Source organism: Nuphar pumila, chromosome 2 (genome assembly GCF_984573655.1).
Source record: "Nuphar pumila chromosome 2, dmNupPumi1.hap1.1, whole genome shotgun sequence".
Lineage (NCBI taxonomy): Eukaryota > Viridiplantae > Streptophyta > Magnoliopsida > Nymphaeales > Nymphaeaceae > Nuphar > Nuphar pumila.
The window spans coordinates 131,919,803-132,037,783 of NC_143250.1; the positions used below are offsets into that span (position 1 = coordinate 131,919,803).

Genomic DNA, 117,981 nt, shown 5'->3' on the forward strand with positions numbered 1-117,981 from the left:
TGTGAAATGGTTAACCCTTCAGCTGAACGAGTCAGCTTTAAGCCTAAGATCACGCTTGCAACACCCATATCCTTCATATCAAACTTACTACTAAGAAACGACTTTGTCTCATTAACAATTCCTATATTGGAACCAAACAGTAGAATATCATCTACATACAGGCATAAAATAATACAACCATCACTTTTAACTTTACAATAAACACACTTATCAGATTCATTGACAACAAAGCCAAATGATAATATAATATTATCAAACTTCTCATGCCATTGTTTAGGGGCTTGTTTTAGTCCATATAATGACTTAACAAGTCTACAAACTTTATCTTCATTACCAGGAGCCACATAACCCTCAGGTTGATCCATATAGATCTCTTCTTCAAGATCGCCATGCAAGAAAGCGGTCTTCACGTCCATTTGATGGACCGAGAGATCATAAATGGAAGCCAGTGCAATAAGCACTCTAATAGTGGTCATCCGGGTAACCGGAGAATAGGTATCGAAATAGTCTATTCCCTCCTTTTGTTTGAACCCCTTGGCAACCAGTCTCGCCTTGTACTTGTCAATGGATCCATCTGGTTTCAACTTCTTCTTAAAGATCCATTTGCACCCAATTGTGGAACTACCACGAGGGAGGTCAACCAGTTCCCAAGTACCATTAGAGATAATGGAATCCATTTCACTCTTGATGGCATCTTTCCAATGCTTTGCTTCAGGTGAAGCCATTGCATCTCGGAAAGTGGGAGGATCATCTTCGATAAGGTAAGTGATAAAGTCACTTCCCAAATCCTTGGTAATCCTTGGTCTCTTGCTCCTTCTAGGTTCAACCACTTCCTCAGACTCATCGGGTCTAGGATGGGAACAAGATGGTTCTACCCCCACATCTGTCATCCTTTCCACATGTTCGGGAATGGAACCAGAAGTTAAAGGTATATCTACAGAAGACAGATTCTGAGGTACACCAACTTTCATGGGAAATACATCCTCAAAGAATGTAGCTTCTCGAAGCTCTACAATAGAGTTAACATCTATGCCAGATATCTCAGACTTAATTACTAAGAACTTGTAGGCCTGTTCTCTACATAACCCAAAAAGACAGCATCTACTGTTTTAGGACCCAGCTTCTTCCTATTGTGCTCTGGGACAAGTACTTTAGCAAGGCACCCCCACACTTTAAGGTATTTTAAGCTAGCTTTCCTATTTCTCCAGAGTTCGAAAGGGCTACTATCCTTATGCTTCTGAGGTACTCTATTCAGAATATGGCAAGCCATATTCAGAGCATCCCCCCATATATAGGTAGGTAATCCAGAACTCCCAAGTAGAGTATTTATCATGTCAGTTAGGGTTCTATTCTTTCTTTCTGCAATCCCATTGGATTGATGAGAATATGGAGCAGTAAACTCATGAACTATTCCAACAGATTTACAATATTCATCGAGTTTATTAGAAGTATATTCTCCTCCTCTATCAGACCTCAATCTTTTAAGTTTTCTACCAGTTTGTGTTTCTGCTTCATTCTTAAAGTTAAGAAACTTATCAAAAGCTTCATCTTTTGATTTTAGCAGATACACGTAACAGTATTTAGTGCAATCATCTATAAAAGTGATAAAATACTTTTTATGATTTCTAGTTAAAACTCCATTAAACTCACAGATATCTGTATGCACCAGATCCAATATTTCAGAATCTCTAACAATCGTATGGAATGGTTTCCTACATTGTTTTGCTTGCACACAAATTTCACATTTTTTAGTTTTATCAATGGAATGCTCAGGAATCATTTTCAAGTTCATCATGCGTTTCACAGAATTGAAATTCACATGACCTAATCTGTTATGCCATAAATCAGATGATTCTATGTTATAAGCAACATTAGACAATGAATCAAAAGAAACATCATTTTATAATTTATCACTGCAAACATGTTCAACACGAAGTTTGAATAAACCATCATCTAAATACCCCTTGCCAATAAAAGTTCCAGAATATAAAATAACAACTTTATTACATTTAAAGTTAAATTCATAACCCTCTCTAACAAGACATGAACCACTTAGAATGTTCCTTCTAACTACAGGCACATGATGCACTCTGTGTAAAGATAGAACTCGTCCTGAAGGAAACTTCAGATCCACGCGTCCAATCCCTAACACCTTTGCAGCCGTTGAATTGCCCATAGTCACGGATCTGCCTGCAGCAGCCTGGTATGAGACAAAGACAGACTTATCAGCACAGACGTGCACATTAGCCCCAGTGTCAACCAGCCACTCAGTTGGCTCATAAACGTGATAGATTTGTGGGTTAATAGAAACATACCCAGTACTGGTCCCAACGACCTCAGTCACCATGTTGACTTGAGGCGTTCCTTCTGTGGTCTCATGAGCTTTGGCTTTCTTGGAAGGACATTCCTTAGCCCAGTGCCCAACCTGCCCACAGTTCCAGCAAGGTTTGTTCTTTGCCTTTTTCTGGATTTTGGCCTTAGGTTTAAACTGGTTTTTCATTGCAGATTTTGGTTTTTGTCCCTTGCCCTTAAAAGCTCCGGTCATCATGTTCACCTTAGGCGGTTCAGTTGGCATTACGATATGTTTCTGGCTCCTATGCTCCTCTTCAATGGCAATGGCTACCATAAGATCATCTAGAGAAATTTTTCCTCTACGGTGCTTAAGAGACATACCGAAGTCTACCCAAGACTTAGGAAATTTCTCTACGATGGTCATAACCTGAAACTTCTCAGGAAGTTTCATTTCAGCCTCAGCCAAACTATGGAGCAGTAGCAGAAACTCGTGTGCCTGCTCAGTGACCGACTTGCCTTCTACCATCTGATATTTCAGAAACTTGGCAACAGAGTACTTTTCAAGACCTTGGTCTTCGGTATTGTACTTCTTGTCAAGTTGATCCCACAAACCCTTAGCAGTGGTAGACGAAGAACAATACACATCGAACAATGTGTTGGACAGAGCCAACAGTATGCAACCACGACATATACTGTCCTTTTCTTTCCACTCTACAGCCGCAGTGACTGCAGCAGGGTCAGGGTTCGTATCAGACACCGAAGGGCAGTCGATTTCCAGAACATTCAACAGCCCTATCGTAGTGAACCAGATCTTCATGCGTTGCTGCCAACGCTTGAAATTCTGCCCGGCAAACTTTTCCGGCATACCGGACATGTCCAGTTTTGGTACAAACGCAGAAGAAGTCGACATGCTTAGAATCTTCTCTAAGACTGTTGGATCATATTTCAGATCACACAGTTTCACAATCGTCATCATGATATAAAACACGAAATACATCAATAAATACAACAGTGTAAAGAACATGATTAACAAACGACCGAAACAGTAACAGGGAGCAAGCATGGCATTTTCCGCATCAAACCAAAATCCAGACGTAAGCATATAAACAAACACAGGCACAGAACATAAAGAAAACAACATGCACATGTTTAGAATATGCAGCAGGCTAAGGCGTACGAAAGTACTCCCCTTAGAGAAGATTCGCCCCCACATACTGTGCAGATCAGGGTCCGGCGTCCTTCCCCCAGGATACAATAGCCACGACGAACCGAACGGTGCACTTCGGCGGATCGTCCTTCGAAAACAGCCTCTTCGAACCACAGTTGCAGAACAACCCCTTTCGGGATAACTCACAGGAAAAAGAGAGAGAGATGGGAAATCGCAGAATGCTTCTTCAGAAATCGTCTGTCTCAGTCTCTCCGTAACCCCACCCCTGACCACGCTTTTATAACCCACGAACGGTTATGAAACGTGGAAGGAGCCTGTTACGGAATCCGAGGGGACGTGATCCGTTAACGGTCTTCGAAAGATCGAGACCCGTTACGGAATCCGAAGCGTCATAACGGGCACGAAATACGAGGAGTCGTGACCCATTATCCATTCCCATAACTCGTTACCGAATCCAAATCCAAAGAAACTTTGGGTAAAAAGATACTTGTCTTGATTGGATATGGCCCTAAAAGGCCAATTACCCGAACCCGAACCCGAACCCGGCCCCGCTTATAAATCCCACAGAAAACTCAAGCACAAGCAATGTGGGACTATTCCACCTTATCAAGACCACTTCTTTCAAAACAGCCCAGTTTCTCCTTTGAATTCTCTCTACCATCCTTCTTACACCTAACACTAAGCATATATTGAGATAGTTTGCCAGGCATATCTTTGGCATATATTGAGACAATCATATTGTTGATTGTTTAATGAAGGTTTTCCAATCATTTCTTTTCAAGCTTGGGTTGATTGTATTCTTATCTTGATGGAGAGTGTTGAAGAAATGCCACAGTAAAAATCTGTGTGATACATATAACTCTTATACAGGAGTATTTCTATAAAATAACATGTACACTTGGTAGTTTTGTCTTTTTGTGTGCTTTATGGGGGTAACTCCTTTATGTTGGAACCCTATTTGGTTTACCTAATGACTTCTTTTCTTTGCTTCTTATCAAATACACGGAACTTCTATAATACACTGAATGGGGCTGAAATCAAAACTTCAAAATCCAGTTTGGCACTACAGCCAAGGGAAACTCTGGGTTGGGGGCAAAACTATAAAAACGTGATCTCTCTTTTTCATTTTGGATTTGCATATACATAAAGCAACATAACAGAATTTTGTTGAGACAAATTTTAAACTTGAAGAATTAAAATACATTAAAACTCAATCCTGCCTAAGCAAATCAGATCAAAACATTTTGAATTATAATTCCATGCAACTTAACAAAAAAAATCCAAGGAACACAGATCATGGTTCATAGTTGCTGAAGAAAGTTCCTAAATGGCCCATAAATTGAGATTGATTTGTTTTCTAGAATTCAAACTCATATGATAATAGTCTTTTTTCACTCCATCCTCAGTTCTCCTAGTCAAAATGGCCCTTGGTCCACCGAGGTGGTATCCCATGTGGTAAGCGGGGTCCTGTGCCAAGCTGAAGGCCCAGGTTCGAATCCATCTGTCACATGGGGCATAAGAGACATCTGGTAGGGGTCTGCCTAACCTCAGCTTGCCTTTTAAAAAAAAGAAAAATGGCCCTTGGATGACCCCTGAGGGGTCCAAGTATTGCCACAACAAAACATAAAATGTTTTTAAAGTTTAATCAAGCCAAATTTCGAATTTATTAGTTTAATTTGTCAAAGCCTGGAGAAATCAAAACAAAAAAGAAATATTCATTCTAACATAAAATCCTTCCAGGAAACTCTGATTCTACTGCAATATAAAAAATAGCAGTTTCCAGAGTAACAAAAATTTTGGGCACTGGAGTTGTAAAAGAAAATAAAGTGAAGTTGAACTTCCGCTTTCACCTTCAGGAGATTTTATGCCAATGATAGCAATGGCACTGCCTGTTTCTTTAATTGTACCATTAGTGGCAATGTGAGCAAAGTCTGGATCTTTGACTTTACAATCAGTAACTTGTCATTAAGCTGCAGAATTAGCACCTTCTGTTTCCTTGCATTTACCATCAGGAGCTTTACTTTCAGGGAAACATTAGGAATCTCTGTTTCTGCATCTGCAACAATAAAGATACATGAAGATGTATGTTTTAGTGATTAGCACTAAATCAGTGATTAGCCCTTAAATACTTTCCTGCTTATGTCCAAAAGAACCTCACAACAAATAGTAGGCATAACAAGGGGATGGAAAAACAGAAAGAAGCTCACGAAAAAAGTACTTAACAGAGCAACCGTCACAGTCATATGTGGATCATTCCCTTCCTACCAAGCAGTTATGCAATACTAACCTTCACGTCACCAAATTCTCCATCTATTGTAGGCTCATCTGACATCATCCTCATAAAAGACAGCCTCCTGCAAGCAGCCAAATGCATCCATTTGTAAGCTTGACATGGTAACAGAAATCGAACTTTATATGAATTAGCAGTGGTAAGACCATAAATTTTTCAGAAAACCTTTTGCATGAACATAATTTATAGGATTAAGACCAAAATGCTTTAGAAGATTTCTTTCTTTTCCCTTTCTTTTTTGAAATGATGTCTAGAAGCAACAAATACGGAGAAAGGTAACTGACCAGACAACTTTAATGTAAGTGGCTGATTCATAATGAGCTGACCCAGGCAAGGGCTTCAATATTCACAATATATGCGTGTGTAGCTGATACATAATGAGCTTAGGCAAGGGCTTAATATTCATCCCATATGTATGTGTGTGTTGTGTGTGACTATGCATGTGTGTGTATCCATGTCTGTGTGTGTACATGTGCATGTCTGTGTGTGTGTGCGTGTGCATCTGTGTGTATCCATGTATGTGTGTGTACTAATGCACGTCTGTGTGTGTATGTGTGGTGGATGCGTGTGCATGTGTGTTTTGTCACATCTACATCATAAGGAGCTAAAGGTATCTTCATTGGACATCCAGATCGATTTTTCAAACTTGTGGACCTTTGATGAGAATTATTCTTCTCTCCTAATGAAAAAGGATCACAGAATAAGACTGGATATGGCCATAGAGGGGAGCACATTTACTTTTCAGAAACTACAGGTTTCAGGATTTCTTTTGTTTCTGTTATCACTAACACATCAGCGTATGTTGAGAATCAAACAATGGACAGCCAAGTCATTGCACTTATGCATGCCAATAGACCAACATTTGTCAAAATTGTGCAACTGCTAATACCATAGTTGGCAAACTCACGACTCAAAACCCAGATCACTCGACCATTGACTAGCGAGTCAGTGCGTTGTCCCAGTAACTCGGACTGGTTACAAGCTATATTTTTTAGTGTTATTGCATAAATAAGACAAAAATAATCAAACTCCAAGCTACATAATCATTAAATTTAGCACACATCAATACCTGAGCTATACAACACATGATTGTTAACATTACTAATATCTGATTCTTTATAACTAGTTCCTTTTTATGAGCATTGTGCATTAAAACCATAAAATGCATGAAAGAAAAGAAATAAGAGCCATCCAGATCACTGTTCCCAAATCAGTGACGTGTTTGAGGCCTGATCCAGAACCTATCGGGCAATTCCCAAATCGACTTGCCTAGTTTATCAACTATGGCTAATGCACCATGCCTTCCATGACAAAGGAACCACTCCCTCAATTTTTATATTTGAACCCATTATGACAAAATTTTACTTCAATAATCATTCTAACCCAATATATGGCTAGACGGAGAAACTTCAATTTTCAGATAATGCACACACACACACACACACACACACACACACACACACACACACACACACACACACACACAGCTGCTCACACGTTAGGTGCTAAATGATACGTGCTAAATGGGTTTTTCTGCCCTTCCGATGTTTTTTTCACAGTTCCAACCCCACAAATGTGTTGGGCATGGTCGATTTATGAGGAATTCACACATGGATCATGTGTTTTCGATGAAAAAAATGATATTTGGAGCCTCAAAAATTTACGAAGATTTTGGACCGTTGACTTTTCGAACCTTATAAAAACCCACCCATGTGTCGGAATCGAACGCTTCAAGAGCTGATACCTATAAAATCAAGTACATAGATCACATCTGTACGGTCAGAATTTATAAATAAAATGAAAAAAGACTGAAAACCCCATTTAGCACCTAACGTGTGAGTCTCTCTCTCTCTCTCTCTCTCTCTCTCTATATATATATATATATATATATATATATATATATATATATATATTCTCATGTAAACTATATGAAAGGTTTTTACCAGTCCCTCCAATTCAGTCTCAAATAGAATGAAATATTTAACTGTATCAATTCAGATGAGGTGCACTTTATTTGAGATCAACCTTATCCAAGAAAGAAAGTGTGACAAAAAACACATCAAGAATTCTTCTCCTAAATACCCTCAGAATGACATACATGTTTCTCCTAAAGCATAAAAATCTTAATTCTACTACAGATATAGTACTGTTGCTAAGATTCCAAATGTACGATGCTCATAATTTTAAGTGTATCACTGACAAAGAGTACCAAAACAATAACTAAGGGGAATCATATCAGACAATAGCATGAAGAAGAGAGAGAACAAGAAGAGGCTTGAAGAAGAAACTTCACTAACAAGAATGAGTTACAACACTATAAAGGGTCGATCCCCCTCCTCTCTAATAACCTAACTAAACTAGGAAAAAAATAGTCCTCTTACATTGACTTTGAAAGAAAATACAAGGCTGCCCCTATAAATAATGTATTTACAAGAAGAAGCTCAAATACAAGAAACATTACATATTGAAATTCATTTCTCAATACTCCCCCTCAAACGGAATGATGCTAGATGAATCATTTCAACTTTGGAGAGGACTCTATATATTGAAATCTCAAGTTATCCTAGAAGCCATTTAATCCATGTAATCTACATTGTATCTTGAGCCATGACTCTATACTCTTTCTCAACTGTAGATAGAGCAACTCTTTGTTGCTTTTTACAGTTCCAAGAGATTATTGAAGATCCAAGAAAAACACAGAATCCTAATATAGAGAGACAATCCTTAGTAGAACCTCCAAAATTTGCATCGCAGTATGCGTTGAGCTCTGTGGATGAAGAGGATAAGAAAAGCATTTTGAAGTGCATAGTTCGTGCTGCTATGGGGCCTGATATTGAGGAGGCTTCTTTCGAGGTCGATGTCATTCAAGACCTCGTAGAAGCAGAATATGCTTGGTTATTGAGTGATCCACCTCTTGAGGAGGATAAGGAATCACTAGAAGAGGATCACCTAGAATTACTTGAAAATCAGATAGGTGATTTGAGTTGGATCGGGCACTTCGAGCCATTTAGAGGTAGACGGGATGGGAACACAGTGCGCAGTGTCACAGATGACATTATTTTTCATAGAGAGCCTGATTGAGCCTGATTTCATGACCATTGATCTCATGGACGATGAAGGATTTTTCCAGGGATCCGTCTGGCTGGGGACGTCAAACTTAGCGCTTTATGGGAGGCAACCCATATTTTGTACAGTATTACATTTACGGTTAGGATTTGTAGATTTTCTTTGGTTTTATTTTTCGTTTTCTATCTCTTTCTATGAGTTTCATGTTTTGTCATGTATACATTGCATTCATTATATTCATAGAACGTGCATTTTTAATTCATGTCAGGTCATTCTACTCTTTTCCCTCATTTATTTCCTCTCATGTGCATTCACTTAGTTTCATATAAGCATGGGGGAGTGCCACTGGGACAGTGTCATTTAAGCATGGGGGAGGGTGTAGTTTGCACACCTTGATATTTCTGTTCACGTTCTTGCACATGTTTACACATATCTTATGAAAAGTAGGTTTTTAAATAAAGAGTTTGAACTTATATGAATGTTATTTCAAATCTGATGTTTTTAGAGGATTTTTAAGCCCCACAAAAAAATTCCTGACATAGATCTAAAAATTTACTTTTCAGCCCTTTTTAAACTGCGTCGACACAGTATCGTACGATACGGGCTCGTATCATACGATACACACTTGTATCGCGATAAGAGTGTGTATTGTATCATTTTTTCAAAAAGTAATGATATGTATCGTACAATACGGACAACATTGGTTTATATTGCCTCAGATCTGAGATCTGAGTGATTTGGCATGACCTGTCTTTTCCCTGAGAAGGTTGGAAGTGGGTTGGGGTTTAGTGGTATGGTCGGAGATATGTGAATATGGGATCTCTCTCTCTCTCTCATGCACACTCACTCACTCACTCATTGCCATTGTGAAAGAGGACGAGAACCTTCAAAAATTCATTCTGTCAATCCTCATCAAGATCCTGTGAACCAATATCCAAGGTAAACAAATGCACCCTATGTCTGTTTAATTTTACTATTCAAAAGGTAATTTAGTCATCAACTGAAGGGAGGTCAACACAATACACAAAAACTGTTATGCTTGAAGGTGAACTGCCTTGATGAATGGATGAGTTTCATGGCTTCCAACATGAGTCCATGAGAACTCAAACTGGCACATGGCCTCGACCCAAGACATTCATTGGTTCATGGAGGCAGGGATAATGTAATTTTCTGAGTTAAATATGATGACAATACAAGGTTTCATTTACATTTGTTCTTGAAATTTTCATTTCTTATACAATCTGGACAAACTCATGAGCACGCCACCCTAGGAAAGGCAGGTTTCCAACTTCAGTACACAGAGACCAAATGAATTATGTAATCTGTCAGTTTATTTTTCATGGTTCACAGAATCATCAAAACCAATATTGAGAAAAGGATCCTGAAAAATAATCAGAATCATTTTCTGCACTTACCAAAACCATTTTTAGGGGCCATCCTAGGACACTGCCTCTGATATCAGATCTTCAAAAAGCACTGCTCACTTTCAAGGACAATCATACATATTTTTATTTTGTAGATATCAATCTAAAACAATTAACTCTATCGCCTAAAGTAGGAAGACTAAATCAATTTTCATTTTACAGAATAAATACCATTTGATTTATGAAGACAATCCACACGCTTCGCATTAAAGCTGAGAAGACAGTAGTTATCCTAAAAAAATTCATACCGGCATTATGGTTTCGCAAAACAAACCTCCATTGAGAAACCCTTATTATTTACTCAGCTTTTCTTATGTACCAGAATTTTCTACTGGTCCACCTTCTGCTTATGCATCAATAACAGCAAGATTCATGGAAAGCAAATCATAGAATAAGCAAATCAACATATCTTAATCCTTAAAATAAAAATTAATAAGAAATTGGCAAGCACAGATACTTAGCATCATCCAAGTTGACAAAATCAAGATAGCAACTTGAATATCCAAGAAATCCAAGTCCAAATCTACCATATCCATCTTCTTCCCTTGTATTGCATAAGCAGGAGCACTGTTTGTTGCAAATGAAAATGTATATTTCATTTAATCCCAGCCCATCTTCGGAATGCTCGAACATGCTCAAGTCTTTTGCGCTGCACCTCAGTTTTTGCCTCTGAAGCTTTCAAGCCCCTGTAAAGAGTTCCATGAAGCTTCAGAAATTCTCTCCTGTACTTTAGTTTATCAATGAACATACCATGTTCATTCATTAAACTAACAATTTCCATAGATCTCTCAAAATATCCACCCCTGAGAAAGTTCCACAGAACAATATCATGTAAATCTCTGTTTTTCTTCAAATCTCCATCAGCCATGCTCCCCTTGATTTCCCCCCATAGTATGGTGATCTCTCTGTACATACCCAATGATGAATAAACATTAATTAGAAAGCTAAATGTGTGAACTGTTGGTTGGAGGTTCATATTCTTCATCTTCCTAAAAGATTTCTCTGCATCCTCAACCATACTAGCCTTGCAGAAAAAGCAAATAGCAGCATTTATCTCCATAACCAAGGGTGATGGATCTTCATCTCTGACCTCTTGCACCAAAAGGTTTGCTAAGTCAGTTGTTATCTCCCAACTGGAAGTCCCTGTATCTGTTTTAGAGTCCAACATAATCTGCTCATTCGGTAGTTCCGTTAGCAGGCCAACCTTTCTCATTTGTTTAATCAACACAGCGGACTCCTTCAACTGATTTCTTTTGTAATATGCTCTAAGAAGACACGAATATGAAGCTTCATCAAGATGAATTCCAGCTGCCTCTAGATCTTCAATGATTTCATGTGCAGTTTCTAACCAACCCAATTGAACACAGGCCTCTATAACTTCAGTGACCATCTTGTGATTTTTTTCTGTTTCATGCAGTTCCTTCTGTATGCTAAGAAAAAGAGTAGCTAGCTTCTCAACCTTTCCAACTCTGACATAGCCATTAATAAACTTTGCAAGAGCCCTTTTACTTACTGCAAGTTTTCCTTCATTCACGATTACAAGGTCTGGACGTCCTTCTATTTCAATTACAAAGTTGTGTGATGACCTTGGCTCAATCTTCATGCTTGAACTCATTTTTAAGCTTCGGGAACCAATTTTGACCAAGCTACTTTTCTGTAACTTATCTTTTACATCTACTGCATTTTCACTAGAGAAAGAGCATGCCAGTTGGTGTTTATAGAGATTCACCACCAGATTTGCAGCAGCATCAATATCTCTGAACTTAAAATGCAGACTGAGAAGGCTGTTATAAAACAACTGGAAATGATGAACTGAGCATGCTGAAACCTCATTCATATGTGCTGCAAGTTTCTTCAGTTCATCTCTCTGCCCATTTCTCTCATAAACCAGGCTCATGATAGTCATTGATGTTGTGTCTACCGTTGTTCCTGTTTGTGCCATTAGCTCAATTATTTCTTGGGCCTTTAGTACTGATCCAACTTTCAAGCATGCATTCAGTACAAGGTTAAAGATTGTGGTGTCAGGAGTCACCGACTTCAAAAACCGACTTTTTCTTTTGTTGAGGACTCTTTTATGTTTCAAGAAGCACTCACAAATCTCAGTCAGCAACTCGGATGCAAGATATATTCCAGTTCTTGACTTTACCATGTGCAAGAAAACTGCACTACATATGCTGACTGGTGGAAAAGAACCCTTTTCCAGCAATAATCTCAAGATTGTAGATGCAGGAATAGGCATTTGTGCTCTAGACAGAGTGAGAGACAGCATAATTAACGAGTCTTCGCAGAACATTTCTGGCTTATCCTTTGTGATTACTAGCACTAGCTCATATGCTTTCCGAAGCCAGAAACAGTCTGATGAATATGACAATTCTCCTATCAATTTATGCAGTAAATACTTTGTTGGATAACCATATAATCGTTTGAAGTCAGTATATGTTTCCCAGGCATCATCTCTCCTATGATGCTTCAAAGCAGTTTCAAGCTTCTTCAACAGTGTTGAATGAGTCGAACCTTTCCATGAGTTTGATGATTGAATGGCAACAGAGGAATCTGCAAGAGAAAGACTAGAATGTGGCACATAGCAGATGTCTGATCCTCTAACTGCATTGCAATCCTCCAAGAGCCGAGATGGAACTTCAGCAACTTGATCCGGTTTACTCAAATTTCCCAATGGACCAGGGTGGCTAGAATCCATGCACATCCGAAACCAAACCTTAATAGTTGAGAAAGTGGAGCACGCAAGACCTAAATGTCCTCTTCCAGCAGGTTGCACAAGAGTGCGATCAAATGTAGAGAGCATAGTATGGCCAAAGAACCAAGCGTGAGATGTGCACCTTACTATGGTGATGAAAGTAAGTATTTTTGAAAAGAAGAAAGACAGCCTGAACCAGAATCATGATGGAATGATCAACAAATTATGCCAGTGATGCATGAGTTTTTCCTGCATAGAAAAATAAGAAAGATGTCAGGTTACAAGATACATGTAGCATCTATCTGGCTTATTTATCTGTATATTATCTTACAAAGAAATAATTTTTGACAAAATAACATAATACATTTGAAACTTGTCCAATCATGCTTCCATATCGATAGAAATAAAGAAATGGAAGCTTAGTGGTTGTTATACCCCAATATCAGCATATATTTGATATATTCATATCATAGTCACAAATATCAGCCATATTTTTAAAATATGACCTATATCTATCTTTTTAATAGGTAAACGATATTAATGGTAAAATATCATGAGATTTTCAAAGTCATATTTATTATGATATTAATGTGATACTATCAAGACATTATCACGGTAATATCATGATATTTTTGGTCATTTTACTTTTATATTTTTTTCTACATTTTAAATATGCTTCTACTTCTCTCTTTTATATTTTTTTATTTAAATTTTTTTATCACTTTTATTTACATTTCTGCAATAACTCTATCACCTAAACATATTCTTTTCTTAATTGTCACAAGGATACGCCATTTTGACTGCATGTTCCTAGTGACACGAGTGGACACACCAATGCGTACAATGTTATTTTAATATTTTAAAATAATATTTATTATATTCTAATTTTATTTCGATAAAAAACCATTTTTACATGTTAAAATATTCAAAAAATAGTTTCTTATTGATTAAAAAATTAAAAAAATTTGTGTCCTCGTGTCCCATTTTTTGAAACAAAAAAAAATTGTACTTCCAAGTTGAATCTGAATCCTGTGTCCTCGAGTCCACGAATCATTCTGAAAAACATTAGTATAAGAACCAGAATGAGAAAGGCAATTAATACAGGAACCAGACAGTTTCTTACTTATTTTTGTTATTTTTATATTTTAATGTTTTAATGTTTTTCCCGAGATTTATCAATGCAACCTTTATTATAATGAGATTTGGCTTGCCGACATATAGCCAAGACCGATATCTGTGATTATGATTCATATACATATTACAACAGTTTGACACCTCAAATAAATCAAATGAATTATGTGACTTTGTTAGACTTTCTAGTTGCCATTGACAAGATAGGCTAGTGGTAGAGAATATTCAAATAATTTCAGCCTTTTACCATCTTCTCTAGTTTAATCAATTCTAACCTCTGGTTTTCTTCAATATGACCTTCACTGCTCTAGCCTTTTAGAGTTTAAGCATATTTTCTAACAGCTTCAGGACATCTTGCATTTATAGGATTTCTCTTGTGCACAATCTTTGTCCTTTTTGCAAAATTTTCGTCCTTACAACTGAATAATATGAGAGCACAGACCAGATTAGCAATATGGTCCAGCTTTATTATGAGAAATTTTGTAACTATATCATCCATTATTTTGTTGGACAAGTTAATATTTATGGAAAATTATAATAGAACTGATTAATTGTGGACACAAAATTATTTGATTTTTAGACGGTACGCTTTCTTTATCTAAACTATCTCAAATATTGCCTGAGTTCTATAAAGAAACATTTATTTCTGGCGTCCCACCTTTGTTTGTTGAAAAGATCGTTCCCAACTACAGTATGAAAAGAAATGCAAATCTAAATTTCTCATTACAACATGGGCCACTTAATTGAGAAAGTCTAAATTAAAGGGGTTGAATTATACAATGGTCTTGAAATAAAAGATAAAAAAGCAACAATGCCTTTTGAAGCATAAAGAATTGAGATATTTTTGTTCACAATTTCGTTTCACTTAGATACCAGTATTCTCAAACACACACACACACAAACCCCTATGTCACATGGACACTTAACCTAACATGCGTATATCGTGTTGACATGACAAGGCACTTGGACACTTCTGGGACACAGTCAAACTAGTTTCACACACGATCAACATTGTGCCATTAACTTTATCTATTTCTTTTTTTTATTGTATTTACTTATTTTGTATTCACTTGAGTTCATTTTCTTTAAAAAATTCTTAGCAATTATATTACATTTCAATTTCAACTTAGCTTCATCACCTGTTCATAATTATAGTGATTTAGAATTGTTGTTTTATACACATACAATGCATACATCTACGTGTGTATGTCCATGTACCGCATCCTAATTTTCAATAATTATCATGTGAAATTGCATACTTTTGGATCAAGATGGGTGGACAACTTGGGAATGTGAAGATTAATTCTAGAAATCTCTGGCGTCTTGTTATTTTGTATATAATGACTAAAAGGATAGCACAGTCATTTTCTCAGCATAGTGATGAAGAACATGTAATAAAGACTTGTCATCATTGAAAAGAAAAAAGATTGAGAAATATATGATCAGTCTCGAGCTGGGACTGACTGCTACCTAATCTATGCTTAGCAGGTCCACCTCCTTAGTTTTTGAAATTAGAACTCTACAACAGCATGTCTTGCGATGAATCACATCTGAGTTGCTAGTTTTTCCTTCTTTCTAGCACATTTCTTTTCTATCTCAAAATATGCAAGAGTTTTCAGAAAAAAATCATAATTCATAATCTTTTTCAACTTGTAGATGGATACTCAAATTTCTGGAAAAATTTTCACAAGCTTAGTTTAATCACAGAAAACCAATAAATTTTGAACAAGATTGCTTCCTTTTTCACTTGTGTTTTTCATCTCAAGCCCAGAGCTGATGGGAACAAAGATAAATGGCTGTGCATGATTTCCCACATTTCAGTTTTGACCCATGCATCATACCAACTACACTGGATGCCACAAAATTGATCATAGTTGTCTTTTGTGCCAAGCGCACAAGCCGTCAGTCCAAACGGTGGTGATGCCTAAAACAAGTGGAGAAGCACTCCGCAAACCCATTTATGAGATCAGAAATCTCACAAAAACTCGTAAAATTGCGCGTTCAGGAATCACGGACATAAAATATGTTGACACTCCTGAAGTGATTAATGTCAAAATGAAAGCTGAAGACGGAGTTTTATTAGATGACCCAACTCCTTATAGACAACTTATTGGATCATTAATGTACTTGTCTATTACTAGACCACACATTTCGTATGCAGTAATACTACAAGTCGGTTTTAGCATGCGCCTACCTCAGTTCACATGAGTGTTGTGTTAAGAATAATTTGATACATCAAGAAAACTATATCTAAAAGGTTATTCTTATCCTCTTCCACATCTTTAAATCTTATTTCTTATATTGATTATGAATGGAGAGGAGATCCCAATAACCGACACTCAGCTATAGGTTTTTGTGAGTTTATAGGTGATTCTCTCATTTCCTGAAGATGCAAAAAGCAGCAAAAAGTATCTTTATCTTCTACGGAAGCTGAATATAGGGCGATGGCTACAACAACAACCGAGGTTGTATGGATGAGATCCTTACTTTCAAATATAAGTGTTGATGTTTCAGAACTTTCAAAGTTATACTGCGATAACAAAAGTATCATATATATATATATATATATATCAAGCAATCACACATTTTATGAATGAACAAAACACATCGGGATGGATTGTCACTACGTTCGGGAAGAACACTTCAAGGGGACGATTACTTTACCATATATTCAGTCTGAATTTCATATTGTAGACTTCTTCACCAAAGCTCTTCCTCTACCACGATTTCTCTTTCTTCTTAACAAACTTTCGGTGATCTCACTGTAAGTTTGAGGGTAAGTGTTAAAATACAATGTATCAATATATATATATATATATATATATATATATATATATATATATATATATATTTATATATATATATATCAGGGGTATTTTGGTCTTTTTATGTCATGTAATAAACATAATCCAATAGGGACTGTATAGCCTTTTTCTTTTTCTTTTTATTTACTTTTTTGTAAGTCACAAAATGTAACTGCTGGGAAGGCTCCCTTTTACTCTTTTGTTTCTCTATGAAAGGCTCTATAAATAGAGCCCCTTTGTAAAGTGTATCTATGCTTTTTAAAAAGCATATTTGTGAAGTTATAAAAATACTTATTTTCATATTGTGCTTTTGTGGATTGTGATTTTGTGTATCTCTTTTATGAGATTGTAAGCGGTCCATTAGAGACCTTGTGTTTGTGCATTTGTGTAGCCCTTTGTTGGCATTGTGATTGCGCACATCTTGTTTCATTTCAATGGTAGTGATTTTGGGGTCCCTTTTCTGCGAGAAAAGGGATCCTGGTGTTTGCGTTGTCGTGGTGGGCCCCGAAAATACATCAAAAGTTGTGTTTCCGCAAAAAGTTGCACAGCACGCAAATACAACCTAAAAGATTACGAAAAGGAAACTTTTGATTCATACGAGGATTTCATTTAAATCATTTCTATGAAACGGCTATTTTGCGCCAACTTGTTTCCCGAGTATCAATCACTTCCAATCGGCAAAGCATGAGTTTTCCTTCCTCCTATCTCCCCCTTCCCCCCATTCTTCTCCCAACTCTCTTGCTTCAAGAGCATGATCAAAGCATCATGTTGGTTCCTCCCTCTCTCTCTCTTAGGATTCTTCAATCAATGGGTGGGGAACAATGTTATCTGCTAAGATACCATGTTGCGGCATGCCTCGAGTGGCTTACCCACTACGAATACCTTGAGCAACTTGCATGATTTTCTATCCGACTGTGTGTGTTATATTAATGATTTTTTGGTGTATTTGTGTATTTCAAGTTTTTGTATGCGAGTAGTTATGAGATGTGGATTTTACAGCCACAGTGATTTTGTGTGTTAAATTTGGTGACACACACACACACACACACACACACACACACACACACACACACATATACTTGTATCATCAAACAGCTAAGTCGTCCGACACAAATCAGATGTTTTTTGCGCTGCACAAATAGAACGCTTTTTGCGGTGCTGATCGGGTGTGATCAATCGATCGATCAATGTTGCAAAAAAAATTTGTGCTTTACAGTTTTTAGCGCTGGTCAAGAATTGTCGCTAAAAATCTTTTTTTTGCATTTTTTTTGAAGCATGGAACGCGGTCGCGCAGCCAAGCGTTGTTCGATGATACGAGTTTTCGTATATATATAGAGAAAGAGAGAGAAATTGGTAGTTGTTCACACGTTAGGTGCGAAATGATACATGCTAAATGGGTTTTTCTGCCCTTCTGGTGTTTTTTTCGCAATTCTGACCCCATAAATGTGTTAGGCATGGTCGATTTACGAGGAATCCACACCTGGATCGTGTGTTTTCAATGAAAAAAATGATATTTGGAGCCTCAAAATTTTACAAAGATTTTGGACCGTTGGTTTTTTTAACCTTATAAAAACCCACCCATGTGTCGGAATCGAATGCTTCAAGAGTTATCCCTATAAAATCAAGAAAATAGATCACATATGTACGATCAAAATTTAAAAATAAAATGAAAAAGGCTGAAAACCCCATTTAGCACATTCATTTCACACCTAATGTGTGAGCAGCTCTCTCTCTCTCTCTCTCTCTCTCTCTCTCTCTCTCTCTCTCTATATATATATATATATATATATATATATATAATATTTATTACTAGTTAACTAGCCTATACAAGCTAAGCCAAGACGAGCCAAACACCCATTGCTCGTGTTCAGTATACTGAACCTATTTCATGAAAGCACATACAAAGCCAAGCTAGAAGCGGCCCATCTCGTTTTGCAGCCTCACACTAACCTGTTAAAAATAGTATGTAAGGGGACATGACATGGGAATAAGTTGGAGTATCCTTGTGACATAATTCTAATTAGCACATGGACACATTGAGTTTGTTGCCTCCCTATTGCATGATAAAGGCATAATCAAATCCAGACCAGGCTGAGTCAAGATATTCCGAATTTTGAAATTTATAATTTATTCATGATATTAACATGATAAAAATGTTTTTTTTATATCTTCAATGTTTTCCTTTAGAGTATCATATATAATATCTATTTTAAAATTTATGCTAATATTTTCTTTGATTTTGTTGACAGAAACAAAATTTTTCAATATGTTGTGAGATTTTCAATTGCTGAAGTTTTCCTGAGAATGAGAGTTGTGACATTGCCTTGGACTTGTTAATGCTTTTCCATACCCTAGAGAAAACAATTTTTATGTTTGGATAACAATGTTCGCCTGCCCATGGTTTAACCTAGGTCCAAACTGTATTGATCCCATATTTTAACATCTGGATCATCATCATCGTCATCAAGCCTTATCCTAACTACATGGGGTTGGCTTTGTGAGTCCTAGTTCTTCATTTCTATCTATCTAGAGCTACAACTTCGATCACATTACAATCCTTCATGTATCCTCTAATTGCCTCCTTCCTGGTCTTCATTGGTCTTCCTCTTTTCCTACTTCTATCTACTTGTACCATGTCAATCCTTCTCACAGTAGCCGTGAGAGGTCTTCATGCAACATGTCTAAACCATCTAGATAGCATGAGTCAAATCTGGGTTGGGCTAAAAAAAATAGAGTTGGGTCTAGTCAGATCCATGAAGGAACATTGCAAATTCATTTAATTGGACATTTGGATCCAAGTTAGCATTGGGTTAGTTTACCCTATCAATGTTATATATTTTCAAATAGAAAACAATAGTTTTGACTCATTTTCAGTAGATCCCCATATGACAGAGGCTTGGAACATATTCAGATCTAAATTACATTAGAGATCCAACAAATCATAAATTTAGCACCAGACCTGTATTGCAAAGTTTGGATATAGTAACCTGTGAGGGTACTGCTCATATGGTCGGAGGGGATTGTGAATGTCCCATGTGCTGGCATGTCATGACTTCAATGCCCACAGGTATAGTTATATAACTGGTAAGGGTCAGCCTAAACCCAACTTGCCTATCACAAAAAAAAAGGGATACAGTATCTGCTTCAGGCACAACCCAAAACTGTATCTAACCTATTTGCATCATATCCGATTGGAAGGTGAAATAAGATACTTTAGCTTAGTTCAGAATATCGGGTTGCCCATGTGGAGGCCAAATTGCGCCGGTGGACTGATACCTGGATCTCCTGTGTTTGATTCCCACAGAAATGATACCTAAGATTTGCTCAGGCTACCACCCGCGACTACTATCTAATGGGGAGTGTTAAAATATGCATGTATATATATAATGCCCAACAGGGACATTTTGGTCATTTCACATTATGTAACTAGGTTAATTCTATAGTAATAGGTTGGTTAGAATAATTAGAATAGTTTTTCTTTTTTTCTTTTTGTAATTTAATTGGCCATTAGGGGCTCTATAGCCCATAGAGCCGTTGGGATTGCTCCCAACAGCTATAAATATAGCTTATTGGAGCTCCCAAGGCTCCCACTTGTATGTATTGATGTATATAAATAGGGACATATTGTCCCCATTTATTTTAATGCTTTTTGCTAAGCATTTCATTAATAAAATCCTTGTTTTTATATTTTGTTGCAAGCCCTAGTAGGCTTATTGTGTTATCCCTATCCCTAGTGGATTTTTTATTGTGCATAGTGCATTGTGCTTTTGTATGCCCTTAGTTAGCTTGTATTTATCTTCCGCTCATTTCATTACATGGTATTAGACTTATAATGCTCTTGATCTTGTGAAAAGTGTTTGTGTTCGTGAAACATCTAAAAGTATTTGTGTGTTCGTGGTGCTTGCAAGTGGTCAAACTCTTCTACATTTTTTTATTTCTTTCTCTCTCTATCATTCAAATGGAGTAGGAACACAAAATTGACCTTTCCTTCAAACTCAATGGCACCAACTATATGATGTGAGCCTCCGCTATGGAGAACAACCTCAAAGGAAAGAAGCTTTGGGGATATGTGATGGGCAGGATTCTCAAACCTTAACTCAAGTTCACCAAACTTAAAGGAGGTCAAGGAAAAGCTCTTAAAGGAAATACTCGAATCAAAGTCATTGAAGATCATCAATCAAAAATAGAAGATTAGAAGAATAACTATGCTAAGATTCTAGAATGGTTCATCAATAATGTTGAAATGAAAATTTGTGCTAATATTGTCAAATTTAGAAAGGAAAATGAAGCTTGATTGTTCATGAAAGGCATGTGCACTCAAAAAGATCGTGCAAGACAATATTACTTACAAGAAAAAATTAGAACCAAGGGAACATGAATGTCTGTAATTTCTTAGTGCATTATCCCCTCTTTGGGATGAATTGACACTATTAGAGCCTAAGTGGTGGCCACCGAAAACATGGAACTTGGGCAGGACCAAATGAAAAAAAAGCAAATTTTTCAATTTTTTTATGGATTACGTTCGGAGTTTGAACAAGGTCTTCTCTCCTTCACAAGACATCTTCACATCTTTTGGAAGATGTCGTTGTCGAAGTATGCCAAGAAGAAACTTGTCTTGGCTTGACTAAAAGAGGATATGAAATAATGGTCATATCTATGCCTGGGAACAATGTTAGAGCATATAGACATCAACAATTTGGAAGGCCAAACGGCTCATGGAACAACAACTATGGAAGATCAAAAAAAACTATTTGTCATTTTTGCAATGAGTCAGGTCACATTAGACCACTTTGTCCAAAACTTAGAAACAAGGCAGCTTTCGTAGAAGAATTCACACCAAAGAAAGAAGAAGCCAAACGTGACGAAGAACTAAAAGACACTCTTTGTCAATTAACTATGGTGCTTCAACAAATGCTCACATCTTCATCTTCTACATCGAGTGTCATCATTTTCTCCTATTTTTATCCCGGTGAGTGTTCATAGATTCTTGACTCGAGAGCTTCCTTTCATATGACCCCACATGAGATTGCTTTATCCGATGTATGCACTAACCCAATTTTAGCTTTTGTTTCCACCACCGATGAAACAACTTTAAAAATTAAAAGTACTGAAAATTTATATTCTCAAAACTTTTTTGTTGCAAAAATTAGGATTGTTCCTAAGTTGAATTTAAACCTTTTTTTTGTATCTAAAATTACCGACCATGGATGTGAAATCTCCTTTTCATCTAAAAGTTGCTTTGTGTAGGATCTTCAGTCGGGAAACGGATTGGGCAAGGCCATAGGAGGAAAAATCTTTATTTCATGAACTCTTTATCTCTTCCACCAAAATCTTTTTGTAATTATGTCCAAGATAATGATATTGAAACTTGGCATAAAAGACTTGGACATCCAAGCTATTCAAAAATGTATCTTTTTTCTTTTAAAAAAAAATTGTAATGAAAAAGATGTGTGCAAAGATTGTATACTTGACAAAATAAAATCTATCATTTTTCCAAATAGAACTTTCATCTTTAAAAGACCTTTGAGTTAGTGCATTTGGATGTTTGGGGTCCTTCTCCGGTTATATTGAAACGAGGTTATTCGTATTATGTGACATTTATAAATGATTTTACTAGATATGTATAGGTCTACTTTCTTAATTTAAAATCTGACATATTTTTCTTTTTTAAAGAATTTCATATGATAGTCAAAAATCAATTTCAAAGCAATATTTTCATTCTTAAATCCGATTAGGGTGGAGAATATTTGTCAAATGAATTTCAAAACTACTTAAAACTAAATGAAATTTGCCATCAAAGGTCTTTTCCAAGAACTCCCAAACAAAATGAACTAGCAGAAAGAAAACATAAACATATTATGAAAACCGCTAGGACTCTTCTTATTTCTAAGGATATTCCAAAACCTTTTTGGGCCGAAATTATTTTAACTTTAACATATTTAATAAATCGAAAGTCATTATCATCCTTGCAAAATATTTCTCCTTGTAAAAAGTTATTTAAAATGGCACCCGAATTTAAGACATTACAGATTTTTTGTTGTAAATGTTTTGTACAATTACACAAAAGAGATAAATTATCCCCAAAAGTCATTGAATGTGTTTTCATTGGATATGGGGAAAGTCAAAAGGGATATAGATGTTTTGACTTAAAAAACAACAAACTTTATGTTTCTAAAGATGTGACTTTCTTAAAAAATGAGAATGACTTTGATAAAAGAAATAAATGAGAGGAAGTAGACTATACCTTTTTATTTTATCTCGCTCCAAGAAATGATAATTATAATGAATCTTTGAATAATGATACTGTTGATGATAATCATTCTAGTGATGAGAGTATAGAACCTTGTGATAGTCATACTAAGGATAGTGATACAGTAGATGAGAGATCTACTAAAGATATACGTGTTTATACACAGCGTGACCCAGCATGGGGAAAGTAACCCTCAAAATGCTTTAGAAAACTATTCTTCTCCCGAAGAAGAATCTTCAGATAAAAATTTAGAGATTGACCATAATTCTTCTATAGAAGAATCCGACCTTAGAAGATCTAGTCGTCCTTCCATTCTACTTAATAGGCTTGTGTCTTATTGTAAACACCCTAAATTTTCACTCACCTCCCCGACATTTCCACCCAGCATCATCATTCATCCTCGGAGATCGCCAGAGGGCAAAATGGTCATTTCTTGAGCCGGGACCTTACAGAAGTCTAAATTGCATCTGCAACTCTCAAAATTTCTCTATTTTTAGCTCAGATGTTCAAAATTCTACTCCTGACAGGAGACGGGAATCTCCAAAGCCCGGTTCAGGATTACATTTCATAAGACATGTCATTACATAGCATTGCATGAGCATTTCATATCACTTTACTGCACAGCATGTCATTTCGAGGTCTAGAACTATCGATTTCAAAATTTTCAATCCAGATTCGAATTTCAACTATTTTCAAAATCAATTCCAAAACCCTGGGTCTTCAAAATTGTCAATTCTTCCCATTTGACCCCCAGGACTCTGAATTTCAAAATATTTTCTCAGGAAAACGATCTGGATAGTTTTCAATATGGATTTCAGCCACCTTATCTCAGATTTTGCCCTTCTGTCAACAATTTCAAATATCTTCCTTCTACAAAATCGCCCTACAGGGGCTAACTCTTTTCAAAATTTCTGTTTTGCCAATTAGTCCAAAATTTTATGAAAATTCCAAAAAAAGAGGTTTTGTTGTCTTGTCTTTATTTCAAAAAAGAAGCAATGTGGGACCCACACTAAGGTGGTGTCACATAGGCTTTTCTTTTGAAAAACCTGAATTTTGAAAAAACCCAAAAATATAGGAGCCTTGTCCCTGGATTGGCGCCACTAGGTCTTTTTCTCTCTCCTCCCATTTCCTTGCCATGTGTCAGCGTGGGGTTCACCTAGAGGTGGCGCCACATGTCATTAGACATCCTCTTCATTTCATGCCACGTGTCAGTGTCCACCATCTTCACCCTGTGCCATGTGTCATTCCAAGGTCACCCTGAGATGCCACGTGTCATGTGCTGCCCAGTCCAGAAAAAGTAGAGCTTGTCTCCCCTGAGGTGGCGCCATTTGAATTATGTCTCCTGCAAGTGACACGTGTCACTCTCTCCTTTCCTCAAGAAAAGCAGACTGACACATGTCACCTTCTGCTTTTCTCAGAAAAGCAAGTGACACATGTCATTTCTAGCTTCCTTTAGAAAAAGTAGAGGACACATGTCATTTTCTGCTCTCTTCAGAAAAAGCAGGATGACACATGTCACTCCTAGCTTCCTTTAGAAAAAGTAGAAGACACGTGTCACCCCTGGCCTTCTTCAGAAAAAGCAACCATTCAAAAAAATTCAAACCCAGGCTGAGGTGGCGCAAATCCTGAAACTTACCTTTTCTATCTGGCCTAAGATGGCGCCACATGTTCCTTGTTCCTCCCTCCTGCCACATGGCATTGTAGGAGCCACCCTGAGGTGGCGCCACATGGCCAGACCTCCCTGCATCAGAAAAAGTAGGAACAGCTCCCCTCTGAGGTGGCGTCTTCTGCTTCTTCAGCTTTTGCCTCCTGACACATGTCAATGTGGAGCCACCCTGAGGTGGCGCCACATGTCAGTCTCTCCTTTCCTCTAGAAAAAACAGAAATTTAAATTTCAAACTCTCTCTGAGGTGGCACCATCTGAATCCTCTGCCTTTCCTTCTGACACATGTGGATGCTCTGAGATGGCGCCACATGGCAGTCTCTCCTCCTTCCAGAATAAAGCAGAATTTGAATTTCAAACTCCAAGACAACACCCTCTGAGATGGCGCCACATGGAGGGCTCAGATTAAGCCTCTTTGAATTTCAAAATTTTCCAAAAATTTCTATAAATACAAGGCTCCACGCCCAGCCTAGGGGAGCTCCTTTTGGATTTTGCATTTCAACTTAGATTTCCTCTAGTACATGATTTTGATTTTTTGGAGTTCACGCCCCCCTTTGGCTCAGTTGAGAGGGTGCATTGAAGCACCAAGCTTGCTCGCATCAATTCCAACTTGATCTAAGCGTGTGGATCGAATTTCGTGAACCTTCAGAATCTCGGATCGAAGGACGAGAAAAGCCATTCATACCCACTCATTTCGGGAGTTCCAAAGCTGCGGGAGAACACAAGGTGCACTTCTATCCCTATTGACTTCATTATAGTAATCTCTTTATTCAATTCGTATTGTCGTTTTGAGAAAAGAGCTCATCCGAAGGATGGATAAAGCTATTCTCGTAAAATGACATATAGCAAACGAGTTTTTCATGCTTTCTTGATTCGAATTTTAGCACTTCATCACGTTCATGCATTAAAATAAGGTAGATTTATGTCTTATTTCATTAAAATAGCATCGTTTAGGAATTTATTTGATGTTTCATGTATCCTGTGTTATTTCAGTGATTCTCTGTTTTTGTCAGTCAGTCCACTCGTCATTTCATGTATTTATTTTTCTTTAAAAATGCCAAAAAAATCACAATACGCGTCCTTAGGTGTCCCTAACAATCTGCCAAAAATTCAGAATGATTTGAATTTATTTACTACAGTAAATGTTCGAAATGGTAGGTCGGGTTTTGTTACCCGGGACACATTTTGAAAAGTCATTTCTGACTTGTAAAATCGAGAACTCTCTCATATAAGGTCCGATTTTCGATCCAAAAGATGTTCTGAACTCGAGATGATGTCTAGTTTTTAATATGATTTTCTCAAATTTCTATGATTTTTTTGACATCTGACAAAAATCCGAGAGTTCGGGACACGTGTCAGAGCCTGATTTGGGCCTCTGAGACTTTGGATCGACTTAAGTCGATGGGTTCTCTTTGGGTATTGCTCCAAATCCGAATCTGTAAAAAGTGAATGTCATGTTCGGGATGTCCTCTGTTTGCATCTGAAATTTTATGATTTTTAGAACAGTCTTACTATCAGTTTCGGATTTTTCTTGTCAGTCTCCTGTTTTGTCATATTTATCTGTTCTGTTGATTTAGGCATGAAAAGTCGTATTTTTATCTTTGTTCCTGTTGATCAAATGCCGAAATCATAAAAATAAAATTTGTTTCTGTGTGTTTCGTTAGTTCCTCAGTTAAATATCAGAAATTTCCATTGTCGTTTGCTATTTTTTAGCATTTTTACATCGGATCAGGTTGATTTTGCCTCTGTCAGAACCAAATTCTCGTTACCGAACTCACCGTAGTTCAAATCCCAGGGCTGTAAAAGACAAAATTGCTTATTTTCATGTCATTTAGCAATCTGCAAAATCTCAGATGTTTCTATGGTGGAATTCTTGTATTACTGCATTAAGTGTTGCATTTGGTTCGGGTTCATAGGCGAAATTCGCCCCTTTTAGGACTTTCTTTAAATTTCAGTATCTAAATCATGTTATTTCGTGAGTTTTGCATTCTAGGTTGTTTATCAGAATAGGTAGATGCTTCATACCGAATTTGACAGCATTTGGAATTCGTTTGATGTTCGGTTTAACCGTATCATCAAAACAGGGCCCCGCGGGACCCTGATCCAAGCGAAATTTGTTATTTTGGATGAGTTGCAAAATGTCAAATTCTGATTTTACAGTCTTAAGGTGTTTAGCAGCATGTCATCATGTCTCATCATACATTTTATCATCATATGTTTCAATTCGAATTTCAAAATCTCAATTTTACCAAAATTTCCTTCAAAAAACCCTGATTTTAAAGGTGTAACTTCAATATTAGGGGTATTTTGGTGATTTTGATCACAATTTCGAATTTCAAACTATTTTCTACTGAATTTATTGCATTTACATCATTTCAAATATCAAGAAAGCATCAGAATAGGGTTTATATCCAATTAAGTCCAATAATTTCAGAATATTATTGGAAAATCTTGGAAAAACCCGCATATTTGAGTTAACCCCATTTCAAGTTTGGCAGGGACATTCAAAAGAAGGAACTGAAGTCTGTAATTTCCCTTTCTTTCATTTATTTAGTGATGTAATAATGTAAATTTTGGAATAAGAGATTTAATTTTCTGCTTAGACTAGGATGCATATCATATAGTTTAAATTCCTGCAATATCATGTTTATGTGATTCATGCATTTTATTTCAAAAGCACTATGGATGTAAACGAATGGCACATGCACCAACTCTTAGGGAGTTAATGAACTCGGTGGAATCCATATTTACGGCCCTAGTCGGAATATGAACGAGACCCAGATCCATCATCTTTCTACTAGTCACATTGAGCCTACACTCTTAGGCTATCTTCAAAATGCACATCATTTTTCCAATTTTGCAAAGTATCGTGCATTAAATCAATTAAGCTCTGAACATGCTCATGGCCACAGTCAGAACATGTGAAGGATTTATTTTGACTTAATACACATTTTTCCAACAAATTTCTTAGAAAATCTTTCAAAATGCATTCATTCACTCATATCATTTGCATCATGAAATCATTGGTTTTCTCATGATTTTCTTAAAAAAAAACATTCTCAAGAAATCGATTTCTCAAGAAACTCTGAGAATTTTTCAAAATCGGTTTTCCCAAGTCAAGTTTTTCCAGAGTTTTCCATGGAAAAGGTTATTTTCTCAAGATTTTCAAAAGAAGTCGCTCACCTTTCTCAAAGATCAAAATCGATTTCCAAGTCTTTCAAGGGTAAAATTCTCAAGATTTCAGTTTCCCGAATTTCAATTCTCCTTCTCCAAAGAATTTTCCAATGAATCTCAACCATTTTCCAAAAAAAAAAAAGCTTTCAAAACTTGAAGTTTTCTGACAAGCATTTTCTCTTCAAAGATATACCCCTTTTCTCAAGAATTCTCTCCATTTTCTCAGGATTTTTCCATTCATGATTTTCCCACATCTTTATGAACTTTCTCGTGATTTCAAAACCCCTTTCATCTGAGTTTCCTGAGAAATTGACTTTCCCTGAGAAATATCTTTAACTTCAAATGTTTTCTAAGCATACATCATATTTTTCCAACTTACATTTTCCAAAATCTCATAGCACATGCCTGAATTCTCTGTGCATTTAAGATAGAACACGATTTTGATGATTTAACTAAGTCAAGCACAATTTTGGTCCTTGGTTCGATTACCCCTGTTAAAGGCGGCAGGAACGGTCGAACCTCGTACCGACAGGACGAGCCCCATCCCATAGATTTTCCCGCTATTTTCAAAACGGAGGCGAGTATTTCAAAACCAATTTCCAAAATCCGGTCAAGTTTGAATCGCGAAAGCATTTCCCTCTCTCTCCTGCAAGGGAAGGGAAGACGGGAAAAATTTATCTTCCTTCTACAAAATTTTATGAAAATTCCAAAAAAAGAGGTTTTGTTGTCTTGTCTTTATTTCAATAAAGAAGCAATGTGGGACCCACACTAAGGTGGTGTCACATAGGCTTTTCTTTTGAAAAACCTGAATTTTGAAAAAACCCAAAAATATAGGAGCCTTGTCCCTGGATTGGCGCCACTAGGTCTTTTTCTCTCTCCTCCCATTTCCTTGCCATGTGTCAGCGTGGGGTTCACCTAGAGGTGGCGCCACATGTCATTAGACATCCTCTTCATTTCATGCCACGTGTCAGTGTCCACCATCTTCACCCTGTGCCATGTGTCATTTCAAGGTCACCCTGAGATGCCACGTGTCATGTGCTGCCCTGTCCAGAAAAAGTAGAGCTTGTCTCCCCTGAGGTGGCGCCATTTGAATTATGTCTCCTGCAAGTGACACGTGTCACTCTCTCCTTTCCTCAGGAAAAGCAGACTGACACATGTCACCTTCTGTTTTTCTCAGAAAAGCAAGTGACACATGTCATTTCTAGCTTCCTTTAGAAAAAGTAGAGGACAAATGTCATTTTCTGCTCTCTTCAGAAAAAGCAGGATGACACATGTCTCTCCTTACTTTTCTCAGAAAAGTAAGTGACACATGTCACTCCTAGCTTCCTTCAGAAAAAGTAGAAGACACGTGTCACCCCTGGCCTTCTTCAGAAAAAGCAACCGTTCAAAAAAATTCAAACCCAGGCTGAGGTGGCGCAAATCCTGAACCTTAACTTTTCTATCTGGCCTAAGATGGTGCCACTGTGAAAGTATCTCCAATAAGATACTAATATCAAGACCTTAATATTCTTGATATTAAACCCACCACGAAAGCACAATAAGAACACTTTAGAGCACTTGTGCACAAAAAGCACAACCTACAAATAACTCACAAATGCACAAAGGCCTAAAAACAATGGAATCGATTTATTGAGAACTTGGGCTTTGACTCAAAGCCATGAGAAATACAAAGGGGTGAAACCCCTATTTATAACAACACAAGAAGGGCCTTGGAGGGGCTCCACTCATAGACGTTGGAGCCCCTCCAACGGTCACAAATGTGGAGAGGGGCCAACGTCTATGTTAGTGGCCCCCCCAAGGTACCTTTTGGTACTTTACATAAAAGAAAAAGAAAAAATAAAAGAAAAAGAAAACGAAAATAAATTACAATCACATTCATAAATTGAATGTGCGTAAAATGGTGGAAAAGACTAATCTACCCCTACAGCTTAAACAAAACAGAATTATATATTTTATATATATAATAAGTAGATACATATACATATATATTAATATATGTATATGTATTACCTTATATATATAAAATATATATATTACATTGAATGATTAGGTATATAATTTAACACCCCCCCTCAAACCTAGGGCAGGATGACCGAGAGTTTGCTAAGAAGAAAGTTGAAACGCGGAGCACACAAGGCTTTAGTGAAGAAGTCCGCCAATTGATATTCGGACGTGACATATGGAAGGTCAATGATTCCTTTGAGGTACGCCTCCCGAACGTAGTGACAATCCATCTCTATGTGTTTGGTCCGCTCATGAAAAGTGTGATTCTTAGCAATATAAATCGCACTTTTGTTGTCACAGCAAAGCTTAGTAGGCCCTTCAATAGTGATCCCCATGTCTTCCAACAACTTATGAATCCAAACAATTTCCATGGTAGTAGTTGCCATGGCACGATATTCCGCTTCAGTTGATGATAGAGACACCTTTTGCTGCTTCTTACATCTCCATGAGATTAATGAGTCACCTAAGAATACACAAAAACCAGTGGTGGAGTGACGGTTATTTGGGTCACCTCCCCAATCAGAGTCAGTATAAGCAATTAATCTTAACTCAGAAGAAGAAGACAGAAAAACTCCCTTATTAATAGTGTGTTTTAGATATCTTACGACGCGTAAGATAGCACCCATGTGAACAGAAGTTGGTGCATGCTGAAATTGACTTGCCGTATGCACCGCATGTGAGATATCTGGTCTGGTGATGCTTAGGTACATCAACGATCCTACTAGTTGCCTGTAGGGAGTAGGATCGGAGAGGGGAACACCATCATCAATCTTCATTTTAGCTCCTACTATAGCAGAAGTTTCACAAACTTTATCATCTGTAATACCTGACCTGTCAATAATCTCATATGCAAGCTTAGTTTGAGATAGAAAATATCCTCTATGAGAGTAAGCTACCTCAATACCCAAAAAATAAGTTAAGAAGCCTAAGTCAGACATTTCAAACTTATCCTTTAAAATGGATTTTATGCTTTTAATCCCTTTAGAGTCGCTCCCAGTTATAAGCATGTCATCCACATAAAGTAGTAGAATGACAATCCCTGCATTAGATTTTCTAACAAACAAAGCAGTATCAGTAAAGCAGGATGAGAAATCATTTTCTAACATTATGGAGTTAAACCTATCATACCAAGCCTTGGGATCTTGTTTTAAACCATAAAGTGCTTTTCGAAGACGAAGCACTTTTCCTTTAGGATACTCCATTCCAGGAGGAGCATCCATATATACTTCTTCGTTTAAATCTCCGTTTAAAAACGCATTCTTAACATCCATCTGATAGATGTTCCATTTATTGATTGAAGCAACAGTTATAAGACATCGGACGGTGACCATTCGAGCAACGGGGGCAAAAGCCTCCTCATAATCAATCCCATATTTTTGACCATATCCTTTTGCAACTAAGCGAGCCTTATATCTCTCAAGAGACCCATCACTCTTAGTTTTGACTTTAAATACCCATCTACACCCTATTGCTTTCTTGTCTTTAGGAAGATCTTGAAACTCCCAGGTCTTTGCTTTCTTTAGGGCTTCAAGTTCATTATTCATAGCAACTATCCATTTCGGGCTTTTTCGTGCTTCCTCGAAATCCCTAGGTTCTATGTATCAGTGAATGGCGCTTAGACAGGCTCTATATTTTGGTGAAAAAGACTCATATGAGATGAACCTAGAAGGAGGTATTCTTGATCTTTTGGTCCTACGAAGATTTTCTTCACTTGGAGGGGTAGACTCACTATCATATCTTTCGAGGGCACTTCTAAAAGTACTCCTATCTCTATGAGAGTAAGTTATAGGATCTCTATGTGGTTCTTCATTGATGTGTTGATCAGAATGAGTTTCATCATTTTGATTAGTTTCATCATCACTAGTATCATCATCTTCAGTTAATAAATCAAACAGAAAAGAATAGTCAATATTCTCGTCATTGGTTTCAAGTTTTTCGAAACCACTAACATTTTCCAAGAAGCTTACATTTCTGGAAACATATAGTTTATCACTCTTAACATCATAACAGCGAAAACCTTTATGAGTTTCAGAATAACCAAGAAAGGCACAAGGAATGGCCTTAGGAGAGAGTTTGTCATTTTTATCAGTAAGGACAAAACATTTACATCCAAAAACCCTTAACATGCTATAATCAAGTTCTTTTTCATATAATTTTTCAAATGGGGAAATCTTGTTCAAGTTTTTAGATGAAAGTCTATGAGATAGACAGAAGTAAGAGCGGCCTCTGTGCATTTAAGATAGAACACGATTTTGATGATTTAACTAAGTCAAGCACAATTTTGGTCCTTGGTTCGATTACCCCTGTTAAAGGCGGCAGGAACGGTCGAACCTCGTACCGACAGGTCGAGCCCCAGCCCATGGATTTTCCCGCTATTTTCAAAACGGAGGCGAGTATTTCAAAACCAATTTCCAAAATCCGATCAAGTTTGAATCGCGAAAGCATTTCCCTCTCTCTCCTGCAAGGGAAGAGAAGACGGGAAAATTTTTGCGACGATAACAGGTTTGGCGACCGTGATGGGACCTGTCCTTGTCTGATCAAAAGTGTGTTTGACTTAGTTCAATTATAGAAATTGTGTTCTCAAAATGTCAGCTCTTTACTTTCTGATATCATGCGAACCTAGAAGCCTAGATTCTGACCTAGCTGGCATTGATTGCATATAGCTTAGGCATGATTTGGTAGGACCAGATTGAGGAGATATTTTCATGTTCACATAGACTTAGGTCTAAACACAACTCTCCTCAATTTAGGATCTGAATGCAAACAATGTATGCTGCTTCTAAGTTTTCAAAATCTATCTCTCTAGGATTTAGAGCCCTCTATTTCTTGCATGTGACCATTTTTTCAAACCCCCTTACCTATCATTACCTGGTCTTCACGTTGCTGGGCTCTCTTCCAGAACCCTAGTTTGGGACAGAGCCTCACAACTGGGACAATTATTTGGGTTAACACCCCCCTACCACGTACCGCGGGCCACAGTCCGAAGTATATCGGTAGGCGCTCAAGGATGTTGGAAAACCTTTCCTTAGAACCGGAGTTGAGATTATATACCATGTACCTCGGATTTCGATTCAGGTATATCGGCATAACTGGATTGGAGAAAGATGATCTGAGCCTAGAGTTAGGATTAGGGTCCTACAACTATTTTTCAAAATGATGCATCTAGAGTCAGCCTTTTAGGGAATGTTGTATGTGCATAAATGTTTATGCAGGATGTGAGTTTATATGTTATTTCTATTCCTCTCATATTTTCCCCAAAAATATTTTTCAAATATCCATATTTCTCACCTTTTCCTTTATTTTCTCAAACCCTGGATGACTTTTCCAAATATCCAATTTCTTTCAAAACTCCAGGTGATTTTTCATTCTTCCGTTCTACTGGATCTCGAATTTTCAGCTGCATTTTTTTATCCTGCCTGCAATTTTCAAAAATCATATGTTTTCTCTCATTGGATTTTCAATCCTTTTGTCTATTCGCAAAATTCTTCGCCTGATTTTCCTCGTGAATACCTTGATTATTACGGTGGAAATTGTTTACCCACTTGCCTTCTCCTTATTCTAAATCCGTTTGCGGATTGTTTTTCCAAGAGATATCTCTTTCCTTCAAAATGGTGTTTTCCTCGTGGTTGATGACCTCGCCTAGGTAACAAGGCACATTTTCCATTGTTTATTCCCCTTGCAAAAGGATGACAACACAATTGTCGTAATCCTTATGACGACTCAATCCCTAGTAATGGGATACTCTTCCAATGGTCTACCATATTTTCCTTAATATTTTCCTCCAAAAATCCAAAAATTTTCCTCAAAATTTGATCATGTCTTTGCCCTGCAGAGAAAGAGAAAGAAAGAGAATAAAAGAGAGCCTTCACAGCATCTGATGGATCAGACAAGGTCCAGAAGGAAAACATCATCGCAGCATATCAGCTACTCATCCACATCAGAAGGAGAGATGAATTCGCCAAGGTCAGACAAAGACCAAGAGCAGCCAGAAGATGACGGTATCGACCCTCAGATATACGCGATGTTTCAGAAAATGATGAAGAGGATGATAAGTGAGCAGGCTGGCACCGGCTCAGACAAAAATCCATTCAGTCAGAGAATTAGAGATCGTGTGACCAAGAGATCAACCAAGTCCTCTGAGAAGAATGTTCAAGATACTTCCGACGAAGATGATACCGAGGAAGAATGCGAGATCATTCCAGAGATCACTCGCAAGACAAAAGTTCAAGCAGTGACAGATCCTTTGCAAGCGCAGTTCAAAAAAATGGCTAGAGTGGTAAAAGATCTACAAGCCCGTGACAAGGGAAAGAAAGTCTTTACCAGTGAGGATTTTTATGACGGTTTAGAAGGGGATGAAAATCTAGAGAATTTACCCTGCAAGTTCATTAAATTCGATGGTTCTGGTGATCCCAAAGCCCACCTTGTCATGTTCTTCGCCGAATGCTCCAAATTCAAAAGAGACAATAGGGCCCTATTTCTCTGTTTTCCTCGTAGCCTAGAAGGCACTGCCGCCAAGTGGTACTCTAAGCATATCAATCCAATCGAGCTGCGAGAATTCGATAAGGTGGTCAACCTATTCATTGAGCGAACTGAAGCGCTCCCAACATTGAGCCATCTCTGCAATCTAAGGCATAATGAAAATGAAAAGGCAAGGGACTTCATTCGCAGATGTAGAGAGACTTGCAATAAAATGAGGGATCCTATATCAGAAAGGCATGCTCTATCGCGGATCCTCAATAATTTTTTGCAACCTCTGAGAGGATTAATCTCTACCTCACCCTCCAAATCTTTTGTTGAACTCATTAAGCGAGCAGAATGGCTCGAGCTGAGCGTGGAGAATGGAGTCTATGAAGGCTTCACATTTTCCAAGAATAACCCTCAAGGTGAACGGAAGAAGAAGGCTCACCTCACTTTTGCGGCTAAATCTTTCAATAATAGCAAAGGCAACAAGAATGATCATGGCAACAGTTTGGAGAGAATAAAAAGGCAAAAAGGGAAGGACATCAACAATGATAAACCTCTTCAATCCAACCCTCAGCATCAAAAGAAAGATCAGGAAAAATCAAAGAGCAAGGACTGGAGAACTGATCGAGAATTCACCCCTCTGGATCAGACACTCGAGAGTATCCTCGAGTATATGCTTGCGAAAGACATTGTCTGGTTGCCTTAAGTCGCTGATCCTCCAGCAATTATGGGAATATTCAAAGAACAGTTTTGCAAGTTTCATCGAGCAGTAGGGCACGATACAGAAAACTGCTTCATCCTTAAGAACATTGTTCAAGACTGCATTGACAAGAAGCTCCTCGTTGAAGATGAAAAGGAGGACTAGTCATCTTGACTAAGATTTTCTCACAATCATTCAAGAAGATGACAATGCCAACAATTTCCCATTTCTCATCTTGCTTTTCCAAAAGAATAATGTAATCTCATTCTCTTTCCTTGATTTCAAAGTATCAATAAAATCATCAAATTTTAACTGATAATCGTTCTTCATTGAACTGATAGTGTTCCAAGTGAACTGATAGTTGTTCTTCATTGAACTGATAGTCGTTCTTCATCGAACTGATATTGTTCCCAAGTGAACTGATAGTCGTTCTTAATCGAACTGATATTGTTCCCCCAAATGAACTGATAGTCGTTCTTCATTGAATTGATATAGTTCTCACTGAACCGATGGTCGTTCTTAATTGAACTGATATTATTCCCACCGCTGATCGTTTTTAATTGAACTGATATTGTTCCCAGTGAACTGATAGTCGTTCTTCATTGAACTGATATAGTTTCCAGCGAACCGATGATCGTTCTTAATTGAACTGATATTATTCTCAGCGAACCGATGATCGTTCTTAATTGAACTGACATTATTCCCAGCGATGGTCGTTCTTAATTGAACTGATAGTATTCCCGAGCGAATTGATAGTCGTTCTTCATTGAACTGATATAGTTCCCAGCGAACCGATGATCGTTCTTAATCGAACTAATATTATTCCTAAAGATGGTCGTTCTTAATGGAACTGATATTATTAGTCGTCTCCTTTGGAAAGGAGATGATAATTTTTGTCACGGATGCGTTGAGTCAGACCTCAAATGCTCACTTTCACCAAAGATTTCAAGAAAATTTTGTCAATTTGTCAATCAAATTATTTGTTGATTTCAGAATTTTTATTGCATAAATATTTACCTCATTTCACCATCAGCATTGCTCCCAAGAGAGTGAAGCTTTTGCGAAAAGAGATTCTAACTTCCAATTCTTTCTATTGGCCAACCAAAATGATGAAGGATAAATCCTCGATATGGCCAGAAAAGAAGATTCAATGTTATTGAAAAACCATAGATGATTGATGTTGATCGCAGTTATGGCACATCTTTAAAGATTATTCTTTTACAGATGAGGCAGTGAAAATATCCTGAGCGCTAGAAAAAGAGAGCATTCATCAGAACCTTGTCTCCTTAAAATCACCTAAGCTGCAATTAAATATCTGCAAAAGGGATCTCTCACTTGTCGTCAAGATGAAGGCGAATTAAGCGAGTAGACCCCCGGGGCCAAAGAAGATTTGAAACATCTCCAAGATGACGGAGTTTGTGACGGATCCTTCCAGGGAAAGTCCAAAGCACTGTCGAGATGAAGGCAGATGCGATGAACCTACCGACAATCCCTAAAAGATATTTTGTTTCAGCTATCCTTCAAAGATCTCTAATCCATAAGCCAATACTGTCAAAGAAAGATCAAAACATCTCTAAGTTGAAGGAGTTTGTGACGTACCCTTCCAAAAGAGAGCAAGAGAGGGAAAAGAAATAGAGAAAAGTCAGGACATCTCCAAAATAAAGGAGAATGTAACCGAAACCCAAAAGAGCCCAAAAAAGAGTGCAGAAAGATTATCATGAGAGAAGCTCACAGGATATCAAACTGCCACATTTATCAAGAATCTCCTTTAAATTTGTGAAATTCTATTATCAATACTCTTTCAGCAATTGCTTTCATAATATCAAATTCTCTTTCCTGTTCATATCAAGGAAATTGATAACTTCCTTGAAGAAGGTCAATCACAAGTAATTTGGATTCCCAATCTCGATTCTACGAAGTGAATCTCGTTTGGAGGTAGTGCTTCAGGTAGAAAAGAAAGAATGTTTTTGCCACAATATGCATCATTTTCAAATATTTTGGATCAACAACAAAATTCTCAACATTTTGACAATATTTTCTAGCTATCCGGACGTGAAGTGAGAGCGTGATGTCCGTCTTTGATACATCCAGACACCAATTTTAAATCCCTCTTAAGGACTTCATTCTCCGCCCAATCAGGATAAGGGTACAAACCTGAGCCTCAATCAAAGAGGTATTTCATCTTCAGCCCGATCAGGTTAAGTGTACAAACTTGAATCTCATTTTATGAGATATTTGATTCCCCAATCAGGTCAAGGGTTAAAACCTGAGCTTCGTTCTATACGAGGTATTCCTGTCCCATCCAGGTTAAGGGCAAAAACCTGAACTTCGCTCTCTCAGAGCAAATCTATTTTCTCTTTATTCTCCATTTCATATCTACCATCTTTCTCGGGTTAATTTCTTCATACCCAGTCAGATCCTTCTAACTAGGGCATTTTTTTATATATAGCCCAAATTTGGTGTGTTTTTCTTTGCCACTAAGCTCGGCTACAAGCCGGCTTAGTAGCAAAGAGGGGCATCTGTAAACACCCTAAATTTTCACTCACCTCCCCGACATTTCCACCCAGCATCATCATTCATCCTCGGAGATCGCCAGAGGGCAAAATGGTCATTTCTTGAGCCCGGCCCTTACAGAAGTCTAAATTGCATCTGCAACTCTCAAAATTTCTCTATTTTTAGCTCAGATGTTCAAAATTCTACTCCTGACAGGAGACGGGAATCTCCAAAGCCCAGTTCAGGATTACATTTCATAAGACATGTCATTATATAGCATTGCATGAGCATTTCATATCACTTTACTGCACAACATGTCATTACGAGGTCTAGAACTATCGATTTCAAAATTTTCAATCCAGATTCGAATTTCAACTATTTTCAAAATCAATTCCAAAACCCTGGGTCTTCAAAATTGTCAATTCTTCCCATTTGACCCCCAGGACTTTGAATTTCAAAATATTTTCTCAGGAAAACGATCTGGATAGTTTTCAATATGGATTTCAGCCACCTTATCTCAGATTTTGCCCTTCTGTCAACAATTTCAAATATCTTCCTTCTACAAAATCGCCCTACAGGGGCTAACTCTTTTCAAAATTTCTGTTTTGCCAATTAGTCCAAAATTTTATGAAAATTCCAAAAAAAGAGGTTTTGTTGTCTTGTCTTTATTTCAAAAAAGAAGCAATGTGGGACCCACACTAAGGTGGTGTCACATAGGCTTTTCTTTTGAAAAACCTGAATTTTGAAAAAACCCAAAAATATAGGAGCCTTGTCCCTGGATTGGCGCCACTAGGTCTTTTTCTCTCTCCTCCCATTTCCTTGCCATGTGTCAGCGTGGGGTTCACCTAGAGGTGGCGCCACATGTCATTAGACATCCTCTTCATTTCATGCCACGTGTCAGTGTCCACCATCTTCACCCTGTGCCATGTGTCATTCCAAGGTCACCCTGAGATGCCACGTGTCATGTGCTGCCCTGTCCAGAAAAAGTAGAGCTTGTCTCCCCTGAGGTGGCGCCATTTGAATTGTCTCCTGCAAGTGACACGTGTCACTCTCTCCTTTCCTCAAGAAAAGCAGACTGACACATGTCACCTTCTGCTTTTCTCAGAAAAGCAAGTGACACATGTCATTTCTAGCTTCCTTTAGAAAAAGTAGAGGACACATGTCATTTTCTGCTCTCTTCAGAAAAAGCAGGATGACACATGTCACTCCTAGCTTCCTTTAGAAAAAGTAGAAGACACGTGTCACCCCTGGCCTTCTTCAGAAAAAGCAACCATTCAAAAAAATTCAAACCCAGGCTGAGGTGGCGCAAATCCTGAAACTTACCTTTTCTATCTGGCCTAAGATGGCGCCACATGTTCCTTGTTCCTCCCTCCTGCCACATGGCATTGTAGGAGCCACCCTGAGGTGGCGCCACATGGCCAGACCTCCCTGCATCAGAAAAAGTAGGAACAGCTCCCCTCTGAGGTGGCGTCTTCTGCTTCTTCAGCTTTTGCCTCCTGACACATGTCAATGTGGAGCCACCCTGAGGTGGCGCCACATGTCAGTCTCTCCTTTCCTCTAGAAAAAACAGAAATTTAAATTTCAAACTCTCTCTGAGGTGGCACCATCTGAATCCTCTGCCTTTCCTTCTGACACATGTGGATGCTCTGAGATGGCGCCACATGGCAGTCTCTCCTCCTTCCAGAATAAAGCAGAATTTGAATTTCAAACTCCAAGACAACACCCTCTGAGATGGCGCCACATGGAGGGCTCAGATTAAGCCTCTTTGAATTTCAAAATTTTCCAAAAATTTCTATAAATACAAGGCTCCACGCCCAGCCTAGGGGAGCTCCTTTTGGATTTTGCATTTCAACTTAGATTTCCTCTAGTACATGATTTTGATTTTTTGGAGTTCACGCCCCCCTTTGGCTCAGTTGAGAGGGTGCATTGAAGCACCAAGCTTGCTCGCATCAATTCCAACTTGATCTAAGCGTGTGGATCGAATTTCGTGAACCTTCAGAATCTCGGATCGAAGGACGAGAAAAGCCATTCATACCCACTCATTTCGGGAGTTCCAAAGCTGCGGGAGAACACAAGGTGCACTTCTATCCCTATTGACTTCATTATAGTAATCTCTTTATTCAATTCGTATTGTCGTTTTGAGAAAAGAGCTCATCCGAAGGATGGATAAAGCTATTCTCGTAAAATGACATATAGCAAACGAGTTTTTCATGCTTTCTTGATTCGAATTTTAGCACTTCATCACGTTCATGCATTAAAATAAGGTAGATTTATGTCTTATTTCATTAAAATAGCATCGTTTAGGAATTTATTTGATGTTTCATGTATCCTGTGTTATTTCAGTGATTCTCTGTTTTTGTCAGTCAGTCCACTCGTCATTTCATGTATTTATTTTTCTTTAAAAATGCCAAAAAAATCACAATACGCGTCCTTAGGTGTCCCTAACAATCTGCCAAAAATTCAGAATGATTTGAATTTATTTACTACAGTAAATGTTCGAAATGGTAGGTCGGGTTTTGTTACCCGGGACACATTTTGAAAAGTCATTTCTGACTTGTAAAATCGAGAACTCTCTCATATAAGGTCCGATTTTCGATCCAAAAGATGTTCTGAACTCGAGATGATGTCTAGTTTTTAATATGATTTTCTCAAATTTCTATGATTTTTTTGACATCTGACAAAAATCCGAGAGTTCGGGACACGTGTCAGAGCCTGATTTGGGCCTCTGAGACTTTGGATCGACTTAAGTCGATGGGTTCTCTTTGGGTATTGCTCCAAATCCGAATCTGTAAAAAGTGAATGTCATGTTCGGGATGTCCTCTGTTTGCATCTGAAATTTTATGATTTTTAGAACAGTCTTACTATCAGTTTCGGATTTTTCTTGTCAGTCTCCTGTTTTGTCATATTTATCTGTTCTGTTGATTTAGGCATGAAAAGTCGTATTTTTATCTTTGTTCCTGTTGATCAAATGCCGAAATCATAAAAATAAAATTTGTTTCTGTGTGTTTCGTTAGTTCCTCAGTTAAATATCAGAAATTTCCATTGTCGTTTGCTATTTTTTAGCATTTTTACATCGGATCAGGTTGATTTTGCCTCTGTCAGAACCAAATTCTCGTTACCGAACTCACCGTAGTTCAAATCCCAGGGCTGTAAAAGACAAAATTGCTTATTTTCATGTCATTTAGCAATCTGCAAAATCTCAGATGTTTCTATGGTGGAATTCTTGTATTACTGCATTAAGTGTTGCATTTGGTTCGGGTTCATAGGCGAAATTCGCCCCTTTTAGGACTTTCTTTAAATTTCAGTATCTAAATCATGTTATTTCGTGAGTTTTGCATTCTAGGTTGTTTATCAGAATAGGTAGATGCTTCATACCGAATTTGACAGCATTTGGAATTCGTTTGATGTTCGGTTTAACCGTATCATCAAAACAGGGCCCCGCGGGACCCTGATCCAAGCGAAATGGGGCGGTTTGTAGGTCTTGCCATATCGATCATTTTGCCCTTGATTTTTGAAATGGGGCGGTTTGTAGGTCTTCAAATTATTTTCGGGTCTTGACACGGCATTAACCACTTCATAGTCACTTTGAGAAGGTGTAGCAAGGATGCTTGGGTTATTTTTACTAATCCCCATACGTGTTTCCTCACCACTTAGCTTGGTGATGACATCTTCAATAGATGGGGAGGTGAAAGCCGATAGAAGAGGACCGAATTTGCTCAAATTCGGGTCTAAGACCATTTAAGAAGTTGAAAAATCGATCTTCCTCTAGTTGTTTGTGCCTTAATTCAATAGCTTCTCCGCTCCATTTTGGTTCGAGCATGGCAAGCTCGTCCCAAATAGATGACAATTCGGCAAAATATTCCCGAATAGATAAATCATTTTGTTGAAGAGTCAAGGTTTTCTTTTGGAGATAGTATTTGTGAGACAAGTCCCTTGAAAGATACATTTTTTCAAGGTACAACCAAGCTTCGGAGGCCCTTTTAAACTTAATGATGTTGGCATTGATCTTGGTTTCTACGGACGAAAAAATCCAAGACAATATTTTGAAGTTGTTCATTTCCCACTCATCATGCCTTTTGGAATATTCTTCTAAGGCCTTTTGTCTATCTTCTCCTTCAAGAATCTTAATTTCCCCTTTCTCTATAATAGAAAGCTTGGGTTCGGGTTCCGATATAGAGCCTTGAACGTAACCCCAAAGGCCTTTCCCTTTGATATGGGCTTCCATATTGCCGGCCCAAACATGGTAGTTCGAACCACTAAGTTTAAACCCAAGGGAGAAATGGGAGTCTTTTTCACCCATTAGAGAGAAGAGAAGATGAAAAATAATGCGTACCTTAACGGATTTTCAACCTTTTCTTGACAAAAGTTGCTTCTAAAATATTGCCCGAAGTAAATGCTTCACTCAAAAACTTCACTAGCTTGAGGGCACATTTTTCGAGGTGCTTCACAAGAGACGAGATGCACGATCCTCTTTCTTCCAACGAGGCTTTGATACCATGTGAAAGTATCTCCAATAAGATACTAATATCAAGACCTTAATATTCTTGATATTAAACCCACCACGAAAGCACAATAAGAACACTTTAGAGCACTTGTGCACAAAAAGCACAACCCACAAATAACTCACAAATGCACAAAGGCATAAAAACAATGGAATCGATTTATTGAGAACTTGGGCTTTGACTCAAAGCCATGAGAAATACAAAGGGGTGAAACCCCTATTTATAACAACACAAGAGGGGCCTTGGAGGGGCTCCACTCATAGACGTTGGAGCCCCTCCAACGGTCACAAATGTGACCGTTGGAGAGGGCCCAACGTCTATGTTAGTGGGCCCCCCAAGGTACCTTTTGGTACTTTACATAAAAGAAAAAGAAAAAATAAAAGAAAAAGAAAACGAAAATAAATTACAATCACATTCATAAATTGAATGTGCGTAAAATGGTGGAAAAGACTAATCTACCCCTACGGCTTAAACAAAACAGAAATATATATTTTATATATATAATAAGTAGATACATATACATATATATTAATATATGTATATGTATTACCTTATATATATAATATATATTACATTGAATGATTAGGTATATAATTTAACAGCCACATGTTCCTCCCTCCTGCCACATGGCATTGTAGGAGCCACCCTGAGGTGGCGCCACATGGCCAGACCTCCCTGCATCAGAAAAAGTAGGAACAGCTCCCCTCTGAGGTGGCGTCTTCTGCTTCTTCAGCTTTTGCCTCCTGACACATGTCAATGTAGAGCCACCCTGAGGTGGCGCCACATGTCAGTCTCTCCTTTCCTCTGGAAAAAACAGAAATTTAAATTTCAAACTGTAACAACCGTGAAAAAAAAATTCGTGTCGGACACGTGTCACGGTCGGTCCGCCGTTTCGGACACGGATCCGAGCTGGACCCGAGCCCGAACTCGGACCCGGCTTCTCGATCGTTCGAGAAGCCTGTGACTTTAAAAGTCACAGGCGTCTCGGGCGAGGGGCAGAACCCCTCGCCCCTTCTCTCTCTCTTCTGCTCCGCCCTCCTCACGTCGCCGCCGCCACCGGCGATCGGATACGCCGGTGAGCATGTCCGTCCAGCAGCCTCCCCGACGACCGACGATCCTCGTTGCCTTCCCGTCGTCGGTGATCGTTGTCGTCGGCATCTCCCCCCTTCTGCAGCCGACCTCCTCGCTGTCTCCTGTGTCGTCGACGCCGGCGAATCGCCGCCGGCCACCACTCCTTTCTTCCTCTCTGCCCCCTTCTTTAGAGGTTGCGCCAGGGACCCCGAGCACGCCATCAGCGCCCCTTCCACTCAGCTCCTCCCCCGTCGCTGCGGTCTTCGGAGGTGAACCCTCCCCTCTTTGTTGCTTCTTTTCTTCTGTGTGCAGGGTGGATCGACAGGGGGCTGAGCCCCCTGTCATCACCGCTTGTTGGCAGGGGGCTAAAGCCCCCCCCCCCCCCTTGCCTCCCTTTGTTATTGGTCGACAGGGGGCTGAGCCCCCTGTCGTTGGCTCTTCTTGGCAGGGGGTTCCGCCCCCTGTCACTCTTTTCTTTTTGCTGTTGGACGACAGGGGGCCTGAGCCCCCTGGCGCCTCTTGCTTGGCAGGGGGTTACCCCCCTGCCTTTTTGCGGTTGGTCGACAGGGGGGCTGAGCCCCTGTCGCCTCTTGTTTTGGCAGGGGGTTACCCCCTCCCTGCCTTTTTGTTGTTGGTCGACAGGGGGGCTGAGCCCCCTGTCGCCTCTTGTCGGCAGGGGGTTACCCCCCTGCCTTTTTGTAGTGGGTCAGCAGGGGGACTGAGCCCCCCTGCTCTTTTGTTGGTTTTCGGTAGGGGGAGGGGTCCCCCTGCCTTGGTGTTGCTTCTCGGCAGGGGGCTTCGCCCCCTGTCTTCTTTTGTTTGCCGACAGGGGGTGAGGCCCCCCTGCCTTCAGTTGTTTCCCCTGCAGGGGTGGAGCCCCCTGCACCCTCTGTTGCTCTTCGGCAGGGGGTTCAGTCCCCCTGCCTCCTGCGTTGTGCCAGCAGGGGGCGAAGCCCCCCCTGCTTTCCTGTTTTTCGGGCAGGGGCTTGCCCCCTGCATCTTTGTTGTTCTCCGGCAAGGGGTTTTGCCCCCTTGCCTTGTTCTTGCTGCCGGCAGGGGGCTGCGCCCCTGTCTCGTGTTTTGACAGGGGATGTTCCCTCCCTGCCTTGTTGTGGCAGGTGTGGTAGGGAGCTTCTGCTCCCTCCCCTGCCTTTCCTTGTGCTAGCAGACAGGGAGCAAGAGCTCCCTGCCTCTGCTGTTGTTGCCAAGCAGGGCTGAGGACCCTGCCTCTGACACCCTTGTCTGCAGGATACAGAGTTCCTGCATCTGCCTTCTGCAGGCAGGAGGCCTGGTTGCTTTGTTGTTGCTTGTTTATATTCGGCATATCCTAACGTTCTAAGCTCTCCAGGTTGAACGGTGGATCCAGCTCGCCCTCTGTCGCTCGAGCTCTTGTTTGCCTACGATGCGTGCGTACGAGGACCCGCAACCCCTTAAGGTAGGGGATTCTTGCGTGAAAGGACAATGAACTGATAAATGCTAAAATAAGAAAAATAACTAAAAGAGGACGATATATGTATACGTATAATATATATATGTATGTCTTTACCTTCAAGGACGCGGTTTCGTGATCCTTGTCCTCTTTACTTTCTTGCACTTTCCTTTCTGTCGTCGTCGCGCTATATGTGTCCAGGCTTTCCATTCCTGTCTTTACATTTTATGTCTTTTAATTCAAGGACGCGGTTTCGCGATCCTTGTCCTCTTTACTTTCCCGCACTTTACTTTCCTGCTGCCCCGCGCTTTACGCCCTAACATTTACTTGTACATGTCTGTCTTTTCTCCAGGACATCCTGATCCTCCTTTACGTTCTTGCATTTTACTTCCTGCATTTACTTGTTGCCCCGCGCTTTATGCGCCATGACCTTGCTTCTGCTTTACTTTTCGTGCTTTACCTTCTTGTGCTATCGTGCTTGTTCTTGCCCTTACCTTTTGTATGTGTTCGGCTTTATCTTGTTGTCGCACTACGTGCATATATATCTTCGTCGTATGCTTCTTTACTTGCTTACGCTTATCGATTTATCGAGGTGCAACCCCATGCCTCGTGAGTCGTCCTTTACACTTGCGTAGCCAGTATAGGATCTCCTACCTCACGAGTTGCTTACGTAGTTGCCTGCTTGTGCGTTACGATGATCGAGGTATGATCTCATACCTCATGAGTAGCCCTAGCATTCTACCCTAGCGGTGCAGCTCCGCCCAACGAGTCTTGCCCCTCGTTTTGCCTTTGTATTAGTATGTGCATGAGTTGTAATGGAGTGCCGGATGAAGTCTCCAAGCGCAAAACAAGAGAGCACGCACATACACAAATAGCCACTAATGGGCAAAAGAACAACACAACCACTTAAAGTGGTAAGGCACCCAAAAGAAGAGGAAAAATATATATTCCACTCAAAAGGCTTCAAAGAAGCATACATTACAATGGGGATAAACCCCTTTATTTATAGACAAAAGAGGAGGCCTTGGAAGGGCTCCTAGAGGGACGTTGGAGCCCTTCCAACGGTCATAAATATGACTGTTGGATGCTCCAACGTCCTCCTAGGTGGGGCCCATTCCAAGGTGGAAAAGAAAAGAATAAAGAAAATAAAAAAAGGAAAAAAAGAAATAAAAGAAAAGAAGAAAAGTTACAATATGCGATAAGAAGTAAAAAGAATGTTTTACCCCTATTGGTCTATTTTACAAAAGATATAAATATATATATATTTATATATGTAGATAGACACATAGACATATATATAATTAATATATATATGTGTATGTGTCGTGATCTATATATATAAATATATATATGTACAACATATTTTAACACCCCCCCTCAAACACACGGTGAGATCATCGAGAGTTTGCTAAGGAGAAAGAAGAAACGAGGCGATGGCAAAGCTTTGGTGAAGAAGTCCGCCAACTGGTATTCGGTTGGAACATAAGGCAATTGAATGGTGCCTCGTAAGAACTCATCACGAACATAATGACAATCCATCTCAATGTGCTTTGTTCTTTCATGAAAGGTGTGATTGCTGGCAATGTAGATAGAGCTCTTGTTGTCGCAGCACAGCTTTGAGGGAGTTGAGAATGAGACTCCCATATCTTTAAGCAAACTTCTTAACCATACGATCTCCGTGGTGGTAGTGGCCATCGCACGATACTCGGCTTCAGTAGAAGAGAGTGAAACTTTATGTTGCTTCTTACACCTCCAAGAGATAAGTGACCCTCCAAGAAACACACAATATCCTGTGGTAGAAATACGATCATCGGGGTTACCACCCCAATCAGAGTCAGTATAAGCAAGTAAAGTAAGAGGTGAAGAGGAGGGTAAGAATAATCCTTTTGTTATGGTGCCTTTCAAATATCTTATAATTCTCATGACAGCAGCCATGTGAATGGTGGAGGGAGCGGTCTGAAATTGACTTGCACTATGAACTGCATGAGAAATATCGGGCCTAGTGATGGATAAGTATGTGAGAGACCCAATCAATTGACGATAAGGTGTGGGATCAGCTAAAGGAGTGCCATCACTGGCTCTCATCTTGGCATTGATTATTTCTGACGTCTCCACCTTCTTGTCATCAGTCAGTCCAGACCGATCAATAATGTCGGAGGCAAGCTTCATCTGAGAGAGGACATACCCTTTGGGGGAGTATGCAACTTCAATACCTAAAAAATATCTTAGATAACCAAGATCAGACATATCAAAATTTTCTTTGAGAATATTCTTAATAAGGTCAATACCTCTCTTATCATTACCTGTGATAATCATGTCATCAACATACAATAACAGAATTGTAATGTGATTATTAGAATTTTTAACAAACAAAGCAGTATCAGAATAACATGAAGAGAAACCATTATCAAGAACTACTTTGCTAAAAAGATCATACCAAGCTTTAGGTGCTTGTTTAAGACCATAGAGAGCTTTATTTAACTTTAGAATATTTCCTTTACCAATTTCAAGACCTGGCGGAGGATCCATAAGGACTTCTTCATATAAATTTCCATTTAAAAAGGCATTTTTAACGTCAAGTTGATATATAGGCCGTTGTTTGATGGAGGCTAAGGCAATTAAAGTTCGCACACTAGTCATCCTAGCTACGGGAGCAAAGGTTTCCTCATAATCAATTCCATATTCTTGGGCATAGCCTTTTACAACCAAACGAGCTTTGTATCTCTCAAGAGATCCATCACACTTGGTTTTAACTTTATATACCCATCTACACCCAATTGCCTTTTTTCCTAGTGGTTGGGGAATAATACTCCAAGTTTGAGTTTTGTTAAGAGCCTCTAATTCAGCTTTCATTGCATCAATCCAATGTGGATGATCTTTAGCTTCTTTAAAAGAAGTAGGCTCATGATATGAATGAATTAACATGAGACAAGCCCTATAATTAGGTGAGAAAGATTCATAAGATACAAATTTTTGTGGAGGTCTACTATTACGAGAAGATCTCCTAGGTGCATTAACAGGTTCTTCTAATGAGAGATCTTGAGAATATCTTTCAAGAGCAGGTTGATGTTCATTTCCTGACCGCCGGGTATATACATTTATTTCATTAAGATTTTCAATTTGAGAATCATTACCATGTTGAAGTATATCATTATGATGTGAGATGCCATCACAAGTATTATCGCAAGTAATTGCATCTGGTGTTTCAACTCTAGGAGCAAGATCAAATAGGAAGGAATAGTCAAAGTCTTCTCTAGATGTGTGAACATCAAATCCATTTTGATCTTCAAGAAAATTTACATTTCTTGATATATAGAGTTTATTATTTCGAGTATCATAGCATCTATAACCTTTTTTATTTTCACCATATCCAATGAATGCACATTCAATAGCTTTAGGTGATAGTTTATCTTGTCCTTGAATAAGCACAAAACATTTACATCCGAATATCCTTAATCTATTAAAATCTGGAGTAATTTTGAATAATTTTTCAAAAGGTGAAACATTTTTTAAAGAAGCAGAGGGCATACGATTGATTAGATATGTTGCGGTAAGAAGAGCTTCGGCCCAAAAGTTTTTAGGAACATTTTTAGAAACAAGAAGTGTTCTTGTAGTTTCAATTAAATGTCTATGTTTTCTTTCCGCAAGACCATTTTGTTGCGGGGTTTTAGGACAAGATCGTTGATGTAAAATTCCATTTGTTTTGAAATAATTTTGAAAATCTTTAGACATGTATTCTCCTCCAGAGTCGGATCTAAATATAGCTATATTGTTTTGAAATTGGTTTTGAATAAGAATATGAAATTCTTTAAAATTATTAAAGACATCGGATTTGTTTTTAATAATGTATACCCATGTATATCTAGTAAAGTCATCAACAAAACTAACATAGTAGGAGTAACCTCCCTTGGACAGAACGGGTGCCGGTCCCCATACATCGGAATGCACAAGTTCAAAAGGTCTTTTTGACACAAAATTACTATGAGAATACGGAAGCGAATGAATTTTTCCAAGGATACAATCATTGCATGTGAATGTATTTGTATTACAAAATTTTTCCAAAAAAAGGAAAGAGATACAATTTAGAAACACTAGGATGTCCAAGTCTTTTATGCCAAGTCTCAATATCTTTGGATTGAACATGATTACAAAATGATTTGGTTGGCAATGACAAAAAATCCATATAATAAAGATCCCCTCTTCTATGGCCTTGCCCAATCCGCTTCCCGGACCGGAGATCCTGCACATAGCAATGGGTAGGTGAAAAAGTGACATTACATTCAAAATCGGTAATTTGGGAAACGGAAAATAGATTTAAATTAAGTTTTGGAATAATTCGAATTTTGGGAACAAAAAATTCTTTGTTTTCATTATAAGTTTTCTCAAGATTCCCAATGCCTTCAACATCCAAGGATGTTCCATCGGCAGTGGAGACAAAAGATTTAAATTTGTTGAGACTTGTTTTTGATAAGAGTGATGCATTCGGAGTCATATGAAAGGAGGCACCCGAATCAAGTATCCAAGAGGTCATACCTGGGAAGGAGGAGATAGCGGCGCCGGAAGTGGATGGTGTAGAGGAGAACTGAGAGGAGCTCATCTTCATGAATTGTTGAAGAGTTTCGGTAAGATGAGCAAGGGACTCTTTCATGTCACCATCTTTCTTTGAGTCTTCATTTGGAGGAGCTTCACCAACGGAGGCCACCTTCTTTTTAAATCTTGGGCAATCCGGACGAATATGGCCCGGTTCATTACAATTATGGCAAATAATTTTCCTTCCTCCACCACCATTATTTTTGAAAAAATGAGGTGGTTTGTATGGCCTTACATTGTTGCCGGGTCTAGACACGGCATGAACTTCATCAACATCTCGTTTTAATGCCAAACGAGTCTCTTCTTGACATAGGTCGGCCAAAATATCACTTAGAGGAGTAGAGGCCCTATGGAGAAGGGATCCTCTAAGTTGCTCAAATTCGGGGCGAAGCCCATGAATAAATTGGAAAAATCTTTCTTTTTCCATTTGCTCTTGCCTCATAGCAATAGCACTACCTTCCCATTGGGGTTCGAGAAGGACAAGTTCATCCCATAAAGAAGATAGGGCACTATAATAGTCCCTAATACTCATATCACCTTGTTCGGTAGCTCTTACCTTTTCTTGTAGAAAGAAATGCCTAGCAAGGTCCCTTTGAGTGTACATGCCTTTCATAAAGAACCAAGCTTCATTAGCCTTCTTGAATTTGGCGAGATTTGCACAAATCTTTAATTCAACATTGTTCATAAACCATGCTAAAATTTTAGCATGCTCACTTTCCCAATCTTCTAATTTAGAAGAGTAATCAAGAATAGCCTTCTCTTTTTCCTCTTCGTTCAAAGCTTTTTCCTCATTACCTTCAAACTTTATTAACTTCAATTGTGGTTCCGGAATGGTTCCACATACATAACCCCAAAGTTTTTTACCTTTGAGATTGTTTTCCATAGCGGCCGCCCACATGCGATAATTGGTCCCATCCAATTTGAATGAGAGGTCGATTTTTGCATCCTTGTTGGCCATTTGTAGAAGACGAATATGAATGCATGAAAGAGAGGGATATTGCTTGTCAAAAGAAGATCCGTTGAAGCTTTATCAACCAAGGCTCTGATGCCATGTAATGAAGTGTCGGATGAAGTCTCCAAGCGCAAAACAAGAGAGCACGCACATACACAAATAGCCACTAATGGGCAAAAGAACAACACAACCACTTAAAGTGGTAAGGCACCCAAAAGAAGAGGAAAAATATATATTCCACTCAAAAGGCTTCAAAGAAGCATACATTACAATGGGGATAAACCCCTTTATTTATAGACAAAAGAGGAGGCCTTGGAAGGGCTCCTAGAGGGACGTTGGAGCCCTTCCAACGGTCATAAATATGACCGTTGGATGCTCCAACGGTCATAAATATGACCGTTGGATGCTCCAACGTCCTCCTAGGTGGGGCCCATTCCAAGGTGGAAAACAAAAGAATAAAGAAAATAAAAAAAGGAAAAAAAGAAATAAAAGAAAAGAAGAAAAGTTACAATATGCGATAAGAAGTAAAAAGACTGTTTTACCCCTATTGGTCTATTTTACAAAAGATATAAATATATATATATATATTTATATATGTAGATAGACACATAGACATATATATAATTAATATATATATGTGTATGTGTCGTGATCTATATATATAAATATATATATGTACAACATATTTTAACATGAGTTTGCCACTTATCAGCTTGCACTCCCTGAGTGCAGCTTCGAGTGCATAGTGTATATTGTTTCACTTGTCTTACAAGCCACGACACACACTTATGCACTTCGGTTTTTCAAAGACATCGTCTTAGGTGCAAACCTATTTTCAAGATGTATAGCTTGTAAAGCAGAGGTAGCGGTCGGACCTCCCAAATCGATGTATTTGGGATAAATGTGTACAACCTTAGTTTGCCTATTCGATACGACTTAGATAACCTTGTTTAGGATCCTATGCACGAGTAGGGCGGGGATCCTAGCGAGGTACTTACGCCATCACTAGATCGGCGTTACCTCACCTCTGATGCGAGACCTAGTTTCTAGGCTTTCTGGTTCAACCAAGATTGTAGCACCTTAATTCCTTTGCGAAAGTATCGTTGGATCTCTTACAAAGGATCCATGTTCCTCCTCTTGTAGTTGTACCCTTAGTCACGTACGATATGTTTGGACTACGAAGAGCAGGACGAGAGGTCTATACAAACCTCTAAACGTGTATTGACACATTAAGCTAATCCTGTTATATTGATTTCGCCTAATAGGCAGATTGCTTGCGATTGTCTAAAGAACCCAAGCACGATCAGTTGGAACTGGAATGAGTTCACTGTGGGCTTCTGTAAAGCAGAAGTATTGGGATTTCCTGCGATAGATCCGTACCCCTCTCATCGTGGTTGTACTTTTGAACAGGTACGTTGCGTACTACGATGAGTAGGATGAGAGGTCTATGTCTACCTCGAACATGCAATGGCATGTGTTTGAGATCACAAGAGTGATGTTTCTACCCTCATTACGGATTGACCCTTTTCATCGTGGTTGTACATTTGAATAGGTACGTTGCGTACTGCGGTGAGTAGGATGAGAAGTGTGCGGTTGCCTCGAACGCGCAATGATGCGTATAATTCACCTAAATAATAATCATGCGCCTTCACAAGCAAGATGCTCGATTGGGTTGAAAGACCAGAGCATGTAGAATGGGACGGCAGTTAAGAAACCCTCCGTCGTGCTCATTTGGGACGGTTCATCAAGAGAGAGGATGAATGGTACAAAACTCTGATGGACAGTCATTAATGGCAATTTCGGGCAAAGATCCGACCTTCCCCAGTCATCGAAGGTTAGGGGAATCTTTTGGGCCACTTCTGCAGAAGTTCGGATGCGCATCCTTTGGGTCATTTGTTTTGGCCTTTGGGGATTTACTCTCTTGGTCACAGACCGTCTCCTTAGGAAGCAGACTCAGTCAGTCATTCGGGGTATAATAAAATACATAACATAATGGACCCCCGAATCGATCTCGGCTGTTTCTACGTTTTGCCTTGTGCGTACCTACAATGGCCTGCTCAATAATGAGACAAAATATAACTTATACACATGATCATGAGATATGCATGTTGTAACGTGCATTGCTTGCTTGCTTGTTAGCTTGGTAGTTCGGTACGCTAATCGTTGAACTATGTACGCCTCCCGAGGCGTTACCCTTGTTGGTTAAACTGCCTATGCAGTTCCTTGCTTGGTGATAACTAGCTCCTCATACTAGTTAGATTGCTTATCATGTGTAGCTTATGAATTGTTTGTGATGCAATAGCTTGTGCCTCACGATTAATCACTTGTCGATGGACTGAGCCATCCTAATGGTACTTGTATATGTATTACGAGTGTTGTTATGAATACTTGTCTTATGCAATTGCTTTGGTTGGCTGGTGGATAGAGTTAGTTACTCTTCACCTATTATATTTGTGGGATTGCTATAGTTGCTTGTTTAGCACTATAATCCTTATTGTTCTTGTACGTAGCTATTTGCCTTACTAGAGCCTTGCTCACTTCACAGCATGTTTTGTTAGACCTGCTAGTCTTGCTTGTTCCTACTTTATCTAGCGTTTATCTTACTTATTGCAGCTTTTGCTCTTTCTTGTCCTTTGCACCCCTACTAGTCTGTTGTGAGACTGACCCATTTCATGGGCAGGTGGCGAGCAGGATATACCGCTTACGATGGCACGATGACGCGATGCATTCAAGGCAATGCCCTTTCCTGACGTTGCGCTCTTGGGGACTCTTTTGATAGATGTGGTATAAGGTTTCCTTGAAAGCATCTCTTTTGATTATAACTCTGCATTTCTAAAACTGTATTACCAAAATGTGGTTCTTCTTTTCATTTCAATAAAATATATATTTGAACTGCAAATCGGTTTGTAAGGGGGAATCTGCTTTTGGTTGTAATGCGCCCAAGGTCTAGGGACTTGCTGTTTTGAACCTGATCTTCCGCTGAACTTTTGTTTTAAACTCTGATAAATGATTGATTTCAAAGCTTTCAACATTTTTCATAAAAGGTTTCAAGTCCACGATTTTGGGGCGTTACACAAACTTTCTCTGAGGTGGCACCATCCGAATCCTCTGCCTTTCCTTCTGACACATATGGATGCTCTGAGATGGTGTCACATGGCAGTCTCTCCTCCTTCAAGAATAAAGCAGAATTTGAATTTCAAACTCCAAGACAACACCCTCTGAGATGGCGCCACATGGAGGGCTCAGATTAAGCCTCTTTGAATTTCAAAATTTTTCAAAAATTCTATAAATATAAGGCCCCACGCCCAGCCTAGGGGAGCTCCTTTTGGATTTTGCATTTCAACTTAGATTTTCTCTAGTACACGATTTTGATTTTTTGGAGTTCACGCCCCCCTTTGGCTCAGTTGAGAGGGTGCATTGAAGCACCAAGCTTGCTCGCATCAATTCCAACTTGATCTAAGCGTGTGGATCGAATTTCGTGAACCTTCAGAATCTCGGATCGAAGGACGAGAAAAGCCATTCATACCCACTCATTTCGGGAGTTCCAAAGCTGCGGGAGAACACAAGGTGCACTTCTATCCCTATTGACTTCATTATAGTAATCTCTTTATTCAATTCGTATTGTCGTTTTGAGAAAAGAGCTCATCCGAAGGATGGATAAAGCTATTCTCGTAAAATGACATATAGCAAACGAGTTTTTCATGCTTTCTTGATTCGAATTTTAGCACTTCATCACGTTCATGCATTAAAATAAGGTAGATTTATGTCTTATTTCATTAAAATAGCATCGTTTAGGAATTTATTTGATGTTTCATGTATCCTGTGTTATTTCAGTGATTCTCTGTTTTTGTCAGTCAGTCCACTCGTCATTTCATGTATTTATTTTTCTTTAAAAGTGCTAAAAAAATCACAGTACGCGTCCTTAGGTGTCCCTAACAATCTGCCAAAAATTCGGAATGATTTGAATTTATTTACTGCAGTAAATGTTCGAAATGGTAGGTTGAGTTTTGTTACCTGGGACACATTTTGAAAAGTCATTTCTGACTTGTAAAATTGAGAACTCTCTCATATGAGGTCCGATTTTCGATCCAAAAGATGTTCTGAACTCGGAATGATGTCTAGTTTTTAATATGATTTTCTCAGATTTCTATGATTTTTTTGACATCTGACAAAAATCCGAGAGTTCGGGACACGTGTCAGAGCCTAATTTGGGCCTCTGAGACTTTGGATCGACTTAAGTCGATGGGTTCTCTTTGGGTATTGCTCCAAATCCGAATCTGTAAAAAGTGAATGTCATGTTCGGGATGTCCTCTGTTTGCATCTGAAACTTTATGATTTTTAGAACAGTCTTACTATCAGTTTCGGATTTTTCTTGTCAGTCTCCTGTTTTGTCATATTTATCTGTTCTGTTGATTTAGGCATGAAAAGTCGTATTTTTATCTTTGTTCCTGTTGATCAAATGCCGAAATCATAAAAATAAAATTTGTTTCTGTGTGTTTCGTTAGTTCCTCAGTTAAATATCAGAAATTTCCATTGTCGTTTGCTATTTTTTAGCATTTTTACATCGGATCAGGTTGATTTTGCCTCCGTCAGAACAAAATTCTCGTTACCGAACTCACCGCAGTTCAAATCCCAGAGCTGTAAAAGACAAAATTGCTTATTTTCATGTCATTTAGCAGTCTGCAAAATCTCAGATGTTTCTATGGTGGAATTCTTGTATTACTGCATTAAGTGTTGCATTTGGTTCGGGTTCATAGGCGAAATTCGCCCCTTTTAGGACTTTCTTTAAATTTCAGTATCTAAATCATGTTATTTCGTGAGTTTTGCATTCTAGGTTGTTTATCAGAATAGGTAGATGCTTCATATCGAATTTGACAGCATTTGGAATTCGTTTGATGTTCGGTTTAACCGTATCATCAAAACAGGGCCCCGCGGGACCCTGATCCAAGCGAAAAACAAGCGAAATTCGTTATTTTGGATGAGTTGCAAAATGTCAAATTCTGATTTTACATTCTGAAGGTGTTTAGCAGCATGTCATCATGTCTCATCATGCATTTTATCATCATTTGTTTCAATTCGAATTTCAAAATCTCAATTTTACAAAAATTTCCTTAAAAAAACCCTAATTTTAAAGGTGTAACTTCAATATTAGGGGTATTTTGGTCATTTTGACCACAATTTCGAATTTCAAACTATTTTCTACTGAATTTCTTGCATTTACATCATTTCAAATATCAAGAAAGCATGAGAATAGGGTTTATATCCAATTAAGTTTAATAATTTCAGAATATTATTGGAAAATCTTGGAAAAACCCACATATTTGAGCTTACCCCATTTCAAGTTTGGCAGAGACATTCAAAAGAAGGAACTGAAGTCTGCAATTTCCCTTTCTTTCATTTATTTAGTGATGTAATAATGTAAATTTTGGAATAAGAGATTTAATTTTCTGCTTAGACTAGGATGCATATCATATAGTTTAAATTCCTGCAATATCATGTTTATGTGATTCATGCATTTTATTTCAAAAGCACTATGGATGTAAACGAATGGCACATGCACCAACTCTTAGGGAGTTAATGAACTCGGTGGAGTCCATATTTACGGCCCTAGTCGGAATATGGACGAGACTCAGATCCATCATCTTTCTACTAGTCACATTGAGCCTAGACTTTTAGGCTATCTTCAAAATGCACATCATTTTTCCAATTTTGCAAAGTATTGTGCATTAAATCAATTAAGCTCTGAACATGTTCATGGCCACAGTCAGAACATGTGAAGGATTTATTTTGACTTAATACACATTTTTCCAACAAATTTCTTAGAAAATCTTTCAAAGTGCATTCATTCACTCATATCATTTGCAACATGAAATCATTTGTTTTCTCGTGATTTTCTTAAGAAAAATTCATTCTCAAGAAATCGATTTCTCAAGAAACTCTGAGAATTTTTCAAAATCGGTTTTCCCAAGTCAAGTTTTTCCAGAGTTTTCCATGGAAAAGGTTATTTTCTCAAGATTTTCAAAAGAAGTCTCTCACCTTTCTCAAAGATCAAAATCGATTTCCAAGTCTTTCAAGGGTAAAATTCTCAAGATTTCAGTTTCCCGAATTTCAATTCTCCTTCTCCAAAGAATTTTCCAATGAATCTCAACCATTTTCCAAAAAAAAAAAAAGCTTTCAAAACTTGAAGTTTTCTGACAAGCATTTTCTCTTCAAAGATATACCCCTTTTCTCAAGAATTCTCTCCATTTTCTCAGGATTTTTCCATTCATGATTTTCCCACATCTTTATAAACTTTTTCGTGATTTCAAAACCCCTTTCGTCTGAGTTTCCTGAGAAATTGACTTTCCCTGAGAAATATCTTTAACTCCAAATGTTTTCTAAGCATACATCATATTTTTCCAACTTACATTTTCCAAAATCTCATAGCACATGCCTGAATTCTCTGTGCATTTAGGATAGAACACGATTTTGATGATTTAACTAAGTCAAGCACAATTTTGGTCCTTGGTTCGATTACCCCTGTTAAAGGCGGCAGGAACGGTCGAACCTCGTACCGACAGGTCGAGCCCCATCCCATGGATTTTCCCGCTATTTTCAAAACAGAGGCGAGTATTTCAAAACCAATTTCCAAAATCCGGTCAAGTTTGAATCGCGAAAGCATTTCCCTCTCTCTCCTGCAAGGGAAGAGAAGACGGGAAAAATTTTGCGACGATAACCCTCAAAATGCTTTAGAAAAGTATTTTTCTCTAGAAGAAGAATCTTCAGATAAAAATTTAGAGATTGACCATAATTCTTTTATAGAAGAATCTGACCTTAGAAGATCTAGTCGTCCTTCCATTCTACTTAATAGGCTTGTGTCTTATGACTACTTGTTCCCAAACTATAGACCATGCTTAATAGCATTGCACTCTTATCGTGAACCATCTAATTATAATGAAGCCAGAAACTTCTCTCATTGGACTGAAGCTATGAAGGTGGAATTAAATGTCCTTATGAAAGCCAAAACATAGGAAATAACTATTTTACCTTTAGAAAAGAAAACCATAGGTTGTGGATGAGTGTTCAAGGTTAAAACTAAGAGTGATGGAAGTCTAGAGATATAGAGCAAGGTTAGTTGTCAAAGGTTATTCTCATGAATACGAGATTGACTATAAAGAAACATTTGCCCCCGTAGTTAGGATGACTACTGTTAGAACCCTAATATTCGTTGCTTCCATACAAAAAATGGCCTACCTATCAAGTAGATGTCAAAAATGATTTTCTTAATGGAGAATTAAATGAGAAAGTCTCGGGGACATGCATGTCCACGATGAATACGATCGCATCTCAAACACTTTGGGTTTAACGGTCGTTGAGGCTCATTTTCTTCACTTAGTTTCTGTCTTTTAGCAGGTCGACGCTTGTTGTCAGCACTATCTTCGACAGACTTTTTATTGCGACGTTGTTTAAAGTGGCATTCTTCAGCAGAATGACCCACATTTCCGCAAAAATTACAACCATCAGGGTTCCGAAAGCACATAGGATCGGACAAAACCTGAGGGCTGACACTCCGCCCTAGGTTGATGATCTCGCAACCCATCCAATCAACCTTATGATCCAAGTTCTGGACCATCGCTTGGAGCTGCTCAACTGCTCTGGTTAATGCGTCTATAGATTTGATCAGTTCATTGAACGGCATCTAAGCAAAAACACATTCTTTAATAAATACAAAATAATTTAAGAAAAATAGTACTCACAGTGCGATGCAGATGGCGGATGATCAAGGATTACCACTTTCCCTATTGCTCTGATACCAAAAGTTGTAACGCCCCAAAATCGTGGACTTGAAACCTTTTATGAAAAAGGTTGAAAGCTTTGAAATTGATCATTTATCAGAGTTTAAAACAGAAGTTCCGCGGAAGATCAGGTTCAAAACAGCAAGTCCCTAAACCTTGGGTGCATTACAACATAAATGCAGACTCCCCCTTACAAACCGATTTGCAGTTCAAGTATATATTTTATTGAAATGAAAAAAAGAACCACGTTTTGGTAATACAGTTTTAGAAATCCAAAGATTAAATCAGAAGAGATGCTTTTAAGAAACTTCGTACCACATTTATCAAAAGTATCCCCAGGAGCGCAACGTCAGGAAAGGGCATTGCCTTGGATGCATCGCGTCATCGTGTCATCGCAAGCTGTATATCTTGTTCACCACCTGCCCATGAAATGGGTCAGTCTCACAACAGACTAGTAGGGGTGCAAAGGACAAGAAAGAACAAAAGCTGCAATAAATAGGATAAACGCTAGCTCAAGCAGGAACAAGCAAGACTAACAGATCTAACCAAATGTACTATGGAGTGAGCAAAGCTCTGGTAAAGCAAACAACTACATACAAGAGCAAGAAGGATCATAGTGTCAAACAAGCAACTATAGCAAATCTATAGATACTATAGGTGGAGAGCAACTAACTCCATCCACCAGCCAAGCAAAGCAATTGCATAAGACAAGTATTCATAACAACACTCGTAATACATACAAGTACCATTATATGGTTCAGTCTATCGGCAAGTAGCTACATTAATTGTAAGGCACAAGCTATTGCATCACAATCAATTCATAAGCTACACATGATAAGCAATCTAACTAGTATGAGGAGCTAGTTATCACCAAGCAAGGAACTGCATAAGCAGTTTAACCAACAAGGGTAACGCTTCGGGAGGCGTACATAGTTCAACGATTAGCGTACCGAACTACCAAGCTAACAAGCAAGCAAGCAATGCACGTTACAACATGCATATCTCATGATCATGTGTATAAGTTATATTTTGTCTCATTATTGAGCAGGCCATTGTAGGTACGCACAAGGCAAAACGTAGAAACAGCCGAGATCGATTCGGGGGTCCATTATGTTATGTATTTTATTATACCCCGAATGACTGACTGAGTCTGCTTCCTAAGGAGACGATCTGTGACCAAGAGAGTAAATCCCCAAAGGCCAAAACAAATGACCCAAAGGATGCGCATCCGAACTTCTGCAGAAGTGGCCCAAAGGATTCCCCTAACCTCCGATGACTGGGGAAGGTCGGATCTTTGCCCGAAATTGCCATTAATGACTGTCCATCAGAGTTTTGTACCATTCATCATCTCTCTTGATGAACCGTCCCAAATGAGCACGACGGAGGGTTTCTTAACCGCCGTCCCATTCTACATGCTCTGGTCTTTCAACCCAATCGAGCATCTTGCTTGTGAAGGCGCATGATTATTATTTAGGTGAATTATACGCATCATTGCGCGTTCGAGGCAACCGCACACTTCTCATCCTACTCACCGCAGTACGCAACGTACCTATTCAAATGTACAACCACGATGAAAAGGGTCAATCCGTAATGAGGGTAGAAACATCACTCTTGTGATCTCAAACACATGCCATTGCATGTTCGAGGCAGACATAGACCTCTCATCCTACTCATCGTAGTACGCAACATACATGTTCAAAAGTACAACCACGATGAGAGGGGTATGGATCTATCGCAGGAAATCCCAATACTTCTGCTTTACAGAAGCCCACAGTGAACTCATTCCAGTTCCAACTGATCGTGCTTGGGTTCTTTAGACAATCGCAAGCAATCTGCCTATTAGGCAAAATCAATATAACAGGATTAGCTTAATGTGTCAATACACGTTTAGAGGTTTGTATAGACCTCTCGTCCTGCTCTTCGTAGTCCAAACATATCGTACGTGACTAAGGGTACAACTACAAGAGGAGGAACATGGATCCTTTGTAAGAGATCCAACGATACTTTCGCAAAGGAATTAAGGTGTTACAATCTTGGTTGAACCGGAAAGCCTAGAAACTAGGTCTCGCATCAGAGGTGAGGTAACGCCGATCTAGTGATGGCGTAAGTACCTCGCTAGGATCCCCGCCCTACTCGTGCATAGGCTCCTAAACAAGGTTATCTGAGTCGTATCGGATAGATGAACTCAGGTTGTAACACACATCTCCCTAATACATCGATTTGGGAGATCCGACTGCTATCTCTGCTATACATTCTTGAAAATAGGTTTGCACCTAAGATCATGTCTTTGGAGAACCGAAGTGCATAAGTGTGTGTCGTGGCTTGTAAGACAAGTGAAACAAGATACACTATACACTCGAAGCTGCACTCAGGGAGTGCAAGCTGACAAGGGACAAACCCGTGCACAACCTAATACAATGGCAAATCGCGGGGCAAGACTTGATGGGCGAAGCTGCACCGCGAGAGTAGAACGCTAGAACTAGACACGAGGTATGAGGTCATACCTCGATCATCGAAACACACAAGCAGGAAACTACGCACGCAACTCACGAGGTATGAGATCCTACACTGACCACGCAAGTGTAAAGGATGACTCACGAGGTATGGGGATTGCACCTCGATCAAACGATAGGCGTAAATGCAAATAAAAAACCTAAATCCTAACAAAAATCATCGATCTCGCTTTATGTTAATTGATAAAATAACAAACAAAAACGCTTAATATTCTAAGTTCTAACCAAAATCAAGTATTTATTCTTTATGGATTTATGATTAATGATAATTGAAAAAGAAAAACACATAGACCATAAAAGCATAATTCAACATTCATGTTGAAAAACACCAAATCAAAACCCTAATTCATACAAACATAGCTAATTATGCATTATGCTAATTGATAAAAAACCAAAAACACTTAACATTATTTTTAACCAAAATCAAGCATTCATTATTAATTATTCATGGATTCATGTCTAATGATAATTAAAAAATATATAGAAAAACACTAAAACCATAACTAAACATTTATGTCATTTTACAAAAAAACAAATCAGAAATTCAAATCCTAACAAACATCATTCACATGTAGACTAATTAACCAAAAAACCTTAAAATTCTAATTCAAATCAAGCATGTGGAGTCATGTTTAATGTTGATTAAAAACACAAAAGTACCTAATTAAATATTCAACTATTTTAAAAACCAAAATAAAAACCTAAATGTGAAATGGAAAAAATACAAAAAATACTAAAACTTAATTAAATATTCATGCTATTTAAAAATCTAAATAAAAAAACTCAATCCTAACAAACATCATTCTTATAGAGGCTAATTGAAAAAAAACCAAAAAAATCTAACTAAAATCAGGCATGTGGAATCATGTTTATGTTGATTGAAAAAAAAATAGAAATACCTACTGAAATATTGATCTTATAACAAAAATCAAAGACCTAATGAAATATTGATCTTATAAAAAAAATCAAATACCTAAATGCTAATTGAAAAAAAAAGCACAAAAACCCTAAAACATAATTAAATGTTAATGCTATTTAAAAGAATCAAATAAAAAACCTAAATCTTAATTCCTAACAAACATCATTCATATATATGCTAATTGAAAAAAAAAACTAAAATTTTAAGTTTCTAACTAAATCAAGCATGTGGAGTTATGTTTAATATTGATTGAAAAAAAACACTTAAATACCTAATTAAACAGTCATCTCATTTGATAAACGTAAATGCTAATTGAATTAATATATAAAAAAAAACCTAAACCCTAAAAAAAACACAAGAAGAAGAAGGCCAACAGTAGCATGCCGCCTTGCTGAATGCATGGTGCAGGCGGCAAGCCTGAGGACCTGACCCAGGTTTCGGGAGTGAGTAAGAGAGAGAGAGGACCTGCCAGGGGGTGCACCAGAGGCTACCGCCGAATGGCGAATGGCCGGAGGCACTGAGCGGAGCTGCCGCAGGCCAGAGGCTCAGAGAGAGAGAACCTGCGAGGTAAGCGTCGGAGGCCGCCGCCTATCGGTGAAAGGCGGACCGCCGGAGGTGAAGGCGTTGTGGGTCTCGGGTAGGGGCGGAGCCGCGGAGGCCGGCGCTGTGGGTCGCGGTGAGGGACAGATAGAGAGAGATTAGGGATTCAAGGGGGATGGGATTTGGCGGTAAAAAGGGGATCGCCCGTTGGCCCTTTGCGTCGGGCACCAGTGCCCACCCTGAACCGGGTCAGGATGGGCACTCTCCACATATTATGGGCATTGTTGTCAGTATCGGAATCGGACCTGTATCGTTTGGCCAACGATTATTCCCAAGTGAATCGTTCTGAACCGGTTAAAAAATAATTAAAAAATATTAAAGCTATTAAAATAATATTCAAATAATACTAAAATTTAATGTTAAACTATTTTATCTTTATTAAAAAATAACTGATTCAGGTTAGTATCATATCGATTTTCTGGCAATACGATACGTATCGGCTACGCACCGATACTGCCAACACTGATTATGCGGTCAGGGTGGGCACCCATGCCCTCTTGCGGGGTTTTCTGCACCCTGCCAATAACCTGGCTCTGCCCCTGGTTTAAAGATTTTATTGATGACATTGTAATTGAGTTTCTCTCATCCCACAGCTAACCAATTAGGATAGACAATACTTTCTCAATCAAGGATGAAGTCCAAGTTGCTAGAAACAAAATAGGAGTCCACAAATTCATAGGAAATGCATGATTATATCTTGTGATTTTCACCATAAGGTGAAATAATCACTGCCATAAGTCTTTGCACCCAATCATGTCATAGTGATTTCCATTCCAATCCTTAATTAAAAAAGAATGCTTAAACATTAGTTTGGGTGAAAAAGTTAAAAGCACTAGAGTTCATAGACTTGGCCAGTGTTGAGAAAAACAAATGTCGTCATTTAGTATCAGAAAGAATTTGGCAAAGGTCTGGTTAACTAAATGGTCTTGCTCATATATAGTTACAGAAACTTGGCACATGGGGAAACTTGCATCAAGGAAGTCAGAAGCTGTGGGGAACTCCTCACTTCTTCAAAAGAAGGAGAAACTTTGGGAAACCTACTTCTGAAATATGGAAAACTCGTTTCCTTTTACTGAAAATTCAGCTTCCCCCTCATTTCGCAAATTGATTCCTTCTCTTTCTTAATGATTTTTTCTTGCTTTCTACTCACTTCCTAGAATTTTCATATTAGAATATAAATAAACTTTTTTATAACAAGATTGCATGCGGATTTTATATCATTTTGTGTTTGTTTTCACGTTATTTTAATTTATTTGCTTCTATTCACACTTTATATTGCTGTTTTTCATTTTTCATGTGCTTTCATGATCACTTCACAATTGTATCCTGTTTCCCACTTCAGGCTACTTTTTCACACTTGCATCCCAGCTTCCGCTTCACACATCGCTTCTCATATCCATTTTCTTTTCTAGGTGACTTTGTTCTTGCCTAATCTGAGGTTAATCTATGGATATTTGGATTTGGTAATTCGGAAAACTATTGAATTCAGTTGAAAGGGTGTCCACACTTGAGTCCGAATCCAATAATGCAGTTTTGAATAGGCCTTATTTGGCCATACCTCATTCTAAACTACATTCCAAATAATCACAAGTTCCTTTATTCAATTATATAGCAAACTGCTTGGGACTTCTTGATGTATGAATAGTCTGAAAGGGTATATCTTGTGTCATCTTCCCTTTTTTTTTATTATTCAAAATGCCAAAGACAACCAGCTGCATCACAAAAAACCAAACAGTGATTTGTGATCTACAAGTAAAGAATATTCTTAACATTATGCAACAAGAGCCAAGGCTTAAAGAAAGGGCTTCACATGATTAAATTATCTTTCACAATGATTTTGTGTGAAAAAAATGATAAATGAGTAATAAACATAGAGATAATTGAAAGCAAAGCATATAATTTAACAACAATAATGCTTAAATTTACCATTTATAATAATAGCATCACCAACATTGTTTGTAGGTATGTGTTATGCATAAGACATAGAGACATGAATGGCGTATGATTCAAGTGTTATGCATCTATTTGACATTAAATAATATTAAATGATTTTATATGGGGATTAATGGGATAAGCATAAATAATTGAGATGCTGCTGCACTACTGCCAATCACTACTTTAAAAGAAGATCAAAATGGAAAGCAATGTGAGTGCTGCTTTGCACTTCTCAGCTTTGCACTTCCATTAGAACATGGAGAAGTGCTCACTTTCTGAACTCTGTCAGGATAGGAGACAAAGTTGAAAGGTTTCAACTGGTATCTTCAAGGAATTGAAGTTTGGGATGCAACAACTTGTTTTTTCTTATTTTCTCATTCTGATTTGATTTTACCTGTTGCATGTAAGCTACGTGATGTGACAACTGAAACTCCATATGCTGTTCTTTTTCTTTTCAAGTATTAAATACTAAATTTCCAGCACCATCTCAGAATGGGTTCATTTCGACATTCCATCTTGGGTACTTGTCTTCTAACACTTAAGGTATTTTCTTTCTCTCTCTGTGTGTGTTTTGTGTGTGTGCGCGTGATCTTTACTTCTTTTGGTATGCATAAAACATCACATGCGCTTGCTGTTGGTTACTACTTCCAAGTCACAAATCTCGTTCTTGTGCTTTTCTTGTCAATGAAAATACTCAAATACTCATAAGATTTTGAAACATTTTGTAATTTAGAGATATTAGGAAAATTCATACACAACAATATTTGAAACGTAAAAACTTTTTTTTTAATATAGCCAAGCTGAGGTTAGGCAGATCCCTACCAGTTCATTGAAAAGAGACGATAATGTACATGAGTGTTACAAATCGAAACCATTTGGATACCACTCAAGGGTTTGTCTTTCCAAACATGTGATTGACTCAACACAGCTAAACTGGCTAAATTCCTAGCAATCTAATTACAGTATTTAGGCACTCTAACAACATGAATTCTTTGAAACTGGAATGAGAGCTGAGTACCTCGCTATCAACCAATCCTGGCTTCTCGCACCCTTCAAGTTGAATATTCATGACATGAAAGATATCTCTTCTAGAAGATTCAATGACAATGTTATTAGTTTTGTCACTGTTGCAATATTAGTCTGCAACATTTTCATTCTCTATGATACATAGAATGATCATGATCAGTAGACCAGCCTGCACATATGAACCAACCCAATGAGTCTCTCAATGTGAACCCCAACTGATGGCATTGCTTATAAAGAGTGTATATATTGATTTGGAGCCAATCTTGGGCAGGGTGGGAGTCCACCTTTCAGTATCTCCATCTGATTATTATAGGGTGCATACAGTCGAGTAAGGTGCAAGATATGTTCTCTAACTGAATTTAGACAGGAATAGATATTGTCACTAACTGACCTACACTCGCCACAACTTGGTTTTTTTGCTACGCGAAAGGTGATAACGGAAAAACCCCACCCTCAAATCAATGACCTCTCATTGGCAGACCTCCTTTTGGTAAAACCCTAGAGGTCCCTCCTGCCAACTGGAGAGTACACCCAGCTTCAACCTTGTAGCAAGGGATGCCCCCCATGAGTTTCAAACTAGTGATGTCCTGTCAACTTGGTGACATTCATAAGTCACCCCTACCAGACGACAGGAGCTCTTGTGGGCAAACATCATTTGATTACGTATTTGCCAACTTTTCATTATGATTTGCAATTCTACAATACGATTTTATTTTGGACTGAGTTCTGACCCATCGCATTAATTCAACTCAATAGTTCTTTCTGTCTGGGAATTATCCATCTACCAAACGAGAAGCATATTTTTCTCCGACAGAGCATCTTAAAAACAAATGAGAAGCAGATTGAAATCCTTGACAGAAAATTACACATCTGCTAACCATGTAGATTCCAAGTTTGCGTAAGCCTCTCATGAGTTATAAGACTCCTCAACACTGCAAATCTCAGTGTTAAGGCTGCACGATCAAGTAGTGTTTACTTACACCAATGAATTTCATATATTGTACGTTGCACACCTCTTCGGGGTTCCTTACTGTCTGCCAAGCTGATTTAATAGAGAACGAGGGAGATTTGGTCCAACCCAAGACATCCTCTTGGTCTACCTTCCATGATCAATAGGTTAAAATTTCTATAATCTCTTGGGATACCCGTGGATTAGTGTCAGTTATACCAACAAATAAAAACATCTAGAAAATCATAAAGTGTTGAAAATTGGCAAAAAATTTATAATTTCGCAACATGATATATCACAAGATTTTCAAGATTTCTCTATGTTTGTCACTGTTATTAAGGCCTTTCACTGCCATTCTCAAGATGCATTACAATGACACTGCACTTATATACCTTTAATAATCCTGTGATAATATGAAACTGCCAGACCATAAAGATTAGGGATGTCAACTGTTCGGTGACCTGAACTCAGCCCTGATTAGATTGAATCTGATTTATAATCATATTTGGATCTGTTTCAGGATTTCTTAACTGAATCCAATGGACTTAGTCGGATTTATATATTTTCACAATCTGAATCCAACTCTAATTAGCCAATATCTAATTAGTTAATCTTATATTAGGCACTTTTGAACCCGTTTTGAACCATTCACATCCCTACCATAAACGTTCAATGTCTCAATTTGATCATATTTTTGGGTGCCATGAGTTTTGGGTCTTGTTCCACATTCAGGTACCCGGTTCTCAAGTCAGTGGCCCATAGGCCTTATCTAGGAGTTAGTGAGCACCGCACTAGATATTGAAAGACCCCTTCTAAAGGTACTATCTCACACCTTGACACTAAAGCAATTTTAGGGCATTGGAATTTTGATCAATCCATGCTCTCATACTGCTTATCATTGAGACCTACTCGGATCATTCCATTGAGTTCCCAAGACAAAAGCTTACTTTCATTAGGCTTGCTCAACTTCCACACGACCAAACCCATAATGTCAAAAATGCTATTTGCAGCTAGTGCACGTCACCTTGTGCTGGGACGTTGCAGGTTCAAAACCCAAGCGTATAGTTGTATAATTGGTAGGGGTCAGACTAACCCCAGCTTGCCTTTCAAAAAAAAAAAAAATTGATATTTGCAGGCATAAATGTGTGCATAGGATCCATTAAACGAAGAGTTTTTTCAATGATAGTCCTTCCCTTATTAGTGTTTTCCAAATGCATTCTTCCCTTCAGTGTTTTCCAGGTTCCTTATGCCTTTTTCTTAGTCATGCAAATCCATCTCTCATGTTATCCACCGTTAAAGGGTTTGATGGAAATCGTCAATTAAGGGCACAAATATGGTTTTACCTTTGCTCCAAGGATTTCTGAAGATGAAAATGAAAAAGGCAGGAATGGTTTTGGAGAAAAAAACTTAATAAATGTGGTGTTGGGGTAAATAACCAATTTAATTGGTTAAATTTGATCATTTGATAAAAAAGATTGGTGCATTATTCAAAAGATAATATCATTTGTTATTTTCTACTTTTACATAGCTCTATGCAATTGGGGGTTTCCATGTTTTCAATTAAACTGCAGTAGCCCCTATCCTCCACCACCCACCAGCACTTGTCTCTATGTGTCTACATCCCCATTTTTATATCAAATTATTTATTTAGAAAACAAGCAATTAAAAACGAACTTTCTCTGGAGGTTTCTTCTTCCAATCGTTATACCGTACGTGGTGATTACCAAGCTAAGCCAACTCTCAAAATGTCAAGGATTTGGATCCAAATATCAAAATTGATATATATATATATATATATATATATATATATATATATATATATATATATATATATATATATATATATATATATATATATATATATATATATATGAAAGGCAAGCGGACTGAATAACAGCCGCCCCATGTGGCAGAGGGATTCAATCCTGGGCCTTCAGTTTGACACAGGACCCCGCTTGATTCTTAGCATCTGCTGAAAACAAGACTTTTTTTTTATGAAAAAAATCCTTTCATGGGTTAAAAAAGATGAGTGAGCGTTTTCAGATTAATAGTTAATCATATCCATAACCTGCAATTTCAACTGAAAGGTGCAGTAATTTCATTTTTTTATGCTCAAACATGAGTGTTTCCAAATAAATTTTTTGCAGCATATTTAAAAACAAGCTGCTTGAATGAGAAATCTTTTGCTGCTTAAACGTGTTTTGAATAGTGTGTATGCAATTGTTTGTCTAAGTTAATGACATTCCAGTTTGTTGTAGCAGAATTTCTTCAAAAGCCTTTGTGAAAAGCTTAAAGATGTATACCTGAGTATGGTTGATTTTGCGCCCCTAAACTTGCCAAAAGTTAGGCGTGTTTTTGTAAATTTTTATGTTGAAAGAAGCTACCCTTATTTTCCCGCATAATATGATTGGAGCTTGACTTTCAGGTCCTTACCCTTGCTACTGTATTATTACTCCTGGTTCACTACTCAACAATCTAATGCTATTACGGAGAGAGAGAGAGCCGAAAGTAATTCAACATTACCACTAATGAAGATCAACAAAATGTTGAACCCATGAACTGAACAAGAACAAAATCCAAAACAAATAAAGAAAGCACAAGAGAAAAGAACATTAGACAGATAAAATGGGCTCACGCCATAGCCGCGTGCCCAGATTGTGACAAAGGATAGGTAGCATCAGCAGGAGGGAGTGGAAGATCACTAAGATGCATACGCAAGATCGCATAAACATCTACCAAAATTTTATGCACCAGGTTTTGAATGTTAACTCGAATATGACGAAAATGAGCATCGTTACGCGCCATCCAAACAAACCACCAAGAGGTAAGCAACCACGTCCGCCAGATGAACCTCCACCTCTTGCTGCGCCTAATACAAACCGGCCCCAATATCAGATCTAGCGCAAATGACTCCTCCTTAACAAATACTTCCGGATGCCTCCAGGATCTACTAAAGATTTCCATAAATATTGGGCAAGACCAGAACAAGTGAAACGTAGATTCTTCTGCAGCTTGACAAAGCACGCACCAACTCGGCAGTTGAATGCCCCACTTCTTTAAATTACTGTGGGTCTGGATCCTATCGTGCAAAATTAACCAAGCCAGGACTCGCGAACGGGGGGAAGGACCCTTCGCCCAAAGCACATCCTCGGGCAACCAATCAGCCCCTGGCGGTAGCAACGATCTATAGACTTTCTTGGTGAGAAACTCTCCACTTGGAGCCAACGCCCACTGCAACCACTGACCAAAATTTTCGGAGACCTCAAAATGGTCTCTAAAGCAGGCTAAAGCCCTCAACCACGATTTACGCAAGTGCGAGAGCGCCAAACCTCGGGTTCCCAGACGAACCGGAATAAGAGTTGGATCCCCATATTTAGCAAGAAGAAAACTAGCACAAGGGTTATCCGGTTGGTGGGCCAACCAACATTGCTTGGCGACAAGAACAATGCTTCGCAGTCTGGGCACCGGGATGCCTAAACCACCCATACGCCGAGGTAGAACCACCGAACGCCAACCAATCAAGTGACGCTTACCTGTGAGTTTACACCCAGACCAAAGAAAGTCTGCCAGCAAGCGCGTCAGCTGCTTCTCTACTCCCACAGGCATCACAAACAGAGACATGAAAAATTCTGGAATAGTTGAAAGAACATGTCTGACTAAGGTTAGACGTCCAGCGCTAGAGAGATAAGACGACTGCCACGAAAGCAATTTGCGCTTCACTTTTTGAAGCGTCGGAGCCCAAGCCGCTGAAGATAGAGGCTTCACTTGTAACGGCAAGCCAAGGTACATAATAGGCAAGTTAGAAGTAGTGCAATTAAAAATTCTCTTTCCAGCTGCAAGCATATTGGCATTAACATTGAACATGGTAATAGAGCATTTGGTCTCATTTAGATAAAGCCCAGACATGGAGAGAAAGAACTGAATGATAAGCTTGAACCTGAGCATCTGTTGAACATTTGCACGACCAAAAATGATCATATCATCAGCATAAGTAAGAATATGACCCGGGAAGTCGGAAACCTGCAAAGGATCAATGAAACCCGATACAACAGCCCGCTTAAGCAAGACCACAAGACCCTCAGCAACTGCATTGAACAACAAAGGTGATAGGGGGCACCCTTGCCGCAAACCCCGCCCTAGCTTGAACCGGTCTCCTCTAATACCATTGATATTTAACATGGCCTGGGCATTTGAGACCAACTCTCTCACCCAACCAGAAAAACGACGACCAATACCGAAATTTGCTAACATTTGAAATAAGAATGGCCAATGCACAGAGTCAAAAGCTTTATGAAAGTCTAATTTAAGGACAAAGTAAGGTTGACCGCTATGCTGCAAGGAATGGACCACCTCGGACGCCATGATGAACGAGTGTTGGACCCTCTTATTACGGATAAAGGCGAACTGAGAGTCTGAAAAAATCTGGTTAGCCACCGATTTCAACCTATTCGCCAAAACTTTGGCAAACATCCGATAGAGAGCACTCATAACTGAGATAGGTCGGAATCGAGAAATATCATTGGCCTCATCATCTTTCGGAATGAGCGAAATAATAGCAACATGCAAATGATAAGGCAGTCTGGAGTTACGATGAAACTCATCGAACATACTCACCACGTCTGATTTAACACAGTCCCAAAAGATTCTAAAAAAGTCGACATGAAACCCGTCAATGTCAGGCGCTTTCCAACCCGACAGATCCTTAATGGCCGAAAAAATCTCATCTTCAGAGAACCTTCTTTGCATATATCTGGCTTGCTCAAGCTGAATTGAGCCAACTAGGAAATTACCAAAGACACCCTCCGCAGTTAACGAAGCAGAATATAAGTCCTTAAAGTATAGCGAGACTGCCGGATTAACGTGCTGATTGAGATAAGAAACACCCTCAATGGAGATAGAAGGAACAACCTTCCTCCTATGACAATGGGAAGCATATGAGTGAAAAAATTTAGTGTTGCCATCACCAGCCGCAAGCCATTTCACCCTAGACCTTTGCTTCCAACGAATTTCCTCTTTGATCCTCCAGTTTTTCAAGAGCATGGTTAATTCTAAGGACCTGGCCTGAAGATTGAGAAGTTGCAAATCAGAAAGAGAGTCAGGAGAAGACATAGACTGATACAACTGAGAAATCTCTTGATCCCATGCGGCTATTTGCTGAAATTTCTCCACCTTACGACTATGAAGCCAAGCTTTGATATCCTTAGCTAGACGAGAAAGCTTATTTTGAACACGTAGCGCGGCCCAATGCATATCAACAGTTTTGTTCCAAGAATTAGTAACAACCGTGAGAAAATCTGGCTCCTGAAGCCACCATTCTTCAAACGCAAAGCTCCTAGTGGGTTGAAAGCCATCTCCCCAATGAGTGATGATCTGCCCATGATCCGAGATAGAGGGAGCAAACAACACACACTTAACGTCGGGAATGAGGTCCAAAAAATTAGGTGTGACAAAGACCCTATCAAGGACCCTACAGCACGGACGGGACCGCATATTCGACCAAGAGAAGCGCTCCCCGGTTAAAGGAATAGGGTAGAGAGAATGACGGTGAACAAAGTCTTGGAAACCTCGCATAGAGGGATTGGGAATTACGAGGTTATTAGAGTCATGGATAGATAACAAACAATTGAAATCCCCCATAAGAAGGTGACAATCCGCGCTGGAAACGACAACCCTATCCAAATCATCCCAAAAAGCGGGCCTCATGGCGGCGAGATTAGGACCATAAACAACAGAAACCACTACTCTTCTATCAACTGCCTGCAAATTGAAATCAACAGACAAAGAGAAAAGACCCACATCCAGCTGTGATAAATTTAAAGACTGCTTTCCCAAGATAAGGATACCGCCTGCATGATTTACCGTTGGCTTATAGAAATAGTCAGCTCCCTGCCAGATGCTAGAAACGACCACGAGCGAGATGACCTCCATTTTAGTTTCACATAAAGCAAGAAGGTCGGGCTTTTGCTCCCTAACCCAATTAGCCAGAAACAGGCGTTTAGTGGGACAATTTAAGCCCCTAACATTCCAACAAACAGTCTTCATGGAACAAAATCTGGAAAAACCCATGGTTGGTGGCACCGAGATGACCTTCTTGGGGACCTAGCATCGGTAGCCGAAATAATTAATGAAGGCCTCCTTCTTCGCTGACCACCAGCACTGACAGACGACCTCAAGTGACCATCGAAAATGCCCAACTGCTCGCAATCTGCTCCACCAGAGTTGCAGAAAGAGTCCCCAATAATCGCAGAAATATCTGAAATCATAGAATCCATATCAACAGCTATCGCTTGCAGCTGTGAAGATGAGAGAGAGATATCCAGCAACTTAGCTGCATCGACAACTGTGACACCCAGGGGTTGTGGACTAGGATGCTGCTGACCCTGTGCTGGACTAATGAAGGAGACCGCGTCTGGCGGAATACCAAAAGATTTGGTAGAAGAAAAAACCTCAGAGACATAATGCGATACAGGGAAAGGACGAGGAACCGAGGAGCCAAGCACCATGCATCTGATTGCCATGTTGGTTCTAACATTAAACGCAATAAGATTGATAACCAGATAGTCATAGCGTCTGGAGGGAAAAATAATAAGGGACGATAGCAAATTCGTCCTTTGCCCATCACGCGCAAGCCTGCCCAACCGCGCCTCCAAGCTGAAATGGCAATTGGTACAAAGAGAAGCAGATACCAGGCCTCGAGCTTGAGAAAAAGCTGACGACTGAACTCCATTAGAGAAAGCATTGCTATCATGGTCAAATATTTGTGGGCTCACCCTAGACAAAGCTCGTGATGACGAGGATGGCAAAAAATTTCTCTGCTTCCCACGAGCATACCTACCCAACCGCGCCATCAGTCCGCCACGAGAATTAGCGCTAAAAGAATCAGACGTCGAGCTCTGAGCATTATAAATAGTGAGCGGCAAATCTCCAAGAGATAAAGCATTGATGGCAGACCCAAATGCTTTGGGGCCCACCCCTGGCAGAACTTGCAAAGGTTGGGAGATGCCATCAAAAGCTGGCGAAGAGTCTAACATAGATGGAGCAATAGACGGAAAAGATAGCCCAAAGTGTTGCGGCTCGACTGGGACCCAGATAGACCCAATCTTGACAGCATTAAATGAAATCGCCGGGTTGTGGAGATTGCCAATCTGCACCCATGGCGAGAAGCATAATTTTTGGGAAGGCCGTTCAGGATTCCGATTTGCCGGATGACGCACCACCCCAGAAAAATCTTTAGAGACTAGATTCATCCCCGATGAATGAGAATGAGAGGGGTTAGATCGTCTTCGCTTCCAGACTGGGTGCCGACGAGAGAGAAAAGATAAGCCGCACTTATGATAATCACAACGTTTATGAAAATTCAAAGAAAAACAATTAGCACACCACCAATCCCCCGGCCTGGCACGACTCAACTGAGATCTATAACGAATAGCATGGAAGGAGCTTTGCCAAGTAGATGAGACCTGCTTCCATCCTCGATCAGCAACCCATTCTGGAAGCTCACGAATGAAGAAAGGAGAAACAAGCAAAGCCTTAACCGAGCACGCTTCGAGAGGCTCCCGTCTAATAGCTCGCAGGAAAAACCTAATGTCTGAAATACGAAGAGAGCCCACATCTAGGCATGATCGGAGGAACTCCGAAAGCTTAGAGAAGAACCAACGATTGAGTCTGAAAGGCAAGACGACATCCAATCCCCATCGGCGAAGCACAAAAGCTGCACCCCAATCGTTCACTGCTTCCTTGATGAAGAGAGAGAGTCATCACAATCCCAGGCAAAGATGATGCTGCGGCACAATGAAGCGTTTCAGAGACCCTTCTTCATCGCATGATGGAGAAATACCACACCAAGGTTTCAGACTCTTCTCCCCCACTCCCCAACTGCCCATCACCAATTTCTTCTTCTTTTCCTTCTCTCTCCCCTTGATTGCCGGCAACCAATCTCTTCATCATGCAAAGGTACGCGCCATTCTCTCTCTACCACTCGCCATCACCAACCACTCCATTCAGCTTCCTAATTCTCCTCCTCCATGGAATCCGAACGTCCCCAGACTACGACTTCTCGTCCACCAGGCCCTTCCCCGACTACTCCCCAAAGAAGCCCACCATCAGAGACGAAGAAGTCGTGCGCCAAATCTCCACCAGCATCAAGCTCCGTCGCTCGGATCCGTTGATTCAGGTTCTGAAACCCATCGAATCGAGGTTCCGAGCCGACTATCTCGTTTGGGTGCTGATGAAACTGAGGAGGGATTTCGGCTTGGCATTAGATTTCTTCAACTGGGCGCGAGCCCGACGGCGGCCGTCCACCGAAGCTCACTGCATCATCATCCACATCGCTCTGGCTTCCAGGAAACCGAAGGCCGCGTACCGATTCGTGCGGGAATTCGTTTCGAACCCCGAACGCGACGTCGATTCCTTCGACCAGTTCGTCGATAGGATCATCTACACGTACAAGGAATGGGGCTCGAACCCTCTTGTTTTCGACATTGTGTTTCGAGTGTTTGCGGAGTTTGGGATGGTGGAGGATGCCATGAATCTGTTCAAGCGCCTGTTGAGGTATGGGTACCTCATCTCGACTGGCTCTTGTAATTTGATCTTGGTTAATCTCGTTAAGACGGAGCGAGTTGAGCTCGCCCGCAAGGTTTTCGGGGAATTGCCTGAAGATGGTGTCTGTTGGAACACTGCATCCTACAATGTTATGATTCATGGGATATGCAAATCGGGAAATTTAAGCGAAGGCCGTGAACTTCTCGTTAGAATGGAGGCGAACGGGTGCGTGCCGGACGTTATAAGTTACAGTACGATCATCGATGGATATTGTCGATGTGGGGAGCTTCAGAATGCCTTAGATATCATGAAAGAGATGGGTGATCGCGGTATAAGGCCTAATGCTTTCACTTATAGTAGTGTGATTGTTGTTCTTAGCAAAAACAAGAGAATGGCTGAGGCAGAGGAGCTTCTGAGGAAGATGATAAGCAATGGGATTGTTCCAGATAATGTAGTTTATACGACGTTGATAGATGGATTCTGCAAATCTGGGAATTTGCGAGCCGCTTATGATCTAGTCAATGAAATGAATAGTAGGGCAATGGAGTTGGATGGTGTGGTTTATACTGCTTTAGTTTGCGGGTTGTGTCGAATTGGAAAGATGGTTGAAGCAGAAGATCTTTTCTGGGAGATGATTCTGAAAGGGATCAAACCAGATGAGGTTGCTTATACTTCCCTTATTGATGGGTACTGCAAACACCATAAGATGAAGGAGGCATTTCAGCTTCATAACCAGATGCTGCAGGAAGGTCTGACTCCTAACATTGTTACATACACTGCACTAACTGATGGTTTGTGTAAGAAGGGAGAGATCGACACAGCGAATGAGCTTCTGCATGACATATCCAGCAGGGGGTTGCAGCTGAATGTTTGCACATACAATTCGCTCGTTAATGGGCTGTGTAAAGCGGGAAATGTGGAGCAGGCAAAGAAGCTCATGGAAGAAATGAAGGCTGCAGGGGTGCTTCCTGATACTATTACTTACACTACTCTGATGGATGCATACTGCAAGTTGGGAATGATGGATGAAGCCTATAAGTTCCTCCATGACATGATTGAGGAAGGTCTTCAGCCAACAATAGTGACTTTCAATGTGCTGATGAATGCTTACTGTATGGCAGGGAAACTGGAAGAGGGTAGGCGTCTCTTGAGCTGGATGCTGGAGAAGCATATCACACCAAATGCAACCACCTATAACTCACTGCTTAAGCTGTATTGCATTGGCAATGACACGAGGGCGACAAGTGAAATCTTCAGAGAAATGCGTGCACAAGGAATAGATCCCAACGAGAATACATACAACATATTGATAAAGGGACACTGCAAAGCTAGAAACATGAAGGAGGCTTGCTATTTCCATGGTGAAATGGCTCAGAAGGGACTAAAACTCAGGGCTAGTACTTACAATGCTCTTGTCAAGGGGCTCTGCAAAAGGCGGAGAGTTGCAGAAGCTGCAAAATTCCTAGATGAGATGAGAATGCAAGGTCTCATCCCCGATCGCGAAGTTTACAACAGATTTATTGATCTAAATTACCATGAGGGTAACATGGAAATGACACTTGAGCTCTGTGATGAAGTAGTGGAGAAATACCTCACAGGCAAGGAGCATCACTAAAAGTCATTTGAAGAAAGCTATTCTGATATATCTTATGAGAGAATCCTGGAACATGGTGAGTTTAGTTGTATGAAAATTATTTGACATAGTATCTCTGGACCACCCTGTATACTCTTACTGAAGCTGCAGGAATGAATTAGCTAACGGCTTCACATGAGACATGGTGTTTATAGCTGTCTTGCTTTTACTTCATTATCAGCTTGGGTCAATCGAAGTTGAGGATTTCAACTAAGATTTTATGCAGCTGCTGAATCAAGATATTCCTTGATCAATCACTTGTCAGACCCAACTCCTCAAGTTGCAACCTTTGGTAAGTTAAAACGTTAATTGGCCTTTCCTGATCAAATATCTTGGCTTTGCGGTTTCATAACTATCTTATTGAGTTAATTTCAGCTTTGTAATTAGCTAAAATTTATTGGTTAAAATCTGAGTTGTAAATCGTGGCTAATTCATCATAATTTTTTTCCTGTCTTGTTATTCTTACAATGTTCCCTTTGTGGTAGGCAGCTAGGGTTTATCTCTGTGGGATTTGAAGTTGTCACCCCATGGCTAAGATAGTGTGCCTATTGACTGTCCAGGTATCACATGCAGCATCTTTTGTGTTCTTGAAGTGCAGTAGTTCAAGTATGCACACACACACACACAAGTACAAAACCCGTAAGAGAGAACTGAATGTGTAAAAGATGAGAACTGTAGACATTAGAAAAACATAGTTGAGTTGGGTTTGAATTTGTGTTTATCAAATTGATTAAATTCAACCACTCCCAAACCAACCGAGCCAACTCTTTGCTTAAGCTCAATCTAATCCAAACTGATCAAATCCATTGTCAATATTTGTAATGAATTGACAAGTTGCAATTTTGAAATCTAAACTAATGCTTTCATGTTTAGATCAAATTCTGGATCCAATTGAATGTGTCCCTCTACTCTTAGGTTAAGCTCAATCTGATCAAACAACTGACCTGACCCACTGTTAATACTTGTAATGCATTGACGGTATCACCTTTCAAACTATGACTTTATGGTCCACTTTTAAAATCTAAACAAATGCTTTCATATTTAGATCAAAATTGAATGGGTCTTTCTCTATCTCTCATGTGAACGAGTGCATATAAATTTCACTCATACATGTGCACATGCACACACACACACACAAATATATTTAACCTTGAGAGGCTGGGCCTTGTGTTTGTAAGTAGGTCAAAAGTAAACCATAGTCCAATGGATCCTCATTGCCTAAAGGATCCATCGCATTTTAGTTAGGTACAGCTAGGGGTAAAGCAGAGCTTCTGTCTCAAAGGGGTGGACCTAATTCAAAACTTTAGCATGCCTTTTCATATTTTTACTTTCATAACAAAGTCTATTTCAAATACATCATCCACCAAACCAAACAATGATACTTTTTGAACAAAAACTATGTATCTAACCATTATTATATTTATACTACATATGAAACATGGGAAACAAATTAAAATATATTAGGCATTTTGGAAAGCGTGCAGTACATGGGGCTCAAGTAAGTGAGTGGGAATGTTATGAAAATGAATAAATGTGATAAGGTGAGGGAGACAATGTAGTGGTACGTGGGGCTCAAGGAAATATAGATAGGTAGATAGATAGCAGGCATGGTTGCTATGTGGAGTTCAAGAAAAATAACTTTAAATGCATTAAATAAGGAAGAGGGGAGAGAAAATGTGAGGTGTAGGAGCGAATAAATGAAAGGAGGTAAAAAAGAGAGAGACTCATCAAATATAAAAAGAAAGAAAAACTTAACTCTCATGTTTTGGTAAATAAGTTCGACTTTTTGTTAACCCTACCAAAATCCCTGCTTTAGTGGCGCACTCGGGCGGTAGCACCAGTTTACCGATGAGGCCTTTGCGCAGAGGTCAGCACCAGTGAAAACTTTTACTGAACTCAAATTTCTTGTAGTGTGGTAACCATTAAGTGCATCTAAATGGGAACATGGATCCCATCATTTGAAATTGGATGGGTTCGATCATACATTCAATCTTAGCCATCTAGCCGTTGATTGGATGGCTAGGATTGAATGTATGATGGAACCCATCCTATTTCAAATGATGGGATCAGTGTTCATGGAAATGGTTGTTTTGCCCTCACTAAATGACTTTTTCAAGAAAAACTACAGGGATAATTTTGCAAAATATGTTCAAATGATTTTTTTTCCTTCACTAAATAAATATTATGTAAAAGATGGATGGATATGCAAATTTCATTCCTCGTTTTTGGCGTATAATGGTTATTTTGGATGGCGAACTAACCATGCTATGCTAAATTCATCCCTCTTACTTCCCTTTAATAAACGGACCATTTTGTCATAATAGTAGAAAAGTAGGGATCTTTTTACCAAAATGCCCTAGTCAAAGATTTTTTTACAAATCAAAAACATAAATAACATAAAACCCGAAACACGGGCTGTCGGTACTAACAATTTTGATTTTTTATAAAAAATTTAAATGACATTTTTTATATATGTTATAAATTTGTTTGAGTATGTGTAATTTTCTTTCCAAGGAAAACGATTCATTAATAATCATCAATCCCATAAGCTATAATTCGACAAGGGAATCCAAAAGAACTTGTGGACAGATGAGGATGTCCCTGTCCCAAGAGTGGCACCTAACTTATCGATGAATCGACAAACAAAAATGGGAGAAGCAAGAGAATGAATCAAACAACTCACGAATAACAAAGATTTTACGTGGTTTCGCAAGAGTTGCCTATTTCCACGGCCGTAATGAAATTTCTTATTCAATTAAGATACCACACACTTCAAGAGACTAATTTGCATTATTTAAATAGAACTAGTCTATGAGTGTTACTAAGGAGTCTACTAAATTTGTAGTTTGATTCTACAAGGTGTCTAGGTTAAAATTATAAAACTACCCTCCAAACTTATCCAAAATTTCACTTGTTTGATCTACATAAATTAAGGATTTATATCAAGTAGAAAACATGCTCCACACTCCTCCAACACCAACCAGAAAAAAAAATTGAAAGAAGGCACACTCCCAAAACAAATGAAGGCCATCTTCCTCAGTACTGCCACACAATCGACATCTGCTAGGCAACTCTAAACCCCATTTTTTTCTGACCAAGCTGAGTCTACACTCTATCCAGAAGCAATAGCCAGCCAGGCGAACACCTTGGACATCAAAGAAGGCACAGAGGCTCAGATGTTGATTTCATGCATCTCACAGATGTCAAAACAGTGGTGGACAGACAGAAAAAACAATAAAAAAAATATTAATTTTTTAATGGTGCATGGACAGCCTGGACAGCGCATCATGGAACATCCGCAGACAGTATAAGATAGGATGTGTTGTTCTGTCCAGCACTGTCTGTGATTCAAACGCACTCTAAGCCACAACGCTGGACTGATTGGGTCACCACTTGCCAATTGACAAGATGCATCTTCTTTTTTCCAGCAAACCACCCCACAAAAAGCATCTCAGAACTTTGTTTATATCCTCTTCCACAGTAGCAGGCATTTTAAATAGAGACACAAAGTAGATGAGAATAGCTGACAAAACTGATTTGATCATGGCAATCTGCCCAACCAAGAATTGAGCCATATTATACATTATCTCACTTGCAAGCGCAACAAAATTGTGGATTTGTCTCCCTAGAATGAAAGTATACTGCGTGTATCAGACCACCTTGCCAATAACTAGTCGTGGCCATGATGCATGGTACCTTAATTAGTGAATATCTTATTGACCAAACCAAGAATTGATAGTAGCCTATAATCATCCACATCCACAACTAGGGATGGCAGTGGACCGGGGCGGGGGACAAGGTCTCCACCCCCACCCCGTTTCAAAATCCGAACCTCCACCCCCGCCTCCATCCCTGCACGGGGATGGATTTTAACCTCCACCCCCACCTCCATCCCCGTTTCATGTCCTCCATCCCCGGTCCAAACGGGGGCGAGGCGGGGCGGGCCCCCGTTTCCCCTTAGTCTATAATCATTCCTTAAAGGATTGGGGACGGGGCGGGGCTAGGCGGCGATTGGGATGGGGACGGGGCGGGGCGGGGGAAAACATAAGTCCATCCCGGCCTCCATCCCCACACGGGGATAGATTTTAACCTTCATCCTCGCCTCCATCCTCGTTTCATGCCCTTCATCCCTGGTCTAAACGGGGCAAGGTGGGGCGGAGCCCCGTTGTCCCCCGGTCCACTGCCATCCCTATCCACAACTGCTTGACAGTTAGGGATCAATACAATAAGCGACTGGTTGATGGCTCTCAACAACTGACTGACCTGGTTTGACACAAGGCACTAATGAAGGTATTAGTAGGGAGAGGGTTACTTGAATGTGAAGAGTTCACATTCAATATGGCATGTGAAGGGTTCACATACATGAATGCCATGTATGTAACCCCCTCTCTCCTCCCACTATAAATTGTGACATTGTTGCTTGATGAGGTTAACCAAGGTGCTCTCTTTCTTTCGTTTGGGTTCATGGTCCTGCTCACCACTGACTTAATGACTTGGGCTCATTGTGGGCGTCAATAGGTTGAAGAGAACGCTATAGGTTGAAGAGAACGCTGAGCACCCGCATCAACGCTCCCTTCGCTCACTTTCATCCATGGCGGCTACCGGTATGTGGTTTTGGTTTTTATATTTTGGTTTATGCCAACATTGGGTTATGGGCGCACCACATTTCTGCTATGCATATGGGTGCGCTAGTGTTGCGACACTCATTAGGATCTAGTTTTTTTTACCTTCACCACTGACAGTGAAGGCCAACTTTTGGTGGTGGCTGCTGGGTGTAGGCAGCCCTCTGACAATAGACAGTCATCGCCGGTGTTAGGAAGTCGTTGCCAACGACATTCAAAATCGGCCACCGAAGGCAGCCCGTCGCGGCAACAACCTTTTTTTTTGTTGCAGAGGTTGATGCGGGTGCTCGGCATTCTCCTCAGCCTATCGATGCCCGCGATGAGCCCATGCAATTAAGTCGATGGTGAGCAGGACCCTAAACCCAAATGGGAGAAAGTCTTTCGTCCATGATGGCTACTGGTATGTGGTTTTGGTTTTTACATTCCGATTTACGCCAACACCAACCATTAAGGAAAAAAATCTTGATGCGTTACATCAAATCAAAGCTGGTCGCATTCCAAAACTACTTAAAGATGTCTATCGGAAACCGTTGACCCTAGGAGTTAGAAAGCTCCCAAACAACCTCACGAATTTTCTTTAAAAGGAAAGGACCCTGAAGCATATTTCGATCTCCAATAGATAAAGTCTTGAAAATGGAAGGGGAAAGTTTGCACCCAAGATCCAATGATTGGTCGTACCAAGAATGAAAGTGGTTAGTAATAGCAGGAAGAACTTGATCACCTTCATAATACTAGCCAGCAATATGAACAAAAGCATTCTTGTAACACCGATATCTTTCATATTCCATTTGATGAAAAATTATTGTTGCCTTCCTAAAGCCATGTCATGCGTGAATTATGATGCCATCAAAGCTTGTCCTGTAGTCACCACTCAATAAAAAGTGCAACCAAGTGATCAAGTTGTTGAGAGATTGAAAGGTCCGCCGGTTGGCCATTCAGAGGCATATTTGCAAGCTCCTTTGAGACAGATCTCATCCTCTTGTGAAAATTTGAGAGAGAGAATAACAGAAATTGATAAACTTTGTCACCACCATTCAATATCACTACACGTCTTTAAATACACAACAATATCAATCTTTACATGGAAATACACACAACAATATCAATTTTTACATGGCAATACAATAACACTTTACAAATAATATAACGAGTATCACTCAGAGCATCCAATTTCCAAAGATATAGGCTGCAAACAACCAGTTGACAAAGACGGTACCTCACACCACAGTTGCAACCACTTTCCTTTTATCTCACGATAAGCACAAACGTGAATATGAGAACTGTACACGAATAAAAATATTACCAAATCTCAACACTCCCCCTCAAACTGGTGAGTATAAATTTGATACTCCCAGTTTGGTTAATAGATAGTGAAACAAATTATTACCCAATGCCTTAGTGAATAAGTCTGTTAGTTGATCTTTAGTATGTACATAGTGCATTTTAATCAATCCTTGAGATACCGTCTCGTGCACAATATGAAAATTCAAGTCTATATGTTTGGTACGCTCATGATATACAGGATTTGTTGCAATGTGCATGGCTGCTTGATTGTCACAGAATAAATCCACCGGAGTAGACTGATGCACATGAAGGTCGTGGAGAAGAGTCTTAAGCCAAACTATTTCACATATCGCATTTGCCATGGCTCGATATTCTGATTTTGTTGAGGATCTCGAAACAATATTCTATCTCTTAGTTTTCCAAGATACGAGAGATGACCCCAAGAACATACAATAACCAGTAACAGACCTTCTTGATTCAAAGCAAGCTGCCCAATCTGAGTCACAATACCCATGTAACGTAAGTGGAGAGTTAGAGTAAAGCATAATACCTTGACCAGGATTAAGCTTGATGTATTTTAAAACACGAAGAGCAGCTGCCATGTGCGGTAAGCACGGGGCTTGCGTGAACCTGGTAAGAATGTGAATAGAGTAGACTATATCGGGTCTGGTAATGGTTAAATATATCAATCTCCCAATCAAACGTCGATACACACTTGGATCTTTAATAAGATCTTCTATCTCTAATGTTAGACCATGTCTTTGTTCCATAGGAAAGTTGACCGGTTTAGATCCCAAAAGACCCATTTCATCCAAAATTTCAAGAGTATATTTCCTTTGTGACAAGACAAATCCAGTTTTGGATCGAAATTACCTCTAAGCTCGAGAAGTATTTCAACTTTCCCAAATCTTTCATATGAAAATTTTGATTTAGAAAATCTTTGACTTGTGATATAGCAGCAGGATTGTTTCCAGTATGTATAAGGTCATCCACATAAACCAAAATGGCAATATAAACATCCTCTTTAGTTAGGGTAAAAAGTGAGTAATCTACCATAGATTGAGTGAACCCATATTTTTCTAACGCACAAGAGAATTTAGAAAACTAATTTTGAGGTACTTGTTTCAACCCATATAAGGATTTATTCAATTTACGTACAAGCGACTCTCTCTGAACTTCATAACCTGGTGGCATACTCATATATACCTCCTCATGAAGATCTCCATGAAGGAAGGCATTATGAACATCCATTTGGCACACAACCAATTTTTTGCACTGGCAACTACAAGTAAACATCGAACTGAAACCAATTTAGCGACAGGAGCAAAGGTTTCATTATAATCAATTCCTTCCTATTGAGAATATCTTTTTACAACTAAGCGAGCCTTATACCTCTCTACTGAACCATCAGACTTATACTTAGTTTTATAAACCTACTTGCATCCTATAGGTTTAACTCCTTTCGGCAAAGTAGTAATTGTCCAAGTGTCGTTTTCCTTTAGAGCACACATTTTCCAGTCCATTGCTTCCCTCCATTTACCATCTCTAACGGCTTGTGAAAAGGTAGCGGGTTCAATATTGACAAAGATAAATAGAATATAGGCACAATGATCTTTAGAGAACTTATCAAAGGAGACTAAATTTGAAATCGAAAATCGTGTACTAGTTACCTTACCTTGCGTTACATGGAGATTTGGGCTAGATGAAGCCGAGAGAGAGCAACAATACTCTTTTAGCCATGTTGACAGTTTAGGAGTTATGGTGGATCGACGACTGGAATTTGAGATGGCTCAATAGATGGCAATGATTCAATTTGGTCCAATTTAGTAGAATATTCAATTGGATTTGAATCCAAATTGGGCTCATGAGACGCAGGTTTAGTTGAAGGCTGATTTGAGAATTCAGTTACTTGAGGTAGATTGGTTTGTAAAACAGGATTGAAATGGGATTGGTGTTCAATGTCATCTAATTGTGGCATATGTAAAATTGTTCCTTGTTCTTCTGCAAGTGTGTCTTTGAATGGAAATTCATTCTCATGGAATATTATATCTCTACTAATGATGATGTTGCCGGTATCCAGATCATAGACCCAATATGTTTTTTTATCATATGGATAGCCTAGAAACACATAACATTTTGATCTAGAGTCAAATTTAGATTTGTGTTCCACAACAGTGGCATAACAAAGGCACCCAAACACCTTCAAATGATCAAAAGAAGGTTTTTTGTTAAAAAGTCTTTCAAAAGAAGTTTTATTTTGAAGTTTTGGTAAATGTATTCTATTTATAATATAAGCTGCAGTTAGAACACTCTCTCCCCAAAACTTGAGAGAAAGGTTAGCATGAAGAAGAATAGCACGAGCTACTTCCAACAAATGTCTGTACTTGCGCTCCACTATCCCATTCTGTTGGGGAGTAGCTACACAGCTGTGTTGGTGAATAACTCCCAACTCATCTAAGAATTTATTTATTTCATGAGAGAAAAACTCAGATATGTTGTTGGATCTAATATTTTTGATATTAGTATCAAATTGATTTTTAACCATGAAGAAAAAATTCTTAATAAAATCTTTTGTTTCATGCTTATGCCTCATGAGAAAGACCCACGTGCTTCTTGAATAATCATCAACAATGCTAAGAAAATAATGTGCCCCTGTTAAAGATTGTTGTGAGTATGGTCCCCATATATCACAATGAATTAACTTAAAAGGAAATTTAGTTAAAATTTCACTTAAACCAAAAGTAAGACGGGTTTGTTTGGCTCTATGACATGCATCACATCGACATTCATCATCATCAATATTCATGTGTAAACCATACTTATTCAAAAGTTTCATACGAGAAGTTGAAGCATGACTTAATCTGCCATGCCATAAATCAAAGGTTGATCTTGCAATAAAAGCTATGGGTTGAGTAGCATGAGCTATGAGGTAGTATTGCCCCTTTCTCTCTTCACCCACTCTAATCCTCGTCTGCAATGCAAAGTCCTTTAAAACACAATAATTTGGAAAAAATGTTTTTGAGCAGTTTAAAGATTTGGTTAATTGACTGACTGAGAGAAGATTGAATTCAAATTGGGGAACACACAAAACATGATTAAGTTGGAGATTAGGACTTAGATGAATATATCCTACATGAGACACTTGAATACGATTTCCATTTGGTAGACGGACTGGTAAGGATTTGGCACTTGAATCAATTTGACTAAAATTTTGCAAAGTGGGGGTCATAGGTTGGCTTGCTTCTGAGTCAATGACCCAAGTAGTTTCCAACGACTTTTGATGATTGAAAGAAGACATACCTGCAAAGTTTGCAGTTGATTGACTAGATTTGACAAGTGAGAGAAGCTGATGATACTCTTCCATGGTGAACGCAGGTGGAACCTCACCTAGATCGTTACCTTTTACCTTTGAAGTTTCAGCCTTTGACATAGATGCAGTCACAGTGGCTGCTAATTCCTCCTTTTGATTTTTGTTGGGTTTGAATAGTTTATGTCCAGGAGAATATCTTACCAGTTTATAGCATTTCTTTTTCAGATGTCCTGTCATATGGCAATGTGAGCATGTAGGGCGTTCTCCTCGATTATTGTGACTCAATCTTCCTTGTTGAAATCTATTTTCTTCTTAAATTGAGTTAAAAGCAACAAAGGCAGACCTATCAACATTAGGTTTTGTAATCTGAACATCACGTTGCTTTTCTTCTTGCAAAATCAAAGCATACACTTTCCCAAAACTAGGAAGATGATCCATAAGAAGAATTTGGCCCCGTATAGCATGATATGAATCATTAAGTCCCATTAGGAACTGCATGATTCTTTTTCTCTCAACTCGATCAACAAATATCTTCATAGCTCCACAACTACATGTAGGGATTAGAGCATAAGTAGATAGCTCATCCCATAATGCCTTCATTTTTAGAAAAATAATTGCTATCAGAAAAAGTTTCTTGAAACAAATGACAAATAGCATTTTGGATTTGAAAAACACGTGGAGCCAAACTCTGAGAGTAGTGTTCTTCTAAGTCTTTCCAAACAACATATGTAGATATAGAGTAAATCACACTATTACTAATATCATTATTTATTGAGTTCATAATCCAGAAAAGAACCATATCATTGCAACGTATCCACTAATCATGATTAGTTGCATTCTTTTCAGGTTGAGGCAGGCTTCTGTTTATGAACCCAAGCTTGTTTTTTGTACTTAGAGCCATAGTCATGGCTCTACTCCATGTGGAGTAATTATTTCCATTTAAGAGTTGGGAAACAAGCACAATACCTGGATTATCTGAATGGTGCAGGTACAGAGGATTTGAACAATCATCAAATGACCCTTTTGAGCTATCTTTCTCAGCCATGGAAAGATTAGTTAACAACCAGAAGAACTCACCGATGTGCAAATAACTTAAATTCAAGGATTCGTCAGAGAATAGTCTAAAAAAAAAAGTCTGCAGTGACTGTTGATGCTGCTGAATAGAAGATGCAAAGTCTGTAGTTCTTATGAAGAAACAGTCTGCAGTGACTGTTGATGGTGCTGGACAGAAGATACATAGCCTGCAGTTCTTACGAACGTCTTCAGCAGAATGAGGGATCTGGGCTATTCTTCTGGCCCAACCAGATCAAAGAAAGATTTTGATTGTGCATCTTCTGCAAATAATCTAGAGAAAGAATTTAGATCTCAGATAACCTGCTCTGTTACCATATGAAAATATGAGAGAGAGAATAACAGAACTTGATAAACTTTATTACCACCATTTCATATCACTACACGTCTTTAAATACACAGCAATATCAATCTTTATATGTCAATACACACAACAATATCAATCTTTACATGACAATACAATAACACTTTACAAATAATATAACGAGTATCACCCAGAGCATCCAATTTTCAAAGATATAGGCTGCAAACAACCAGTTGACAAAGACGGTACCTCACACCACAGCTCCAACCACTTTCCTTTTATCTCACGATAAGCACAAATGTGAATATGAGAATTGTACATGAATAAAAATATTACCAAATCTCAACACCTCTCAAGTCTTGATATGATGGAACTTGCCAACTTAAGTTCTTTGCACCACACCTGAATTGATCTTCGCAAGAAATTCCTTCTAGAATATATTAAAGCCTGCCCACATTCCCTCTGAATTGGAGAGCCACCACTCATTAATCCTAACACAGGTCCAGCTAGCGAGTCCACCAATGCTTAAATTGGAACCATTGATTCGAACAAAATCCATTGCCCCAATACAAAATGACAGTGCCATGATCCGATATTGTTTGTGCCTCAATGTACCCTGCAATGTCAAAGACGACGGTTAAAAATCGTTAAAAACAAGGACCCAAGGGTGAGCCCTTTTGTTGGACCAAGAGAACATCTCACCTCCAAGTGGGGGTACCTCAGCCCATAATCGTTGATAAAATCTCTGAAACCAGCTGCCGAGCGAATATAGGAAGCATGCTTGCTAGAGTCATCCTTGGAAAGAATGCAGTTGAAATCCTCTGATAAGATCCGTAGAAGATCAATAGAAGAAGAAACATGCTGGAGCTCGCACCAAAAAACTTGCTCGATGGTGTGTTATCGAAGAATCCTATCCCAAGTTCTTCACTGAAGATTGATATTGAACAAACACACATTTTCTTATTTTAAGCAAAGAAAAGAGAATTTTCATTAGAAACCAGAATACTCGGGCAAGAGGTTGATGAGATGTCAACGCACAAGAAAAAGGTTGTCAGGATATGAGCTTAAGGGAGGTCGGTGCTACTAATTTTCGGCAAGCTGGGCATGAGACTCAGTTTCAGAGAGTGACACGTACCACAAAAGGCAAGTAGCATAGCAGAGAGAGAGAGAGTCATCTCTCCTGGATGGTTGCACAAGGTATATGTGGTGGATGGGTCAACGATAAGGGATGGAGAAAAAACATTTCCTCCGTGTCGGTGATAGGTGTGGAAGAAGAGGCGAGAGAGATAAGTTTTCTCAGAGAATCAAGAACCAAACAAAGAGCTAACCTTAAAAAAATCACTAAATAAACTTCATTGAATAAGACTTAAGCTATACACTCCTATTCATAGATTATAAAAGGGAAAAAAGGTAAAAGTATGATGGGGGGTCCCGGCCTAAGTAGGAATCTAAGTTGGTCGACCACCACAATCTCATCTTAGATGGTCTCTCTTTTCTCTCTCACAGTCTCAGCCTAAAAGGGACTCTAGGTTGAGCGATTTTCTGAAACCACCTAGATAGGATCCTGGAGGGCGTCTCTGGGTTGGGTTGGACCCTGGGGTGGTCCGTAACAATTCACCCCTCTCAAACTCGCCTTGTCCTTAAGGCAAGAACTCTAAGTACTCTACTGCTAGCTGATCCTTCTCTTCTGAGGTCGCCTCATCAACGCCACTTTCAGTCCACTAAACTAACATCTCAGTGACCAAGTGACCATCCTTCTTTCGTCTTCTTTTTGCGAGTACCCTAAAGGGCTACGATGAAATATCTCCCAAGTCAGGTAGGGCTAGGCACCCATCTGATGGCTCTCCTCAGTCTACATCATAGTGACCCCCGAGCTTTACTTTTTTGCATTTTCTAAATGTGACCTTATCGGTACAAAAACATACTTCAAAGCTTTTCTTGACAAAGTCTGCCACAAAAAAAGAGATTTATTTTCAAAAGTCAACTATAAGGAGAGCTCGATTAGGGTGAGGTTCTTCGAATTTAACCTCATGGCTATTGACACCATTTTCCATGATGGAGGGGGGGGGGATATTTAATTAGTATGGTGGAGATTTGCATCTTTCTGAAATTTCATTTTCAGCTACAGCCAAATCCTTGGCTATCACCAATATACAATTCACATGGTTGACTATATTGTCAGACTCCTTCATCTTCCATGAGTTGTATTGCTCCAGGATAAGTTGGATATGAGTGTGAGAAGTCATATTGTATTTATCCTTGATTGCTTCCATCATTTTTTTGGTGGCATCATAATCCTCGAATACCCATATAAAATTATCTTGCATGAACGTGAGGAGAGTTGTTCGAGTGAGTTGGTCATCCTCAACGAATTTATTAGTTACTTTCTTTTCTTCTTTAATAGATTTATTAATAAGTGAGTGTTTTGATTTGGTTAATACATGTAAGCTCTTGTCATGCGTTAACAGGTATTTCATCTTTCTCTTCTACATTAAAAAATTTGTCCCATTTAGTTTTTTAATTTTGGATAGTTCAACCATGATAATTCTGTTTTCCATATGCCTAAACATAGATAAATACTAGGATTAATAAAGTTTTTTTTCAACTAGTAGTTTTCAAAAATATATCCACACAAAAATAATCAAATATATGTTTTTGTGTCTCAAATTTAGTTTAGGCATGCAATAGGAACCCTCAATATGCCAAAAATTCACAAAAAATGCTAAATCTCATTCAATTTCATCATAACAAAGCACTAAGAGGTTTTCAACAAAAAGAAACACTTTTCTGTATTATCAAAAAAGTCAAAAGATTGTTTCTTGAAAACCTATAGACAATAAACCTTATCTCAATTTTTTTTTAGCAAACAAGCTCGTCTCTGGAATTTCAAAGAAACAAAGCCTATGTATAGAATAAACTAGAAGATTCTAAAAGGAATAACCAGATATTCTATGAACTAACTCAGCAAGCATGCATTGAATTATTATTAAACATTGCTTAAAAGGGAAAATCGAAGAGGAAGGGCTCTAGACCCTTCTTCTTTTCAAAACTGGAACCCTAAACCCTCTTCTTTCCTTTCTTGGCAATCTCTTTTTTTTTTGTTTTCCCTCCGAAGAACCCAAACAGGTAGCGATTTCAGTTTTCGGTGGTGGGGACAGTTCTTACTCGCAACAAGAAGAGGGTGATTAAGCCCTTTCCTAGTATTAGGGTTGAACACAATGGGTTTTTTTGTCAAGAGAAAATTTTCTGGCTATCTCAGCAGGTGGCGGTTTGAGTCAAGGGATTAGACCACCCTTAAAGCGCGGGAGGTGGCTCTGAGCATGTCCCTCTTCTCTGATTTCTTTCTCTCTTCGTGGAGGGTTGTTTCCTTATATTTCTTGAGACAACAGACCCTCTCACTAAAATGATGATATTCACATCCCTGTCATTATTCTATGAAGTTTTTCCTGTTAAAGTTTTCGACATTCGATGACTTTCGGTGAACCTAAAGAAATATATTTATTTATTTTTTTTCTTCGTATTAATCTCACCTATAATTCCAGATGCTTGCAACACATATTATCATGATCAACCTAGATGGCCATTGAAAGTAGATATTTTTTATACCCTAGAAAATCTGGTTTCCACAAATAGGAATCTCCTATTCACTATTTGCCAAAAACAAAAAAAAAATTACTATTTTTTTTTGCTAAATCCCTTCTTTTCTTTTCTATTTTTCTTTTCTCAGTTTTTGGTGGTGGCCAAACCTCTGCTACACACTAGTCACTAACAAGGGAGGGAACCGCACTATTACACAGTAAATCACCACAAACAGATGGTTTGATCATAATCTTTTGCCTTTCAATTCTTGATTTATGTATTCAAAGGAGGGCTAGATTGAGACATTTCCAATGGAGAAATGTTCGTAAAACCTCAAGGGAGGGTCACAACCCTTAACTAGACTATGTAATCATGTTTTCTATATATTGTTTATCTTATTTTTATGTTTTAATTAACTATACATGTCTAGATGGCCCAAGCGTTGAGAGGGTACAACCAGTGCCTTCCCAACTGTTGTCTTATGACGACATAAGCCTATATAGATAGGTTCAATATAGTTTCTTGGCTAAGAATAGAACTTTGGATCATATTTTTCAATGTTTTTACATTACTTCTTGAGTCACCAAATTTTGGTACATTATGGGCCATTGATTTTTAAAGCCCTTAAAAAACCTGCTTACATATGAGATCTGCACATAATTCAAAAATAGAAATATAGGGATCACATAAAACCTGCTTACATATGGGGCTCACATAAACAAACCACGTGGATCACATCTGCAGGTCGTGATCTACAAAAATAGAAATAATATAAAAAGAAAGGTAATTTCTCTCAATATATACTTGTATACACCTTTATTAGCACCCAATACTTACCCCTTTAAATGTGGGCAATATTTTGAAAGCATCACGTGTTTTCAGAATTTTTATCAGTTTTTTTGTAATTTTTTAAATATTACTGAAATTTGTGACTATGGTTGCAACATCAGATTTGGTACACATATATAACCTGGGTTGGATATGCATCTCTAACTATATAACCACTCAACCCGTTTTTTTCATTAGGCTACGTTAGGACCTTCCAAAAATCATAGTTTTAGAAGTTTTATGCTAGATTTGAGCAGTTATATGTGTATCATTATTTATTTAATAAAAAACATGTTTTTGATTAATCATCTGTATGCTCATACGTGTATTTTAAAGTAATAAAAAAATCAATGATTGATATTGTATTAAAATTGATGATAAAATATTTATATTTTTACATCAAATCAATTTAAAACAAAACTTGCTTATTAATAATATAAGAAATGATAAACACAACTAACGGCTCAGATATAACATAAAGTGCCTAAAAATAGGTTTCTTTTGGATATTCCTAACGTGAACTAACAAAAAAGAGAGCACAATCCCCATTCTCATTAGTTAAAACCCAAAAGTCTATTGTCGCAACAATGAACAACATAGTGTTTTACACTGAAGGGGAGTCAAGGGAACCATGTTTTATGTAAAATGTGCAACACAAAAGCAACACCTGTCTTATGTTGTGGGCCGCACAGCTAATCTGAGTACTAAATAGGACAAGTCTCATGTCTTGTGTAGGTGATATAAGTTTACATTGTGACAACTTTTTTACCTTATTCATGCTCCTATATAAGAGATTCAGATTGGCCGGGCATTTTGCTCTTAGGCAAAAGCTGGGTGTACTCCCAGGTAGGCAAGCGAGACCTAGGGTTTTACTCAATTAAACTTGATAAACAAAGCGATTTTTCTCGGGTTATAAAAAAGAAGAGAGAATCAGGTAGGCCTGTATACATCAATCACTTCTACAGCCCAATATAGAAAACATCAGTAAGATCTTTAGATAAAACCACACTATTCCGTCCCATCATAAGAACAAAGGAAACAATTTTCACTACAACAAATGATACATAAATGAATTAAACAAGGGATAAGAGAAACAAAGATAGGTCACAATCATCCATGTCACCGAAACCAATAAAGAAAAGAAGAAAGACAAACACCCTTAAACAAGCATCCACAACCTCCCAGTGACTGACCAAACATCACACATATCCAAATTATGAATACCATCTTTATCTTTCCTCTTCAATGCATTTCATCATGCTTCCTGTCTGGTATCACTTTTGGTTTCCTCTTCTTCTGGCTTGGCCTCCTCTTCCTTGACTGCTTCGTCACTCTTCTGCTCTTCTACACACTCTGCTTTCTCAGTCTCCTCGGCTGCGACTTCGGGCTTGTCAACAGGCTCGTCGACGGGCACATCGACATTTTCTACGGTGGCAGCTTCAGTTTCAGGTGCATCGGCTGTTTTCTCAGATTCCTGTGCCTCATATGTTGGGGCCTCAGTTTCCTTGGGGGTTTCTCCTTCAACCTGCAAACGCAGATACAAGTAATTAATTTTCCATATATATGTGTCTGTTGTAGTACTGAACCTCCGTAACTTATGGTGGTGCACTCTTGATTTACATAGATCTAATATCGAGAATCACGACTTATTTACTGTTTTCATGCATTAAAGTTATGATGTTTCGGGCCATCTTTAAACCACCCGCATCGTACGTCTTCATGACTTTTGAGCCACTACTTTTTCATTACTTTGAAAATTGTGAGCCGTTAGTTTTTCATTACTTTGAAAATTGAATTTAATGATGCATTAGAGGTGATTATACCTAATAAATCAACACATGTGTGCAATTACATCCAATAACATTTGGTGGCTAGATCTATGAAAACAGAAGTATATGTCACTGCATCTTACCGTGGTTCAGAACCACAAGAGATTTCATCTATATATAGATTTAGTTGATCATGTCCCATGATGCACTCTAGCATCTTTTGACACCATGCACCGTAAAATTGGTTGAGAAGCGGTGAGGTAGAGCCTGGTGCTCTTAAAAAGGATGAGTTTTGTTTGGTTAAAACGATTCCACGATTGACCAACATATCAATTAAAAAAAAAATACTTGAGAAAAAAACTAGATGGCCCAATGCATGGATGCCATGCATCCCACCCTTTTCGCCAGGACGGCAGATCGGGTGCAATTCATTGCACATTTTAATGTGCCGCTGCATGATCTGCCCTTCATTTTCGGTTTGGCCCTACCCCAGAGATGGAGGGCAGTCAGATGCAGCGGCACACTCGAAGTGTGAAATGTGTTTGCACATTATCCACCCTCTTTCGCCCCACTGGTGAGGTGATTAGGCCCAATTATTTTTCAAAGCAATCGGTCTATGAAAAAGACAGAAAATTACTGTGCATTTCTCTGCGTTTGTATTTACTCAGAAAATCGTTGCATGCGATGGAGAAAATCGCTGTGTGCAGCAATTTTTTATATTTTTGTGTGGCCTAAGTATTTTGTAAAGTACTGAGACCTGATAACTGGATCTGCTCTCTCTCATTACTATTTTCTGAGAGAGAGAGAGAGAGTTCCTGTACCTGGACCTCTGCGGCATCGGCAGAGGGTACCACTGCTGCAGCGGCCGGCTCCGTTGCTAAATCAGATTCGAGATTTGCTCCGTTGGGTCTGCTCGCACAACCTCCCATCTTTTCTCCCTCTCTGTCTCTTCTTTTCTCCTTTGAACACAAGCCGATCGGCGACGGAACCGATCGGCCGGGTCTGTGCAGGAGACGAGAGAGGGAGAGATGAAATTAAGATGGCGAAGAGGAGAAAGGCGAGATTGGCGTCCACAACGATGGGAGGGTGCGCTTATATAGTAGCAGGTCGAGGCAGCCCAACGAATATGATGCCAACGGCAACGAAGAAACCCTTGGCCCACGTTTGGTCATTCTCCCACCCGCACCCGCGCAATGCGGGAGAGATGAACGGTCCCCCATACGGTTACAACTTAACATTCGATCTGGTCTTTAACTCCGTTTGTTCTCCGGATTCTGTTGTTTCCACTTCGGATCCAGCGATACAGACCAATTAGGCCAGGCTGGACCCTTCCCATGAGAGGGAGTGAGAGAGAGAGAGAGGATCTGATCTGATGTCTCTAGTTAGGGCTGCCAATGGGTCAGGTTTGACCTGGACCTAACCCTTACCAAACCTTATAGTGTTAATGTTTGGTGATAAAAAAAGAGGTTCAAATAGAAACTGAGTCAGACCCAAATGGTCCAATTAGTATATGGATCTGGATATGGTTCATAAAATTTCAAACCAGACTCGGGTTCAACCAAGTTCCGATTAAGACCCATAATTTTTCAATATAAAAAGAAAAAATATTATTTGACCAAATATGGACAGGGTCTGAATCATGCAATCCTTATAGAAGCCATGTATGCTGACCCGATAGGACCCAGGTTCAGCTATACCACCACCTCAAAAACAAATCCGGGTTCAGACTCACCTGGGTCAGAACCAGATCTGACCCGTTGACAGCCCTATGTCTAGCATGATTGGATCTGTCAATTGCCATATGGATCGAGAAACAATTCTTATGCCCGATTGCATCAAGATCCATGGATGAGAGGAAGTTGGTTGGTTTCACATGCTCATTGATAGGGAACTAGACTATGTCATAGGGACATGCCAACTTAGCAGCACTTTCCTGGTGACACGACCAAACATGGACACGTACATATATTATTCTGATATTTTTAATAAATGTTATAATATTTTAATGTACTTATATATATTAAAATATCAAAAATATTTTTTATTGGTTAAAATACAAATTGGTGTTCACATGTGCTAATTTTCAAAAAAGCTTCAAACTCACTTGTGGATCTTGGGCCGTGTGTCAGGTCATATTTATACATGGGCTCTGGGCCATATGGATTTGGATTGTAACCAAACTGACCAATTATAAATAATGATTGGGTCCGGCAAGCTCCAGCCATGTTCAATTAGGAAAATTTTCAAGATCTAGTGTGAGATTTTCAAACTTCAAATTGATACATAAAATCCAAGAATATATGAATCTTGTAAACTAAAAAATGATTGTACTGTATGACAACTATGATGCACTTTCTCAAATGTCTTATATTTTTGAAATATGCGTGCTGCCCAAAATCATAAATATAAAACTTTTTAGAACCTTTAACCTTCACACAAGTGAACCTCACGAAGTTCGCATGATATATTGTTCCACTCGTTGGCTAAGGCAAAAGCTCACTTAAATTTCATATTTACACATTTTTTTTCAGTCCTCAAGAAGTGCACAAAAAATTATGTTATTTATTTGATCTTTTCTGTTAATCTTAAAATAGAAAATACCTTAATAAAATCATATATTTTATATCAATGTCGTTGGATACCATGCGAACCTCCATTCTCCTTTCTTTAACCATCACTTAAATGTATGTTTGAACTTATTTTTTGGCAGTCTTTACTAAACTTAGAAAAGTAAGTTTTGTGAACCTCCTTATAATCATAACTTCACAAACATCTTATTAAAATTGTATATTTTATACCAAAATTGTTGGATATGGTACGAATCTCCCTTCTCATTTCTTTAACCCTCGCTTAAATGTATATCCGTCCAACATAATCATCTCACTAAAAGAAAGCCAAAAAATAGTGCCAATGCTCCATCAGTGTTATGAGAAAGTTCTTGTCAGCTCAATCTTGTGAAGACAAACCACTCGATAAAGACAACACGAAGTCTGATACTATTAGTGATGAATGGCAAAGTCTTTCGCCCATGCTTGGTACCAACCCGAAGTGCTCTCACATGAGGAGGAGACTTGATGTGTGTTCTTTACATGTCAAAAGGAGTCATGATTATGGAAAAAAGAGCACAAAAAGTAAAAGAAATGTATAAAAGTCTTGGTGTTTTACCAAGTCTCCCCTACAAATTCAAAAGTATTCATGCTCGTGACTGTGAAAAAAAATGAAAAACATGTTCTCGTCTAATCTTCTCTATGGAGAATTAGAGAAGAATAAAGTTTAGAATGTTTTATCAAAAATCAACTTCAGATAAACTTGGATCATCGCCGATCATCGCCTGTTAAGCCAGCTAGTGATGATAGGACTTAACAATATCAAACATGAGAAGGGTGTATCATCGAACACCCTTCTCATTTGATCCAAATCAGATGCACTCGCGTGATCAATGGAGCCCGCTAAAAATGATGTTTTTTGAGGTCTTTAGCCGTGGTTGCTAAAGACCCCCAAGGCTTTAGCAGCGGTTGCTCACCACTAAAGCCTGTTTTTGAGCAAAATTGGATGCACATTGCGTGTCTGACGCTGTTCGAGGGTAGTGTTGTTCGAAGTTACCCTGTTCTCTATTAAACATATATTATGTTTATATTTTTTACAATAACATGAATGGTCCAAGTCCAAGAACTTTCTAAGTTCTCTTTTAAGCCAAGCATCATGCCTATAGCAGCATATAGAGGACTAAATGCGAGTGAACACAATGTTTGTAATATCTCTTTCTACTGTGCTAGTAATAATTAAGTCAGATTATATTTTGCCAATGCTAGGAAGACATCTAGTTTTTGTTTTTTTCTGAATGTCTACTTTTGACTATGCTTGTTACAGGAATTTTTGTAGGAAATACTTGTTTTTGTATCATCATGGTAATTCATTTTATCCACTAGGGCTTTGGGTTCCAAACATAGTCACAGATACCACCAGTCTTGCTATATCTTGGCAAGGCAACTTCTCACGATAATATAGTTTAGTTGATAAATCTCGGGCAAAACTTGGCGCTTAAAAATTTTAAAAATACAAAGCAGAAATAAGTGAGAAAATAACTGTTAAGATATGCATAATTGCATATACATGTATGCACATATAAATATATATATATATATATATATATATATATATATATATATATATATATATATATATATATATATATATATATATATATAATGTACATATACATTATATATATATTAGCATTGTAATACTTAAATACCCAATAAGGGGTATTTTAGTCTTTTCACAGCCTTGTAATGGGTTGTGCCCGTTAGGGGCACAACAGTCTTTTATTCTTATTTTAGTAAACTAGGTTTTTAGTTTTGTTTTGAGGGCATAAGTGTCATCAGCCCATAGAGTCATTGGGACCTCCCCAAGACCCAAACCCATGTTAGGCCATTGCTAGTTAGGTCAACTGGTGATGATCCAAATAGATCTGAATCTGGTTCGAGTTAAGGCCCAGACCCATTTGGATTTGGTTTGACATATTGCAAGAAACTGTCTGTCCTGAGATTTGTAAGCCCATTTGACGAGCAATCTAGTGCGCTAAAAAGCTAACATTCTCCTATACAATCGGCCTCTTAGGTATGAAACCAAAATCAATAATTAAGATACCAAAAATACCCTAAAAGTTTCAACACATGGTATTCATCTTCCCCACTATTGCAAATATGGTGTACAAGCTCATAAAGGAATGTCCTTAAGAACAGGAGGATAAAACCATTATTGAAACTTGAATGAGACGAAAGTGAATGCATGATGATTTTGTGTGTCGCAAACATATATTGAATGCTCTCTCAGATACCCTGTTTGACCTCTACTCGAAAATCAGCACAAAAAAGAAGTTATGACAAGCCCTTGAAAGCAAGTATAAAACAAAAGATGCTAGAAATTGTAAGTTTTTTGTTAATAAGTATATGGATTTCAAATTCTTCGATGATAAGCCACTACTGCCTCAAGTCTATGAGATGCAAATCTTGGGTAATTAAATTAAGTCTAAATGTATGAACCTTATGAAATCATTCTAGGTTGCTGCAATCATTGGCAATTTGCCTTTATCTTAAAAAGATTATATAAATGGGTTAAAACATAAGAACGAAGAGTTTATCTTAGAACGATTTCTTCAATATCTTAGAATCGAGGAGGAAGCTCAATCTCGAGATAAAAAAGATAAAGTAAAAGAAGTTTGTGTTAAGGTAAACATGGTTGAATGCAAACGAAGGTTCAAACCTGGACTTAGGAGAAGAACAAGATATCCAAGTTCATTGCTAAGAAGAGAGATTTTGTTTCCTAAACATAATTTTTAATGTTTGCTATATTAGTTAGGTCCAGACCTAACAAAGTTGGATCCTACTAAGATTGGATTTGACTAAAATAAAATAAAACAAAAATTATTACAAATTATAGAAAATTCAAAATAAATCTTAACCATTATTCTCTTAATGCCCTGACATTGGCACACAAATTGAGGTAATGAAATTTATTGTATCAATCTTCTGGTATTTGATTTGCTTTGTTCTCGAAGTACACAAACAAGGGGACACCTCTCGGGTCGAATGCATACAGTATGGGCAAATTCGGCTTCTTCGCTCCACGTCGTAGATCGTATTGAACTGAAATGTGTGGCAGCCTATGCTCTTATACCACTTGATGCATACGGTTGGGACTCACGACAAACAAGCATTGGTTGTAACACGATCGACACTAAAACTAAACCTCTGTCAGCATTTTTGGCCAATAGGTGCAGCAACACCTTTCTAGCACACAGTTAGGATGGGAGGAACCAGACACGAGTTCTGCACTCATCAACTCCAACATTGACAGAACAAAGAATGTGCAAACGAGTAGCACATAGTTGTGAGGTTGAGCCGATCGGGTTCAGCCTGCGGTTCATTGTCTCTCACCGACTCTCTTTCTCTCTTGTCTCTCTCTCAAAGAAGCACAAAGAAAAGATAGTTTCTAAAAAAATGATTTAATAACTCATTGTCTTTTATTTTGTTACATTGGGTTTAAATAGAAAGAAAAAAAGGGAAGACGTTGGAAGCTTCTAACGTCTTTCAACCTATCTAACTATTGTACTATTAAATAATAAAATTTAAACTAAATACCTAGTATTAAATAATATTTCAAAAAACCTACCTACTTGCATTTAAATACAAATGCCTACCTACTTACTACCTTATTTTAAAGAACACCTACCTGCTACCACTTAAAACAAGGAAAGACTTTGGGGAGGGGTAGAGCTCCCAACATCTACCTTCTCCTTGGCATTTAAGGTCACTCTAACTGCATTCAATATTAGTTGGGTCCAGACTCGCCAAGATTGGATCCTACTAACATTCGATTTGACTAAAATAAAATTATAAAAAATTCAAAATAAATCCTAATAATCTTAATCGAGGTAGCAAAACTCGCTGCATTAGTGAGCCTAGTCAGATAGAATCAAATTTGGTAGGCTCACAAGGAGGTGATGATGAGCCTTTAGTGATTTCTATGCATGTTTGGTGTTTCCAACCCCAATTCAATGGGGTTGATGAGCCAATTGTATGGGATGGAGGTGAGTGCACTGGGTCCACCCATAACTTCCTTGTTTTGACATTGGAGTACATAAATGTTGAGCAAACCTCATTTTTTGTATGATGGGTGATGGATACCAATTGTCATGTCCTTTTAAATGCCCGGATGAGAAGTTGAGGAGTCAAGGGGTTGAAACCATGCTTGACTTCTCTGTGATACCTACGAAGGGCATCAATGTTGTTTTAGGTACACTAAGACACAAATAATTAAATAAAAATAATACAAACAATTATAAAAGAAAGAAAAGAGTATAATAAAAATTAAAAGTTTGAAATAATTATTTTCAAAGGAGTTATTAAATCCAAAAAGAACAATTATACCTATTATATTGGGTTGCCTCATTGGGTCCGAACCCACTTGGACACCGAGTCCATATTGCAAATCCATTTACATATTAAATATTTTGAATTGTGTTTAGAACCCTAAAAACCATTATTATTTATTTGTTTTATCCATATTTTAAATAACCACTACCTTAATATAAAATGATTGATTAAGTATTATTTGACCAAAATACCCTAAATGAACAACATTTAAGTGTGGGCTAGTTAATTATATCTAGTTAGCCTCAAAACAAAGTGAAAGTATTTTGATAATTCATAAACGCCATCAAAAATATATATTTAATCATAAATTAAACAAATTAATTGGTTAAATACCCATAATAATTCTATAAATGCTTATTATAACCTTGTGAGAAAAATTGATCGCAGGCCAACTAAATCCATCTAGTTAAGTTCCAAACACCGTGAAAACACTTTGCTAAGTCAAAAACATACTAATATATATATATATATATATATAGTTTTAATTATAAATTAAGTATTTTTAATAGTTCATTGTCTGAAATAGTTTTGAAAATGTCAATTTTGCCTTTAATGGCCATAAATGAGTAAATGAACATGTAATGTAAAAATATATGAAATTTAAAAGCTAGAAACACATTTCTAACTTGAGGATAAATTTTTTTTATTTTCTTTATTTATTATAATCATAAAAAATTATAGGTTTTACATATATATGGCAAATATTGGTTACTAATGAAGGTAAGGAACTAATGGGTAGAAATCACTCTTTTCTTCAAAAATGTTCTAGCTCGTTAATTTCTTACCTTCATTAATAGCAAATATTTTCTTATATATATATATATATATATATATATCATTTCTTCTAACTACATAAGGGTGCAAACTGTTGTAAGTGTAAACTCATTTGGGTTGAGAGTCAAAGTCAAGTATTGAATTTGTCATGTAATTAGGAGTTGTGGATAGTTTTGTCCTTGTGGACTATGTAGAGATTTCATGAGAAAAGTTCGTATTTTCATAATATAATATGGGCAGCATGGGCATAAAAAATTTGTTAATGTTAATGGAGCTTTTTTAATGGTTTATTGCATGCATTTAGTGGATCATGTAATGAGAAGTGTGCCAAGTACAAAGCTATTATAATGGCATGTGACAGAGTCTAGAGGGAGGTTATATAAGGAATGAGTTATGTGAGTTAAATAATGTAAGTAGTGGTTACAATGGTGCATGTCACTAGTAGTCATTAATGAGTAATTGAGATAAAAATTTGTAATTAAAAATGTAGCTCATAAAAGGAGGCCAAAATTTGATATTTATTTATGTGTGTAGAAAGGGCCTCCAACGCTATATATATACCTTGGCCACAGCTTTCAGAGGCGGGCCACGTAAGGCACGGTGGCCTTTGAGCCCCACCCAGGGTTTTTCTCACTTTAGCAAGGGTCCCTCATCATAAAAAAACTCTATATACATATGGGTTATATATATTTGAGTATTAGTGAAGAGTATTATCTATTTAATTGATGTTAGAGTGTCTTTTTCTATTGAGCCTTTTTTTGTGTGAGTGAGAGCCCCTTCTAAATTTCTTTTAATCTTTTTTTTTTGAAATTTGACCTTACAATTGTGATCTACATATATGTTCTGTTTAGTAAGAAAAAACCTTTGGACCACTACAAAAAAACAGTTGATTAGCGACGGAATTTAGCGACGGAGTTATATCGTCGCTACTTAGCGACGGATTAACGAGAGAAATGACTCTGTCGCTATATTTGTAGAATTTTACGAAACTAGCGACAGATTATATTCCCTCGCAAAATCCATCGCTAAGTAGCGACGGATTGTGCGAGAGAATATTTTGTCGCAATAAATACGGCAGTTAGCGACGGAATTGCGACGGCTAAAATTCCGTCGCAACATAGCGACGGCCTAGGCGACGGAATATTTTCTGTCGCCTTTTTGTTTTTTGAATTACGATGGCTTAGCGACGGAATTAATCTGTCGCTAAGCCGTCGCTAAATTTCGCATTACCCCTAATCCCAGCCCTCTTTTTCCTTTCTCCTTTCGCTGCTCCCGCCCACCGCCCTCTCCTTCCTGCCGCCCTCTTCCTTCGGCCGCCTTATACATCCCGTCGACCTCTCTGTTGGCCCCCACCGTTCGCCGGAAGTCCATCTCCGTCAACCATCCGCTGCCGCTGCCGCCGCCGCTGCCCAGAACAACCGAAGGTATTTCACCGTTAAATGGATTGGGGGTCGACCCCCTGCGTTTTCCGGCAGGGGGTCGACTCCGCCAGGCGGTCGTGTCCGACCGGGGGTCGACCCTCTGCCGTGTCCGACCGGTGGTCGACCCCCTGCCGTGTCCGGCCGGGGGTCAACCCCCTGCCGTGTCCGGCCGGGGTCGACCCCCTGCAATGTCCGGCCGGGGTCGACCCCCTGCCGTGTCCGGCCAAGGGTCAACCCCCTGCCTTGTCCGGCAGGGGGTCAACCCCCTGCCGTGTCCTGCAGGGGATCAACCCCTTTTGATGTCCGGCAGGGGGTCAACCCCTTTTGATGTCCGGCAGGGGGTCAACCCCCTGCCGTGTCCGGCCGGGGGTCGACCCCCTGGTTTCTTGCTCTTCTTTTTCTTTTTTCAGAAATTAGGGTTTTTATTTTATTTTCATTGTTTAGTTTTCTTTGATTTTCATTGATTAGGATTTTTTGTTTTGATTTTCATTTATTAGGCAATTGAATCAAATTTCTTAAATTAAGGCTATTTGTAGTTAATTTAATTCGGGTTTTTTATTTGATTTTGTTTTATTAGGGCTTTGAATCAAAATTTAAAAATTAGGGCATTTTATAGTTAATTTGATTAGGGTTTTCTTGGATTTGATTAGAGCTTTTATTTTTATTTTCTATGATTAGGGATTTGAATCATAATTTTTTTAATTAAGGATTTTTAGTTAAGGTTAGGACTTTAAATCAAAAATTTTTTAATTAAGGCTTTTATAGTTAATTTGATTAGGGTTTTTTTATTTATTTTGAGTTTTTATTTTTATTTTCTATAATTAGGGATTTAAATCACATTTTTTTAATTAATACTTTTTAGTTAATTTGAACAAACCATCAAACAAGCCTTAAGAACCATAAATAAGAGTCTAAATAGATGTTTTTATTTTATTTGAATAAATTACAAAAGCCTGTGCACTCTGTTTGCAAAAACTAGCTCAACTTTTAGATTATTACATTGTAGTGCCTGCTTATCCATGATAAAATTCAATAGCCACTTGGTGTATAGAATTACTCATTTTCCTTCATTGTTAATATCCACTCTTACGTTCTTTTGTTATTGGAATAAGAGATAAATATTTTAACCTTTTTTTTTTCTAACCATATATGGCCAACCATTTTTTTTTTGCAGATTTCTCAACGGAACTCGCTTGTGCCCCGCCACCCGTGGTAAGTAAGTGACAAAAACAATGCAAATCGGGTAAATACCCGTGGCGAGTAAGTGATGCAAGCGCATCACATGTTATTTAATTTATTGAATGTAACACTTTATTGTTCACACACTCACTTAGTTGTTGATATCTAGGATTGCTTTGTTGGAGTTCGGAGATCATGCTGAGCATGATTTTAATGTATGAATATGGAAGTGTTCTTATTTTTGGAGTACGGAGTCCATGCTAGGCATGGTAGTAGTTAGTGGGATATTGAAGTGTGTTTGCTGCAGGTACATGTTTGGGATTTGTTTGATATGAATTATTTCGATGTATTGCAATGTTTGATGTGATTGTATCCATGCTTACATGTAGTTACTTTCAATTTGATTATGTCTACCATGTGAAATTGTATACTGAAAGCATGCTTCAAATGAATGTATCGTGTCATGAATAATTTGCACATGAAAATATTAAGTTATCAATGCATGCATCATAATTCTTGTGATTGTATGACATCATATATTGCATGATAAATTTGATATTTTCTTCATCATAGCATTCTGATGGTTCTCTTTTAACTGGTTAGGATACTATTTGCAACATCATACGACAAAATGACTGCAAACCGTGAATGGATGTACCGTAGGATAGTGGACAATGAGTTATCGCATGAATATATGGATGGTGTCGACGGTTTTATTGAATTTACAACGGCAACTGTCAGTACAGTAGATCCCACAGGTCGGATTAGGTGTCCCTGCAAGATTTGTAAGAATAATCGATTTGTAGAACCTCATGGCGTTAGACATCACCTATACAGGAAGGTTTTTGTGAGTGATTATCAGAACTGGACGTTTCATGGAGAAGAATTTAGAAACGATTTTGATGAACGGGTGAATGTGGTGCACGATAATCTATATACGAATTTGATATTTGATGCCGCAGGAACAGAACTGGGTTCTGCTATGAGTTCTGGTGATGTAAGAACTGCCATAGATGAAGAATCACCAAATGATGCAGCTAGTAGATTTTATGATTTACTTAGAGATGCTGATGAGCCACTTTGGAACGGTTGTGAGAGTCACACTATCTTGTCTGCAGTTCTTCAACTAATGAATTTGAAGTCCGAGTATAATTTGAGTCAATCATGTTTTGACCGTTTGTGCATGATTGTGAAGAGTATGTTGCCTAAAGATGAGAAATTGCCACAAAATTTCTATCGTGCGAAAGTTATGATCAACGCTCTAGGTATGGGTTACAAAAAGATTGATGCTTGTCCAAATCACTGCATGTTGTATTTCAAGGAGCAGGAAAATGACATATCATGCCCGTCATATGGGCATCCTCGGTTCAAGCCAAAGATAAGAGGCAATGGTAGCACGAGATCAAAGGAAGTTTCATACAAGTCGCTCCGCTACTTTCCTATCACTCCTAGATTGCAGCGATTGTATATGTCTTCAAGGACAGCTAAACACATGAGATGGCATGCAAATAAAGTTTGACACGATGAAAACAAGATCACGCATCCTGTTGACGCTGAAGCTTGGAAGCACTTTGATCGTACTCATCAGAACTTCGCAATGGAAGTGCGAAATGTTAGACTCGGTCTATGTACAGATGGATTTAATCCATTTGGGGGTAGATCAACTCCATACTCATGCTGGCCAGTATTTGTAACTCCATACAACCTTCCACCAAGCTTGTGTATGAAACGTCCAAATCTTTTCTTGTCTCTGTTGATCCCTGGTCTGACCTCACCTGGCCAAAATCTTGATGTATATTTAAGGCCATTGATTGATGAATTAAAAGTCCTGTGGGATGACGGTGTTACCACGTATGATGCCCACAAAAAACAAAATTTCAATATGAAGGCCGTTGTTCTATGGACAATCAGTGACTTCCCTGCATATGGTATGTTATCTGGTTGGAGCACACATGGGAGGTTGGCTTGTCCGTACTGCATGGAGGATTCCAAAGCTTTTAGATTGAGGCATGGAAGGAAGCCTTGCTGGTTTGATTGCCATCGTCGATTTCTACCCAGCGATTATCCGTTTCGACGTCAAAAGAATGCATTTAAAGCAGACACAACTGAAACGGAAGGTCCATCCTCAAGATTGTCTGACATAGAGATTCTAAGAAGATTGCGATACTTTCCAGATGTATTAACAGATGCCCGCAGTCCTACACCCTTCCGTGGATTTGGGAAGGATCACAATTGGACGAAAAAATCTATTTTTTGGGAACTACCGCATTGGCCGACCCTATTGATACGACATAATTTGGATGTGATGCATGTAGAGAAAAATGTGTTTGATAATGTGTTCAATACAGTAATGAATATTAAAGTAAAACGAAGGATAATCCGAAGGCCCGTATGGATTTAAAATTAATATGTAAAAGACCAGAATTGGAACTCAAAGAGTATAATGGCAAAGTACTGAAACCAAAGGCGAAGTACGTGCTCGGACCTGATCAAATAAAACATGTATGTCAATGGTTGAGACAACTGAGATTTCCAGATAGATATGTCTCTAACATTGCTCGGGCTGTGAAGATTGACGATGGACAGTTATATGGGTTGAAGAGCCATGATTGTCATATCTTTATGCAACGATTGATACCCCTAGCATTCCATGATATGTTAGACCAACCTATATGGGGGGTATTGTCTGAGTTGAGCGGATTTTTCAGAACATTGTGCGCATCGGAGGTTGTTGTATCAGATGTAAAGAATCTCGAGGACTCTGTCATCACCACTGTTTGTCTGTTAGAAAAGATATTTCCGCCAACATTTTTCGATGTTATGGAACATTTGATCATACATCTGCCATATGAACTAAGGGTTGGTGGCCCTGTGCAATATCGATGGATGTACCCATTTGAAAGGTATATGTTTTTTTATATTTGTCTCTTTAATGACAGATTTTTTAAAATTAAAATGTATATTCTTGTCAGATGCATGTTCGACTTAAAAAAAAAGGTTCGTAATAAAGCAAGAGTAGAAGGCTCTATTTGTGAGGCGTACACTTTAGAAGAGATTTCAAATTTCTCATCTATGTACTTCGAACCTCATATTCCAACACGTTACACATGCCCGCCCCGTAACGATGATGGAGAACAAGTAACTGTAGCTGACAAGCTGTCGATATTTCAACCACTTGGGCATGCATTTGGTAGTTGCCGATCAAGGCTATTGACAGATCGAGAGCAAGATGCAACACACATCTATATTCTTTTTAATTGCTCAGCGATCGACCCATACATCGAGTAAGTATATGTATATGCAACTCAATTATAAATCCTTTTATGTTCTATATGTGGATACATGACTCGGTAATATAAGTATTTGTGGTTTGCAGACGATTTGATCTGGAGTTGCAAAACGAAGTTTCACATCTCACTGATGCAGAAGTACAAAAAGAACGTGAAACTAAGTTTGTTGAGTGGTTGAAACAGTTGGTAAAGAAGCTAACATAAATTTTGTACTTATAAACAACACTAAGTTACTTAATTGATCATCATTGTTTATGTTTGTGCGTAGGTTCGCAATGGTGATGTTAAAGATCAAGGAATATGTGATTTAGAAAATGGTCCGACCAAAGTTGTGCAATGCTACAACGGGTATATCGTAAATGGTTATCGATTCCATACAAAAGACTACGGTATAAACAAATCAACGATAAATAGTGGCGTGTGTGTCAAGGGTAGCAGCTACAGTGAAAATGAACATGATTACTACGGTGTTATAGAGGAAATAATGGAGTTGACTTATTTAGGCATGACTAATAGGGTTACGATATTCAAGTGTCATTGGTTTGATCCAACTGCAACAAGACTCGACAAAGCTTCAGGCATTGTGGAGGTGAATCATAAATCCAGGTTTGGAACATATGAACCATTCATATTAGCCTCGCAAGCTCAACAAGTTTATTATACTTCATATCCGAGTATAAAAAAGTCAGATAGAAATGAATGGTGGGCAGTTTGCAAGGTGAAATCCAAACTATACCCCGAGTATGATCAGTTACAGGAAGATGAGTTAGCTGAAGACAGTGATTACTATCAATCAGATGATGTCTATGACTTCGCTTATGGTCACGATGTTGCGCATGATATGCATGTCATATCTCTATTGGCCGATGAAACATTCATAGAGGAATGTGATCCAAATGATGTACCAAGTGGATGGGCAAACAAAGAAGAAGAAGAAGAAGAAGAAGAAGAAAGTCAAACTAGTGACGAGAAAGAATTCTCAAGCTAGTGAGCAAAATCTTATACTATAAACCTCTATTTAAATGCATTGTAATACTTGATGTGAGTTGTATTGCAATACTTGGTGTGAATGATCATAAATTTTATTTGAATGTATTGTAATACTTGATACGAATGATTTGAATGCATTGTAATACTTGATGTGAATGATTTCAATTATCTGAATGTATTATAATTTATGCAATTAACGAATGATTTGAATTAGTGCAATACTTGATGTCAATCATTTGAATTATTTGAATGCATTGCAATGCTTGATGTGAATGACTTGAATGCATTGTAATACTTGATACGAATGATTCGAATGCATTGTAATACTTGATGTGAATGATTTCAATTATCTGAATGTATTATAATTTATGCAATTAACGAATGATTTGAATTAGTGCAATACTTGATGTCAATCATTTGAATTATTTGAATGCATTGCAATGCTTGATGTGAATGACTTGAATGCATTGTAATACTTGATGTGAATTATTTGAATATATTGTATGACATATGTTATTTGTTAGAATATGGTTCATGGAGGTTATAGTGGTCGCTCATCCAGTAGTAGCCAGGCTCAACCTTCATCTTCACGGGCTCCTGTGATAGGTATATCATATAACTAATTAGATGCTTGATTAGTTCAAATGCACATTCTGAGAATTTCTAATGTATTTTTTTACAGATGATGTTGCGCATGTACACGACCCACCTACACCAGTTGATCACACAAGTCAACAGCCAACACAGGAAACAGGGTCTTCTCAGGCTGGCACAAGAAGACTCATTCAAATAGTGTATATCGATAATCGACCGTAAGTATTTTGTTTTCAATTATTGCATATCTTTTAAATATTTACTGTGTAACAATTCATGTGCAGCACGAGGTTTGAGCCACAAGAAGTAGTACGGGAGATTAGGAATTCACTTCTTCAACATCTACCAGGACCAGTTGCTCAATGGAAAGAGTACCCAAAGGAGGTGTTAGACAGATTGTGGTCCTCATTCATGGTATACAGTTGTTCCTCATAGTTAATGTGTTTCATATTTAATTTATTTAAGCAATGTCTACTAACTTTCTGAAAATATTTGTAGGCTTCGAATCGCTTCGCAACTACGGTGGAAGAAAATGATGCAAGGAAGGTGTGGCAGAAGGTGGCTGCCAATCGATTTGCAGACATGCTGCACACTATGAAGATTGCAGCAAAAAAAGCATCTGGCGCAGTAGATGATCCATTACTGTGGAAGGGCCATGGTCCTATTACTATCAGGAGAGATTACTGGGATGAAATGTGTGATAAGTGGGCGGAAGATGCATTTAGAAATCGCTCTGCGAAGGCTGCACAAAATCGATCGAAGATGCCCGAAGCCCATCTACGCACAGGTGGATCTAAGACATTTGGGAGCCACCTAAAGAAAATGGTAACTCATCAATATATAATATTAATTTTATAAGTATTGTTGCAAACTTGTGTACTAAATCTTTTGTCATTTAACTTCGCAGGAAGCAGAAAAAGGAGGCAGTGTACCATATAAGGATGTGTTTGTAGAAACACATAAACGGAAGACCACGGGAGTCTTCGTATCAGAGAAGGCGAGAACGACAACGGTATGTATTAATTCTATTAATAATCATTGCAATATATATGCAAGTTATCATAATGTTATCATTAATTATTAATGAATACTTTAAACATTATTTTGTAGGAGGCATATGAGCAACAGATGGTAGAGCGATATGGCGATGACGCTACTCAGCATCCATCATTTGATCCTACAGCATGGGTGACTGCAGCAGGTGAACCCAAAAAAGGTCGCGTGTTCAGGTTTGGGAGTAATATGAACATTTCACCAGTTATTGGTTCTTCCAGTTACGGCTCACCGACTTCTTGCGCCGACATAAGCTCAAAGCAGCCGACTATTCTTTCCGGTGATGATGTATGCCAGATCATTAATGAATCGCTGAATAACTACTTTCAATACACCGTCGCCCCCTTTCTCCGAAATGAGATCAAGGCCGCTGTTCAGGATAGGGGATCTTCGATTCCAGGTCCCTCTCAGGTATAATCACATATTCAGTTTTTTGACTGCCTTAGAACACATATGAGCATGCTATAATAACATATAGAGTTTTTTTATTGCATTAGAGCATATATGAGCATGTTATAATAACATATAGAGTTTTTTTATTGCATTAGAGCACATATGAGCATGCTATAATCACATATAAAGTTTTTTTGTCTGCCTTAGAGCACATATGAGCATGCTATAATCACATATAAAGTTGCTTTGCCTGCCTTAGAGCACATATGAGCATGTTATATTCACATATTCAATTTTTTGACTGCCTTAGCACACATACGAGCATGATCGAATCACATATATAGTTTTTTGCCTGCCTTAAAGCACATCTGAGCATGGTAGGATCACATATAGAGTTTTTTTAGATGCTTTAGAACACATATGAACATGCTATAATCATATATTCAATTTTTTGACTGCCTTAGCACACATATGAGCATGATAGAATCACACACACACACATATATATAACTTTTTGTCTGCCTTAGAGCACATATGAGCATGATAGAATCACATATAAAGTTTTTTTGACTGCATTAGAACACATATGAGCATGCTATAATCACATATTCAGTTTTTTGACTACCTAAGAACACATATGAGCATATTATAATCACATATTCAGTTTTTTGACTGCCTTAGCACACATATGAGCATGCTATAATAACATATAGAGTTTTTTTACTGCCTTAGAACACATATGAACATGTTATATATCATTTATGATAGAATCACATATAAAATTTTTGGCTTTGCCTGCCTTAGAGCATATATGAGCATGCTATATTCACATATTCAATTTTTTTACTGCCTTAGCACACATACGAGCATGATCGAATCACATATATAGTTTTTTGCCTGCCTTAAAGCACATCTGAGCATGATAGAATCACATATAGAGTTTTTTTAGATGCCTTAGAACACATATGAACATGCTATAATCACATATTCAATTTTTTGACTGCCTTAGCACACATATGAGCATGATAGAATCACATATAGAGTTTTTTTATTGCCTTAGATCACACATGAGCACATGATAGAATCACATATAATGTGTAATTTATTTCATTATATTTTGTTTATCAATACTGACTGTTCTTTTCTTGTGTAGGCTGCTAGCGATAATCAAGGTAGTGGAGCTGAAGGGACAGATAAAGACAATGAACAAGAAGACGCACAAAATCTTGGCGATGATTAGAGGACTGTGTTGAAGAAGTTCTATTTTTTTTATTTTTCCTAATTGTAATTGTTGAATTGTAAATAATTAAACTTCTTAATTTTAAGGTGGAAGGATTAATTGTTGTAGATACTTGTTATATGAATTTTTTTGTGTGGTTTGTTTTTTATTTACAGGAAATATAAATTGTACAGGAAATAGAAATTATACAGTTCTCGGTAATTAATTTTCAAATAAATTTTTTTTAATTTTTTTTGTGTTTGCGACGGAACCATCCGTCGCTATTCATATTAATCTAGCGACGGCATAGCGACGGAAGTAAATCCGTCGCCAAGCCGTGGTCGCCGTTTAGTAGCGGCGGATTAGCGACGGAATATAGCGCTCGTTATTCCGTCGCAATTAGCGACGGACCTGGCGACGGAATAATTCTGTCGCCAGTTAGCGTCGAAATATTTGCGACGTAAGCATACTGTCGCCTCGTTGTCGCTAATCCGTCGCTAACCATGTTAGCGACGGATTAACGACGGAATGTGGTCGTCGCTAATCTACTGCTTTGTTGTAGTGGACTATCCCATTATGAGTTGTGAGTAGGTATTTGTAAGGCTTCAAAAATCATCAAATCATTTTTTTATAAATTCAAAGATCCATAAAATCATATTTTTTCATCAAAAAAATATGATCCAACAGCTGATTCTTAGCAAATGGATCATACTGAACAATCTATGGGGTCATAATTATGAAACTTTAGTTAAAACATGAAAAATCAGAACTGTCTTCACGATATGGATGGTTGGGGGAACCAATTTTATACACATCACACACACAATTTTGAAAATCAGACTGATTTTATGTGTTCAGCATGATCCATTTGCAAGAAATCGGCTCTTGAATCACGTTTTTTAATGAAAAATATGATTTTATGAGGATATATATATATATATATATATATATATATATATATATATATGTGGAGAAATATAACTTTTTAAAAGGTACATTTTACCACATTTTGCGCCGGTGATTTTTCAACCCACCAAAAACCCAATCTAAAAATCGGAAAAACATGATTCAAATTAATACTGGTTCCTATTAATCCAAACATGTAGATTACATCTTTAGTGCTAAATATATAGAAGTAAAACAAAAAATAAAGTTTTCCGTTCGTGAGTTTTAAAACCCATGATCGCGACCAATATTTTTCTTGCATATATTTGTCATAAGTAGCAAAAGTTTAGAACAGCACATATTATATAGCAACAGCAAAATTCTTTTGACAAACTGAAGCTTTTTGCATTTTTTAATGCGTTTATCAGTAAAGTATCAGCATAAATAAATTAATAAACTATGATATCTAAAATTGAATTAAAATGACATAAAAGTAAATGTTTCAACAGCTGACAAAAATATCATGTCATTTTCAAAATTATTGTGATGAGAGAGAAAGAGAGAGAGGACCAAACTAGGCAACTAGGAAGAATTTTGCATGATTACAATCTTTTGTTAGAAACTTAATAAATAAACAAATCACTTAACTAATTAATACTTGATACTTTTCTAGTGGACTTGATATGAGGCCAACCATGCAAAATTTTCCTTAGTTATCTTCCATGCATGCCAACAGATTCCGTTAATTCTTCAGTTATCCACAATCTTCCGAATGAAGCTGTACCAGCCATCACGGGTCGGATTATTGGGATCCTAATCCAGCTCCCACCGGTTCCCGAAATCAAGGTAATATCCGACGTACTCCAGTCAAATTGGCTTATACCAACTCTACATGTCACATAAGAAATGCACTACCAAAAGCGACACTCTTATGGGACCGTTGCTATAACAATTTTTCAGTGAATACCTTATTTTCAATTCTAAATATTTATTCAACAGGAGCCATGGCAATTGCAACCATTAAGGAAACTAAAAAATATTATTGAATTAAAAAACATGTTTTTTTGGATAGAGAAATATTCTGAGGTTAGGCATATGATCATTCTCCAACCTACACAAAACTTAGCTACAATCAACCATGTTATAGACTCCAGCAATTAGGGGTGGCAAAACCTGACACGACCCGCCAACCCGCCTCTTAGGCGGGTTCTGGTTGGGCTTAAACTAACCTGTTTAATAAACTGGTCGACCCGCCTAACCCGTTTATTAAACGGGTCAGGTTCGTGTTAGGGGTATGCCAACCCGCCAACCCGGCTGACCCGTTTAATAAACGGGTTAGGTGGGTGGGTCAACCCGCCAACCTGCCCACCGACCCGCCAACTAACCTGCCAACCCGTTTACCCGACCCAACCCATTTATTAAACGGGTTGGCGGGTCGTGTCGGGTTACCCGTTTAATAAACGGGTCGGGTTCAGGTTGAGGTATGCTGACCCGCCGGGTCGACCTGCCAACCTGACCCGATTGCCACCCCTACCAGCAATGATTAAACGAAATCAATAAACCTGGTCATCAAACACATTGGTCGCGTGGATCGACTAGACTTGCCAGGGTATCCAGATCCTCTTGGAAGGGCACAGAAAATGGTGGCAAAGGCCTCATGTGAGAAACGCATGAGAAGTTGGAAGGCACAAGCTTGGTCTGCAGATTGGTTACTCCATCAGTGATAAGTGGCATACTATTTTGAGTACTCCCACACGAGCAACCGGATAGTAGGTCTGTGTAATAGTAAGCAGGTCCAATACCATATGTACCAGTATCCATTATGCTATAGCCTTGACCTTTGGATGAAAAGGAGATGTTGCTATAACCCCCTTGTGGAAGTGTTGCTATGGGAGAAATAATGGGCGAGGAAGGAGGGGCAGATTGTAATGGGTACACATACCCAACCAGTTGTCGCCTTTCGGGGCCCGAAGGCACTGAAAGTAGTCTCTCTGGAGGGGGACTTCTGCAGCTGTACATGGCCCATATTAGTTAGCTGTTAAAGAATTCAATAAGTAGGTTGGTTTTGGGCAATGGATTCATTGGTAGGGGCCCTTAATTGTTCTTATAACACACTAAAAGATAAATGTTTTTAGCAGGTAGTGATTAAGTATGGCAGGAGGTAAGAATAAGATTAGAAGGCCATTTTTAGATTCTTACACAAGTTTTGCATGTCTATCTTTCGAATAATCCAATAGTATTATCTTCTGGAAGTGGGCCCACATCCACATTGACTTATCCTTGTAGTGGGCCGCATAATAATGAGATGGGAATTGGCTTGGGATGGGTCTGGCTGACAGGTTAGAGCTTTTGATACCCAGACCTAGTTCCTTATCAACTCAAGGTTCAAGCCTAGGTTCTATGGACCAGGTTAGTTAATCAAGGCACGGTCTACAGCTTCCACTGGCTCACCAAGTTCCATGGAAGTTGACTCTAACAACCCAAGTTTGTTCAGCTCACCCTTGGATAGATGGAGATGTGGGGCAAAGCTTTTGGTTATTACATTCTGCAAATTTTTAAACGATGAAAATAGATGGAAAGTGCATGACTGAATTGGTAAGCTCATATACAAGGATGCAGATCAATCGGAGTTGACTTGGGTAACAATATTTTCCGGTCTAGATAGTATATACACGATGTACATATCAAGATAAGAGTAAGATTTTGAAAAGTTATTTTTCGGTCTAATAAGATCATAGTTAGGGATGGCAGTGGGGCGGGGTGAGGCGGGGGACAAGGTCTCTACCCCCGCCCCGCCTCAAGATTTTATCCTCCACCCCTGCCTTCATCTCCGTTTCATGTCCTCCATCACCGGTTCAAACGGGGATGAGGCGGGGCGGGGATATTGCGGGGAAAAGTGGTCGGGTGGGGATGAGGCGGGGATCGTGGCGGGGACGGGGCGGGGAAAAGTGCACGTCCATCCCCGCCTCCACCCCCGGACGGGGATGGATTTTAACCTCCGTCCCCGCCTCCATTCCCGTTTCATACCCTTCATCCCCGGTCCAAACGGCGCGAGGCGGGGCGGGGCCCCGCTTTCCCCCGGTCCACTGCCATCCCTAATCATAGTCAGAATTGGGTAAACAAGAATATTGGATTTTTTTCTTTTAGAATGAAGATTAGGGATGTAAACGGTTTGGACTCAGTTTGGGTGTAGCGAATACCAAATTTAACTAATTGGATATTGGCTAATTGGATTCGGATGGGAAAAGGCTAATACTGAATCCTAAAAATAACATGTAATCGGATTTGGGTTAGAACAGGGTCTACTCCAACCTGTTTTGCCCTGAAAAATAGGGATAATATTCGGTCAATGTCGACATGACCATCCTATCTAGCTAAAAATCATTACTACAATTTCTTAGATTGACAAGGCCAATTGTGCTTATGCAAAGGCGTAGCTGGGGGCGGGGGCAGGACTGGGCTGTAGCCCAGTCCCGCCTCCAGAAACAGTTAATTTTTTTTTTTTTAAAGCCCAGTCCTAGCCCAGCCCTGATTCCATATGAAATAGATTTTTATCCATTTTTGTTGCCCAGCCCTGACTGCAGCAAATAGTTTGATTCGTCCATATGAAATAGATTTTTATTAATAATTGTAGCCATTTTTTATATCTCAAATAAAAATTTTGGGGGACGCTGCCCCAGAACCCCCGGCTATCACACAAATTATTGTTTTTTTGCTACACCCCTGTTTGCCCCCCTCCCCCCAACTTATTAGCTATTCACAAGAAGCTATCCAATGTATCAATTTTTTTAAGTACTTTATAGAAAGAGTTTGAGAATGGGAGGATATCACCAGTCCAGCCTTCTACCAATAAATGAAAGTCACTAGTTTTTTCATTGTCCTTTTTTGCCTACAACATTCTACTCATTTAGTAGAGGTGACTTGTGAACATCACCATGCTGAAGGGGGCGTCCTGAGTTCAAATTCCATGGGTGAGCATCCATTGTCGTGAGAGCCAAGTTGAGTGCACTTACTGGTGCACCTAGGGTTCTATGCTGATGAGCTCGCGAGTGAGTGGGACAGCTTTTCCCTAGTTATCAAAAGAATATGTGCATAGGTACACAATGAATTAGGTATTATATTTAAAATGCATACTCCATTTGAGTGTTTTAAATACCTGTCTGAGGTGTAAAATGATGCTGTTACATTTTTTTTTTTTGAGAAACAACTTGTGCTCTTTCATTTGCATTTGAGAGCTTGAATCACAGAATAGAGGATCTGACATGGCATGGGACCCATGCTCAGCTGCAATGCTATTCAAACATTATCTAAAATCTCTCTTATAAAGGGAAATAAGGCAAGAATTTGGATTTGAGAACGGAAGGGAAAGAGGTAAGTTCCCAAATTTTCAAGACTCAAAACTGAGAATTTCCCTAAATTTTGAGATCTTATAAGCCTTTCAAACACACCATAAACCTTAAAAAATCAATAATGAAGCCATTTTGCCTTGACTAAACAAAGGATAACTTATTTTATGATTGTCTTTGAAACATAAATGACAAAGAGCAAGTGTCTTGAATCATTGAATGCAAATGTTCAAACGGCTTTTTAAATATCTGATAATTTATGTGTGTTTTTTGCAAATTACTCTTGAAACCATGTCATTGCATGCACGACTTAAGTTTGGCACAATATTTTCATAAACCAATATTTCAAAAGTTCCAAACAATTTCGTGATTTCTTATTCCAATATTAACCCAAGGAGAACACTTTTTTGGTAAATTTATATGTTATATTTGTTTGTATTTCTAAACACTTGCATGAGGTGTAAAATTATGTTTTTTTTATTTTATTGAGAAAATAACTCAACTTGTTCTCTTTCATTAAAGATCAACAATGGAGGCATTTTAGTCATTTGACATGTTTAAACAAAGCACAACTTACTATTCTATGGCTATATTTGAAATATAAATGAAAAAAGCAAGTGGCTTGAATTATTGAATGTAATAACCAATATGGCTTTAAAATAGCTGGTAAGTTATGTGGCTTTGAGCAAATTAGTCTTGAACCATGTCATTGGATGCACGACTTAGGCCTCGTTTGTTTCATAAGTGTGCAACCCTGATGTAATCCTTTTCCACCGTGAATGAAACAAACATCCAATAGTCAGGGTGAAAAAGTGCTATGGGTCGGGGCAGGGGACAAGGTCTCCATTCCCGCCCTGCCTCAAGATTAGAACCTCCATCCCCGCACGGGGATGGATTTTAACCTCCACCCCCGCCTTCATCCCCTTTTCATGTCCTCCATCCCCGGTTCAAACAGGGATGAGGCGGGCGGGGTGGGGCTATTGCGGGAAAAAGTGGCAGGGATGAGGCGGGGATCGTGGCGGGGACGGGATGGGGCGGGGCGGGGAAAAGTGTACATCCATCCCCGCCTCCATCCCTGAATGGGGATGGATTTTAACCTTCGTCCCTGCCTCCATTCCCGTTTCATACCCTTCATCCCCGGTCCAAACGAGGCGAGGCGGGGCCCGCTTTCCCCCGGTCCACTGCCATTCCTACACAAATGGGTCTCAATTCTTCCTGCCACCCGGTACTTTTTGTGTGTAAATTCATTCATGCCCCCTTGTGAGCGCTTTCACATGGGCTAAGCTGGCAGGATTTTTTAGAAATCCGTACTCATTCTCGTTTAAAACTCTTCTTTTACATGGGAATGAAACAAACAAGGCCTTAAAGATTGACATAATATTTTATCAAGTTGATATATTCTTAAAAAAAATGACATTTTAAAAGTTCCAAACCATTTCTCGATTTCTTATTGCAATTTAACCCAATGAGAACACTTTTTTGGTAAATTTATATTGTTATACTTGTTTATGTTTTTAAATACTTGCCTGAGGTGTAAAATGATGTTGTTTTATCTTTTTAAATAAATAACTCAACTTGTTCTCTTTCATTAAAGATCTAAAGAAATAAGTATGTCTTTGAAACATAAACGAAAAAGCAAGTGCCTTGAATCTTCAAATGTAATAATAACCAAGCGGCTTTTTTTAAATATCTGGTAATTTATGTAGCTTTTTTGCAAATTACTCTTGAAACCATGTGATTGCTTGCACGACTCAAATATTGGCACAATGTTTTGGAAAGCCGGTGTATTCTTAAAAAAAAGGCTGTATTTTAAAACCTGCATCCACCCCAAAAATGTCTATTTCTTAAAGCAATATTAACCTGATGAGAACACTTTATTTTCTACCTTTTATATCGCTCTATGTTTTTATATAGCTTTAACTATTTTCTATAATTTCAATTCTGTTTTTACATGTCCCGATATTTTCCATATTTTTGCAGAAAATACTTTTTGTAATGTACCTTGCCGTTTTCTCGATAGAGAGATTTATGGCGTTGATTCAGCCTATAGTCCCAAATATCACCTGCTTCTTTTTTTTT

The 117,981-nt window shown here is 38.7% G+C and overlaps 2 protein-coding genes across 2 annotated transcripts; one reads left to right on the forward strand and one right to left on the reverse strand.

Annotated features, from left to right (window-relative positions):
* Positions 1–5,127: 5,127 nt before the first annotated feature.
* On the reverse strand, positions 5,128–62,027 carry LOC149847130 (Pentatricopeptide repeat (PPR) superfamily protein). The gene is made up of 4 exons (XM_089998306.1): positions 61,835–62,027; positions 10,768–13,184; positions 5,748–5,814; positions 5,128–5,516 (listed from the first exon to the last, which is right to left on the reverse strand). The coding sequence occupies exon 2, from the start codon at positions 13,041–13,043 to the stop codon at positions 10,836–10,838; it is 2,208 nt and encodes a 735-aa protein (XP_089854432.1). The 5' UTR covers positions 13,044–13,184; positions 61,835–62,027; the 3' UTR covers positions 5,128–5,516; positions 5,748–5,814; positions 10,768–10,835.
* Positions 62,028–73,563: 11,536 nt separating this feature from the next.
* Positions 73,564–76,334, forward strand: LOC149847131 (Pentatricopeptide repeat (PPR-like) superfamily protein). Its single transcript, XM_089998307.1, has one exon. The coding sequence runs from the start codon at positions 73,825–73,827 to the stop codon at positions 76,033–76,035; it is 2,211 nt and encodes a 736-aa protein (XP_089854433.1). The 5' UTR covers positions 73,564–73,824; the 3' UTR covers positions 76,036–76,334.
* Positions 76,335–117,981: the final 41,647 nt, after the last annotated feature.

What these genes read in the sequence shown, in the direction of transcription:
- LOC149847130 (XM_089998306.1), bottom strand. Translation starts at nt 13,043, where the DNA reads ATGCTCTCTACATTTGATCGCACTCTTGTGCAACCTGCTGGAAGAGGA.
- LOC149847131 (XM_089998307.1), top strand. Translation starts at nt 73,825, where the DNA reads ATGCAAAGGTACGCGCCATTCTCTCTCTACCACTCGCCATCACCAACC.